The sequence below is a fragment of the Camelus ferus genome, chromosome 20, assembly GCF_009834535.1.
Source record: "Camelus ferus isolate YT-003-E chromosome 20, BCGSAC_Cfer_1.0, whole genome shotgun sequence".
Taxonomy (NCBI): domain Eukaryota; kingdom Metazoa; phylum Chordata; class Mammalia; order Artiodactyla; family Camelidae; genus Camelus; species Camelus ferus.
Genome location: NC_045715.1, coordinates 35,647,621 through 35,791,220, shown reverse-complemented (window position 1 = coordinate 35,791,220; position 143,600 = coordinate 35,647,621). Strand labels below are relative to the sequence as shown.

Sequence of the window (143,600 nt, the reverse complement as noted above, 5' to 3'; positions counted from 1 at the left end):
AAGAGAAAATTTCTCACACCGCCCAGAGGCTTCAATAATCGTTTATTTCAAGGAAACCAAAATAGTTCCTATTTTAATTAATTGGACCGATCTTCACATCAGGCGATTGCTTGTTTCTGCCTCGCTTTGCTTTGTTTTCCCCCAGTTGGCTTACTGAACTCAGCTTCACACAATGGTCAGGGCAGAATCTCCAAGGTGGCAGTGTGGTGTTTCAACTTATTTCTACGACAAAGCAAACTGCTTTCCTAAGTGGAAGTGTTCTCTTATTGCTCTCATCCCCCATACTTATTTCTGGATTGTTATTCCTCATAGAAGCTTTCTGTCATTACATAAAACGAGAAACATAAACCGCTTGGACCTCCCAATACAGAGTGACGAGGTTATCCTAGAGAAGACATGGGTAGATCCCAGCAAAGCCCGCTACGTGTCCATACTGCAGGGCCTAAGAGTCTGGAGTGGGACTTGTATCTTATTTTCGTCCAGAATTTGGGGTCGCATGCACTGCATTCTTCCATTTCAGAACTTGGACCACTGAGGGAGATTACTAAGGTGGAAACTGAAGAGTGGGAGACCTTACTTGCAAGCTACCACGTCAGCCCGCTACGGGCCGTTTTACACATATACAGTGTCAGAAGAACACACTCTTTGGGCCAGAGACAAAACTGTTTTTTAAGCTCAACAAAATCAGCAGCCAAAGCAGTACCTTGCATCCGTTCCCAAAGCCCCAGTCCCCCCAGGGTGATGCAGTGGGGACCAGATGCTACGTGGGCAGGTACTGGGGCACCACAAGAGAGAAACACCCAAACTAGGGGAAACTGATTGATCTAGGGTTGAGACTGCCTCGCCCACTCTCCCCTCCAAGAAAGGAAGAGGATTTATCTTTCCTCTGGAATGTAAGCAAATCTCTCCAGGGAGGGGAAGAGGGTTTGACTAACCTGGAATGTGTCTGGGGAGGGAGACACTTCTAAGCTCTACTATCTCTAGCTTCCAAGGTCATTTGCTCCTCCCTCAAACATCCTTGAACAGATGGTCCACAAAGTACAGGAAATACCACAGAGAGTTGCCTTCCAAGACACACAGGACTGGGGACAGAAAGGAAGGGCTGCCTCCAGAAAGCAGTGTGCCCCAAGGACCTCCCTCCAGACCAGCCCACACCCGCGTGCTCCGGAGTCCAGGCCACGTGTTCACATCCCAGCATGATCTCAGGGAGAAGCCGAATCCCAAAACCCGGTGCACAATCCACTGGAAACCAGAAAAGCCCTGGCGGAGAGAGCGAAACGAATCCACATACAAAAAACCAACAGGACAGAAATCAGAAAAATCAGGTAATAGGTTCAGGGGGTGCTCAGCAGAGAATGGTGTTTAGAGGATTTTCTAGGCTGATCTGAATGACTCAGAGCTCTCTTTAGGATAAGCATAGCCTCAGACAAGGCATGGAAGACACAATTTAAGGTGCTTATCACAGCTCAGACGGTATCCCCTGGAGTCAGGACGTTGCTCAGAGAGCCCTCAGGGGAAGGCAAGGGACAAATGGTATCATCAAAGATCGGTTCAGAGTGGAACAGAATTTGTCCTGTCATGTCCCCGTCCACAGACCATACAGTCTGGCTCCTTATTGTGTAGACAGACCTTCCGCCAGGAGGAGCGGGCATCAGCAGCCCCCACGATTGTGACCAGTTAAGACACTTCATTAGTGTATTTCCATGTCTCAGGGTCAAAACTGGGTCTCAAACGGGACAGGCGCACAGTTGACAACGCGATCGACGTACTGCTTGGAAACACTGAAGCGGTGCTTTGGCAAGACTAGCTTTGAAACTGGGTTATGCTCTCGGCAGCAAATCACCGAGTGTTCCTGAAAAATTGACAGCATCTTGTCTGGGGAAGGGGCACTACCTCTCTTTTCTAGCTCAGGTGTTCTTTCCCGGCGTTCAATAGCTGGGCGGGCAAACAGCCAAGACACGGTCTCTCCAGACTTTCATTTGCGAAGAAGAATGGCCCTTCAGACTCCTTGTGATATTTTTGGGAACATTCAGCTGAGTGAAATTCGGGGTCATCTAACAGGTTAATGATCCAAATCATTAAACGCGCTCCGCTAATCTTCCTCCCCACAAGAACGATGTCTGACTTCTAAAAATGAGGACACTAGGAAACAGAAGTTGAGATGGGAAAAACCGTGGGCTGCTGGCATGCTCTTTAAAGTTCATGTTCTAATTTAAGAGGAAGAGTATTTACAGGGGCCTTCTCCCTGCAAGCAAGTTATATATTCAAGTATGTACGTGTGTGTGTGTGTGTGTGTATACACACACACACAAAAGATTGTTTTTTCTTTTGCTTTTAGGATACTAGTGCTATAAATCAAATTTAACTGCTTGGTTTATTGCCCACCTCTCTTACAGCTAGATTATTCTTTATATACTGTGATTAAATTAAGGTCTCTTTGTAAACCAGCCATTGTGCCTTCATTTGCGTATCTTTGCTCCATAAAATATTTTATTTACCATCCTCCCAGGCTTCTAACTTTTAGGAGTATTTATTAGCCACTATATGATTCAAGCTCAGATTTTTTTCACGGGTACTGCTTAATCCTCAAGATCTGGGACAATGTTAAAAGTGCTCGAAATCATACCTCCAAGTCCTTACCTCTCCTTATTTCCCATGTGTCTTCAAACCATTAACTCTTAAGAAAATATTTCTTCACTAAAAATAAGGTTTTCCCAAAAAAGTTTTGATGATCATCACAGGTGAACAAACCCAGATCTGCTGCAAGCAGGTCAGTCTAACATAAAGGATACACCAGAAATGAGCAGGCACCCCACACTGGAAAATAAATTTCTACCAAGAGGAGTGGTACTCAGGCATCACCGAATATTATGAAAGAAGGAAATCCTGTCTCTCCTAAATAAAATAGAATCCAGAACCTCCAAAGCTCGTAGCTAGGAAGTTAAAATCTGGATAGGAAAGGTCTCCAGAAAAGTGAGTTGTTGTAGTCCTACTATGTGGTAGGCAGAATTCCAAGGTGACCCCAAGTAACACCCACCCGTATGTAATCTCTCCTCCTAGGGGTATGGGTAGAAACTATGAGTCGATACTACTCCTGTGATTAGGTTGCATTATATATCACAACTGACAATTTTTTCCAATTGTAGTAAAAAAAAAAAAATCCAAAAATTTACCATCTTAGCCATTTTGAAGTTTACAGGTTCGTAGTGTTCAGTATATTTACACTGTTGTGCAACAGATCTCCAGAACTTTTTCATCTTGCAAAATCGAAACTCTGGACCAATTGAAAAGTAACTCCCCATTTCCCCCTCCCTCCATCCCCGGACAACTTACATTCTGCTTTCTGTTTCTATGAATTGGAGAACTAGATATATCATGTAAGGGAAATTAGACAGTATCTGTCTTTTTGTGACTGGTTTGTTTCACTTAACACAATGTCCTTAACGATCATGCATGGCATAGCATATGACAGGACTTCCTTCTTTCTTAAGGCTAATTACTATTTCATTGTATATATAAACCACATTTTGTCTATCCAACCACTGATGGACATTTGGGTTGCTTCTGCCTTTTGGCTATTGGGAATAAAGCTGCTGTGAACATGGTGTGCAAATAACTCTTGAGACTGTTTTCGATTCTTTGGGATATATACCCAGAAGTGGGGATGGCTGAATCATACAGGAGTTCTATCTTTAATTTTTTGAAGCACTGCCATAATGTTTTCCATAGCAGTGCACTGTTTTTACAATCCCACCAACAGTGCCCAATGGTTCCAATTTTTCCACATGCTTGCCAACGCTTGCTACTTTCTGCTTTTTGATAATAGCCATCCAAATGGGTATGAGATGATCTCTCATTGTGGTTTTTGATTTGCATTTATATAATGATTAGTGATGCTGATCATCGTGTCCTATGACTTTTGGCCACTTATACCATTTTTGGAGAAATGTCTATTTAAACCTTTACTTAACTGTTTAATTAGGCTATTTTTTGTTGTTGTTTAGTTGAAGGAGTTCTTTATATATCCTGGATATTAATTCCTTATCAGATGTATGATTTATGAATGTTTCTCTCATTCCATTGGTTACCTTTTACTGTTGATTGTTTCCTTTGATGCACAGCAGCTTTTCAGCTTGGTGGAGCACCCCGTGTATATTTTGGCTTTTGCTGCCTGTGCTTTTGATATCAGATCCAAGAAATCACTGCCAAATCTAATGTCATGAATTTTCCCTGGTTTTTTTCCCCCTAGGAATTCTATAATTTTGGGTCTTCCATTTAGCTCTTTAATCCATTTTGTGTTAACTTTTGTATGTATTGCAAGATAAGGGTCCAGTTTTATTATTTTCTATGTGACTGTCTGGTTTTCCGGGCCTCATCTGTTGAAGAGACCAGCCTTTCCCCATTGAGTGGTCTTGGAACTCTTGTCGAAAATCATTTGTGCATATATACGAGGATTTGTTTTTGGGCTATTTCATTGGTCTATATGGGCACAGTTGACTTTAAGAAACAAAGATCATTTGCATGTGCCTAACCCAATCGCAGGAGCCTTGTAAGAGCAGAGAATTTTCTCTGGTTGGCCACATGAGCAAGATTTGACAAAGGCAGGTTACTGAGATGAGGGGGACCTGTGGCTAAAACCTGAGAGCAGCCTGTTGGAGCTAAGAGTGTCCCCCAGTTGACAGCTGGCAACTGCAAGGAAATGAACTCTGCCAACAATCTGAATGAGCTTGGGAAGTGGGTCTTTTTCTTGTCAAACCTCCTGATGATAACACAACATCCTACATTTTGATTTGAGCCTCATGAGTCCCTGAACAGAGGACCTAGTTAAAACCTGCCAGCCCGCTGACACACAGAAACGGCGAGGTAGTCAATTTCTGTTATTCTGAGTCGCTGACTTTGTGGTGTCTGTTACACAGCAAGAGAAAACTACTACACCGCGCTCACACCTTCCTCTTCCGATGAGGTCATTCTAATCGCTGGGGCCAGTAGTCCACCGCTCTCCATGGCTCCTTTGTTCTGAGCAAAGTGGAGACTGAATGGAATTTTTTTTCTTTTTTTCCTTTTTTAATTTATGTTTTTAGGGAAGGCTTTTTAAAATGAGTCTATTTAAGTCTGTATGTGGGTCACCAAAGTACGTAACAGGGACCGTCCACCCCTCTCTGCCGGGTTATCCCTCATCGGTCGCTTCTCACCCGCCAATCCTCCCCCTAGTTTCTTGATACCCTTCCTGAGTTATTTCAAATGCATGTAGGTGACAAAGACTGTTAATTACTTCCAGTGTCAATTATCCTCTTCTTAAATAGTATTAGCATTTTTATTGGGGAAAATTGCAGCCAAGAATAAAAACTGTATTTCCCAGGGTCCCTTACAGCTAGGAGTGACCAGGTGGTATAGAAACAGAAGGGCTGGGTGGCAGCTTCCAGGAACCTTCCTGGGTGTACGCCCTTTGCCCCTTCTTCTTCTCATTCTCCACCCCCTGGTCTGGAAAGCAGACGCTTCCTGGGACCAAGGACAAGGCCATGCCCCTCAGAATGGAGGGTAGGGGAGCCAGAAGCAAACTAGCCCCCTGAGTGTGTAACCCAGGGGTGGACCCAGCCCTGTCTCCACTCTGGACTGCCTTCCCCTGGATATTTACAGAGAGAAATAATCTATCATCTTTTTTAAGCTACTGTTCTTTTCTTGCGTGTTATCATGTAAAGCTAACCCTAATTCCTAACTAATACAATATTTTTAAAAATATAAGGATACAGTCTCCCTACCCCCTTCTACAAAAATAATAGAATATTACATAATTTAATATTCCATGGCTCTGTATCTTGCTTCTTTGACTTAATGATGTATCTTGTAGATTTTTCCATGTTGTACTGCCAGGGAGGACAGGAAGCAGATGGCACATACAAACAGGTTATAAGAGGAAAATGACAGCATTATTTATAGAGATATGGGAACGAGTGAGGAGAAACCAGTAAGGGAGGGGGAAGCCACTAGTACCCTTAGGTCTGAAAAGATAAGTAGATGGACTGGTTATCAGAACTCAGAGACGTCTGTTCCTACAAGTAGGGGTGACCCAACAGAAGTGTGAATTTTGATTTAACAAAAAACCAAAAAGCAACAACAATAACAACAAAAAAACAGCCAATTCCAATCTTCACCTCAGCAGGGAGGGAGCCCGAGAAATACCCTCATCTGTTTCTTACTATTGTCCAATCTCCTGCAGGTGCCTCCCACTTCCTAAATCCAACCAGAAGCCAGAGGGCGAGGCAGCTTGGTTGATGAAGTCCACAAAGTTCACCCCCTTGGAGCCCAGAGCAGTATGCAGAAAGGCAGAGGAGACACAGAAAATACCCAGCACCAGCCACCCACGTTACTTCTCAGCATCTACTTGGTACTTTGTTTGGAAGGGAAATTTGCATCCCCAACACTGGAAACATACAAAGTCCCACTGGCCACCACACATTCATAGGGTGATGTCACTCAGTCATATTCCAATCTCATTAAACTTCAGCCATTAGATTGCTCTTCACTTAAATCCTCTGGGGGATCTACAATTTCCAATTAGTTTTTTTGGTTTTTTGTTTGTTTGTTTGTTTTTGCAGGAATGGACAGGCTGATTCTTAAAAAAACACTGAGAAAAAAGAACAGAGTTGGAGGACTCACATCTCCTGATTTTAAAACTTACTACCAAGCAATAGTAATCAAAACAGGGTGTTGCTATAGATCAATGGAATAGACTGAGAATCCAGCAATAAGGCTATGCATTTATTTAGTTTGTTTGTTTGTTGATATAGATTTTCTTTAATGTATAAGGAAGTTGTCTTTTATTTTACTTTATTTTATTTAACATTCTTTTATTGAGTAATAGTCATTTTACAATGTTGTGTCAAATTCTGGTGTACAGCACAATTTTTCAGTTATACATGAACATACATATATTCATTGTCACATTTTTTTTTCACTGTGAGCTACCACAAGATCTTGTATATATTTCCCTGTGCTATACAGTATAATCTGGTTTATCTGTTCTACATTTTAAAAGTCCCAGTCTGTCCCTTCCCACCCCCCGCCCCCTTGGCAACCACAAGTTTGTATTCTATGTCTATGAGTCTGTTCCTGTTTTGTATTTATGTTCTTTTTTTTTTTTTTTTTTTAGATTGCAGATATGAATGATCTCATATGGTATTTTTCTTTCTCTTTCTGGCTTACTTCACTTTGAATGACATTCTCCAGGAACATCCATATTGCTGAAAATGGTGTTATGTTGTCGGTTTTTGTGGCTGAGTAGTATTCCATTGTAAAAATATACCACATCTTCTTTATCTCGTCATCTGCTGATGGACATTTAGGCTGTTTCCATGTCTTGGTTATTGTAAATAGTGCTGCTATGAATATTGGGGTGCAGGTGTCATCCTGAACTAGGGTTCCTTCTGGATATATGCCCAGGAGCAGGATTCCTGGGTCATATGTTAAGTCTATTCCTAGTCTTTTGAGGAATCTCTATACTGTTTTCCACAGTAGTTTTCCTTGCTTCCCACTCCCACTCTTAATGATTTAGATGTCTTCTTTTACAATTTTGTGTTTATTTTTGTAATACATGGCAGTTATCTCCCTTCCAGTTATGAGTTTCTCATTTTTGTAGCATCCTGCTTCTTTTGTATTTAGACTAGACCTGTCAATATTTCTTTTAGCATGGCTTTAGTGTTGCTAAACTCCTAGTTTTTGCTTGTCTATGAAGTTCTTTATCTCTCCTTCTATTCTAAAGGATAGCCTTGCTGGATAGAGTATCCTAGGCTGCATTTTTTTTCATTCAGGACTTTGGATATATCTTGCCACTCCCTTCTGGCCTGTAGTGTTTGTGCAGAGAAATCAGCTGAGAGCCTTATGGGGGTTCCCTTGCAACTCACTCTTTGCTTTTCTCTTGCTGCCTTTAGGATCATTTCTTTATCCTTGACTCTGGCCATCTTGATTATGATATGTCTTGGTGTGAGTCTGTTTGGGTTTTTCCTGTTTGGGACTCTCTGAGCCTCCTGTACTTGGATATCTGATTCTTTCTATAGGTTTGGGAAATTTTCAGTCATGATTTCTTCAAATACCTTTTCAATCCCCCTTGTTCTTTCTTCCCCTTCTGGAACCCCGATTATGTGTAGAATGAAACACTTTATATTATCCCATAGGTCCCTTATATTGTTTTCATTGTTTTTTTATTTGTTTTTCTCTCAGCTGTTCTGATTGGGTGCTTTCTGTTGTCCCATCTTCTAGGTCACTTATTCATTCCTCTGCATTATCTAGCCTGCTTTGTACAGCCTTTAGGTCAGCTCTCATCTCAGCAAATTTTAGTTTACTAATTCTACTTGGTTCTTCTTTATAGCTTCTATTTCATTTTTGACATATTTTATATCTCTAAACACTATTACTTTTAGTTCCTTCAGTACTTTGATCACTCCTTTTTTGAAATCTTGATCTAGTAGGCCATCAATGTCTATTTCCTTGATCTTTTAATTGGGAGTGCTTCCTCTGCTTCTTCATATTGCTCATCTCTCTCTGACACCAGTGGGCGGGCAGGTCACTCCCCCTCCCAATGCTGCAGTCAGATGCTGCACTCGGGCGAGGCAAGTGGGCAAATTGTGCCCCCTCCCAGCACTGCGGTCATGTGCTGCATTCCTGCCAGGAAGGCGGGTGGCTGCCTGCCCTCTCCCACTGCCGGTTGCTCCACTGCTCTGTGCAGCTGGCTGCTTCTCCTCGGGTTGGCACGCTGTAGGTGGGCTGGGGAAGACCATAGAACAGCCTTGTCCCTGCTCCGTGCTAAATCCCAGCTCCCTGCTAAATCCCAGCTCCCTGTTTGTCTTGGCATGCGAGTTCTCTGACGTGCCAGGGCAGAAAGATCCTATCTGCCTCAGTCCTGCCTAGGAGGTTGCAGAGCCCCCGGGTGTGGATTCAGGTCTCGGTCCCCCCGCCCCGCCCGAGCACTGCGCACAGGAGGAGATGGCAGCTGTGGCTGCGCCCTGCTTCTCTTCTCACAAGAAGCTCCAGTAATGGTGCCACGGGTCTGAGGAGACAAAGGCTACAGCACCCCTCCCCTACCCAGGGCACACCAGCCTTGTTGCTTTGCTTTTTTTGCAATTTATGGGGGACCGAGTTTGTTCTGCTCCGTATCCCCTCCCAGCCACAGCACGCAGCCCCCTGCAGTCCCCCGGGGCTGCCTCAATGCCCCCCGTCCTCTGACCCGCTTGGGTGGCCCAGCCCGGCCCCCAGCTGTTGGCCCATGTCTCGGGCTGGGTGTCGCAGGACCCTTTGTGCCCATCTAAGTTAGTTCTGTCAGTCAAGGGGTGCTCGGGGCAGATCTGAGCTGAGCCTCAGAGGCTCCCCCTCTGTCCCACTGGCCTCTCCATTGGAGCCCCAGCAAACGAGCGCCAGTCCTCTTTTGCTGCTCCTTCCCCACGGGACCAATCCCACACTGTTTTGCTTTTTCTTCTTTTTTCTCCCCTTTTCTCCTACCAGATTTTTGACGTCTTTGTCTTTTGAAGAGGACGATGTTCTGTCGGAGTTCAGTAGGTGCTCTGGTTGGCTGAGTGGGTCCATAGATGTGAGTTTTGGTGTATTTGTGGGAGAGGGTGAGCTACGAGCATCCTACTACTCTGCCATCTTGCTTCTCTCCCAAGCCATACATTTATATTCAATTGATTTTTGTCAAGGGTACCAAGACCTTTGAATAGGGAAAGAATAGCCTTTTCAAAATATGGTCCTGAGATAAGTGGATACCCACATGAAAGAATGAATTTGGACCTCTGCATCATATCATATACAAAAACTAACTCAAAATAAAACAAAGACCTAAACTCAACAGTTGAACTGTAAAACTCTTAGAAGGAAACGTTGGTATAGATCTCTGTGTCTTTGGAGTCGGCCAGTTTCTTAAATATGACACCAAAAGCACAAGCCACCAAAGGAAAAATAAATAAACTGAACTTCATCAAAACTTAAAACTTTTGTGTGGCAAATGATACCATCCAGACAGTGGAAAACAATCCACAGAATGGGAGGCAAAATTTGTAAATCATATATCTGACAAGGGTCTGGTATCTAAAATACACAAAGAATTCTAATGATGCAACAATTAAAAAAAAAAAAAGTAAGTCCATTAAAAAGCAGGGAAGGGAGGGAAGGTATAGCTCAGTGGTAGAGCACATGCTTAGCATGCCAGAGGTCCTGGGTTCAATCCCCAGTACCTCCATTTAAATAAACAGAAAACCTAATTACCACCCAATAAATAAATAAATAAATAAATAGCAGGGAAGGATATGATAGATAGTTCTCCAAAGAATATATATAAATGGTCAATAAGCACATGAGAAGATGGTCAACATTATTAGTCCTAAGAGAAATGCAAATTAAAGCCACAATGAGATAACACTTCATACTTGCTAGGAGAGCAATCAAGCAATTGATTGATCAGTCAATTATGTAATACTGCTAACAGGTGTGTGGAGAGAAAATGGAACCCTCATTCATTGTCAGTAGGTACGTAAAATTGTGTGGCACGGTGGAAAACAGTCGGGAAGTTCATGAAAATGTTGAACACAATTACTCTATTTCCCAGCTACTCCTCTTCTAGGTAGATAACCAAAAGAGAACAAAATAGATGCCCACATTAAAATAGGTTCATGAATGTTCATAGCAGCATTATTCATAATAGCCAAAAAGTAGGAACAGTTTTAGTGTCCTTCAACTGGTGAGTTCAGAACGGATCAGATCCCCTGTTAGTCAACAAATGCTGGGAGCAGCACTGTGCAAGGAGCGAAGGCAAGTCCATAACCTGAAAATATACGTATCCATTAAGAACGGATTGCCGCCCCCAACCCACCCAGACGGAAGGGGTCTCATGTAATCAACATACACCAGGTTCCCAGCTGATCCCTTGGGGATGGACCACATTAGGACACCACCCTGGGTGTCTGCTATCAACAGGTTGAGGCTTCAAGCTGTGATGACAGTCGATCACCTGGGTGAGTGAAGTCCCTGCTGCCATGGTCACGTTGTACTCTGTCCCGTTGAGCAAGAAGCACAGGGCGACTGGGGAGAGGAGCCGCCTGACTTGCAGAGTGACGGTCATCTTGTCCCCTCAGTTACTGAGAAACTCCCCTGCAGTGCATGACCTTTGGAGAGCTCTCCCATGGCCCCCAAAATATTTTCACACTCTGTCTGCTCTATCAACATACCTCCCCCGCCCCCCAATTTCTTTGTCCCTAATCTTCCAGCCTTGTTCTTTCCCTGACAAGCAGACCAGTGCATTAGTCCCTGCCTGTAAGTTTGGATGGACCCATAACCTCAGGCCATTTCTCCTTCCAGGCAGAGTGGACAACCAAATGTCCATCCACCTGATGTTCTGACCACTGGCGTCCGAGCTGCCTTCCAGACCTCCTCTGCCTGGTCTTGGCTATTCCACTCCCATTTAACAAGGGAGCTCTGCTGCCCACGTCCAGTTTTATGATTTTGTGGCTCAGATAACATCTAGTTCATGACGGGTAACTTGGGACACAGAGTTGAGATCAGTATGCTACAGTCAGATATTCATTCAGTCTTTACCAAGACCCAGAAATAAGCCAGGAGCTGCTTTTCAAAGAGGGAACAGTTGTCAGGAGAGAATGTGGCCTCACCCTGGGAGCCGGGGCTGTCATTCTTTCACTGGTCCTACCAGGGGCTCACTGTAGTGCCCCGGGCTGCCACGGACACTCCCAAAGCCACCAGGCCTGCTGGGTCACAAGGCCCAAGGGGCAGGGCACTTCGTACCGCAGCCTTGACTTGCTAGAGTCTTTTCATTGAGACCAAGCCCCTTGCTGGATTTAATTCCAATCCTCGGGCATTCTTTTTTTCACTGTGGCATTTAGGGTCCTGGTGCCTTCCCGCTCACCAGGTCCAGTTAGTATAACTTTATCAGTGCTGCTGACCAACAAGGTGAGCAAGTTCTGCTTGGGCTATGTTCTGACCGAAACAAACACAGCCCTGAGGTGAAACAGCAAAAGCACCAATCTCTCTGCTGCATGAAGGCAAAAGGCTTTTGATTATCTCTGGTGATGGCAACGAACGCCAAGTCTCTGACCCCTCAATGGCAGGATGCCGGCACTGAGGGTGAGGATACTGCGTGTGCGTGCCCGCCCGCCCACTGAGAGCGGCACCACTCCTGAACAAGTTTGAAATCATCTATGTTCTCTGAGACCCTCGGGCTACTGCACCCTTCAGACAGGTGACTTACTGGGAGATGTGGTGGAAATTACGCATTCTGTGTTTTTTAAGTTTCTGATTGAGTTATTAATCCCTCCCCTAGGCATATAATGTTACTTTTGGTTTACTATCTTGGGTTGGAGGTCAGGATGAGGAGAGTTCCAGGCGTTTCTATTTGACCCCTTGCTACCTAACAGCACTTGCTCCGTGGGTCAAGGGGCCATCGATTTGCAGAGTATATCTGTTACCCCGCTACTACATGGGACAAGAGAAATAAGCTCAGGACCCCACCAGATCCCACTCTGCAGTGGGCTTGGAACCAGGCTTCATCTATCACCCAACCTCTGTAAGCCTCTTCTGAGCAGGGGGACCACAATGGCATTTGGGGTCTCTAGAAATTAGCTTCGCATTAGAATCAGGATCCAGTAACTCCAAGGTCGGGGTATACACTTTTTCTATTGTATAGTCAGCCTGGCAAATGACTGCAAGTTTCTCCAAGGAAGGTTTGTGGCCACACTTCTGAGTCCTTCCTCAATACATCTTACCTCTTTCTCCATCAAGGGGCTCCGAGCCTGTGGACTATCTTAGAGCTGGAAACTGAACAAGAGACCAGGTCAGATTTCTTTTCTAGAATTTTTTTCTGCTCGTCAGGTCAAGCAGTACCCTCAGAAGTCCATCCTCATCTATTTCACTCCTAAGGATGCCGTGATCAATTAGCCACTGTCACAGATCCCTGTAGATCAAAACTTGTTTCTACTAAGGAGTGCCCGTGATGTATGGTACTAACGCTCCGTCCTTGTCTTTTGCTGCCACGTGGCCTTCCCCACCCCCGGATTCCATCATTCCCATTGCAACTACCCTGCACCATCTCTCACCCTCGTTTCTGGCCCAGAGAGAACAGATGCTACAGGTGCTGGTCCTCCTCTCACTAAGAATGTACTTTCTACTGTGTTAGTAGACAAGCCTCCTCCAGATTTCCTGAGGTGTATGGATGGTTAACAAGTGGCTTAGCAGACTGCACATGAAGCATTTCTCTCTCCCTAAAAGCCTTTGGGCTCTCTGTACATATTCCAGGGAAATTACAACCTATTATTCTCAGTGATGGCTGAGTCCAGGCTTCAATAAGACATCACCACTCACCAACAAGGGATGGGGAAACTCCTGGGCAAATATCCGGAAAAGATGAAAACTACCTTGAAAAGATACGTGCACCCCAATACTCGTAGCAGCACTATTTACAGTAGCCAAGACATGGAAGCAACCCAAATGTTCCTTGACAGATGACTGGATAAAGAAGCTGTGGTATATTTATACAATGGAATACTCCTCAGCCATAAGAAAGAATAAAATAATGCCATTTGCTGTAACATGGATGGGCCTAGAGATCGTCATTCTAAGTGAAGTAAACCAGGAGAAAGAAAAATACCATATGATGTCACTTATATATGGAATCTTAAAAAAAAAAAAAGACACCAATGAATTTATTTACAAAATAGAAACAGACTCACAGACATAGAAAACAAACTCATGGTTCCAGGGGGAAAAGGAGGTGGGAAGGGATAAAATGGGAGTTCAAGATTTGCAGATACACACAACTACATATAAAATAGATATACAAGAAGTTTCTGCTGTACAGCACAGGCAACTATATTCAATATCTTTTAGTACCTATAATGAAAAAGAATATGAAAAGGAATATATGTGTGTATATATATGACTGAAACATGATGCTATATGCCAGAAAGTGACACAACATTGTAACTGACTATACTTCAATGAAAACAAAAAGCCACTGTGGCCCCATGCTTAAGGTGACTGAGTCTGGTTGGCTTAGACCCCACAGCCCCCCTCCTCCTGATGACGTCAGGGCTGGGCTAGAACTGCCTCAATCCTGAACGCTCATGGGGAAGATCCTGCCGCCAGCACACCAACTCCAGGATCTGCCACCGTGAGACAGGAGGGAAGGGGGCAGGGCACAGCCATTCAAGGAATGCCACAGCAATTAACATCAAAATGGTGAAAGATTCAATCCCCAGTAGGCCTTGATGCTCAGGATAATGAGAGATTTGACTTCTAGCAGATCCTGAGCTTCATTATATGCCCACTGTAACATATTAACATGGTGAATAACATGCCCACAGGCACCATGGCAGTCCCAAGGCTAGCCACAAAAGGTCAAAGGGTGGGAAATGGCCAACTTCCTGGGAATCCCAGCCCCTTCCCCTTAGACTGCTCCTTCCACTTATTAGCATATGAGGCCACCAAGCCCATAAAAACCAGCAACCAGCGCCTTGCTGCCCCTCTCTCTCTCGCTCTTCGGAGACGGCCCGCACTCTGTCTGTGGAGTGTGTAAGCACTTTAATCAGAGCACCCAACCCCCACGCCTCGTGGCCTTTCTCCTGCTTTTCAATGTATCTCTCTGAATAAATCTACCTTCACTCAACTGTGGCTCGCTCTTGAATTCTTCCCTGCGCGAAGCCAAGGACCCACGCGTGGCGGGGCACATCCCAGGGGCTCAACCGAAGCCTGGACACAGCCCTTCTCATGTCCTACATCTGTTTTCCTGCATCAACTGCCCAGCTTGGACCCCAGGCCCCGATCCCACTGAGAGGGCTGGTGATTCTCCCAACCTGAAAACTCATCGGGACCAGAAACTAGGCGATGCCACACTGTATTGCTATGGATCCCAGTCCTGATGACAGGGGAGGGGCCCGAGCTGCCTCCATCTTTTAGCTTACATGTCCCACGGCACAAGGGAGGGGAAGTCTGGCCCTCTGCCGCACCTGGGGTGGACAAGGGGAGAACAGTCCTGTGCCTGTGAGCTTCCCCTGGTGAATACTGTGCTATTGGGCCTGACATATGTGCCACGTGGCCATTTGTCCATTTTTACACTCAAAGACAAGAAAAAGAGAGAAACAGAGGAAAGACAGGAAAGAGAAAAAAGTCGCAGGCCAGTGTCACTGATGAACATAAATGGGAATGTCCTCAGCAAAACATTAGCAAATTGAATTCAACAATACATTAAAAGAATCATACAGCACGATCAAGTGGGATTTCTTCCTGGGATGCAAGCATAGTTCAACATCTGTAAAGCAATCAGTGTGATTCACCTCATTCACAAATTGGACAAAATTGTGTGATTACTTCAACAGATGCAGAAAAAGACTTTTGAAAAAATTCAGCATCCATTCATGAAAAAATTCTCAATGAAGTGGGCACAGAAGAAAGACACTTGAACATAATAAAGGCCATGTATGACCTATAGCTAACGTACTCCTCAACAGGGAAAAGCTGAAAGCATTTCCCCTGAGATCAGGAACCAGACAAGGATGCCCACTCTTGAGATTTTATTCAACAAAGTATTGGAAGTCCTAGCCCCCAGCTATCAGACAAGATTCCTGGAGCACCGCCCTGGTACCCCACCACCAGCCAATCAGAAGAAAGCCACACACCCTGCAGCCCTCACCCCAAAGTTTGCCTTTAAAAACTTCCCCCTGAAAACCACTGGGGAGTTCGAGTTTTTGAGCACAAGCCCTCCTTACACTTTCCGTAAAAAGCACATTAAGATGTGAGGTCTCTTCCCACACCCGTCCACCTCATCTCTTAGCCTTTTGAACTGTGATGGCATGAGCATCACATGGGAAAATGGGGGTCCCTGTGTCCCCAGTCATCAACCACAGCAGACCAGAGTACCAGGGGAAATAAGTCATATCACCTGTGTCAAACAGAAACAGGCAAAAATTTAAAGGGGAACATTGTACATTACAACAGGTGTGTAAGAAAGGCTAATGGCCTAATATTTAACCATCTTTAAGTAACAATGCTAGGTATTTGAAAGTCACATTCCTTTATTTCTAAGAGAGCAATGTTTTAAGTAACAAGGCAATCTGCATTGCTATTTCTGTGCTTCACTAGGAACTAGTTAACAGTAGCCAAGGCATTTAAACTAAAATCTGACTCACAATAATAATTTTTGTTTATCGTAAGAGACTAGATATCGACGAAGTAAATAGCTCATTTGGACTTCAGCAGCAGATAAAATGGACAATACACCTAGGTTTTGGTGGTTGGAATTTAGCCATCTTTTCAGTGGGCAGTGTAATTAAAATGATCCCTTATCTCATTTCCCTGTAATCTTCCTCTCCTTGTCTCAAAACCTTCCACTGAGATCAAAGTGGACATCTCCCCCCACCTCCCTGTTCTTGATTTTCTTGACCTAAAGGCATACCGTGGAGATATTGTGGGTTCCATTCCAGACCACTGCAATAAAACAATTATCTGAATGGAGTTGCTCCGCAGTGCATATAAAATTTCTGTTTACACTCTACTGTAGTCTATTATTATGTGTGCAATAACATCATGGCTAAAAATCACAATGTACATACCTTAATCTAAAAATATCGCTAAAAAGACTAACCATCATCTGAGCCTTCACGAGTCGTGGTAGGAGCAGCAAAGATCACAGATCACCGTAACAAGTACAACAATAATGAAAAAGCTGGAAATATTGCGTGAATTACCAAAATGTCACAGAGACACAAAGCCAGCAAATGCTGGTGGAAACATGGCTCCGACAGACTTGCTGGACACGGGGTTGCCGCAAACTTTCAGTTTGTAAAACATACAATAAAGCCAGTGCACCTGTACTGGTAAAGGGTCTCTCCTCGCCCAAACTCCAGCCGGGCTCCTCCGAGCCTCTTCACAAGGCCCCAGCCTTGGCCTAGAAAGGCTGGAACAAACAGCATAGTTCTAACAGCTCAAGGCTGAGTTCCCTAGGAAGGCCCTCGCCCTCCCCTTAAAGGGCCTGCCAGTTAGCAAACCCAGCTGGGTTCCATGTGGACCCAGCCTTCTATGCAACCCCCCACCCTGATTTTTGTAAGTTTTTCACTTCCTTGAGTATACAGAGCCCTGCTCACCTCCTTTATACCCTCATTCCCTTTAAATGCACTTCTGTTTAAGTCAAGGTTGAGCTCAGCTCACGCTGGCTTCTTTCCCCTACTGCAGTAGTGGGTGACTGGCTCAGTTCTGCCCTGACCACGGGAACGCGTGTCCAGCTTTGATACCATTTATCTGTCACCAAAAAGGGGCTGAATGGCAGAGAGCCCACGAGGGGCTGACAATCCAGTGACAGGACCCACACACCATAAATACAGACCCAGCTCCAAGACTAGAGGGATCAAAATAGGAGGTCAGAGGTTTTACAGCGGAATGATGATATTTGATCAGGGAAGTGTTTCAGAAAGGAGGAGTTTTGAGAAAAGAAGTAAGAAGACCCTTACTGTTTAGGGAAGAGTCACAGGTCACATCCAGCCCCACACGGTCTTGTCAGGGAACTCAGTGGTGGGCATGGACATCGTTTGAGTGACCAATTTAGTGAGAGTGGAGGGGTGAGGATCATAAAGGAAGAAGGGAGTCTTGGGAGAATCCAGGTGGTGAGAGAGCCCATAACCAGGGGAACACTGGCTCAGGGCTGAGACCCAGAGCAGGTCACAGGGGCCGCCATGCTCGGCTGAGTGGCCTCTTCTCCCACGTGGCCAAGGAAAGGCTCTGTCCAGCGCACCAGGGTGATTGTGTGCAAACCAGGAAGGGCTTCCCTGACTCAAGTAGAGACTCTTCTGAGTAACATCTAAGAAGAAGGCCCGGAGTTAGCTTAATGGGGCTCATCCACCTGCGGCTTTCTGTGCTGAGACCCTTGGAACACAGAGGACCCGAGTTACCTTGAGGGTTGGAGTGGACTGGGGTGGAGGCAGAGATGCGCTTTTTACTTTTCAGGGGTTTTGTTATCATTGTCTTGGGGATTTTTTTTCTGTTTGTTTTGTTTTATTTTGCTCCCACCCTGTCAAAGGCCACAGTCTGAAAACCTATCAGCTTCTCGGGATCTGCCAGCAGAGTCTGATCACCTGTAAACATTCCTCTAAGCGTCTTCCTAAATCTCCACTGAAGTCCTTCCAACCAACTCACTTCTGAACTCTCTTTAAACCCATTAAGAGGGTTACTCCATTTCCAAAGATTTCCTCATCCAGATCTCCACGAACCCACATTGTGACCACCAACTGCACAGGTTTCTTCCTTGTGTTTTACTGTTTCTAGCTCTCCACTCCACCTCCATCCAGTAAGTTATTGACCTCCGATCAGAATCACCTAAGACACAGATCTGATCTCAGAACTTCCCCGCTGAAAAACCCTCAGTGTCTCCAGTATTACTTAACTGCTAACCCTCAGCACAGAGGTACCAACTGGCTGAGACCTCCGTCTGCCTCTCCCCCTCCCTCCCTGGCCAGCCCTCGTCGCCTGGACCCCTCTCCTGTCTTCTAGGCAACAGAGTTGCCATTTTTCAATTCTGTCCCAACATTTTCACTTCTCTGTGCCTTTGTCTACATGATTCCCTCTGCTGAGGTGCCTTCCTCTCCACACTATCCCATCTGACCAGCATGCTTTACAGACCCTTCAACCCCAGTGTAACTGGCCCTTCCTCCTTGAACCACTGCAGCTCTTCCAGGCAAAATGAATCCTCCCTCCAGTCTGCTCCCAAAGCCCACTCCACCGCTGTCATTCTCGGTCTCTACTTAACACTCTAAGTAGATCGTGTGCTTAAATAGTCTCTTATGAGATTATAAAACCCTCGAAGGTAAAAAATGGAGTTACATACACAGTTTGACACATAATGATGTACTTCCTCAAGTTAAATACTTCTGTTCCTCCTTCACTTCTCTGCCCCTTACTCTTGTGATGAAACTAAGTTATCCTTTTGTCTACAAAAGGATGGATTCGATCACCTAATGGGCCCTGTATCTTGATCGAACATTTGATAATTCTAAGAGCAAACAGGAGGAACCCAAGAAGTACATCAGGCTGATCGCACCAGGGCTGCTTAGGGACGACACTTAGGAGCTGAATGGTAATTACCTTCTTTAAGTAGGAAAGAGGCATAGAAGCGATGAAGACCCTCCTCCTGGCTGTTTCTGCTTCCTGATGACCTGCCACGTGCCTGGCACTGATGGTGCGCAGGGGATACAGCAGGAAAAAACCACACAAAGGCCCTGCCGTCTGTGCAATCTGCAATCCAGGTGGGGAGACAGGCAGCAAACAAAGGCACATGCGGCATGGTCAGGTGGCGACAATGCTATCATCCGGAAGAAGCATGCCACCACAATTAGCAATGGCGATAAAAAGCCGGGTGAGGAGCTAGGCAGTGACGGAAGGCAGTGACACTTAGGAAAGTCAATCAGAGAGGCCTCTCTGAGGGGGATGCTAACACGTGCCAGAAACACTGCCAGGGGTCCCCAAGGCCATCCTCACCGCTGTCTTAGCAGGAGGACCCTACAGTGTGGTTAGAGCTTTGCCAAGAACGGGCATCCTGGCTTGTTGACCTGCTAGAGGGAACTTAAGATGGTCAGCAAAGGAACATTTTTTGAATGAGTCAACAAATTACAGTAGAGTCATCCTCTATTCCAAAATAGAACCTCTTATTTTATCTTTCATAAGTGGCTCTTCAAAGAGGTTTCTTAACCTGGAAAACCACAGATTCAATAAAACACGAGCAACACTCAACATGTAGGCATGATCTCATCCAAATTCAAGTTATAATTATGTATGCATGTGCACAGAACGTATATTAGAAGGAACATCACAAAATAGTAACAGTGGTTATCTCTAGCTGGTAGAATTACAGGTAGATTTTCTTTCCCTCCTTACACTTTTTTATATTTTTAACCGTTTCTACCCCTAAGCATGTCTCATGTATACTTTTTCATTTTACTTGTTTTTAAATTATAAGAGACTTGAGATCTACCTTTTCAACAGGTAAGTGAACAATGCAGTATTGAAAGTATAGATAAAAGTGATTTCCATTTAAACAATGCATGAGGGGTCCTGAGTTCTATCCCCAGTGCCTCCATTAAATAAATGAATAAATAAATCGAATTATCTCTCCCCACCCAAATAAGAATAGAAAAGAGTCTTATTTGAGCCAAACTGAGGACTAGCTTGAAAGCCCACCTCCCAGATGACTCTGAGAAACTGTTCTAAAGAAGCCGGGTTTCTAGCATAGTATTTTATCTTGTCAGAACAAAGAACAATCAACAAGTCAGGGACACATTTCTTTAAGGTTTCAAGAAAAAAGAAAAAACTCACAGACACAAATCAGCAAGTCAGCACAGGCCTTGGCACCTGGGAAGAGAGTGTTATCATCAAGGGAGGACCAGTATGGACATCCCAGGAAGAGAGACATTTAATCTTTATTTTTAACAAGGACATTCTTTATCTCTGGTCGATGTGCCCTTTTAATAAAGAACACAAACGCACAATGAATGAATGACAGGCCACCAACAGGCTGGTTTAGTTAGTGTAAAATCCACGTTAACTCATGGATAAGCCAGAATGACTTCCCTTATCTCAAGACGTGAAAATTTCTTTTATCAACACACACACACACACACACACACATGCTGGCTGTGCTCTCTCTTGGGCATGGGCCCTGTTTTCTGAGTCCCTTGATCACCTCCTTTGGCTGAAGACACCCACCAGGTTGGCCTCCAGACTCAAAGCCCCACACTCTGGGGTGCGGGACCTGGAGGTCAGGGTCGCCATCAAGGAGCCAGATGACCCAGGCCAGAAGCACGGGGAGTCCTGATGAAACTTAATAAAGGATGAACCTTAATAAAAAATGAGATGAGCATCCCAATTGTCTCCTCTGGGGGCTCTCCCCTCAGCTCCTCCCACACCAGTCCCGGCTGACTCTCTGCACTCAGGCGGCCAGCACCGGCCAGCGAGGGATCACTGCTGCTTCACGATTTTCCCAGCCTTACTTACCCTTTATTCCTCACCCGCAAGCCCTAAAACCTGCACTTCCAAGGTAAAGTGCAGACACTTTATTTTTGCTCCAGGCTGCTTTCTAGAGGACCTGGGCTAAGATATACAGAAAAAGGAAAAGCAAGTCTTTAAAAAAGTAAATAACAACTGCCCTGCAAGGTGGTTTTAGGAAGAACTCCATAAATAGATAAGGTCCCATGTGTGGGGTGTGTGTGTGTGTGTGTGTGTGTGCTTGCACACATGAGTGTAACACAAACTGGAATACCTCTTTCATTGAAAAGTAACACACACGGAACTATGTTCAGTATCTTGTAACAACCTTTAATAAAAAGGATATGAAAATGAATATATGCATGTATATGCATGACTGGGACAGTGTGCTGTGCACCAGAGATCAACACATTGTAACTGATGGTACTTCAATAAAAATAAATTTTAAAAAATGTTTTAAAAAGTAATAAATGCTGGTCCTCATTGTTTAGGCAATAAAAGAGTCAAGGCTGCAAAAAAAGAAATTCTTGTACAAACATACGTTTTTCTCTTTGATGCAGACCCACCTGTGGTTACAGACATAATGAATTTGGTGCATGTTGTGAATTACCTGGAGGATAAATTTCTTAAAGTGAAAATACTGGGTCGAGATGGATGTATTTTTCTACTGTGATAGGTGTTATTAAACTGCTCTTTTAAATTTTCACATAATTAGCCTTTCACCGCAAATCCTTTGCCCGTATTGAGCATTGCCGAACTTTTTTTTTTACCGAACTTTCTAATCAATTGGGTGGTTTTTAAAATTCCTGTTGGCATTTTTATTAGGTTTCTATTACTGTGTAGGTTAATTTAGGATGGGCACTGTGACAATTGCTAAGAACAGATTATGTCCATTTTTAATATCTTCAGTGGAATCGTAAGGTTGTCTTCATACAGGACAGGTTTTTTTTTTTGTTATGGTAGTTAGTTCTGCTAAGAATATAAGGGATCGTTCCTTCCATTACACTAAGTGTGTTATATTTTTATACATTAATTCTGAAACCAGCTACTGTTCTGAATGTTCCTTCAGCTTCTAATAATTTTTCAGTTGATTCTCTTGGAATATATTCTATTATTCACGAAGAACGATTTTTGCCTCCTCTATTCCAAAATAGAAACTTTTATTTTATCTGTCATTAATTCATTCAACAAATAATTGAGTTCCTACTGTATGCCTGGAGCTGGTCTCAGCTATGAATCTAACATGTTTGTATATTATATTTCAGAACTGTGTTCACTGTAGGGTGCACATTCTTATCTTTTTTATTTAATTTTCATAGCAAAATTAGTGTTCCTGTGTTTCACTATTAAATGTGATATGATACTTGCTTTGAAATATACACGTTTATCAAATGAAGGCTATATTAATCTATGTCTATTCTACTATGGGAATTCTTACCAAAAATGGATGTTGACGTTTTTCAAATGCCTTTTTAGCATTTATTAGGATGATCACACTATATTTCTTCATCTACCAGTATGGCTGATTATATAATATTAATCCCACTGTATAATTATTTTTGCATGTCTGCTCTGTTGAAATTTTAACGTAGTCATTATTCTATGTGATAATATTTTGTTTTTTTTTTCCTTTTATGAAGGAGAAATAATTAGATTTCTTCATTGATTTCCACTTGGAGGAGGTACTGGGGATTGAACCCCTGACCTCTTGGGTGCTGAGGAAGCGCTCTACCACTTGAGCTATACCCTTCCCCCTGTGTGCTAATATTTTGTGCAGGATCTTAGCATAAGTGAGATGTGTCTGTACTTTTAAAAACGATTTAAATAAGAAAAGCATGCACTACCAGAGACTAAAAGACACACCAGTTTTGTATTCTTGTGCCTGCAGAACCCAAATCGAGAAGGAAACAGCAGCAGGAGAAGGCGTGACCCTCCCCCTGAGGTCTTGGCTTAGTGTTGCTCTGAGTTTATCCGTGAACCTGAGCACGGTAACACAACAGCCACACCTTTGATTTCCCAAGATGTAAGGGCTCATCACCAAGAAGTGATGCACAGAGCACAACGCTTCACCACCTGTGTTTATTGTCAAGCAGACCCGAGTTCAAGACGTGGCTCTGCCTTTACGGACTCCATGACCTTGGGAAAGCCCTTAACCTCTCTGTGGTCTACAAAATGGGGAACGTTACTCCAGCCACCTCAAAGAGCTGTGATGAAGATGAAACACGATAAAGCACATTATGGGAGTTAATACAACATTCGGTGTATTGACATGTTGATTCGTTTAGCTATTATTATCAATTAATCATCTGTTATTAATACCCTTATTGATCACCTTCTGAAGTTAAGGTCGAAGAGCTCTGAAACCCATGTGCGGTAGGTGCCCCTACACGGTCTTATGCCCTCATCCTCTGACCCACCTTGGTTAACCGTGTCTCGAGCAGGTCACAAATTCAGTACTAAGGCATTTCGACTCAGAAAGTTTACCAACTTAGAGACGATAGCCCTTTGCTATGTGCTAATGTAACATCTTTCTCAGTCAGAAATGGAAGCACTTTTGGGACAACACTGCACAGGGAAACAAAGTGATTAAAACAAGAAATTTTTAAAGCACGTTACACAAGTAACGATGAGAGAACACGGGTCTGGCTACACTGGGAGCTGACATCATAGTCAGTTTCAGCCAACCAGGCTGTTCTGGGAGGAAGTAAGACAAAAGTGGAGCCTCTTCTGAATTTTCAGTTATTTGTCTTTAATCATCGACCCCCTTTGCTTGGTGAATTCCACAGATGTCAGTAAAGCTCAGAAATGTGATTTCTGTCATCCCAGCTGACCCTGATAAGAACCTATCAGCGTGGCTACTTACAGTTTCCCAGCTACACAATCACACAATTGAAGTTCCAGGTCTGGGCTCCACGGAGTGGCCACAAGCAACATTTTGAAAAAGAAAGAAGGCAGAGGAGATTATGGGTGATTTGCTCTCTTAATTTTCTGCTCCCTGGATGCACTGGAGTCTCCCAGAGCTGCAGCCAATCATGAACCCTAGAAACTACTGGGTTTACATAAAATCCAGCTGCAGAAACTGGGAATTCTGGGTCTCCGAACAAATAACGATAAATTCTCTGAAAATCATTTTAGGGCTTCCATAGACCGCTTCATGGCTATGATTAATAGGATGGCCCCGGAGCAGGTCCAGGTCTTCTACGAAAGAGTTTCTGGCATGACTGAGGACTGCCCATTCCTACTGACTTGCATTAGAGTCATCAGATCACCCATGAGGTACCTGAAATGAAAAGACAAGCACTGGGATGCTCTCATCAGGGCTGGAAAGCAGCATAATTCCCCCTCCTGGGCTCTGCTGTACGAATGAAATGTGGCCAAAGGGCCCATGCTGGCCAGACACAAGGGTTCTTGTGTTGAGTAAATGTGTAACAGAGGGAGACAAAGCCAAATCCAAAGTACAAAGGATTTGTTGTTTAAACATAAAAACACAAAATTTGCTAAGATTATGCTAAGAATGTATCTATATATATACATATACATATATGTATATATATATAACTAGAGTTTATAAAAACATAATTTATACATATAAATGAGAAAAAAGATGGGAAGCAACAAAATAAAATATTAATAACAAATTGTGCTATGATGGGTAGTTTGGGTTATTTTCTGCAAACTTTAGCATTCCACTATTCAAGTTTTCTACAATGAATCTGCATTACTTTTGTAAACAATGAATCTGTATTACTTTTATGAACAGAAACACATACTAAAAGAAACTAGGATTTTTTTTTTTAAACTGAAACAGATTCTCAATGAAAACAGCTGGAACCAGCACAATTTAAAAGGAAACCCTTATACATGGTTGATGAGAATGTAAATTGGTGAAGCCTCTATGGAAGATAGTATGGAAATTCCTCAAAAAATGAAGAATAGAGCTATCCCACTTCTAGGCACTTAAACAAAAAACACAAAAACACTGATTTGAAAAGATATATATGCACCGCTATGTTCACTGTGGCATTATTTATAATAGCCAAGATATGGAAACAACCTGAGTTGTTTGTATACACACACACACACACACACACACACACACACACACACACAGGAATATTACTCAGCCATCACAAAGGTGAGACCTTACCATCTACAACAACATGAATGGTACTAGGAGGTACTAAGCTAAGTGAAATACATCAGAGAGAAAAATATCTTACAATTTCTCTCATATGTGGAATATAAAAAAACAAACAAAATAAATGAACAAACAAAAACAAAACAAAACAAACACACAGATACAGAGAACAGAGTAGTGGTTTCCAGACAGAAAGGGGCTCAGTGGGGCGGAGGGGTGGGAGGACCAAATGGGACCAACACGAGTGATGGATGGAAACTAAATTGTTGGTGGTGAGCGTACTATAGGGTATACAGAAGCAGAAATATAATGTTGTACACATGAAACATGTTACAAGCCAATGATACCTCATTAACATTTTTTAAATATGTTTAAAAACCTGATCCTCAGCCTGGACCACCTCTAGCAACCTGTCTGGAATGGGACCAAGGCTTTGGCAGAGCTGCTGGGAAGTCCACCACGACTGGCGGTTCCAATCACCTCCCAGTAATGAGACAAAAGGAAAATATAGGTGTCTGGTGATCAGAGAACACGCAAGCTGAAAACGATGCACTGCTCTACTAAAAGCACACAGAGTCACAGCTTGTGAGCCGTCTCAGTCTGTAGTTAATGATGGGGCGCCATGAGAAGCCAGCCTCACAATTACTAAATAAAGCAAAGATGTTGGAACGAAACGGTTTATCATCTACAAAAAAAGAAGAGCCAATAGAATCATGGGCAGTACTTCCAGCTCTTCTGATACCAGAGATTTTTTAAAATATTTCCCAGCTAGGAGACAGGAAGCAGCTTGTAACAATGCAAAGAAAAGGAGAAACTCCAAAAAAGAGTTTTTTAAGGAAATATTAAAAACACACTATTGGTCACTGTACTGGACCTGAGCAGGCATGGACTTCCTCCCAGGAAGGAAGGAAGCTTTGCAGCACAGCCTGGCTCTCATGTACCACTTACCTAGTGCAGACCTTACCTCTGACAGTTTGGAAGAAAATGCATGTTAGTTTTTTTCAAATAAACTCAGAAAAGCAGGACTGAAAAATCTAGGAGTTGCAAAAGAGATTTGTCCAGGTGCTCAGAGTGTGCACTGCGGTGCTGAGAGAAGCTGCTCTCCACAGCCAGGTTGACCAGCTCATAGAAAGCCTACTGACTTAGCATCGCAGATCGTCCAGGAGCAGAAACAAGAGATCACCAAAGTGTGCACATCCCTAGTCTGTAAGTATAGTCCACAGGAAGTCGAAACATCCCCAATCATCTTGGCCAGTCTCTTTTTCTTGGCCATTTTTTGAGGCATGGATTTCCGCCCACACATCTCACACCATTCCCTTGGAAGAAATTCACTAAGATTTTCATAGTGTAGTCATTGCACTTGGGTGCACACTTAGTCAACATTTATTAGCTGTCTCTGAATTTGATTATTTCAATAGATACTTTTGGCATTTAAGAAAAAAAGTTTTAAAATTAAAAACAGTATTTTCAGGGCGGGGAGGGAGGGTAAAGCTCAGTGGTAGAGCATGTGCTTGGCACGCACGAGGTCCTGGGTTCAATCCCCAGTGCCTCCACTAAATAAAAACAGAAAAGGAGAGGAGTGGAGAGGAGGAAAAGGAGGAGAGGGGGAGGGGTCGGGAGAGAAGAAAAGAAAGAAAGGAAGGAAGGAAGGAAGGAAGGAAGGAAGGAAGGAAGGAAGAAGAAAAAAAAAACCCCAAACAAACCATAACTACCTCCCCCCTGCAAAACAAAAATAAATACAAAATCCCCCAAATCTAAAAACAAAAATCAGAATTATCCTATCCTATTCTAACCATTACAGCTTGCCCCTAAAGGATTATATCCTTTCCCTTCTTCAGGTCTTGATGGCTCCCCCTACCCCTCTTATGAAATATTGTATTTTACCTTTTATTATTGTTTGTACTTACTTCTTTCATCAGGGTGACAGTGGACCTAATCAGTTGCCCAAATTTTCAAAAATTCTTGAGGCTTAGATTTACGTAGTCGAGTTTCACAGAAAGAGATGATAGAGAGGTAGCAGAAACGTCTTTAGCTATTAGAAGTCATGCATTTCTTTCTCAATAAAAGGGCAGAAGAACAAAATCTAGAAGCAGAGACACTCAACAGCATCCCTTGGGGGTAGTATAGCTCAGTGGTAGAGCACAGGCAAGCTCCTGGGTCCAATCCCTAGTCCCTCCAGTTAAAAAAAAAAAAAGAAAGAAAGAAAGAGAAACAAAGCATGAATAAAGCATGCAGTTTATTAAAAAAAAAAAATCCCTGCGACGTTAAACCGAATGGGTGTCAAACTTCTAGAAAGCAAAAAGTGGTGATACATTCTGACTCAGAATGCTCAGGGCTTTTTGTCTGTCTTGTTCCAAGAGACTGTCTGTCAATCTTCCAAGAGCCTAGAACAGTACCTGCCACGCAGGAGAAACTTTAAATACCTTTTGAAGGAGGACATAGATCAGGAGGCATTTCTGTACGGAAGAAACTGAGGTCAAGGTGCATTTTGTGTACATCCCCTCTGCACCTGACAGTGCTTGGACACCGGAATGGCAATTGGCAAAGGAAGCCAGATCCTGCTGGTGAAGAGCTTGTACCCAGAGAAGGTGACCAACACAAGGGGACTATTTGGAATAACTCCGGTGGGGAGCCCTCCAGGGTAGACCGTGGTTTCCCGTCCATCAAGGAAGAAAGTGACTAAACCCTCTACACTCCCTGGTGCTTTCTGGTCTTGAACATGGTGTTCACATTTCCCAGATGCAAATTCCAGGAGACCGGGGGCTGTGCCTTCTCCCCTTTGTATTCCTTGCGGTACCAGGGACAGTTCTTGCAACTAATTGTTACTTACTCTCTGGTTTTTTCACTGAAGTGACTGCAGTTGTCTGATTTTTAAAAACAAACAAAATTAGAGGTAAAGAAGAAAACCTCTGCACATTATAGGAAGAGCAGGATGCTGCCAATAAATAGATCTCAGGGTATGATGTGAGGCTTGGAACACAAAAGGCAGAAGATCTTCCCCATTCAGACAACGACTAGGTTCTCAGAACAAATTAGTAACCTTGTCTTGACTTCCTCATATGTGCAGTGAGAACAGTCCCACCTGTGCCACAGGGTTGGGAGAACCTGGTCAGATAATGCATGAGAACTTGCTTTCTAAGTACAAGAAGGTTCACTAACATTAGTTGATCCTACTACCACTGGTCAGTTCCCATGTGTGGCTGCAGACCCCTCACCCCGCCACTGCCTTCTTCCCTAACCTAGTTAGTCAACCAGGTTAAGTAAGGGAGAAATTTTTATCTTCTATCCATTAATCTATCCCCCTAGATTTAAACTATCAGCTGCCTCACATCTAGAATTTAAATTGTAGCTAAAATCCTGTTTATTACTGTTGGAAATATTGGTTGATTCCTGTGGGCAAAATGTAAGAAAGTCAGGAAAGAGAAAAAGTAGGCATCCTTTTGGCTCAATATTGATAAACCAAAAAATAAGAACTATCCAAGGAGGGGAAAAAATATGTTCCCAAAGGTACTGCAACATTAATTTGCAACAGTGGGAAAGGACGACTTCCCTCTCCGGCTCTGGTGGAGCTCCAGAAGACCTGCTGTCCTCCAGCCTCAGGACGAGTGCCTTTGGTAAAGCAGAACTATGCAGTGATGCTCTTGAGCTCACCGCCCAGAACGGCTGACCCTTGAACACAGAGGTTTGATTGGCATGGGTCCGCTTATATGTAAATTCTGTTCAGTAGTAAATACAGTACTACCGACCCGAGGTTGGCTGAATCCAAGGATGCAGAGGAGATGTGAATACAGAGGGCTCGCTGTAAAAATCACACTCAGGTTTTGGACCACAGGGCATCAGTACCCCTAACACCCTTGTTGTTCAAGGGCCAATGGTATTTTGACTTCAGTAGGTTTAGCTCAATGTCTAGAAACTGGCATTGGGCACCAACGGCTTAAGTAGTGTCTGTGGCACAATCATTTAATGGACATTTTATTAAAATATGATGGAGCAATAGGAAAGCAATTAATTACTAAGTTTTAAAAAGCAAAGCCAAAATTGCACAACTGTGTAAAATATATATATGCAAACTGATAAGATACAAGATTGATCTGTTAATCTAGAATATTGCAAAAAAAAAGAATATGGAGAGTGGATTACTGTCTTCCTTTTACTTTGAGGGCTATAATGTTGCTTAGGTGATTTTTTAAATCTATATTCATTCAAACCAGTATTTGGATTGGGGAATTTATGACCACTTCAGAAAACAGAAACACCCAAAAACAATGGTTCCTGTCCTTCCCATTAGGGTTCTAATTAGTGTGAGTAAATTCTTACGTGGCTTTAGGAAAAGGCTTAAATTTCTCAATAGACACACTACAGAACCATAACCATTTAGCTGGCCCATTAAAAAAAACTGTAGTAACTACTACCATGAATTTAGAACCCAGAAACGTCCACACCACAATTTAGTGTGCAGACATAACCACATTACATATAATATTATTGGGGCTCTCCCAAACCATCCAAAAGATTACATAAAGAACTCTGAAATTGGTCTGACGTAGTTACCACTAGAATAAAAGGTTTAGGTTAGCTCTTAACCCCCTAGCATCTTTACCTGAAATGCATTCTCTGGCATTACAGAAAAGAATCAGGAAACTTGCTAATTTATAAAATAGTGATTTTGTTAAATTCTTATTTTTTATTGAAGTGCGATCAATTTACAATGTTAGTTTCAGTTCAGCAAAGCAATTCAGTTATACATACACGTACGTATTTTTTCAGATTCTTTTCCATTACAGCTCATTACAAAAAATTAAGTATAGTTCTCTGTGCTATACTGTAGGTCCTTGTTGCTTATCTATTTTGTATACAGTAGTGTGTATCTGCTAATCCCAGACCCCTAATCTAAACCTCCCCTCTCCGCTTACTCCCCTGGTGAACACAGTTTGTTGTCTATAAAAGAGATTTTTTTTTCCCCCGCCCCCTAAAAGAGATTTTTAATAGGCTCCTATTTGGCTCCTGTTGTATAGTTAATCTCAGACAATTAAATCATTTAGGAGATAAGAACTTCCTCCCCAGGCATCTTTGTTTGCCTGGGAATCTGTGCAATGCCCACATTTCCCATTGAAGTGGGAAGTGATTGATGCTGGAATCGTTCCCAACTTAAGTTAAGCCAATTGTTACTTAAGAGATTCAGGCCAAAGGGGATCCTTCTCTACTTACTGATAACTATCTTGAATTCTTACTAGCTCAGGAGCAAGCGTAGCCATGGAGTGTCTTAGACACAGTGGAGCATAGAAGTAGCATTCTTCTCAGAACTGACAGAAAAGGAGTAACTTACGTGAGTAACTCAATCACTTACGATACCTAGAAACAGAATGCAAAGTCCTAGCCGTGATCTGGCCATCACAATAGGAGTTAAGGGTAAAGCCTCATCAAAGACACCATTTTCACCAGGGCTAGGATGTAGGAATTTGGATGGTATTTAAAAAATTCTCCTTTATCCCCTACCAGCAACTGTGCTGATCCAGGAACAGACTTCTGGTAACTATTGGAATGGTCAGATCAGGACATAATCTTAGACCTTACAGAGATCTTTAAAAAGAACCAAGCTACACTGAACTAATCTTAAAACAGTAACAAATATAAACAGATCCATAGGTTAAGAACTTACTTCATACAAACTTTTAGCTGATCTACTACGCTTCCGATTTCCTTTGGACAGAGAAAGGCCCTGCATTGTTTTGTAGAGTATCTGTTACCTTGTGTTTGCCTGTGCAACACACCTTGAAGCCAAACAATAGTGAACACCGGGTGCTGGGAGCAGAGAAAGGTTTATTGCAGGGCCAAGCAAGGAGGACAGGGGGCTTGTGGCCTAACTTAAAAACAAAATCCATCCAATCTCAGCCCGACGTGCACAGAACTCCTTTTTTTAGGGCTCCTTCTGCACAACTTTCTGTATCCGTATTAGTGTGTTGCCCCCGTCCCCTTTTTTCCCTCATCTATAAACAACCAGCTTTAGGACAAAATCTTTTTTCTCTTAACAAAAAGCGATTCCATTCCTCACACCTTTCCTCATTCAAAACGTGTGTCCCACTTTCCTACTGTGTACTGAAGTGTTTCCTTCATCATTGTTCCTAACTTCAATGACGTATTTAAATTAGAGTCCTCAGCTCTCAAAATATTCGACCACCAGTGAAAACCAAGGAGCAAACACTCATGAACTGTCCTTCAGCATTCTGTAGACTGGCAAACCCAAAGGCCAGTAATAATTCCTAAAAACATGTGTTTGTAAGAAGTATCTCAGGGTGGCACCAAGCATACGCATCAATAGTCCTAAATGCCTCTAGTTTCTCTGCAAAGGAAGCCAGCTTTCAGCAGTATCTTTCTCTCTTTGGGAACGACTTAGCCATCCAACAAACCTCCATCATTTAACTTCAAGTTACCAAATATCTGGAGAGATCACTTTTAAGGAGACATTCCCAAAACACAACCAAAAGAGAACGGACCCAGAGTGGCTCCCAGTGAGCCCAGAGTGGCTCACTTCCCGGAAGGGAAGGAGCCCAGGTGGAGCGGGTAGAATTTTCCCATCCTGCACAAGTCAGAGTGGCTCACCCCAAAACCATACACATAAAAACACAAACAAATAAGCCAAGGTCACACAGACAATCAGAGGTGACGCCGTCTAAAAAACTCCACTTCCACTCCCAGATGGAAGCCTCCAAACAGATGGGCCCAGTTCTTAAAGGGAAATGACCCAGGATGGTTCATGCTGAGCCCAGAGCTGCTCACATCCTGGTGGAAATGAGCCCGGCGAGAATGGAGAGATTCCCAGCCTGTGCGAGCTGGAGCGACTTACCCCAAGCGACACCGAGTGCGGTCCGCAGCTCTGGACGTTTCTTGACTCCAAACAGCCTCCGGCCAGGGCGGCTGAAGCCGGTCAAGGAGAGTCCATCCCGGTTTCCCCAGAGCCAAGTGAGCTCTGGCAGCTGCTGGGACCCCAGGAGGGGGCTGCCCCTGGCTGCCGTCGACCTACCATGGGCACAGACTCCTAGGCTGGTTTGGACAAAATTGTTTCTGAATGCAACACGGTGAGGCCAAATAATACCAAAACGTCAAGAGTTTGGGGCAGAGAAAGAAGAATGAGTGACTTATGCCCCCAAAGCCTGGAACTCACCCAAGGGTTTAACCGTTTCAGCTGAGCACTTTGAAAGGCTAGCTGAGGGAGGGGCTTCCCAGGGTGTGTGGTCAGCGGTGCCCAATTCTCTGATTGACAGTGCTCAATCCTTAGGAGCCAGAAGGTCTGAGGGCCCTGTGCTCACAATCATCAAGTAGTTCATTTCTTCCCTTAGGTGGTGGTTCTTAGCATCTGAAAAACTCAGGACATCTGCATGAGATTCTATTCTCTGGGTACTTCAGCCAGGAGCTACAGCAGAGGGTGTGGGGGAGGGGTCTGTCCTGGGAAGCCCCCCCCCCCCCCGGGGTCCTGATTGGTTGTATATTGAATTCATATTCTAGGAATATAGATTTTTCTCCAGTGACCGTGGGTCAGATATTCTCACTACATTTCCAGGGTCAGTTTCAGCCCAACTCAGGTGAAATTTTACTCCTGGAGATGCATACATCCTTCTGACCAGGCTGGACCTGGTGTTCCAACCCCAGTGATGGCTGTCCTTAATCTGGGGCAAGCCCAAAGAGCTGGACTGTTTCCTAAACTGTGTGGAGGGCAGTAAGGATGTGTTGGGGCTAGACCCCGGTGCCCAGTGTGGCTCAGTTCGCAGAAAATCCACAAGATCAGCCCTACAGCAGTGCCGGACCATGTGTCTCACACTGGCTTCCGTCAGACACCGTTGAACAACGGCATTTGTCTCTGACCACCGTCTGCCACCTTCTCCCATACCTCTTATCCTGGGGCCCAGTGCACATTTCTGTGTTGGCATCATTCTGTGCCTGGATTCTGGGTGGTTGTAAACCTCATAAGTAGGACAATGTTGGACACGTGAAGACAACCGTTCTCCAAGAACGACCTTCTTAAACTGGTGTCAGTGCGAGTTTGGAGGCATGGGTTTCCATAGTTGAGGTATAGAGGGGGTGGGTCATAATGGATGATCCATCTCACAGTTTTCTATAAAAGATCAAATATGTGGTACCGGGAGAAAAAGCACCAAAGCTAGAGCTTCTCTGCAGAAACCACAGCAGGTGGCAAGCAACGCCAGGATCACAAGGAAACAATCCCGTGCTTGTGATTAACCTTACCTGTGCGTCACCTGCGCCTCTGGCCTCAGAGGAGCCTGCCCGTTAACACGTGGTACTCATTTGATCCCACAATTAAGGAACATCACACTAGACTTTGTGCCATGCCATCCTATTGTAGTAAAAGCAACACTTTCACTTAGGCCGAAAAGAAAGCCCCTCCCAGGTTAAATCCTACTGTGAACTCCTTGCACCACCCCCTCCGAGCCTGGCTTTTCCTCGAGTGCCTTTTAGACACAGCACATTCCACCAAATCCTAAATTCCTGGATTCATCCTTGTCTGCTACCCTCTTGCCCTCCTGGTAAAGTAGACCTCCTGGTGCCACGGGCATCTGTGACACCTTCATCTCGGAAATTGACTCGTCCTCCCCCAGGGTTCCCAGTTGACTAACCCAGTGTCATCCAATACAAACACAATGCGAAAGCTACTTATGCAATTTTAAGTTGTCCAGTAGCCATTTAAAAAAAGGAAAAAGGAATACATGAAATCAATTTTCAAAAATTTATTATGGTAAATTGCAGATAAAATTCATATTTTAACCATTTTCTTAAATTGAAGTACCGTCGGTTTTAACTAGTTTTAAGTGTGCAATTCAGTGGCATTAAGTACTTTCACAAGGCTGTGTGGACATCCCCACTGTCCATTTCCAGAACTTTTTCATCCTCCCAAACAGACATTCTGTACCCATTAAACACTAACTCCCCATTCATTTCCCCCTTCCCCAGCCCCTAGTAATCTCTATTCTACATTTGTCTCTACAAACTTGAACGCTCTGGGTACTTCACATAAGTGGAATCATATGCTATTTGTCCTTTTGTGATTGGCTTGTTTCATTTAGCATGAGGCCCACAGGATTCATCTTTGTTGTAGTGTATGTCTGAATTTCATTCCTCTTTAAGGCTGAATAATGTTTCTTTCTGTTTGTTTGCTTTGTTTTTTTGGGGGGGGGTGATTAGGTTTATTTATTTAATTTATTTATTTTAATGGAGGTACTAGGGATTGAACCCAGGACCTTGTGCATGCTAAGCACTCGCTCTACCACGAGCTATACCCTCTCCTCTATTTCATTATATATATATATCACATTTTGCTTATTGACTCCTCTGTTGATGGAAATCTGGGTGTAACCATCTTTTGGCTATTATGAGTAATGCTGCTACGAACTTTGGTATTCAAGTATCTGAGTCCCTGCTTTCAACTTTTGGGGGTGTATACCTAGAATCAGGGAAACTAATCCTAAAAATATATTTTACTTAATATATCCTAAACATTACCATTTCAACATGCAATCAACAGGAAAAATGGAGATAATTTGCATTAATGTTTTTGTATGAGGCTTTCAAATCCCAGGGTACTTACAGTACTTTCCAATTCAGACAGTAAATTTTCAACAAAATCCTTGTATTTAGATTTCATTAAATTCATCGTTGAAAAGGTAGAGTCACACACCCATGTTATTCCAAATACACTTTAGAATATGTAAATTAATTAAAATTAAACAGAATTTAAAATTCAGTCCCTTAGTCACATTTCAAGTGCTCAAGGACCACACGTGGCCAGTGGCTCCCACTTTGAACAGTGCAAGCCTAAATAATTGGGTAGAAAGGCCTCTCTTTGGCCCCACACAATCTGTTCCATCCTACCTTGCTCAGCCTGCCTTGCACTTTCCCCAACATGTATTCTAGACAGACTGATCGTCAGCTCAGGAAATGCATGGGCAATGCACCAAGCACTGTGCTGACCACTGGATATGACAGGGGGAAAAAAATCCATGTTCTGCATGGAGCCCCAAAACAGGTGGGGCCAGCAGACATTAAAGACAAGTAATTGCACAAATATATATATATATATATATATATATTTATATAAAAATTGTTATAAACCCTATGGAAAAAAAGGAGTGCAAAGACAGGGCAAGCACTTGTCAAAGAGATAATCACATGAATAACAATATCTTAACAGTTTTAATAAGTACCCGGGGGGAAAAAAGGTCTGATGGGAGTTTAATAAGTGGGCTTTTTGCCGAAGAGAAGCTTCTCAGGAGAAGTAACATGAAGCTGAGAAGGAGTGACGGACGAGCTGGGGAAAGGGGTTCAGAAGCAGGTCGGCGTAGTACAGTAACCAGGTGAGCACGTGTCAAAGGTCAGGGGTGAGAAAAAGTCTCTAAGAAACAAAGAGATGAGTAGTTGGTGCAAGTATAGACAGGGGCACCCTGGTGGGGTGGGCAGACAAGCAGGACCCAGCCTGTGCAGGTCTTCACATCATAGTAAGGATCTGGGACTTTCTACCAAGAGCAACAGGAAAGCTATTAGAGAATGTTTAAGGGTGCTGGACTGGCATTTCTTCTTAAAGACGACTGTGGTGGTTGGGTGAATAAAAGTCCTGACTCTTCAGCTTGAAGCCTAAAGAGCCCTCCTTTCCTTCTTCGGCATTTTGACCTCTGCTGCGTGGTCAAAGCTCAACCATAATTCTTGCCTGTATTCGCCTGTTGTCATTTTATGCACTATCTTCCTTTCCTGTTGTTCATATACTCAGCTCACTGATGCATCTCACCCTAACTGTAATCTTCAAGCAGACATCAAAAGCTTCTCACCCATCTTTGTGTGCCCAGGGCATGGAGTATGGAACAGATAGACCCCGCCAATCTGTTAAATCGGATTGAGTTCAAAGTCTGATCAGAGTTTGCAACTTTCTCCCTCCAAAAAGCCTTCTGTGACCTAATTAACTCTGTCTTTGATCCAAATTTTCGGTACTCTGCTTGCCACAAAGACTGAAGTCCCCGAACAAGACCTGGGCAGCCCTCCAGCATCTGGGATGGCAATGCTTAATAACAAAAAGGGGTTTGTTTCAGGTCAGGCTAGGGTTACAAAAGGCACCAGCCCGTATGTGACCTGGCATTACAGAGCTTCAAGGAACCCTCTTTCTACCCTTCAAAGTCCTGGCATGAAAACCATGTCCTTAGCAGAGTTCTCAAGAAACAGACAAAACAAAGCCATCTCCAAGAAGTGCACTGTCCTTAGCTCGAGGCGCCAAAAGCATTAGATTCCTTACCTCCTCCCAATTACTGTGCATTTCATGATCTAGAGAAAAGAAGTGCGGGAAGGGCCCAAACTTTGTCCCTTATAAACTGTGACCTTGGCCAGATTAATCTCTGAGCCTGTTCTGACATCTAAAACGGCTGGTAATACCTATTCCTACAGACGGTTAGGAGGATTAGGTGAGAACTGAAAATGTCTAGTGTAAGTTTGTGGTCAAACTGCGTTTTGTGCCTTTAAGGCTTCGAGGGAGGGGAGCGGAAGAAGGCGGAATAGGGAGTAATCTTTGCCACTAGTAGAAAAGCTACTAAGTTTCCTCTTTTCCTTTCTCGTGAATACAGACACTGTGGAAGAGATCTCAGAAGGAAAAAAAAAGCCAATTTCATGAAATATACTGGGAGAAATATTTTCAATATCACGATTTATGAGGATACAAAAAGTAAATGTAATTTTAACCTCAAAAGAAGCAGCCTTTTGTTTTACCCCCAATCTCGGCGGCCTGGACAAGTATTAACAAAGTCTATCAACGCGGGGCTAATTCCCGGATTATAAAAGATGACTGTGAAAGATGAGTAAGGACTTCAGGCTTCTCTCCAGTCCTTCCTAGCACCACACTTGGGCTGAGCTGCCGAGATACAATTTTCTTGATGCCTCATCTCCCCCTTTCCTCCCGCCCCACGCAGTTCTACCGGAGGGGGGTCCTACGCGCCAATCAAGATGCTCTCGGCTCTGGGTCCGGGGAGCGTCCGCAGTCAGGACCACCTTCCATTCTTCCCCGCGAGGCCCCGGCCACCCTCAGATCCCAGGACTCCTCCGTCGGGACCGCGCAGCTCCCCGCTCCCTCGCCCAGCGTCTCCCCACCCCCATCCTAGTTCCCGCCGGGTCAGCGCCAGGCCGAGGCCGGTCACTGCCCGGCAGTGACCCGGGCCGGGCGCGAGCCCAGGGCGGGGACGGGGCGAGCGCGCGCCGGCGAGGCCCCGCCCCATCGCCAGATGCGGCGCCGCGGGTGCGCGGTGATTGGCGGGCGCGGCCGCGGGATGAATGGGGTGACCGCGGCGGGGGAGCGGGGTGGGGACGCGGTCGGCGCGGGGCGGGGGCGGCACCGCCCTGCGCCGCGGGCGGTTAACGGTCCCCAAGCCCTGCGAATGGAGGAGGGGCCCTCGCGGGGGCTCTGGTCCCCGCCCGCCGGGCAGGCTTGTCGGGGCTCGGAAGTGATGGGGGTGTCCCCAGGGGGGTTGCGGTCCAGACTCGTGGGAGGGTTGGGGGCAGAGTCAGCCAGAAGCCCCGCCGGCCCCGCGGGCCAGCGACAAAAGGCGTCCCCGCCCCTGAGGATCCCTCCCCGGCGCCCGGATCACATTGTGCAAAGATGGCCCGGAGCTCCTCCGAGGAAGGGCTCTGATTGAAATCCTTGTCCAGACACGCAGCTTTTTTCCCTCCCTACACCAATACCAGTTTTTGACTTCATATTTTACATTCGGTCATCCAGCAAACATCTATTGAACGCATACTTTGTGCCTGGCACACCCCAGTGAACAAGGCGGACTTGTTTTTGCCATCCCGAAGTTTAAAGGCTAATTGGGAAGGTAGGGATAAAAATAGTAAGTAAAACAATCGCAGATTGTGCGAAGTGCTGTGAATTGAGGGTAAACTAGGGGCTGAGGGAAGGGAGATGAGAAGGGACTGATATTAAGAGACCTATCTGAAAAGGTGACTTTCAAGTTGAAGCTTGAAAGAGGGGAGGTGGGCAGTTTTAAGCAGAGGGTAGAGCCTTGGCAAAGACCCTGCTGCTTCCAAACCCTTTTCTCATCCTCTCCAACATCTAAATTTCCGCGGCACTTCTCAAGGTACATCACTTTTTTTTTTTTTACCAAGTATTCTAGTTTTATTAACTAAATTCCTGGCACGTACTAGGTCCCCAAAGAACATTCAGTAAGTACCAACTTAGCATCCACTGACTCGCAGGAACGCTGCTACATGCCCAGGTTAATTTAAAAAAGCAAATAGAGCAGGGGGAAGGTATGGGCCAAGTGGTAGACCCCATGCTTAGCATGACTGATGTCCTGAGTTCAATCCCCGGTAGCTCCTCTAAAAAGTGAATTAGTAAATCTAATCACCTCCCCCCACCAAAAAATAAAAATAAGCAAAGAAAGAAAAGTGAATACTGTTTCCTGAGTATTCATTTTGTCCTTTTGTGCTTTTCCCCATACACTCACTGTCGCACCCTTTATCCCCAGGCTTCGAGAATTTTTCTTGATTTATTTAACCACCACCCCACTTTCCAGGCTTTCTTCCTTTCAGAGCTTAATTGGCTGGTCCAATCATCTAATTGGGTCTACCCATTAGTGGATGAAAGGACAATGCATTATTCTTCCCATATAATGTTTATGTTTGTTTTTATGTTGGGGTTTTTAAAGTAACCTGTAATGCCTCAATTCAGAGTAATAAATAAAAATCTGAGGCACTTAACCAACCCCTGACTTGAAAAAAATGTTTATTGATGTTGAGATGAGAATGAAGATTCCTTCCCAGCAGCCTTCATTCAATGAATTTGTTTATAGGATGGCCTGCCTTCATCTGTTATGTCTTCTTTTTCAAATTTGGCAACCGATCCCTGTATGAGTAAATAATTTTTTTTTGTGATATCAGAAAACCATATTGGGAAAGGCAAATTCTTCTAACAAGAATATTGACATAGTTATCAAAATACTAGTCATACCTTGATTGTTCAGACAAGCAGAGTAAATAAACTTGATTTAAATTCTTCTGTCTCTGACTTCCGTTTTTAAAAGTAAAACTATTAATGTTATCACTCTTAGTTATTTTCTGCTTCGTAACTATTATCCCACAGCTTGGTGGCTTGAACCATTTTTTATCTCAAAGCTTCTGTAGGTGAGGAATTGGGGTGCTGCTTACTTAGGTGGGTTCTCTACTCCAGAGTTTCTCTCAGACCACAATCAGGACACCCACTGGGCCTGTGGTCAGTCATCTCCAGGCTTTGCTGGGGAAGGACCCACTTCCAAGTTCACCCAAGTGGCTGTTAGCAAGATTCTGTTCCTTGTAGGCTGTCATACAGAGGATCTCAGTTCCTACCCATTGGCCAGAGACCACCCTTAGTTTTTTTATTATGTGAGCATCTCCAATAGGGCCCCTTGTTTCATTAAAGGATGCAAGTCAAGAAGCAATATAGAGAGTACCAATGAGATAGAAGTCACTCCTACCTAATCTTAGAAGTGTCATTCCATCATTTTTGCCATGTTCTATCTGTTAGGGACAAGTGACTAGGTCTAGCCCATGGATATGAGTACCAATCTGGTGCCAGAGATCATTGGGGGCACTTTCAGAAGCTGCCTACTTTATTATTAAAGCACATTTTTTTAGGGGGAAGATAATTAGGTTTTATTTATTCTATTTTTAGAGGAGGTACTGGGGATTAAACCCAGGACCTCGTGCAACCTAAGCACACACTCTAACACTTGAGCTATACCCTCCCCATGAAGCACATTACACTGATGAAATAAATCTGGGGCACCAAAAGTCTTTCTTGCATATCCTGAAACAGCTGCCTATGTTTTATTTGCTCTCTTTACCATGAAGAAAGTAAATGGTCTTTGAAAGTCTAGTTCACTAAACATTTGTTGACTGCCTACTGTGTATCTGGCATAGCGTAATGCTAGAGATACAAAAATAAGTGACACATTTTCTGGCCTCAAGTTGGGAAAGAGAGGGATGAGCAAGTAAGTGCAGGCTTAGTATTATCAGTGATAAAACAAAGGCCTGCACAGACTACTCTGGTTAAAGGGAGAACAGGAAAGAATGATTCTGTTCTAGGTCACATTCAGGACGTAAAAAGGGTAGGAGGAGGTAGACAGAAAAATGAAAAGATTAGATACAGATTAAGACTAGGTAGTGGGGGAGGATATTGCTCAAGTGGTAGAGCTCATGCTTAGCATACACAAGGTTTAATCCCCAGGATCTCCTCTAAAATTAAATCAATAAGTAAACCTAATCACATCCCCAACCCTTGCAAAAAAAAAAAAAAAAAAAGACTACATAGAAGTTACTGTTACTGATCAGCAAAATGCACAAGAAGTAATTTATTTTATTCTTTTATTCTCTAGACTTTAAAGAGCCTAAAATTGCCTCAATTTTATATGTATAAGGTATCTATTTGGCAGCTTTTAAGGTTGTATAGCTGAGTTCATTTGATTAAAAGCCATCTGATGGAGGGCAGTGCATCATTTGACCACTCAGATTAGAAGACAAGAGAATCCAGAAATAGTTTAAATTGTTCACTCATTCAGCAGGAAAAACTTATCATTAATGGGAACAGTGTTCTCTATTAACTGGCAAGAAAATTGACTGAGTGAACCTGACATTAGAGAATATGTGAATTTCAAAAAAGAAAAAAAAAAGTGCTTCGCAATCAGATGCCAAGCAGTAGTTTGCAGAAATAATCAACTTGCAACACACATTTGTAGACTTCACTTGCCATGTGAGATGCTACACTCACTCTCAGCAAAATGGAAACTTGAGATTTGAAAAGAAATGGCACTGCTAGTTTCTGACATGTAAGAACATGTCTAATAGTGTAGGTGCACAAAAGCAAGGCATTTTATGACACATTATGCATAGAACGAATTCATCACATGACCTAGAATGGTTAAATTACTTAGTTGGCTAATATTTGGAGAACTTGTTTTTAAAGTGACAGAATTAGGGCAAAGCATATTCTGTACTATATCAACAGCTCCAGGATCATCTAGAACACTTAACAGAACACACTGCTCGACTGGAACATAGTATACACCAGTAGGAACACCAGTATGTTCCTCACAACAGAACCACATCACTACTCTTTGCCAGTTGCACACAGTTTGGGGCTAGAAGTTTGATTATCATCTGCTTTTCTCTATTTCCTAGAAAACTTTAGTTCCTTAACATGTTACAGAATGAAATATATCAACTAAGAAATTTCTCTTCCGATAACCAGCAAAGTGAAAGACACATTGAGAAGCTGTCATGATGTAAAAATCTTATCTTTAACGTAGGTCAACATGTAAAGAAGTTGAGACTTGAGACCTGAATTCAATCATAATTCTACACTAGCTGGCTTTGTAGCCTTGGGATGCCGCTGAACTCTCCTGTGGCTCAGTGTTCTCATCTCATTCTGGTGCTGAAAGGAGAGTGTAGTGGGAATGGCCTTAGACATGGAAAAGTAATAAAAAGAAAAAGAACTGGTACCAAATTTGACTCATCATTGAAATAAATATCATAACAATTTCTATTTCAAGAGAAAGTGCTTGATATTCAAGTTAAGTGATGCATTTATAGATGAGTAAGGCATCTCAAATTCATATCAACTTTAGACAATGGTATGTCTTTTTCATCATAACCATAGCAATAATCTTTGTTCTCTTATAGCACTTTAAAAATATTAAATACTCTTTTGGAATGTGTTAACGTTTCAGATTCTAAAATTTCAGAAAGGTGGCAGGAAAAACTCATTATCATTAATGGGGACCAGGAAAATAACACCTGCCGATAATTTTTAACTTATTGCAATCAGTATCTTTTTTCTCTTAATTTTTGGCCAAATAGTACCTAGTAAAAGTATATCTTACGGACCTACATTTCAACTTTCCATTCATTTGTTAATTTACCCACTATATAAATATTGACTGAGCTCTTACCAGATGCCAGGCAGTGTTTCAAGCGCAAGGTTCCACGTAGCAGTGAACAGAACAAAATCTATGCCCTCAGTGAGTGTTTGGGGGGCAGTGAGGATAAGAGCAAACCTATAGTATTTCAGACAGTGATGAGTGCTAAGGAGAAAAACAGAGCAGAGTAAAATGGTTCCAGGATGTGGGAGGCAAGGAGGGAGGTGCTGCAAATTTAGAGGGTGACCAAGAAGAACTCTCTAATAGGATGACACATGCAGAGATCAGAGTGAAGCAAGGGTGTAAGACTTGGAAATTTCTGGGTTAGATTATTCTTGGTATAGGGGGTGAGTAAGTGCAAAGGTCCTGAGGCAGTTCTAGTGCTCAGTATGCTCAAGGAATAGGAACGAGGCCATTGTAGGTGGAAGACAGAGTAGCTTGAGAAGGTCCAAGAAATGGCACAGACCCTATATGCCGCTGTAAGGGTTTTGATTTTTTTACTCTTACTGAGATGAGTGTTTGACAGATGGTTTTAAGCAGACAGGTGACGTGATCTAGTTTTGCTTTTAAGAGGCTCTCTTGGGCTGCTGGGGTGGAAATAGACTAGAAGAAAAATGCAGAAGTAGAGGTCAAGTTAGGAGACTATTGCAAAATTCTGGGCAACAGTTGAGAGTGACCTAAACCGCTGGCTGTGGTAAAGATGGGTGAAGAGTAAACAGATTCTGGATATGTTCTGAAGATGGAGGAGGCAGGATTTGGCTAATGCATTGAAATGGGACATGAAAGGAAGAGAGGACCTACATGTAACTTTCAGGTGTTTGTCTTGAGAAATTAGCTGGATGGAGTTGTCATTTACAAAGCTGGGGAAGACAGGAGGAGTGGGTCTAGGGGAAAATCAAGAGTTCATTTTTTAAAAATTATTCTCAATTTGAGGTGCCTTTTAGACATCCGAGAGGAGAAGACATTAACAGGCAGGTATGTAGGTCTGGAATTCTGGGGAAAGGTCTGGGCTGGAGAAATACATTTGCGAGTCAGCAGAGTATAGATGGAATCCAGAGCCATAAAAGGGCGTGATACTATCACCTAGGAAGTAAATATAGACCCCTTTTGTTGCACAGTGGCTCCCGGACAGGATACTAAAGATTATAAAAGCAAGTAGAGGAGGAAGGACCAGAGAATCCAGAAATAGTTCAAATTGTTCACTCATTCAGCAGATATTTACAAGCATCTGCTATTTGCCGGAGGTTCTGCTAGACCCTGGGAAAACAACATGGCAGGCCAGGCATGGGCTGTGCCTTCCAGTAGCTCATATCCATCATGACGAACACTCAAGGACAGCGACAGAGATAAATCTGGGTACGTGTTGAATCGCAATGAAGAGGAGTAACAGCAAAGTAACAATGGAAGTACAGACCTAACCCAAGGTTTGAGGATGGAAGGACATTGCCTTTTAATCTCGGTCTCCAGCAAAGACAAGCCAAGCCAATGGGAAACCTGGCAACACGGTATCAGAAAATACAAATCAGGAAAAAAGAAAAAAAAAAAAAAGAAAGCAAGATCACAGGGAAGAAAAAGACAAGGCAGAGATTGAATAGAGGCATCCTTTGCATAAACCAGCTTATACTTGGCCTATGTTTTCGTCCACATTCAAATGTCCAGAGGCATGGATTTTATCTTGAAAGACAGGTTTCATGATGCCATGCAAACATCTTCCAAGCACATAGAATATATCCTCTTTAAGTGAAACAACATTCTTGTTAATTAGAATGGCATTCTAATGAAATCTTCAATCATATTTCTGAATTCAGCTTCAGACACTCAATCATTAGAACAAATTTCCCAATATTTCTCAATATTGAAGCAATCTTCTCACACACTTGGAAGTGTGTGGTTGGAGAAGATCTGGGACCACAGAAGGAAAATGCTGCCAGAATTCAAAACTAAAGAAAAGCAGGAGGAGGAAGGGGAGGAGGAATAAAACAGTTAACTATTTTATGAAGATAATTCAATGATCACTTCTTGGGGGACTACCACAGGGATGCCATAAGGAAACAGGCAAGAGTTACAGGGCTTTGTCGCTGCACCCTACCTGTTCACTTTTGATAGGCTGGTTATAAGGACTGGGATGGCTCCAGACCAGGTTCTAGGACCCAGATGGCCAGGAATCTGATTCTGATGCTCACTAAAACACTTTCTCTGAACCCTGGCATTGAATCCTAGGCATTCTTTTGATTTATTTAAAAAAAATACCCATAGTTAAGTTGGGGAGTCATTTCTTGCAGCTTTATCCGTGAATGTAATGGTGCTGCCATATGGAGTCATTCATACTGAGGTCATGGTAGTCAGTTTACACTAGAGGGTGTAAGATGAGCTGCATGTGGGCAGAAATCTCCCCTGAAGCATTGGGAACCCTAAGTCTCTGAATCGTGAAAGAATGAGAACATGACCTGGCTAACTTAGGGCTGAGAAGAGTCAATAGTCCTGGGATGTAACTGTCTGACCAAGGACTGGAATTCTGGAGAAGAAAGTGGAAGCACCTGTGTGATGATGGTGATGGTGAGGTTGGCAGTGAGAGTTCACGCCCTCATTCAGAACGTATTTCCTAAGCTCTTATTTTACACCAGGGACTGTGGTAAGATCTGTGGATAAATAATGAGCAAGATTCAACATGTTTCCCCCTCTAATGGAGTCTACAATCTAGAGCAGCAGTGTTTAAATTGGAGGTACAAACCCGCCCCATGGACTCAGCAAGATGGTACAGTCTGGAAACTACAGTACAGAGTGAAAAGTTCTATAATGGGAACCAAGATACACAGATAACCTAGACATCTGTCAGGGGCATGTGAAAAGGCGTTAGTTGTGGGGTGGGTAGGAATAAAATAATAGAACTTTACTTTAATCTTAAAATAGAAAAAAAAACCCTGTTTCATATTTAACGTATGACTTGACAGTTCTGTAAGTCCATAAAGCAGCTGTTTTGGAAAAATTGGCTTAAAACATTTTATTGATAGGTGAACACAATAAGATCAATAGTGTGTGGTGTAAAACTTGAGATTTTTGGAATATCACGTTAAATTGGAAACTTTTAAGAGCTGGAAAGATAGAACTTGGATACGGTGACAGAGCTGAACCAGCTCTGGCTTTGAAGTCATTCAGTGTTTGTGGAGTTGAATGGCATTCGACTGCTAAAATTCTATTTGAATATGTTTACATTACCTAATTTGTATATGGTTTGTACACCTGTATTTCGAGGGCAATGGCTCAGTACTGGGAACGCAGCTGGCACATGATAAACATTACATCGTAAAAAATGTAAAAGAATAAGTGTGCATACATTAAATGGTTGACTATGCTGGGTTGATGGACACGGAGTAGCAAAAATACAGCCAGAGAGCACAGGGAGAAAGGCTTAATTTCTGGGGCTTGATATGGGGGAAGCATAGGAAACAAGGCTGATGAAGGCCTTAAATTAACCGAGTGTCAATGAAAAACAGCAAGAATCTCCTACTTGTGTCCTGAACACAAAGCACTTTGTCTTACGTGTTTAAATTTGTCTAGCTGAAAACACGTCGCTTACCCCACCACTTTTCCTCCTTCTACAAGACTATGGAATAATTTCTAGAGTAGAAATTGAGCTGGTAGTGATCTCTAAGGAAAAATCAGAATCCATAAGAAAAATCGCGGTCAATCTATCACCTAGGAGTTAACGCTATAAGCATCCGTTTTGAGTGCTTTCTTGTTGCCTTATCTTGTTCGCTCCGGTGGTCTCTGTAGGCATCAAACCCTTTCAGTTAAAACCAAGGAGAACAGGCTCCCTTCCACAACGCGCGAGGTGACGGTACCAGCGTGGGCTTCTGCGGTCCAAACGCGGCCACGCGACCCTGACACGCCTGGTATTGACAGAATCAGAGTTCAGGGCATCGGGAACTTCAGTGTTGCTATTGCGCAGGCTCTGCGTTCCACGCAGGCTTATTAGGACCAAAGAGGATAAAATTGCCCAGAGACACGTGAACCGGAGGGGACCAACCCGGGCCACTGCCCCCCACAGCATCGGATTCTGGAATTTACAATCACGAAAGTTCTATTGTCTCGCGATTGGCTCCCGGGGCACATGACATCATAGCGCTTGATTCGGCCTCCGGGCGGCGATTGGCTGGCCGCGCCATTGTGACGTCACGGTCAGCCCACGTTCTGATTGTAGATATCAGCCTCTTCCCTCTTCCCTTCGCGGCAGCTCCTGCTGGCCGGTGCCTCCCTCCCGCCTCCTGCCGGCTCGGCTGGCCCTGGGCGCTGCCGCCGCCGCCTCGCCGCTTCTCCGAGTCGCCACCGCCGCCCTCGGGCTAAGAGGTAAGCGGGCAGCTCCGGGAAACTTCGCCCGGCCGCCGCTCGGCCATGACACCCACGCCGGCGCGCGGCCGGGACCGAGGGCTGCGACCCGCCGCTGGGTCCCGGACCCGGTGCGGACGAGCGGCTGCCGGCGCGGCCCGCGCTGCGCCCGCGTGGCGGAGGAGCCCGGCCCGCTCCCGGGCGCCGGGAGAGCCGTGCTGGCGCCTCGGGAGTTTCGGCGCGATGCTGTCTCACCTGTTCGGCGGGGGAAGCCGCGGGCGGGCAGTGTGCACGCTGACGGGCGCGGCTGGAACGCACCCCGCGCGCCGACGGAAGTCAGGGTGGGTGGGCTGCGCGCTCGGGTCAGCCCGCCCGAGCGGGATAAACTCGCGGCCGGAGGTCCGGGAAAGCGTCCCGAAAGCGATCTGGCTGCTTCGGGGGAGAACAAAACCCGGGTGAGCCGGGAGAACCTCTGCGGGGCCGCGGGGTCGCGGCAGGGGTCGGTGCGCTGCCCCTTCGTCCTTTCCTTTTCTCCCTTTCCCTCCTGCCTCTGCCCTTCCTGCCCCCGGAGGGAAGCCCTCTAGCCCGGGACCGCTTCTGTTTTTATTAAAATAGGACATCGGCAGCCAGCGGTCCTTGGGGAGGAGGAGGCCGGTGGGGAAGCGGTGGGGCGGGGACGCGAGAGCCACCTGGGCGGTCCTTACGGGAGTCTGGGGGCGGCGGAGGTGCGGGCGGGAGTGGCTCGGGGTCGGGGAAGCCCTGGGGTCGCGTTTGCTGCCAGTGACAAGACTAAGTGCCCTTTTACAGTTAGACGCCAATATGACTCAGCCCTCCCCACCCCACCCTCGCGTGCGCACGCCGGCCTCGGGGTGGAGGGAGTCGTGCCTGCAGCAAAAGTTGTTCTTTTAAACTGACTTGCAACCGATCCGTTCCGTGCCCTTGCACTCTTAAGGGTGGTGGTTTGTCCTTTTCAGGATTATACTTAAACTCAGTTCTCGGCTTCTTGCTTGCAGATTTGGAGACTGCATTTGGCCTGCTTTGGGGTCGGGGTAGGGGGTCCCGAATGGAAGGATCTAGGGAATGACTTACTAGCTGAGTTCGGAACCCAGGGATGCGGCGGGAGAGTGGTAGGAAGCGAGCAGCCTTAATTCTTTAATAGCAGGACGCGCTGCAGGAAGTGCTTTATAAGGTAGCAAGGAAGAGCTAATGTTGCTTGTTCGGTTTTGTAATTTGTTCCCCTAACCGCCCGGTAGTAACCTGTTGGTTTGCACTTGTTTTGCTTACACGTCAGCCAGCAGCATTCGGTGCAGAATCTACAAATACAGACACAGCTGGTGTTGCATTCGATGGCTGTGGACAAACACTAACTTACATCTGAGGTTAGGGAGCAAGCTGCTCACTTTTTTTTTTAGTCCACTTAGAGGCTGGCTGGGATTCTCCAAGAGAAAGCTCCGCACTCAAAAGAAAAATGTCACTCACGTCCCTTTTAGATTCTTACCCAGGTTATAGCTTCTCATTGCCAGGAATTTTACGGTTTTCCTTTTTTTTTTTTTTGCCTTTCTCTTTCTCAATGAGGACAAAAGAATGTTATTGGTGGTTACAGATTTTACAGAATATAGGAGGGAACTTTGCTGAAAAGTGAAAGTAGAAAGTGTATTAAGACTCGATGGTCAGAATTTTTTTCAAAAAAAGTACCTCATAACTTCAAACACTGTCCTCACCGCCGTGACTCAATTTCCTTGTCTGTAAATGGGGATTTCATGTTGCAGAATTGTTAGGGATTCCAAGAGAGGGTGAAATTGCCCAGCATGGGGCTTGCACAATAATGGTTTGATAAATGTTTCTTCTTCACTTATTTTTCTTCTTGGGGAAGGGAAAATGAGGTTTAGGGGATGTGACCAAGGACAAAGCTTGAGAATCTCAAATAACTGGGAAAATATTCAAAACTGAGTTTTCACAGACACTAATTCCAGTATCCCCACAAAGCCACTTTTGAAAATGAGGTGAGTTATCTCTCTGCTGGGGACCAACTGAGCTTCCTTTTCCTTTTTTTTTTTTTTTTTTTTGGTGTGGGGGGGGTTGTCATAGTTCTTAATTTTTTAATGTCTGCAAGAATCTTTTTTCCACTGCCTCCTCTTATCCTCTCAGCCTAACTGATTGTCCTCCTGTTTGTAGAGGTGAGTATCCATGCTTGGGTGTCTTATTTCCAACTTGAATTATACAAATCAAGGCAACTGTTTACCTTCCTTTAGGGTGACTTTGATGCCTAAGTAGATAGTAGAGAGAGTGTGAGTGGAAGTTTTACTTCTTTCTTTACTGTCTCTCTTTTCTTTCTTTCTTTTTTTTTTTTTTAATGAAGGTATTGGAGCCTGAACCCAGGATCTCGTCCATGCTAAGCATATGCTCTATCACCAAGCTATACCTGCCCCCGGATTTACTTCTTCCTTATTCAGTCACATCCTTCCTCTCCCCTAAGAAATTTTGTAATTATTTTTAATTCTTCCTTTGTGCCTATCAAGTCTTCTGTCATTGAAGGGATACTTTTTCCATTAGTTATCCATAAATAGGCCTGTCTTTGCATGCATTCAGTTTTAGGTATTATTGATGTGAACACCTTTCTGTTAATAGTAGTTGCTTTACATGCATAATTCTTACAGCCTCCCTGTAAGAATTGTTATCGCCTACCTCTTTTTTAAAGAATTGAGAACTAAGGCCTAGAGATGCCAGGTGACTTGTCCAGTTTCACATAGCTCTGTCTCCTGCAACATGCCTGCTCCCTGGTCTGTCCTTGTGCTGCTCGGATGGTCAGTGGGCTCTGTGCCATTTATGTAGCTCTGTAACTCAAAAATCTAACCTCATGATTAAAGATCCATTCTTCAGATCATTCAAGATGAACAACTTGCCATCTTTCAAATCTGTGTAAAGTCCTTTCCTTTTTAGCCCACACTTGATTCACTCTTATTAATTTATTGTCTTGTCAGTTACTGAGCATGTGCAGTGTGTGTCTGTGTGTGTTGGGGGGAGAGGTTGTATACAAAGTTGAATGACAGTTTCTGTCTACAGAGAGCTTCCTAAGTTAGCTTACACTTGAATCGTTTAATCTGAATCTTGGACTAAAAGGGGGTCAGAAGCTTATTTCTGGGGGACTTGTATCTTTGTGTCTGCAAACGCTTTGTGGCAGAGCTGGCCACGTTGGACGGATCAGTGCCTAGCACTGCTGAGTTGGTTAGGATGCTTTCCGTGCAAGAGACAGAAATTCCAGTTCAGATGGACTTAAATGACCACCTGACCTGAAAAGTCCTATATGCGGAACTTTTGCTCTGTTTTCTCTGAAGTCCTCTTCAGATGTTGGTCCATTTGCAAGATGACTGTCAGCTAAAGTCTGGCCCCCCCCCCCCAGCCCCTTTTACCGTACTCTCCTGTGGGAACTTGCTTTCCCACCACTTTCCGAAGAGGGGCCTTGGCCTTGAGGAGATTGATTGAGGCGTTGGTTACTTGAAGTAATAGCTGGAACAATAGGAATCTAATAACCTGGGGCCTGTCCCACACTGGGGAAGGGGCTCTAAGTTTCATCTCACCTACCTGGCCGCTAACTGCTCCTTCAGGGAGGGCCCCTGTGGACATGGTGAGGGGTGTGGCTGTAAAGGCCATCTGAGGATGTCAGACCCCATCAAAGAGATGATTGGATTAAATGAAACAGAACTGAATCAACATTTGAATTTAGCCTTATACATCATATGGAAATCCTATATATGCACAGAGATCAGAGGATGGGCATCTGGGAGGGAGTTTGGAGAGCAAACAGATGAGTCACTGGGCAAAAAGCAAGTAGCCCAGTTGCCTGAAGATTACAGGGCAGAAGTGGAAGGTTGCTAATAGTAAAGGTAAACTAACTTTCATTAAACTGTTTCTGAACGTCAAACCCTGCATTGAGCCCTTTTATGTGGATTTATCTCAAGTACTAGTTGTTGGTACTATGACTTTACAGGAGGGGAAGTGGAGGCTCAGAAAAGTTGAGACACTTGCCCAGGGTCACAGAGCATTCCGGCCCTGGGTGGTCTTGACCCCTAGCCTGCTCTCTTTCTTGAGATGTTGGACAACAGTACCACTGAAGCTTTTGAACTGGGAGTGCGTCGTGAATGCTGTGCTCCAAGAACATAACACAAGATTGTCAGAGTGTGTAGAATGGATTGGCGTGGACAGACACTAGGAATGTGGAGGGCGGACCAGGAGGCCAATGGGAAGGCCCCACCTGGAGCCGCAGCCATGAGCCCAGATAGGAGAGCGCTAATTGTACGAGAATGTTTCTAGGATAAAAGCTGCATGACTTGGAGACCAGTTGGATTGAGGGCCAGCGAGAGGAAGGGCCCTCTGAGGCCTGGGTGGTCGGAGAAATGTGATATCACAGAGGGAGGAGTAGGAAGAGGCTTTGTCACCATCCAGACAAGCCGTTTCTCCCTGGCCAGCCCCAGTTCCTCTTTGCAGCCAGTGTCTGTCCGCCACTTTCTGGCGGCCCTTCTGTGAGTACGTGTTTCCACCACATTTCATCCATTCTCGGTTTTTCACACCTTCACATAGCTTGCTAGAGATGCCGCTTACCATCAGTGGCATCTAAAAATCACACGAACACTGTTTCACTTTTTAATGTTGCCGAAGTCAGGACGCTTCCCACCTTTTAATGAAGTAAGCTGATGGGAAAAAGAAAGTCCCCGTCTTGCTGAAGCTCAGGGAGGCAGTTCCTGGCAGGGCCGGGGGTAAGAACCCAGGCCTCTGGGCTCCTTCCATCAGCTGGTTTACCTCAGCTCACATGAGAGGCATTAAGGTAAACATTGCCTCATCACACAGGATTATAGTAAAGCATGTGCATATTTCTGTGTTTTTGAAAAAGAAAGTAATTCAAGAAGATTAGAAGGCACGGTTGTCTAAGCAGGTGCGTCATCCTTGGGTGGAACCTGGCTGCCCTGGTTGCTTACCCGAAACCTGCCACCAGCCTTAAAAAAATCAACTCTGGGCTTTGATCTCTTCCTTTAAAAACGAAATATTAAACTAAGGTGATTTTCAAGTCCCTTTCGAAACTAAACTTTTTTGTTTTTGCTTTTGCCAAGAGCACATCCTTTGTTTGTATTTGACCAGGGATAGAGAATGGAAGTTGAAATCTTTAGGTCTCAGAAAGTGAGGTGTCAGACGGAAATGATAGTTTTCTCTGTAAGAGGTTAAACGTAGCTGAGCAAAGCCAGGTGTCAAGGAAGGTAAACTGACCTCATTTTGAGTTTCTGTCATAGAGTCTTCCCCACCCCACCCCGATTACCATGCTCTTTGGCTCCCAGGGGCACGTGTCCTCCATGGGAACACTGTCTGCATTTGCTTTTCAAAATGTGTGGTCCCTGGATTTAAAATATTCATACTAGGTAAGTTTTTAGAAAGACTGAATCCCTTTCTTTCCTCACCCCTCCCCTGCCAGTTCTGTTTAAGCACAGTTGTGTGTAATGTCTCAGTACTTGTTTTTTTGTTTCTTTTAAATGGAGGAACTGGGGATTGAACCCAGGACCTTGTGCATGCCAAGCACACGCTCTACCACTGAGCTACACCCTCCCCTCTGCCCTGTATTCCTTATATCTTAAGTTGGACCTCTCTGCCTTTTTGTGTCTTCTTGCTGCCTGGGATCCAGGACGTAGTTTCTTAAGATTTTTAGTGCTGGGACTGCCATGGTTCCTCTAGCTAGAGTATTTTCTTGAATCACCTGCCGTTTCTAAGCTGCGTTAGCACCCTCCCGCCAGCACTTGCCGGTCACCGGCTCCATCTCTGTTCAGTTCTGTCTTTGAACATCTTTTCTTTCCCCATCATCAGCAGTTTTATGTGGCCCAGGTCATCTCTGAGAAGTCCGTGCTAAACACACCTGATTACAAAACCCACACCGGAGAGCTGGCCACTCGGGACTTTATTTTGTCCGAGTTGTCCTGAACCCCGGACCACTTCCCACTTCTGTCTCCGCGTGGCCCGTGCTCCTGCAAAGTAATTGTTACCACTTTCTCCTTCCCCAGAGGACAGTTCTCATGACTCCGAATTCAATAATCCTTCAGTTGCTCCCCTGGGGCGTGCGGCAGGTGGCCTGTGTCCTGGGGTGGCGTTCAGGGCGCCTCTGCTGGAGGCTTTAGCAGAAGAAATACGTTACCTTCATACTCCTAGGAGTTGTCGACACTCGGATTTGCCCTGTTTGTGAGCTGAGCTGCACCTCTCTGAAAATTTGAGTTTACTTTTTACAGAACCTCCAAATGTTTATCTCTACTCTGGATCTGAGGTGTGTTTGTAAGAGCACTTACTATGTTTGTTTGTTTTTTTTTTAAGTTAGCAAAGCTGTAGGAAGGGGATTGGAGAAGAGGCCTTTCAGGTTGGCAGCCGCCCACCTGGGTAGGGTCCACTCTGCCCCTCGAGGCCGTGCGGGCCTGACGGGCCAGACACTTCGCATCCTTGAGGCATCTTTGTGGAACTTGCAGGTAAAGATACCTGTGCCGACCTGGGTGTTCAGACTGTCAGCATTATACATGAAAGTTAAATAGGGGGCTGCCTCAATTTGATGAATACAGTTAAAAAAAAAAAAGAGAGAGAAAAAAAGGGTAAATGTGGTCCAAAGTTACAAACTTCCAATTATAAGATGACTAGTGCTGAGAATGCGAAGTACAGCATGAAGTGATGGATGTCAACTGAACTTGCTGTGGCTGTCATTTCACAATAAATACATACAATTGGCCCTTCTTGTCTGCGGGTGGGGAACCTGTGGATACAAAGAGCTGACTGTACTATATACCATTTTATATAAGGGACTTGAAAGCATCCTAGTATTTGTGGAGGGTCCTGGAACCAGCCCTCTGTGGATAGAATGTTCATTGAAGCATTGTTTGTAATAGTGCCAGCTGAGAGTAAATTACACTACAGTTGGGCACTGTAATACCTAGCAACTTACAAAGAGGACGCTCTGGGGGTGCTGAGTATGCCCCGTGCAAGGTGCTTTTCTCACGTCTGTACATCTGCTCTTTGATTTTGGCCTCACCAAACCCCACGAGGTAGGTACCCCATTTCACAGATGAGGAAGCAAAGGCATAGGAAGGTTAAGAGACTTGTTCAAGGCTCCACAGCTGGCAGGTGGCAGGGGCAGGATTCAGACCCAGACTGATGAAGAGGGGCCTCCACCTGGGTTCGTAACAAGGTGTGTAAGGCCTGAGGGGTGTGGGCTGGGAGGGAGAGGCACCCGCATCCTCCAGGGAGGCTCCACCTCCGGACTGGTTTCCCGTGGGTGGAGGTGCACATCTCCTGTATTTCATCTGGATCACTCTGTCACAGGCTCGGTTCGAGGCTGCTTGTTCGGGATGTCTGAAATGACACCTTGCCCATCCCTTCAGTTCTCTTGGGATCCTGACTCTCCTGGAACTTCTTGGTGTTCTTTCTGGGTGTGGCTCACTAGGTCTGACGACACTGTGATGGCTGTAAGCACTGTAATTCCTAAAATACAAGGATCACCGAATTCACAGGATGGCTCATATATTAGGACAGAATGTGACCAGGTGATGAAACAACTGTTGGCTTTAGACACCTGTAGAGGAGATGGATGGATGGATGATTACTGGATTGTGTTTGCTTTTAAAAATGCCACATTGTGGCAGGCTTTTTTTTTTTTTTTCTCTTAGGTACAATCTAACCTTGCCTGTGCCTCATTCACCCCCACACTCGAACAGCAGTTATACAATGAGAGGATTTCGATGGAGTTTAAAAAGATAAATGTGTTTTCATGTCACTTCCTCATTTATGTTACACAGGTTTGAATTGAAATCTTTTAAGATATTTTCTCTTGAGGAGGTGTGTAACTTACCTTTGTTAATTATGTTTCTCTGCCCTCTTTTAATTTCAGCTGAGGCTGTAACACGGCCTTTGTACACTTTGTACAGATTAGGTTGGAGAATGAGATAATTTATTATGAATATTCAGGTGATCGCATCGGTTAAAAGACTGCAGTCAGATTAGAATTACAAAAAATGTTGCTTAAAAGCCTCTTAAATGTCTGTCTCCCAGCTGCAATTGCTGTCTGACTTGTATGTTAGAAATATGATTGAAGTAGAGCTCAGCCTTTTTAAGCAGGTCTTTAAGGGAACTGTCAGAGGCAGGCGGGGAATCTGATGTCCTGGTCTGCCATGGGCATTGATTGTCTGCTAGGATGCTTCAGCCAAGAAGGTGGTTGCGTTGTCAAACCGGTCCGAACTTCTCCAAATACCTGCTTAAAGAGAGTGTCTCAGGACCTCTGTGTACCCAAGAGAGCACTGTATGGACTATGCTTGCTTTGGAGGCTCCTTTTTTGTTGTCTTTGCAAGGGTGGTAGGTTTGGAAGAGACAGTGACCGCAGAAGAGGGTGGCTGTGAGTGCTGTGCACAGTGAGATAGACACTCTACACTGAGCCCTGGTACAGGGCTTCATGCCTGAGTTTACCATCATCTTGTAAATGGAACTGGTATGTTTCAAAGGGCTTCCCAAAATTCAGGACGCAGGTGAATAGTTGGGACATACTGTTGGAAAACCAGTCTTGGTGGGTGGTCTACTTGCCCATGGATTCAGGTACCCAGCCCCCACCCTTTGTCCATCTCAGACTGGATTTCTAACCTACTTCTTTCTTCTGCGCTCCGGATTCATAGCTTCTCATCAGCTGGGTTCACCTGGATGCACTGCAGACCTGTCCCCTGTTGGCCAGCGTGGTCAGACCACCACGGTCACCTGTTTGCCTGAGCCGCTGAGCTGACCACGGTGCCTGGGTCCTTCTCATCAGCCGCATCCTTCCTGCACTCCCTGTGGCCGTCAGGCACCGCGTGTTGTCCATCAGCTCTGCTCTGTCCCCCTCGCTCCTCCCGCCCCCCCACCCCCGCAGCACAGTGGTCCCGCCCTTGGTGACTACAGTTCCTGCCTCCTGTGTCCAGTTCCCACTGTACTGTCCCCGAGGTTGTCTGACCTGCTGATAATCACTGGTGGGTCACTCTCAACCCACCACCGACTCACATCCCCCAGACATGCCTCTTCCGCTCCCGCCTCTGCTCTGCACAGGCTGTGTCTGGATGCTTCCTTAACTGCTCCCTACCAACAGACAAAAAGACAAAAGTGAAGCAGACTGAAGAACAGAGAAAGCTCTGTTCTTCCGAAGTCAAACCCTCACACCCTGGAACCTTTGCTTTTGACTGAATCAGATGTTCCCGCCCCTTCCGGCCAGTATGACCTTGGTTATATATGTCCCCACCCTCCTCCTCCTCACAGTCAGGGCAGCGAGCCTTCTCCTCCCCTCCCTGCACCCCCAGGGCCTGCGCACTGTCTGGCCGGTGGTAAGCATCCGGCAGTTATCTGCCTGACTGTCTAAGTGTGTACCGTTGGCGTCTGATTAGCTCTGTGATCTGTGCTGATGGCTGTGTGAAGGTGACCTGACAGCCTGAGAAGCCTGTGACTGTGGACCCCTCCCCGCCTACCCCGGCCCCAGGGCCCTGGGTGGAGGCTGGCTACCCTGCTCAGGGCTGCTGTTCCCCCTGCCAGGCCGAAGGAGTAGAGCAGACGCTAGACATCCCCCTGCCCAGGCGCGGAGGATGCTTTTCTAACGTGCTGTTATACAGGACCTGGCTTATTTGCACGTTACATTGTAGAGCTCTCGGGGAACAAAGCCAGTGATCGACTGCAGGGGTCTCCCTGTGCCCGAGGACGGCGAGGGGGAGCGCTGGTGTCTAGTACCCAGCTACTCCGTGATCGGGGATGGAAGGAGCTGGCACTCTCTTTTAACTGTATTTATCTTGGCCACCGCATCAAGCACTGGTTAAAGTAGCCCATGCAGGTTGGACAGAGCCGTCCACCTCTGTGGCCGCGTGGTCATGGATTCACTGATCATCCACTCACTCACAGTTGAGGATTTCTTTTTTCTTTTTAATTGAAGTATAGTTGATTTACAACATAGCGTTAGTTTCTGGTGAACAGCACAGACTCAGTTATACATATATATTCTTTTTCATTATATGTGGAATCTGAACAATATGATTCAAATGAACTTAGTTAGAAAACAGAAACAGGGTCACAGACATAGAAAACAAACTTATGGCTGCCAAAGGGGAAAGGGCGGCCCGGGGGATAAATCAGGAGTTTGGGATCAGCCACACTACCAGGTATGAAATAAACACTGTTGAGAGTTTCTGTGTGCTGCCCTCTGCTGAGGTGCGTGGGTCCGGTGAAGACACGTGATATTACACCGCTGATGAAGTGATTCTGCTCCAGTGGGAGTGAGGTGTGTGCCTGCCACAGCGGATACTTGCTGCTACTGTGGATGTGGCCGTGTGGCTTGCAGTTAGCTTTGGGTACAAGTGACAGAGATCCCAGAATTACTGTGGCTTTAATAATGGGATGTCAAAACAAGGTAGAGGTTCGTGTTTCCCATAAGAGGCTGGGGAAGGGATGCAGGGCTGGCCTGACAAACCAAAGGTTCCTTCTCACTCGCTGTGTATCTGGCTTTGGGTGTGGCCTGTCTTCTAGGCAGCAGGATGGAGGAAGAGACAAAGAAAGTGGAAGGGGCGGGAGATTCATTGGTGCTTTCTCTGCCTCTGGACAATGTTGCTCACGTCTCCTTGGGTGGAACTTAAACATGCAGCCGCAGGGGGCTATAAGAGAGACCGGGAGATGGCGTCATGATTCTGGGTGGCTGTGGTCCGCTCACAGGCCTGCTACTCTGTCCAGGATTTGGGCCTCCCCTACTGGTCTGTACCTCAGGTGGTGGATGAGACGGTGCTGCCCACGTGGGCGTCCCAGCCTGGGGAGGATGCTGACAGGTGGACAGACACTAGCCCACAGTGAGGAGGACTGTGAGGAGCGCTGCCCAGGATGCTGTGGGCTCTGTAAATGGGAAGGGTGCCTGGAGAGTCAGCAGGAGAGGACATGGGCGTGCAGGCAGAGGCCCTGAGGTGCAGGGGCAGGTAGCCTGTGTGGAACTGAAAGTCAGGAACATCAGAGGAGAAAGCAGGGGCCACTTTGAGGGGTTTGGACATTTGGAGCCTTAATCTGGATTTCAGGAGGTGAGTAGCCTAGAAGGAGGCTTTTCTGAAGTGGGGAGGGGGAGCAACGTAGGATGGAGGCCAGGAAGACCCTCCAGAGGGGTTGTGCTAATCTCGTTGACGTGATGGTGGCCTTGACCAGATCACGGCCTTGGGGATCCAGAGAAGTGGATACACACCCTCCCAGTTTCATAGAGCCTAAGAACTGGGAACGGATGTAGACACTGGCCCACCTTTTCACCTGGCAGATGATGAGGGCAAAGTTGGGAGGTCAGGTGGTGCGGGCAGCACCGGGCCATCCCTCTGCCCAGGTGCTTTCCTCGGGTGCTTGTGGTCAGCAGAGTAACAGCCCCCAGAAGATGTACATGTCCTAATCCCAGCCCCTGTGAAGATGCTGGGTTCCAGGCCGAGGAGAATTAAAGGTTGCAGGTATAATTAAGGTTTCTGATCAGCTGACTGAAGCAGGGGGAGCATCCCCGATTACCCAGGGGGGCTCGGTGTAACCCCGAGGGTCCTGACGCTTGGAGGAGGGAGGTGGGGGAACTGGAAGCTGCGGGCATGGGGAGAGTTGGTCCGCTGTTGCTGGCCTTGAAGAAGGAGGAGGGACATGAGCGGAGAGATGTGCGCAGCCCCTGGAGGCTGGGAAAGGGTTCTCCCCTGAAGCCTCCAGAAAGGAACCCCTCACTGCTCCCAACTTGGTTGTGGTCCAGTGAGATCCGTTCGGCCTTCCGAGCTGTGAGGCGCACTTGTGTTGTTTTAAGCCACTTCGTTTGTGGTCCTTGGTTACAGCAGCGCTTGGAAATGGATACAGCTGCTGGTGCTTGTTTGCTGAGTGGGCACAGTGCTTTCAGAGGTCAGCGTGGCAGAGTCATGTATTAGATGCACTGGAGGGGGGGTTGTTCAGGAGCCCACGGAGGCTTAGAAGATGGTTCTGGCTAAGAGGTGACGAGGATGAGACAGGACAGGGGTGGGAGTTGGGGGATGGCTGGAATTGCAGGGCCCCTCAACAGGACCCGAAGCCCTGGGTGGCCTGGTACCCATGCAGGGTGCTCTCAGGGCTGGGTTCCTGGGAAGATTATTAGGCAGAAAGAAGGGGTCAGGAGGAAGGTTGACTTGTTGAGTTTGAGGTTAAGAAGCACCACACGTATTATAGGTAGATCAGGTGGAAACCAGTCCTTGGGGTGGGGCTGGAGTTACAGGATTGGGGGTCACTGGTCATGATTGGTTTGTACCCTCTAAATCTCTCCAGTAAAGAGACTCACCACCCTTTTGAAGAGTCTAACATGCCACATAACCTCAGAATTAAGATTTTTCCAGTGTTTTTTTTTACCTAAATTATTTTTGTTACCATTTGAATTCTGTGTATCTTTTAAAAAAATTTTTTTAGTAAATAAAAGGTCAATAGTAAAAATTTTTAAAAAAACAAATAAAAATAGCGTAACTCGTGACCCTTCCTTGCACATTTTACCCTGTGCCGCAGGTCATCGCCCCGGAAGCCTCGCTGGCTCTGGTTGGTCTTTGTCACCCAGCAGGTCACTGGGGGTCACATGCTCTGTCCCCTCCGGGTCCTGACCCGATCAGATCTCACCTACTGAGCTGGGGAAAATGGAGCCCTAAACAAAACTTGGCTTGTGCTAGAAAAAGGGGCATGGGTGGTAATTGCTGTAACATTTCCGCATCTGTTTTTTAAAACGTTAGTTTGCCACTGAGCCATATATGCACTTATTTTAGACGTGGTTGCATCCTGAAAGTTCTTGGTTTCTGAATCCCTTTGTTCTTCATAACGAACTTGGTTGTAATGATTGAAGTTACAGCCTATTTCCTGAGAAATGAGAGTGACCACATCACGCTGCTGTGTGGGATGTATGGCCACGAGGGATGTTTCCCTTTCCTACCTGTCTAGTGCTGCTGTCTTAGCCCTGTGATCACTGTCCTTCTGCCTGGTGGCAGTCACACCATATAATTGGAATTTACAAGTTTTCGGTGGGGACTGTATTGAATATAATTTTTTAAAAATGTAAAGCCTATAAAGAAAGATAAGAGTTAGGACGAATAATGACGCCCATACACCGTTCGTGAAAATCACTTTAATGTCAATGAGTTACTTGTATTTCATTCTCCAGTAAAGGAAATAGGATTAACGCAAGAGATCTCATTCGTTCTAAGTTAACCGACAAAACTTTGTATTCTCCCTTCCCTTTGCTCTTTGATTTGATTAAATAAGATTTACGGGTACTCCCTGTGGGCTATCCTTTACATTAATCAGTGTCCCCATAAAACAAAGCCCCCACAGCATCCAGGAAGCAGAAACCAGGTGCAGCAGGGCTGAGCCGGCTTGTGGGGGAGGCAGAGGCGGAAGCATTGGGGGTCCCTCCCTTATGCTCGTTTTTGACTTTTCCGCCATGCTGTTCCCTGTACGCGGTCAGGATTTTTTTTTTCTTTCTTGAAATCAGGTTGATTCCCCTAATGAGACAGTCTGCTTGGCATACAGGCATCTCTCTGTGACGCTTTCCAACTAAGACAGCAAACAGAGAAAACATTTTGTGGAGAGAAACCTGTAAAATATCTTCTCCATGTGCATGACCTAACTAAGGTGGACGCCCTGAGCTCTGATTGAAAAGCACCGGGTTTCCTCACAGCAGATGGGAGGACACAGTGTACTTTTTTTTAAAAAAAACATTTTTTAATTGAAGTACAGTCAGTTACAGTGTTGTGTTGGTTTCTGGTGTACTGTAGTGCACTTTTATAGCAAGGAAGTGTTAAACCTCACCCAGGATTTGTTCTCCCGTGGACACTGCCCTCTTTCAGAGGAACATGCATCTGGATTCTGTAGGTCATGCTTGGGGCGCGGAAACATCACAGGCAGATTCTTACTTCACAGGAGAAGGGACTGCCCTTCTGCTTGGCTGTGAAAATGTCCTTTTTTGGGGAAGGGGGAGTGGCAAGGGTTCTTATTTCATCACCTTTGGCCCCCTGCTTCCTTCTGCTGAGTGAGTTTCTTAATTTCTGCCACAGGAGGACCTCTGAGTGTCACCTTCACGTGCAAACTTCATCAGGCAGACTAGTTTTGATCATTTTGTGAAGTAAGTGTATCTGTCGGGTCCCATTCTCAGGTGGGATGATATTTAAAAGTGGATTCGTGTCCTCTGACAACGTGGGTCGCCTGCATGGGTGCTCTGTCGAGGGCTGTGGTGGTCGGTTTTTAAAATAAAAATCCAGACAGAAAAGAGTAAATTAAGGGGGTAAGATCTCAGTGTGGCACTCATAGCTTTTTAGATGTTCACTTTATTTACTTTTATTTATCCCATTCTCTCTACCATCTCTGCATTATAATATTTGGTCCTTCAGATCGTCTGTCTTTTGGAAGAATTTTTTAAATGCCTGATTTTCTTTTTGTTCCCTGCCTGTCTGATGGGTAGATACTTTTTTTTAAAATTACTGTTCATTTTAGGCAGCGCCCTTTTTCATTGCTGCATCATGCCCCCACATCTCCAGCGTATTCTGTGTAACCATTTAACCTTTATAATGTCATGTGCTACAGAAAGGTTCTTCTGGCCTTTCTGTGTGTCTGATCAGGTGGAGCTCTGCTCTGGGGACTCATGAACACAGCATCTCCCTCCCCCTTCCTTTTGCTCTCGGGGACGTCTTTCGAGATTGTCGTAACCTTGCGTTCTGTGGTGCCTGAGCAGGTACACGTTGAGCTGCTCCGTTCCAGATGCTGAGATGTTTCTGTGCGTTGCATTCTGCACTGTTCACTGTCATCGTCACCAGTCACAAGCAGTTATTGAGCCCTTGGAATGTGGCTCATGCAGGGCCTTTTCCATTTAAGTTTCCACTTAAGTAGCCGCATGTGGCCCCTGTCTTACTGGACGTGCAACTCCCAGGGTCTCTGACAGCTTCCTTTTGCTGACTCGTGCCCGCCTCGGTCTTGACTCCACAGTTTCTTGCAGACTCATCCGATTCATTTTCACAAGAGTTTTGTATATATTTTGTCTGTCAATTTCTGAGTGTTGTCGCAGGTAGGTTTCAGCACCTGTAGCCGGCTTCGCCGCCAGAAATGGAACTAGAGGGAATGTCGGAGTAAAAAAGTGGAGGTTGTTGATATTTTATGAAATCTTGTGATGATTCTAGGTGAGATTCGAGGGGAAGATGGTTAAGGGAAGGATTTTAGGTTGGAAAGACTTGAACAGATTTATCAGCTGAAAAAGAATCCTACAGAGAGAGGAAGTGGAAGGTAACGGGGGAATGGGAGTCAAATAGTAAATGCTTGGCGGCAGTTAGGGATCCTGAGAGCTGGTAGAGAGGCTGAGCCTCTCTGTATGAATTGGAAAGGAAAGTGTGTTTTTTAAGTATTTGAGTATTTTTTTTGATGTGAAAGTCACGTAATATGAAATTAACCATTTAAAAGTGGACAGCTCAGCAACACTGCGTTCACACACAGTGTTGTACTCTGACCACCTCTGTCCAATCCTGAAACATTTTCATCCCCCTCCCCCAAGTCAGCAGCCCTTCTCTGTCTTCCCTTCCCCCACAGCCTCCAGGCAACACTGATCTTTCCATCTTTGTGGACTTGCCTGTTCTGCGTATTTCGTGCAAATAGAATCATACATGTAGCCTTTTGTGTCTGGCTTCTTTTACTTGGCATTATGTTTCGAGGTCCCTGTTGTGTAATAAGAGACGGGACATTATAAGGAGAGGGAGTTTTGAGGGATTCACGCTGACAGCCTGAATCTCCATAAAACGAGTCAGTTCAGATGGTTGGGTTTACCGAGGAGCCTGGCTTCCCCCGGGGGCGGATGTGGTGTCCGGAGTGTTTGTGGAATGGCCGGCTGAGGTCCAGGCCAAGTGGACAACCCCCTCAAGAGCCAGTGCTGGGAGGATGGAGGCGCCCAAGATCTGGATCTGGTCATGGTGATCACCAGGAGTAAACTGACTGCCAGCGGGGGCGTGGGGGGAGGGTTGGGGAGGGGAGGAACCTGTAAGGCAAGACGGTGTTCTGTTTCCCAATGGGGTAAACTTGGGGCCCCAAGGTAGACCCGTCTGCCAGGTCCTCTGTCGGCAGACCTGGATCCCCCATGCTGCCTGCCCCATGAACAGGGGGATGGACCACATCTGAGGCGGGCGAGGTGGGAGCACTGTCATCCGGCCCTGCTGGCTGGGCGATGGCACTGCCCTGCTGCTCTGAGGGCTGCTCTGGCCACTGGAAACAGGGATGGACGGCCGACCTGGACGAGCTGGCCGCTTCCTCTGGTGAAGGTGGTAAAGCTGAGTCAGCCGCGGTTGGTGCCGAGAGCAGCGATGGAGATAGCAGTGTTGCCTGCGAGGCTGCCACGAGCCAGCTGCCTTCTCCCGACTGCCTGCTGAGTAGAGGTCACAGGACTTTCAGGGTCTCCCCTTGTGTCCCAAGTCTGCTCTCCAGCCTCTCCACCCAGTACCACTCACTCCCCAGATTCGCCCGTGTGCCAGGCGCTGAGCCGATACCTGTGAGCCAGACAGGCCCCGGCCCGGCCCCCGGGACCTAGGCCCTAACCAGAGCCTACTTGTGTCTGGGCCAGAGCCAGGCCTGGGTCCTGGGTGAAGCTGAGTCGGGAGGTTACCCTGTAGTGAAGGACCTTTCAGCAGAGCTGAGGTCAGGGAGACGGCAGGAGGCTAAGGGAGCTCGCCCTGCATTTGGGTATGAGTGTCTTGTGTTTGGCTTATGACACAGTAACAGTATCTGACCCTAGAATTTTGGACTGAAGGGTCATACGCATGTGGTTCTCCTCTGCAGTAGCTTTCCACGCATTGTTTTATTCCTGGACCGAAGTCTAAACTCAGGGGAGACTGGTCAGTGCTGAGTGGAGTGTGGAGCAAATAGCGCTTTGGAGGGTGAGGGGAGCACTGACCCTCCTGGTGGAACTTAACCCCGTGGGCTTTTCACCTCGAAAAGTAGGCCTGGGGGTGAGGCAGAATCAGGAGACCCGGTGATCATTAACACAGTGCCTCTGACTTTTTCAGTCCATGTAAGAGTGGGGTTGTTAGCGTCTAAAAAACTGTCCTTGGCTCCGGGTTAATCTGCACTCCCAGCCACTGAAGCATCCCCACGGCCTGTCTGGTGTTTTGCACATCTTCTGTGCGGATTCTTCCACCTCAGACCTCAAGCTCGTCCTCCTTTCCGACTCTGGAGATGGAGACATTCTGGTTTTTATGATCTCCCGTTCTTCAGCTAGGTTAGACTAGATAGTTTTCCCAAACTCTTTGCCATAGGTCTCTCTGTTTTGTTTCGATCATTTAACTGTGTATTCATGTTCTTAAAAGATACGTATTTTTAGTTCTATAAATTGATGTAGTTAATATCTAGAGATAGATCGATTGCTGATTTTATTATATGCTGCGTATCCATATTTTAAAGGCATAAGGGAAAAATTCATGACTCCTGCTGGCTCTGGAAACTGACCAAATGTGGCGGACACATTTCCCGTTCCAGGTCGTGTTATCCTCCAGGACACCAAACCAGAAGTTTCCCCTTGAGATCTTTTTTTCAGCCTTAGCCTCACCTAGATTACATTATCACCAGTGTTTCCTTTTCTGTCCTTTGGAAGCAGGCCTGCTGCCTGAGGTTTAATAAGACCTCACTGGTGCTGTCGGCAGGAGCCAGCCTCTTCCTGACGGTTCGTTTGAGCGGGGAAGGAAAACCAGATCAAGCCTGTGCCTCGTAAGCATCGTACCCAGCCGTAACCGCTGGCCCCCGACACTCTGTCTGTGCACCGTTGTTCAGGGGCTAGATGGCCTTGGGCCTGCATCGTTCTCACAAAACCTTGGATGGTTACTTGGAACCCAGGGGGCTGTTACAGGTATTTGGCCAGTTTGATGCATTTTTATATTTTCCGAGCAGAGTTAAACTTAGCCTTATTCTAGCGTGAGAGGCAATTAAGAGCTCAGGTTGTTTGAATCCCATGAACCAAGTGCAGGCTCCGGTCGTATGTGGTCCTTTCTAGTTCCGGGGCCTCCACTTCTCCGTAGTGAGGAAAAGACCCTTTACAAGGTGACCGAGAACTCAGTTGTGGTGCTTAGCACACACTGAATGTTCAGTGTTAATTACTGTTCTGACTGTTACCATTGTTGTGTTGTCTTTTTTTTTTTTTTTGGATTGGAATAGAGCTGGTTTACAGTGTTGTGTTAGTGCCTGGTGTACAGCAGCGTGATTCAGTTATATGTGAATGCTTGTGTTGTGTGTGTTTTCTGATGTTACCATCTTGAAGCCAAGGGGCTCTCCCAGGGAAGACGATTATGACTTCATAATGAAATCCTCTTAACTCATTAGTGAGGCGTTACCAGCCTGCAATGATCCGGGACTGGTTTGATGCTGGAACAAATTAGGCCAGAGTTAATGCCGTCTCATCCTATTAGCACTCGGGTAGCTCAGCCCAGTGCCTGCCTGACTTTGTGCTGATAGCGTTTTTCCTGCAGCCTGACTTCTGTCTCGGGTGCTGGCCGGCTTGTCCCCACGAGAGTTTGTGTGGCCCGAGTAGCAGCTGGCTGACTCTGAGTGGAAGCTTTGGGTCCTGGGCCACTTTGTTAGTTGCGGCTGTGGTGACTGAGCAGACCGGGGGACTGCTTGGGTGGGGTTCCGCATGTGTCCTGAGACACGCACGTGAAGTTTCTCCACGAGCAAGTCAGAATGCTTTTCTAACTGCTGCCACAGGGCCGACGTGGGATTGGAAAAACCACGCTGTTTTATGGTGCTTTATTGACAGTAATACTAATGACATAAACTGAATTTGGCCGACTTCAACTACTGGTGAAGAAGTCTGTCTTCTGCAAAATGTCATGTGCACGGATGAAAAACCACCTGGAAGCGTCGTCTTGATACATAAAACGTTCAGCTTTTTAAAAGCTGGTTTTTTGAGCCTCTTTTACTAGGACCAGATTTTACTGTTATTTGGTGGGGCTCCTTTGTAGTTGGGATTGTAGATTCAGTTTTTTAAAAAAAAAACAGTCCGTGTCCCTGGACAAAATAGACACTTAACAAGTAAATGCTTGAATTGTGCTTTTTAAGATGCCTGCTGTCCTCAGGGTCACTATTGTGCATGTAAGACAAATGCTCCTCTTACGGGTTTAAAAATTGGTGACTAGACTGAGCTCCTTGGTTTGAGGAGGGTGGTTTGTGGAATGCAGACAATTCCACTTACTAATAACCTGAGAGAAAGAAAAACTCTTTTAAGTGGCCAGTTGCAAATACCAGCGTACAGTCACAAATCAGTCCTTTAGGAAGTGGAGCATACACGGAATTTAGTATTTTTCTTTTACGAACATTAGCCAGAAATGACTCCTTATACCCATATTCAGTGTTTATTTATTCAGCTATTGGGCTTTCTGTATGATTTATATTTTTGATATATACATAGAGCATGCTGTATTAGACTTTAAAAAAAAATCTTTTTCCTTCATGAGATTACCCAGTGTCGGCCAAGGAGGGAGCTTTATATGCTGTTCACAGAGTCCCTGCTGGTGGGAATGTTAATAGGTGAGAATGTTTTGGGAAGAAATTTTGTGCTATAAAGAGCTTTGATGTAATTGGCCAATTTGGGGAAATCTCATCCAAAGAAATAACTTAATATACAGCTCAAGTTTTACATTCGAAGATGTTCATCACAATATTATTTAAAAATAGTAGAAACTTGACACAACATTGTAAACTAACTATATTTCAGTGAAAGTATACATACAGAAAAAGAATAGTAGAAACTTGTAAACAGGCGAAATGACTAACAATGGGGGAATAATTAAAGCATTTATATAAATATTGCTTCAAAACTCAAATTAGGTTCATGAAGAAAGTCCTTGCTGCAGTGTTGAAATGCAAGATTACACAAGTATTTGAAAGCATAGAAAAACGTGGAATATATTTGCATTTTATTTATATATTTAGTATATGATATTAGCATAGCTCTGTGCTAAAAGCTGTCCACACACCATTTCATCTGATTGGGTCTTGTTTTTACTCCCATCTGAAGGGACTGTTCCAGGCAGGGAGACTGAGGCTTTCCGAGGTTAACTTGCCCAAGATCCGTCTCCTTGTCAGTGAGAGAAAGGGGGTGATGGATTCTGCCACGTGCTCAAATGCTTTTTGTTTTTACCTTAAAATGAAACAAAAGGACCCCTCTTTGCTTTTTCAAGTTTCTGCAAATAAACATCACTGTTTTATCTTTAACGTGGGGAGGCAGGAGCGTGTGGTGATGAGAAGGGTCGCTGTCTGCTCTTGCGGGGACCTGGGGTCAACGACTTCGCTGCTCCGGCTCAGGGTGCTCGCCTGTGATGAAGGGGAGGTGTGCGAGGGCTGGCGTGAGGGGCAGTGAGATTGTCCTTGTGAATTTATAGCAGGGAGACTGGCACGCAGTAAGGGCTGAGCGTTAGTTGCTCTTGGTATTTCAAAGATGAGGACTTGAAAATAAAGTCATTTGAAATGGTGGGCTGGGCTAGGTCCTAAGTGGTTTTCAGGTTCTCCTGGAGAGATGTGGGCACGATAGGAGAATGACTTTGGAAAGCTGCTTTGTAGCAGTCATTAGCAGACCATTTAGGGAAGGGAAATAGCAATTTGCTAAATAATTCAACCTCCCTGAAGTGTGTCATTCATGTTAGAGCGTAGCTGGGTTGGTGTTTTCTGAGGCCAACAAGAGCGTAAGTCCCTAAATAAACATGCGGCTTCGGTCCTGGCTTGAGCTTGAACTGCTTAGACGTCACACGATAAACTCAACGCACAGTTTATCCTCTTCCCTGTAAGAGCACGTGTCTTTACAGTGAATGTTCACTAATTTGCACGTAATTCTCACTGACTCAGCAGGTGCCTTTGAAACCGTACAGTTGGTCTGGGGGTTGATAAAATTCGTGGCCAGCGGTCCGCGTCTAGATGGTCACGACTTTTCTGTTCCCCTCTCCCTGCCTGTTCATCCCTGCGCTCCCCGACTCTGCCCAGAGCACAGCATCCAGGGTGAGAGCCAGAACCAGAACCTGGGCTCCTCCTCTCCCCGCCTCGCCCTCCCCGACATCCCTCACTGTGGTCTCTCCCCCGCTGTGGCCTCACGGTGTCCTCCATCTCCCATGGGCTGTTGTGGCTGTCTTCTGACTTGACCTTGATCTCACTTTTCCAGCCTCACCTCCCCCCACCCAGGGTTAGAATCAAGCACCAGAGGCGTCACTTCTGCAGTGTGGGTTTTCACTTGTCTCTCCCGCCCCTCCACTGGCAGACCTCACCCTTGACCCTGTGACCTGCAAGTCCCTCCCCAGAGTCAACCGCGCTCTCTTTGTCCCCCGTTTTCCCTGCACCCACTTTGCCCAGGCCCCCCCTCATCTTATTAGTTACCACTTCTCTCCCCCTGGCTCGACTCTGACTTCTCCCGAGGCAGATGTGGTCTCCTGGCGTCTGTCCCCGCGCTTACCCAGTGTAGTGAACGTGTGCTTGGTGATCGTGGAAACAGCCTCTGTGAATCAAGGTGCCCACGCGTCGTACCAAGTGTTTCATGTAATCTCACAGCAAGCCCGTGGGGTACTGGCATCGTTACGTACACGCCTATCAGTCAGGAGACTGAGATCTGCACGGTGACCAAAGACCACGTTACGGTGACAAGTGTCAGAGCCCAGAGGGTTGAACCTCACCTTATATGTGTTACGTGAGCTTGTTTTCTCATAGAAATAGTGAGGGTGCACCACACCATTATGAGTCGAGTGGTGCCGGGCCATCTGGAGGTCCGGCATCCACTGACAGCTAATCTTCTTCATCTGGAATTGAGGGTCCCTGGGGTTCGGGGGACTCTAAATGTCACTTTAATCCCAACTCTGTCATTTGGAGATAGAGGGTCTCCTTTGCTTTAATCATGCTTTTATGATTTGTTTGTGGGATCCCCCAAAGGTCCAGAACATTATTTCTATGGACAACAGAATACAGAAAAGGCCATATGACTGGTTTACAAATTAACATCTGGAACACGACCCTTGTGTAAAACTAGAGATCATGTGTTTTGATAAGTTGGAGGAATGAATGAATGAAAATGACTCACTTTAGAGACTAGGTTTTTCAAAAAGTAGCAATTTTCTTCAGACTGTAAACAGTCATTCCCTTTACCTCTTAAAAGCATCTCTGTGTTAGAGACTGAATATTTGTCCCCCAACTCCAACCCCCAATTCCTTACATTGTGGCCCTAACCCTCAGTGGGGTGGTGTTTGGAGGTGAGGCCCTTGGGAGATAATTGGGCTTAGAAGAGCCTTGACCTTGGTCAGGCCAGCCCCGAGAACCGTGAGAGGGAGATATCTGTTGTTTGAGCTGCCGTCTGCGTGCCTGTTACAGCCAGGGCACCTGCGACGACGTTCACGTGGCTGGAAAAAGTCCTGGGGCAAACCACGATACATCGGCAGCATGGTCCCATTGATTTCCTTCAAGTAAGTGTGCTGGGCCCCGCCTAGGAAGTACAGTAGCTTTGCTGAATCAAAGTGGGCTATTGTGTGTCCTTTTGTGTCCCCCTCCCTCCCACCAATTGAATGTTCTTGTCTTGGGCTGGGGTTACCCTGTGGTTGATTTGTGCCGAATTTGTGTTTTCAAATGAGCTCAGAATGTGAATTCCGATTGGATGTTAGATAGCTGGCTCTCTGAGCTTCAGAAGGACCACGTTCCCAGTCTCTCCCAGCTGCCATGATGCCTTCTGCATTTTTGGTGGGCTGAAGGTGTGTTGTTAACTGTCATCGGTGCCTTTTACAACCTCAGTTCTTTTCCTAAAATTTTCACCTGGTTGACGTGTCTAGGAAAGGTATTTTACAAGTTCTTTTATGCAAGTAAAGTATTTTCCCCCCTCCTTAACTTGTGCCCACTTCTCATTTTCGGGCCTGTTAGTGTGTCTCTCCTTTGCTGTTCTGGCCGTGGGTGGGCACCTAACTGACTTCATGCGAATTTGATCACTGACTTTCCTTTCTTCACTTGGTTCCAGCAAAATGGCTTTTGTGACAGTTTGGAATTGAACACTGGCACTTGGGGAGAACTGAAATGAAGGGAAAGTCTTGTCGTTAGCCAGTCGGAGTGTTCAGTTACGTGAACTTTTTTTTGCAAAAGTACTTGCAGCTCCACTAATGTGTGATCACCTTAGGGCCTAACTCTCAGGGCTTTGCCTCTGATGGTTGTCAGGGGGTGTTTTAAACAGAGCGGGGCAGCTGCTGACAGGAGCCCTTGGTGGAGAGGAGACCAGCTCTGCTAGGAAGAGATCTGATCTTCTTCCTTGGAGACTCTCCAGAGAGAGTTACAGAGACGTCCCCTCCGCCTTCCTTGGATGGTTTCCCTGCCCTGAAGAGCGGTGGGCCTGGAAGGCCCTGAAGTGAACTGTGGAGTCACAAATGACTCCACCACTTTGTAAACGTGCTCCTCATTGCTCCTTATTAACACTTCGTTTTTCAGCGGATTGACAAGAAAATGACCCCAAAGATAGAAGGAAGCCGTTTGTATTTTTCGTCATGCGATAAGCTTGTATTGGTATTTTTCACTATCAGAAAACACATAGAACCTGACAACTTGAAACCATTGACATCTAAAGTTTTCTACGGCCCGTGGATGAGAATGCAAAGTGGCAAGGAAACAGCGGATTGCAGGAACTTACTGCTTAAACGTAGAGGCCTCGCAGGTTCACAGATTTATCCCAGTGATCTCTGCCTGCTCACGCACGGCCTGTAAAAGGGTATTTGGCATTCCTAATTCTGACCCTGAAACACTTGAAGATCCCAGAATGACCCCCTTCCCCGAATCATCAAAGGTTAGATTCCATGCAGGAAGATTTTGTTTGATATATTTAATGGTCTTCTTATTCTATGAAAATGCTTTGGTGTCAGATGTATGACCCCTTGAAGTGGGTGAGAATGTCAGACTGACCAGTGTTCCCCGTCCCGAGGAGTCCGGATAAAGAAGGGGCTAGAGGAACAGTAAGTCAGACAGCTGTGAAAACTAACACAGCAAAAAAGACGCCGGCATTTAGGTGGAGGGTTAAGCTTTCATGAGTGAGGTCAGAGTTCAGACTATTCCTTTCCAGCCCGAAAGTCACAACTGTGTGTTAGTGGGGGTAGGGGTGGGGATGTTTGAATTTTTTAAAAAATCAAATGCTTATTCTTGTTTATTGGCTTTCCTCACTTTTACGGATCTTTTGTAAAAAATGTAACTTGTTATTTTCATAGGTAATTACAGGTGCATAAGCAGTTGTAAGAAATAACACGGAGCTCCCAGATCCCAAGAATCCTTTACCCAGGCCCCCTCCCTGGGAACGTGGGGCAGGACATCCCACAGCCAGGTTACTGGCATCTTACAGGAGAGATTCAGAGAATGTTTCATCAGCACACGTTGCCCTTTTATAGCCACATCTGCTTCCTCCTGCCTTCACGCACCTCTGTACCTGAGCAGATCACTAATCTCTTCATCTCTGTAATGTCCTTTCCAAGAAAAAAAAGTTACGTAAGTGGATTGGCTTTTTCCGACTGAGCACAAATCTCTGGTGATTCATTCAGGTTGTTACATGTATCAAACGCTTGCTCTTGCTGGGCAGTATTCCATGGGGTGGGTGCACCTCGGTTTAGTCATTCACCTGTTAAAAGAGCAGCTTGGTTGTTTCCAGTTTGGGGTCATTACAGATAAAGCTACTGTGAACATCCACGTGCAGGTGTGAGTGTCAGTCCACATTTCTCTGGAATAAATACATAAATGCCCAGTAACTTTGTTTCAAGGATGGCCTGCTATTTAATTGTATGCCTGTGTCATAATTTATTTAGCAGGTTACTTTTAGATGGGTGTTTAAAGCCCCTCCCCCCATTTTTCTGCTGCTGTAGAACTGATGACAGTCTTATAAGTAAATCTTAACGCACGTCTGCCTTTATTCTCTTAGTATAAGGATTTCTACAAGTGAGCTTGAGTATGCGAAATTTTAAAGCCTTTAAGAAAAAGTAACTCATCTTTTAAAATTTATTTTTAATGTTTTTAAGTGCATCTAATTTCAGGGCGTTCTCATCACCCACGTGAGCAGTTGGTTCCCACCCAGCCCTCCCCCAGCCCCCGGCAACCACTGGTGAACTTTGTATGAATTTGTCTGTTCCAGACCTTTCCTGTAAAACAGAATCGTGTAATACGCGGCCTTTGATGTCTGACTTCGTTAATGTAGCGTGTTTTCAGGGTCCATCTGTGTTGTAGGGTATACCAGCACTTTATTCCTTTTTGTGGCTGAGAAGCATTCCATTGTGTGGCTGGATGACATTTTGTTTATTCATCAGTTGATGGGCATTTGAGTGGTTCCGATTTGGGGGCTGTGGTAAATAACACTGCTGTGAGTATTTGTGTGCAGGTTTTTACACGCACGCGCGCGTCTTCATTTCTTCTGGGTCTGTACCTGGGAGGAGAAAGGCTGGGTCGTATGGTATCCCTGTTTCACGTTTTGGGGACCTGCTAGACTATTTCCACAGTAAACGTACCATTTGACAATCCCACCAGCAGTGCACGAGGGTTCCCGTTTCTCCATATCCTCACCAGCATTTGTTAGCATCTGTCTTTTTGATTATAGCCATCCTAGTGGGTGTTCTATGGGTTCTTTTTTTTTTTTAAACAGAAAGGAAGGACCAGGGCTGTTTGGCCAGTGCTGCTGTGCTGGTAGCAGCCACCTGCCCACCAGGTACAGAGACCCCGGGAGCAGTGCCCATGTGGGGAGGTTCCAGTGGTGCCAGCAGGCTGTCTCTGGGCTTCTGTAGGAGAAGAGGAGATTGTGAACCTCCTTGCCCCTCCTGGCCAGAGCAACTGACTTAGACTTGGGGTCTGCGAGGGCACAGAGGTGGGGGGAGCTGCCAGTTGTGGAACAGAAGTTTGCAGAAACTTTTGGGGGGGGGGAAGGGGCAGGGAGAGGTAGTTAGGCTTACTTATTTTTAGAGGAGGCACTGGGGTTTGAACCCAGGACCTTGTGCATGCTAAGCACGCGCTCTGCCACTGAGCTATACCCTCCCCCCTGCAGAAACTCTGAAGCTGAAAAGTTTTCATCCTGACCTGTATCATAAGAATAGCAATTGTGTTTTACTCTTTCACAGGAAACACAAACCAAAAAAACCCAGTCTTTCTTGGATTCTGTGAGCTAAAGGCTAGAAAGGCTTGTGGTTTTCCTTTTCATAGGTGACGTTTCAAAATTCATTGCAGATCATACACTACCAAAATGATAGCTTTCAAATGTACTTAAAAAAAAATCAGCTATGTGGTGGTTTACAAAGAGCACAAGACTTGGACATAGGTGGGTAACTAACTCTCCCCGTGTGCTCGGGACGTCCCTGGGTTTTCCCCCCATGCTGAGTCCCAGGAAATCCAATTCCAATAAACCAAAACAGGTGACCACCCTAAGTCATATAAACCTGCAGCGAACTAAATGAGTCTGTTGGTTGTTTGATCAAGTTACTTAAAATCTCTGAAGTTTAGTTCAGTAAGGGGATAATTCCTTACTGAGTCTTGGAAAACCTGAGCGCGTAATAATAAACGTTAGCTCCCCTGTCTGTTAGGCTGCAGGGCTAGCAGCGAGGGTCAGATTCTTTTTATAACCAAATTCTGCGCTCTAGGTAACAAGCCTTTCAATTTCCTTCCTGACACCAATGAAATCAAAGGTCCAGGGGGTATTTATTTTTTAGGGCCGTGCTTCTAATTGACGCCTTGGTTGAGGGCAGGAGGAAGGCCATCAAGGGAAGGGAGGGCTGGCTTTGAAGAACCCCCTCTAGCCCCACAGACCCATTAATGTGGTCAACTGCTGAGTAACAGGTTCCTGCAAAATCCAGCAGCTTAAAACAGCAAATATTTGTTGTCCCAAGCAGTTTCTGAGGGTCAGAGTCCTGGGGAGGCTTGGCTGGGTGGTTCTGGCACCGAGTCTGTGATGAGGTGGCAGTGGGGGGTCAGGTCACCGGCCAGGCTGGGCCAGGGGGTGGCTTCCTCATGCTCAGGTGATCTTGGGCAGACCTCAGCTTCTTGCCCCCTTGGCCTCACCATAGGATGACTTGCATCAGGGCCTCGCCCAACTTCTCCCAGAGCCAGGGGTCTGAGAACACAAGCACACTGACCACGAAGAGAGTCACAGTGTCTTTTATAAGCTGATCCCAGAAGTGACACACCATCAGTTTCGCTGTGTTCTGTTGGTGGCACACACAGCCCTGGGTCCGGAGTCCTTCCGCGGGTAGCAGGTTCACGTGAGATACCCCAATCCTCTAATCCAGGGAAAGAAGGAAGCTGACGGGAGAGGCTCAGCTGAGGGTTGATAACAAGGCCTGAGCCAGAGCCCACCTCTCAGCCGGTGTCCGGCTCCTGCCCGTCGTCCACCTTGCCTCCTTCCAAGGAGTGCGGCCAGTTGGCTGTGGGTGAGGGTGAGCCACCCAGTGGTACCCACGCAGCCCCAGCTCAGTAGGCTCAGGCAGGTGGCTGCTAAATCCCCTCTGTGTGCACCTGCCGGGGTCACAGGGAGCAGGACAGACCTGCCTGTCCTGAGTTTCCCAGACCCGGCCACCACGGATGCCCGGCTTGGGAAACACTCTTCCCTACGGACCGACGGTGATGTCCTTTACAGCCACATTCCCGAGTGGTCGAAGCGCTTGCACCACTTAGTGCATGCCGGCGGTGTGGTGTGTGTCGTGGGTAACGCCGTGTTTGAGAGATGTGAGAACTGATCTCTACCTTAATGGGGTTTTAGTTCAGCTTGAAAGGTGATTCCCCGCCTCCACACGCACCCCAACCCCGGCTGGCAGAGTTGGAGCGAACGGGGAGTTGTAACCGAGTTTGTAGGAATGAAAAACACTTCGTCTGTGACCCCTGTCCTGGTCTAGACTCTGCCATTGTAGTGCAGTGTTTGGATACTGTCTGCAGCAGGCTTATTAGGGTCTGATAGCCCAGTTTATGTACATAGAAGTGTCTCCCAAAGAAGGCTGCTCCTCAAAATTACCTAAGGAACTTTTCAGAACACCAAACTTCTCAGCCTCTTGGCTCCTGAATCAGTCTCTCGGGGTGGGTCCCAGAAATCTGTTTTTCAAAGCTTCTAGCAGATTCTGAGATGCAGACAGATTGGAGAACCCATCGATGTGAAACTCTCAAAGGCATGAAGGTGTTCGTTCACTCCCTCAGTCGTTCATGGGTCCAGCCAGTGATCAGCGATCTGTCAGGCACAGATCCAGGCTCTGAAGATGCAAGTGGGAACATCAGAGATTCTGCCCTAGGAGAGCTTGGAGCTTAATGAGGTTGTGAACAAATGAGCAGATGATTACAGTGTAACTGACAATCACAGCACTTAAAAAAAATAAGCCTGGGATTTCATCACTGATTGAAATACAGTAGAAGTGATGATGGGCGTGTGAAAAGGAGGCCCAGGAGGACTGCCAGCCTTTTCCCACTGGCTTCCCAGATAGGTCTTAACTACAGGGAGTTCTGAGGCCTCTGTTACCAAGCATCCTAGGGGAACACAACTGTTTTTTTAATTGAACTATAGTTGATTTACAATATTGTATTAGTTTCAGGTGTCCAGCAAAGTGATTCAGTATATATATATATTTTTTAGATTGTTTTTCATTATGGGTTATTACGAGATATTGAATATTGTTCCCTGTGCTCTACAGTAAATCCTCGTTATGTGTAGCAGAAATATGTGAAATCGGTCAGTGCCAAAGGTCTTTGCAGTGACAACAATACAGATACGTGTGCGTTTATTGTGTGCACGCATGGCTGGGAGTGTTTCGCTCATTTAACCCCATGGGGAAGGTGCTTGTTTTACAGATGAGAAAACGAAGTTACGAGGAGGTTAGGTGACTTGTCCAGGGTCACACAGCTGCTCGGAGGTGGAGCAGAGTTGGAACCCAGGCCATCTGGCTGCAGCCCGTGCTCCTGACCGCTGCTCCCCACGGGTGGGTGACCCAGCGGGGCCGTTGCACATGGCTTGCTCACCATTTGAGGTTTCAGGAGGATGGGGTGACATCTGTCTCTGTTACTGTCATTTTCCTAATGAGCAGTACACTGCTTGGCACATAGTAAGCACTTGTTAAATATTTGTTAACTTAGTGAGACAGCTGCCTTTCCGATGACTGGTAGCATGAAAGGCAGTCATTCTGAGCCTCACACAGAAACCCATAGAAATAAATCCAGCCCTGGGGACAACCTGATCCCGGCCCTTGGATCTTTTACTTTGTCTCACGGCGGCCTTGGGGGGATTAGTGAGTTACTGTCAGCTGAGCTTTTTGGGAGCAAAGTTCTCCATCCGTCCGTCCGTCCCTCTGTCCTTCTGCCTGCAGCAGTCTGGCCTTCACCCACCAGCAAGGGGCACTCTGTGTAATTAGCATTGTCCTCCAAGTGGCAGTGTGCTTCAGCTCAAGCCGAAGATCACTGGTGCTTAGTCTTCTGGTTCAGATGAACATGAAGTCATCCAAGAGTGATTTTGCTACAGTGAACCCCTCTCCAAATGCTTGTCGGGTAAGTGGATTGGTGTGTGGGGTCCGTGTCCCCCCCACCTGCCCCCGCCGCTCCCAAGAACTAGGGGAAGCACTTTGAATTTGACAGTACATTCTGTTCTTTAGCTGTGAATAGGAATTCTCCTTGAAGTTAGGAGACACCAAAGGCGGGGGGCATCTGATACCTAATCTGGGCCTTGGAGAACAGTGAGGACAGATCAGGGAGGGCGGACCAGGGATGATTCATTTAAGAACAAAGCCACCAGGGGACTCTCCAAAGAATAGAATGTCCTTCTCCAGCAGTGGTTAGAAAAGTGCTTTTCACTTAACCGGTGGCAGCCAAGGAGCTGGAGGTGATGGAGCTTCCCTTTTAACCTGTCTAGTCTTATTTTTGTTCAAGGGAGGACTTGAGTGTTGGGGCATTTACAGTTCCCACCAGGCTGAGGGCTCAGCCCTCTTTAACCGCAGTACCCACCTGTTGCGGGACTAGGTGGCGCCCCGGTTCCCCAGTGACTTGTCTGAAGCCCGTGTAGAGCCGTGTCCTTTCTCACCTGCATGCTGTATGGTAGCAGGAAGTGACTCCATCAGAATCTCAAGGAGAGTTGGACGTGCCCACAGCATGAAGGCCGGAGAGTAAGCCCCCCCCCTCCCCGGGCTGTCAGAACGACGGGACCGCTGTCCATGGGACAGATACTTCTCCCCAGCCAAGATCTCATCTCAGGTTACCCTCTATTTAACTGTCAGCATCCTGAAGGGCTTCTCCTGTCACGCTGCTTTCCTATCTGGAAGCTCGTTAGTTCTTAGCTGGTTTTTCCCTTACGTCTTCGTGACAGCGGTTATTTTTTGGTGTTCTGGGACGACATCGTTTGATATTGTAACATTCCCAAGCAGGTGTGGTTCTTTTTGCCTTTTCATTCCGGAGCTGATTTTCTCCAGCCTAGGAAAACCTTTTTAAATTCAAGAAACAGGGCCGCGCCTACCAAATTAAAGCACCCTTTAGTGCTTTGTGCTGTTGGCAGCCAACCTGAAGAATGTGCCTGTGCTTGCTTGATGCAAGACTGCTAAGGGTAGGAGGGCAGAAGGTGGAGGGAGATTTCCCCCTGTCCCTACAGAGCTGTCAGCCCAGCCTCGCTGACTCATTTTCAAATGAACTGCGACAATTCAAAACAAAAAGGAAAACAGGACTTGGTGAGGAAGTTAACAGTGGTTCAACATCTGCAGGAAACACATTTTTATTTCCACTTTAATATTTTTTATGCAATTTTTAAAGGTTGCTTTCCATTTACAGTTATTACAAAGTATTCTCCATGTTATGCAATACATCCTCGAGCCAGTCTTACACCCAGTAGTTTGTACCTCCCACTACCCCACCCCTCTACTGCCCCACCCTGCCCTCACCACTGGTAACCACTGGTTTGTTCTCTGTATTTGTGAGTCTCCTTCTTTGTTGTGTTCACTAGTTGTATTTAGATTACACATATAAGTGATATTATACAGTATTTGCCTTTGACTTATTTCACTTAGCATAATGCCCTCCAAGTCCATCCATGTTGCTGCAAATGGCATTGTTTCATTCTTTTTTATGGCTGAGTAGTATTCATATATATATACACCACGTCTTTGTATCTTTACCTGTTGGTGGACACTTAGGTTGCTTCCATCTCTTGGCAATTATAAATGCTGCTGCTGTGGACATTGGGGTGCCTGTATCTTTTCAAACTAGTAACAAAGATGTTTTCAAACCAAAAGCAGTGTGACTTGACTGATTTCACAGGAAAGGGGGCTTTCAAAGCAAGCGCCCTCTGCTACCATTGCCTTGACAGCAAGAAAAACCAAGGTTTGACCCTGAAAAATCTTTGCTGCTAAACCTGAGTCAGCAGACAGTCTGGTTGTGGGTTTAGGAAATTAACTTCCTTTGCTATAATAATTTTTTAAAGTCTTGGTATCTGTTAAAATAGATTTGCCTTAAGATCCCAGTACTTTTCATTCACTTAGCAGCTGTCTCACGTTCTCCTGCTCCAGATGTAAACGGCCCAGATGATTAGCGTTTGCATTCTTATCCAGACGGATACCTTTATCTTGAGATTGATGGGAGTGTCCCCAGGGCCACCTCCCATTAGCCCCAGCAACCTTCCATCCTGGCTGTCCCCACCGCCCCTATCTGCTCACACTTTGTTGTCCCTCTTGGGGTGAAGTGAGAGGGGAGGGGAGGGGCCTTGTTTATTGTAAAGCTTATCATGGACTCTTTTTTCAAGCCTCCAGTTTGCTCCTAGAGCCCAGTGAACACGAGTGCTTGGGTAACGTCACGTGGCGGACTCACCCGGGACGCTGCCCCTGTGGGGAGAGTGACAGACGGACAGATGGATCTCCCATGGGAGCAGGGCTCTCTCTGGGGGATCCAGGGTTTGCCCCTTTGTGTCCTGCTGGCATCAGCATTTCCAAGTTTGTGTATTCTGAGCTGTGGTGGTCCTGACCTTCCTCTTGGCTCCAGGCCTGAGGCTCACCTCAGTCTTCAAATCCTCAGCACACGTGCCAGGAACCTGCCCCAGGTCGCAGAACGAGTCCTCGATGAGGTGAAGGTGTGCTGAACTCCCTCACGTCCCCTTCACATATGGGCTCATTTATAGAGAACTGTCAGCTCCGATTCGTGATTTCTTCTCTTAGCAGGAAACTTGCAAGGAGGCACAGTTGTAATACAGTTGCCTGGTTACCAGAAACACTGGGATTTGATAGTGAGCAGTGGCTTTCAACTAAGAGTATCTTTGAGAAAATGTGCGTAAAAGAATTTAATGGCTATGCTAATTCACCTGTGTCTGCTGCCTTCCCTCGCCCCGTTTTCACTGTCGTCGTTTTCCGCGTATGGCCTGTGAGCTGGTGAGGAACTCCTCCAAGCTGTTGTGGTTGGCGTTCTCTTTCAGGGGTCTGATCGCTCCCCGACACGACCTGTAATTCTGGGAAGCCCCCCATAGGCTGAGTGGGTGCTGAAGATTCCTGGTTAAAGAGGATGGGGATGCAATGCTTGGCGGGGTGTCAGCGTGACCCAGCTCTCGGGAGGTGATGGCCACCCTATCCCTGTCTGCGTGTGGGGAACCAGTCACATCAGAGACTGGCTTATTCTTCTGCTGTACTCAGGACCAAAGCCCCTCAGCTCCTGGGCTCGGTCCCTGCCAGTACGATGGTCCAGAGCAACTGTGGCACCACTTGTCCAGGCTGCCTGGAGAGGTTGCTCAGAAGTGACGTCCCTGGCCTACGTCCAGCTCGGAAGACAGGGATCCTGCCGCGGTCAGGCTGGCCACAGACCTGGCCATGCACTTGGGCATCTTGTGCAAAGTGGGTCATGCCGTTCCCGTGATCCCAGATCACCGGGCAGTGTGTCAAGGGCTTTGCAGGGCCCCGTGCCTCTCCCGTTCCTTTAGAAAAGTACAAAAGAGGAAAGTTCAGCCCACAGGCCTATCGCTCAGCAAGTGCCCAGTCCACCCAATGCGGTGGGCCAGCCTGGCCAGAGGAGTTCGCTCGCTGAGACCTTTTGTCCTGTTCCTGTGCACAGCGGACAGGCGGCCAGGGAGCTGTGAAGGGGCGGGCACGGTGCTAGCAGGCAGGCTGCTCTGGGGATGCAGGGATGCAGATAGGTGGGGGTGCGGTTAAGAATGGTGCCGTGCCTGTCGGCCATGTGCCCTCTGCACTGTGGAACTGATTTCTGTGGACCACGGTGGGCAGGGAGGGAAGGACAGGCAGGCCTGTGGCCCTGGATCACTGCCCTCAGCCAGCAGTGCCCTCTCTCTCTGCTCTGCAGGTCACCTTCGTGGGGTGGCCTCCAACTACACTTTCCAAAGTAAATCTCCACTCTGATCTCTTCCTCTTTGACCTGCCTCAGCCTGGAATTTCGTTCCCTGCTGCATCCTTTGTGCCTCTGCGCCTGGCACGTGGTAGCACATGGTCAGCATGGGAGTGAATGAAAAGATGGATCCATGGTGTCAAGGGATCTGAATGTGCGGCCAGCTGGACAGTAGCATGGTGGTGCCGTGCTAAATAGATGAGGAAAGAAGCCGCTGGTGAAGGCGTCCCTTGGTCACCTGTGTAAAAACACCCCCCCCCCAAGGTTGTCCCAGGACGTGTCCAGTCATGGGCGTGGCAGGGGGAGCGACTGGGGAACGCATTTAACGTGGCCGAGTCCAGCCCAGAACCAGGCCTGTGATTCCCAGACCAGGACACTGCAGGTTAGGGGCCCAGTGTTCCACCTCGTTTCAACCAACATTTCAGGAATAAGGAGCAACTCTCTTTGAAAATTCTCACTGTTGGGATTTTCTGCACATGTTCTTTCAGAGAACATTGGGCCAGCTCCTTCACGTGTGCCGAGTTTGACCGTGAGAAGTTCTGCAGACCTAAGGGGAGAATTTTCAGGCTGGGAAGAGATGCCGGCAAAGAGCAGATGTGCCGTTACTGACAAGCCCCTCTCGCGTGTGCCTTCGTGGAGGAGGTGCTCCATCGGGGAGCGCGTGCTCCGTCAGTCCGCAGGGCCGCCGCTCAGGACGGGTTTGGATTCGGATCATTCGGGACAGGCGGCCGGTGGCAGACGTCTTCCGTGTCTCCCCACGCCGCACTCCTCGTCCCTTGGGAGCCCGCCTCTGGGTCTCGCCCGTTTGGACTGAAATTGTGCCTCACAGGTCACCCTGGCCGCTCTTCTGTTGCCGTGACATCAGCACCGTCATCTGTAACGACTGGCCCCCTACCCCCATTCCTGGGCTTCTTGGTTTTCTAAGTCCCCTGATGGTTTTCTAGGTCCCCCACGTGCATGCCACAGGTCTGTCCTGTCGTTTCTGGACATGCCTTTTCTTGTGCTTCTGGCTTTTCTGCAGCATCCTCCCTACACAGAAACCAAAACCGGTTCCAGGCCCCTGAAAGGGCTCTTAGTTACAGATTTGAGTGATGCCCTCCCTGCTCTGTCAGATGTGCCCCGGGCGTTAGAGCCAGGGCACTTGCTGTTTGGCGGGACTTTCACAGCCTGCCTGGTGTTACACGTGTATGCACGGCTTGTTCATGCCACATTGCACATCCTCTCATTGGCAGCCTGGGTTGGTTTTGGTGTTCAGCATCTGCCTCTCCCCTCTTGTGAACGTCCAGTCTGCTCCAGGTCTCCAGGTGTGCCCCTGTGTCTTTCCCTATTCCACTGTCCTTTGTACACAGTAAGGTATTTAATTAGTACGTTCACATCAGCCTTGTCTTTCTTACTGAGATAACGTCTCCTGCTGACAAGCTCCTGTCTCCTGAGATGTCTTTCCACCTTCGGCTGCTGTCCCTCCAGGGGTGTTAGGACCTGCAGTGGGCGTTGCGGGCTCACTGGTGGCGTTTGGTGGGCAAGGACGCGTGGCCGGCCGGCAGTGCCACTGTGGAGGAGAGGCCGCGGCGGACACACAGTAGGAGACTTTTACGGGAGGGCTTGCTGCATGCTGGACGCTGCTCTGAGGACCTTGGCTGCACTAGACCATTTGCTCTTCCTAACAGCTGTAGAGGCATTTTATTATTTCCTCCGTGTCACGGGCAGGAGGTCCAAATAACTTGTCTACAAATAGCTCAGTTTGGGGAATTCAGGTCTTTTGCTTCCTTAGGTAGGTTTATTCCTAGGTATTTTGTTCTTTTTGGTGTGATGATAAATACGATTGTTTCCTTAATTTCTCCTTCTGCTATTTCATTGTTAAGTATACAGAAATGCAACAGATTTCTATATATTAATTTCATATTCATGGGTTTTATCAATGAAATTAGGCAAAGGATACATACACTATAGTGTGACAGGCCAAAGAGAGAGGTAGCATTAAATTATAACTGCCTAGTTAATTAAACCAATTTTGCCTTTGCCCTTAGAAAGTGGTTATAAGAGGAATGACCAAGAAAGTTGAAAACATATGCCTCCTAACTTTAATATAGAAAATCTAGCCAATATGCCATGAAAAGATGCTAAGCTACCCTGTAAATACAAATCTTAAATGGGGGGAAAATGTAGGGAGTTATAAAATCTTAGGAGGTGGAGATAGTCTATCAGTGCTTGTATATCCATCTTCAGTAAAATAAGCAAGCGGTATATACACTACTCAGTTGTAAGTGTTTTTCCAGCTTTTTTTTTCTTGTGGTTACCACAGAATATATTTCACATCACAGCTCAGTACATCATACTTAGAAGATACAGTAACACTAACACTGAAGGTTCACGAAACAGTGTATCTTCATTCTCACCGAGGGCTCAGCTCTCTTATTATGACCAGTTTGTTATTTTGAATGAGGAATTGACTTGATCATCTGTTCACGGGTCGTGATCCACAATGGTCAACACACCCATTTGGTGTGACTTCTTTTGTGCTCAAGAGAGAGAAATCTCTGAAATTTACACCCTAAGAAATGGTACCAGTGGGTTCCTTCTAAAAGTGGGGCTGAGGGGTTGTGTTGGAGCCAAGTGATGAGCTTTTCTCACTTCCTCTTTTCATTTTAACTGTTGGGATTTTTTTCCTGTGGACGTGAAGAGCTTTAAGACAGTGCTTGGTCAGAGCACCCAGCAGAGGACACCGCCTTCTCCCCCCAACCCGCGTGCCTGTCTGCCGGCTCCCCACCCCCTGCGCCACCCCCGCTCCCCCTTCACCCAGTCCTCCCCTCCTCCCCGCCGAGACCGCATCTTCACCGGGAGAGCTGTTACGGAACTGAGAAAAGCAGCACAGAGAACTGGTGCTTCATTTATGAAGTGAATTCACAGGATGGTGTCTTTCGTCTGGATTTTCAAATTAGAACTAGCACATAACTCTTGTGAGTTTAAAAAAAAAAATTTAACACAAGGAACTTAAACCTCATCTAGAGCATATTCTTTGCGAAGCGTTTGTTCTTGTTCTATGAAAAAGTACTTTATAAGAAGCATTTTGAGTAGAGATTAATCCATGTTTCTTTTTTCTTAATAGGTTTGAAAATGGAACACTTTGACGCTTCACTTAGTACCTACTTCAAGGCATGGCTAGGCACCCGAGGTAAGGTGGTCTGGGGTTCTGCTTACTCTCCCCTCTCCCTTCCCCCGCTCCTTGTTACAGGCACTTGTAAATATTGCATGAAGAGATTCTAAAAAACATCAGCGTTTCCTGTGATTAAACTGATGCTTTGTCCTGGACACCAGGGGCTTGGAGTCCCCTGAGGTCGTGACCTGGTGCAGGGTACCCTGGCTGCCGGAGCAGAGACCTGGGCGCTTTGACCCTCTGCGGACTTGAGCGGGAGATGAGATGTGCAGCTTGTAACCGGGGAGTGGTCTCGCCACGCTTGGTGCCACGTCTCCCTCCATTCTTGTGACTCTCCAGCTGAAATGGCTTTTCACAGTGCGGCACTGCAGGAGGAGTGAAAACCCTTCCCTTTTTACGATTTTAAGGGCTTTCTCACGTCCTCCCGTGCTGTGGCACCTCGGTGTGTAAATGTGTACACCCGGGCTCGCTCCTTGTCCTGCTCTTCCTCTTTTATTATCTTGTAGGAAGCAAGTCAGCTTCACACAACACCTGCTTCTAGTGTCATCTAACGTCTTATCTGTAAAGAAGGAACTTTTAGGCTCATAGAACGAGTCATTGGGAAACTGCAAGAGGCTTTTAAACAGATAAAGAGGTTCTCAGTTTGACTCATGATTTTTAAAATAGAAAAGGAAGCAATAGAAGGAACTTCATCTGTTAGTACAGCAGAGATGAAATCAGGCTGATACCATCTGTGCTGATAGCGAGGATGTGGAGAGAGTCTCACTTGCGGTAAACTCTCTGGGGGGCAGTGGTGTTTTCTGTTGAAATTAAAATGCCCTCAGCAGAGTGAGGACCGTCCTTCGCAGCAGTGCTTGTCAAAACTGGAATCACTCTAGATGCCCATCAGTAGGGGACAGGTTAGCGTCCAGCCCGTGGAAAGGAACAAGCCAGATCTATCTGCGCCTGTGTTGGGAGGATGCCTTCTTGTAGTTTTATGGGAGCACCCCCCCTCCAAAAAAATCAAATTTTGAAAGGCTGAAACAATAGTAAAATTACTAGGTTACGTTACAAGCTCTGGGTTATTTCAGGGACTCAGTGATGTTACCCAGGGACCCATCTTCTCATTTCCTACTCCGCATACCTCAGTGAGCAGCTGCATCCTTGGGAGAGGTTCCCCCACCTTTCGTGGTTGCAGGCTGCCTGCTGCCACTCCAGGCTGCACCTCCAGAGGCAGGGAAAGAGATCAGATCGTTTGCATGATTTTAACCGCACAAACTGACACCTCCTCAGAGCTCAGGGGTGCCTGAGTTGGAACCAGTCACCAGGGTGTGGGGTGAGGGCTCAACAATCGGCCAGATCCCCAAGGAGTTACCACCTGGGTTGGGGCCAGCCACCCAGGAGGTACTTGGAGCCTTGGTGACACGGAAAAGTGGAGATTTGTTATAAAATTTTAAAAAGCAAGGTGCAAAACAGCTTTCAGTAAAAGTAAATGGGAGGTTTCTGTGTGTGCGCTGTGTTTGTGACACATACGTGTGTGCACACAAACGTATGGAACAGTCTGATGTTAGCTGCTAAGCAGGAACTTGTTTTCTCAGAACTGACAGCTTAAGGCCCAGAGCTGAGAATAGAAGGTGTTGAGAATCGTTCAGCAGGGCAGCCCCTTCCCTGAAGGGCTTCTGAGAAGCACAGTTCAGCAGAGCCGACAGTAACCACCTCCAGCATCCCTGCATCACTTGTGGGGTGGGGGTGGGGGGGCGTCTCCCTCTGAAGCTGATGGAAGATACACTGACAGGGGGTGGGGAATTTAGAGCGTCTGCAAGAAAGGAGACTGATGGTGGTTCCCCCAGGGGTCCTGTGTGCTCCCTCACCTTTGCTTGTCCTATAAGGTCAAGGGAAGGAGCGCTAGAGAGAGAAGCAAGATGGTCCGGCCGGGAGGTCAAGGAGGGGCGAAGACTGTCCCCTCTTGGCTGCTTCTGCTTAGAAGGTGGGATGGAACCCGCAGGTGCCTCGGCGCTCCTTGGGGGTGGGTGGGGCTCAGGGGGGTAGATAGGTGGAGGGGCTACAGGTTTGGGGGCTCCCCATAGCAGGATGCAGAGGTGGCTTCCTGGGATCAGCCAGTGGATAGAGTCAAATCTTGCAGGGGACAAGTGACACCTGGGGGATCTGGCTGCCAGGGAGTTCGCCCCCATCCCAGGGAGGGCTGTCAGGATGCCGCCAGCAGCTTCTTAGAACTGATTTCCCTTTTACTCCTTCCTGCCTAAGAAAGGAGAGGGGGGCAGAGGAGCCTCCCTCCCACACCAGGAATTTTCTGGAATCCATGTAGGTCTCCTCGCTTAAGTCGATAACTGCTGCTTCACAACCTCCCTTTAAAAAAAAAGTCATTGTCTCCTCTTCTGGTGACCACGGCACTCACTGCCTGTGGGACTGGGGACCGTCACTGAGCTGGCCGAGGGCACGTTTTCTGAGTCCACACCTGCTGGCAGACCTGCTGACCCTTGGCAGCGACGGAGGACTCTGGCGCCCAGAGACAGTGTGTCGGGGTTTCATTGTCCCATGCATAATTCAGCCAGCCTGGTTAATAAGTCCAGTTAATGGAAACATTAGCTTTCTCCTTGTTTTCTTGAAGAGTCTTTGGAAAGGATTTTTAAAAATTATTTTACTTAGCAAAACCCATGACTGACAGGCACGTTGTCACGTGAACCAACGCTTCACCCGGACGCTGTGTGTCAAAGACTCACATGTCCTCTTCTTTGCTTTGTTGGCTTAGGAACGTCAGTGTTAGGTGACTTGTAAAATTGTGGTTAGAGACATTTTTTGTTTTTAAACGTTTGAAAGACATTCTGGTTATTTTTATATCTACGTTATTACTCATGAAATGTTGTTCTTTTACTGTGTCCCAGATCCCAGGGTAAAAGGATGGTTTCTCCTGGACAATTACATCCCGACTTTGGTCTGCTCCATCCTGTACTTGCTGATTGTATGGCTGGGACCAAAATACATGAAGATGAGGCAGCCGTTCTCTTGCCGGGGGATTCTGGTGGTGTACAACCTCGGACTCACGCTGCTGTCTCTTTATATGTTCTGTGAGGTAGGTCAGAGGTCGGCGCGGCCCCCTCTCCCTGGAAGGTACTGGTCTTGCTGCCCTGAATTGGGCTCCTAAGGGAAGAAGGGCAGAGGTGGGGGGGTGGGTGGCGGGACCGAGGAGGGCTGGTACAGGAATGTGTTCCGAGGATGTCTTAAGATCGATTTTTCAAAATGCCAGAGTTATTTGTACAAATGCGCCTTCTGGAATATCTAAAATAGAAGCCTTGGCTATTGATTCTTTCATTATTTATGTTTTGTGTTATACTCAGACTTAAAATAAATGCTTCAGAAATACTCTTATGCAGGCAAAATACAGAGTGGAAAACGAACAGAACGTGAAACCCAGCCCTGTGAGCGTTTTGTTATTCAGCATTTAATAAATGCCTGGTTCTTGTTTGGAAGCTGATGGAGGGAGGAGGTGGGCGGTGCGTGAGTTGGGTGTGTTTGGGTAAGTCAGCCTCCCTTCCTGATCAGATCGCTGCAAACAGCCGCAATCCGAAAGGTTAGTTTTTAAAAGCTAAGTAGAGTGGATAGTGGGGTCTAGGTTGAGGGTTTGCATGGTCTGTGTAAGTTCAGGTCGGATTAGTTCTCTTATATAGCAGAGATGTGGAAAAACAAATCGGATGATCTCAGAGGCTTAAATAAGAGTGAAAGACACACCGGAGCCAACGCCTCCCTATTTGACAATCTAGTAAATGAGCCTTTAAAGCTAGAAGGGGAGGGAGCTCTCTCCCCTGGAAAGCACGATTTGTGTACGTTTTTAGGGGCAGAACTGCACCGTTGAGGTTTGCAACACAAAACTGTTGCTGAATCTCTGGGGTGAATTCAGCCCCATGTGACCACTGTCACGTACTCCTGCTTAGATCTTTAACCTTTCAGTGTGGTTTTAATTCTCCAAGGCTTCGTAAAGGAGAAGGGGAGAAATTACTACGCATCTGAAAATGAATCCCCCATCAGCCCAGGGCGGTGACAGGGGTCTCCCGGCTGCATGTGGGTGGGTGGGTGGCTGCAGGAGCCAGAGGAGGACCCACAGCTTTGGGAGATCCGGGTCTGGTTCGGAAGCCCAGGGAGAGATTTCTGACTGGGGTGGTAGATAGATGCTCCTGTCACAGCTTTTATGCCTGACGTTCTGTGAAATGCTTACAGCTCCTTTTCTGCTTTTTTTCTCCCTGCCGTGTTCTAGAGCGAAGGCAGTTTAATTAGCCTCCCAGACGGATATCACAAGGCTGGTGCCCAGGACTGGGCCCGGCACCGAGCTCATCTCCGTGTTCCAGGGACAAAGCCACAGCCAGCTGTCAGGTCTCAGGGTGAACTATTCGCTTTCCCGTAATCGATTAACAGTAGAGCCATTTTGTTAAGAAGGCTTTGTAGAGTTTATTTATCACACGTAGCAGTATTCTAGAGAAGGCATATTTAAGACTGTTAAATCTCATAGAACTTAAGTATCTGCCTTAATGTGTTTCTCCAGCCCTAGAGATACAATGACAACTTCGGGGTCGACCTCTCTCAAGCAGGTAATTCCCTGTAAAGAGGGGAAGACAAGTGCTGTGTAAATGGCTGCTCCCTGCACGTGAGTGAGTCTGGGGGGTCCTGAAAGCACTGTCATCGGAAGTACAGATTTTCCCCCGACAGCTTGGCGAGAGCATTACAAAACACGGAGCAGTGTCTAAGCCCTGAATATAGAGATTCGGGCAATACACAGAGGAGGAAAATAACCGTTTTAAGCCACAATTCAACGTGCGTAGAGAAGTCATAGATAAGGTGGCAGTAATTCCTTAAATCAAGTTTATAAAAATAACACCCAGATCAGATATTCCTGAGTTGAAAATAAACCCAACTACCCACCTGAGTTGATATTTGTGTTTGATTTTGTCTGATTCTTCTTTTTTTTTCCCCCTATACTTACTTAAGCCCATCTGTAGTACTCATATTTTTGGTCAGCTTTTAAATTTCATTTTGACTACTGGTTTCTCTCTCTCTCTCTCTTTTTTTTTTTTTTTTTTTTTCCCCGCTTAGCATTTATATTCCAGTGAATACTGCAGGGCCCAGCTGGGCCCCTCATTTCAGAGGAATGCCCCGAGGGTTGAAGCCACTGCCTGAGGTCACACCACTGGTGTGGTCACACTGTTAGCCTCTATTTATCCTCCTGCTTATCTGCCTATTTGGGTCTATAAGAAATTTAAAAAAATAAACATGTAGCCATTGATATTTTTGTTTATTTAACCCTGTGGTATGAATTCAGAGCCGCCTTGGCAAAGTTCTAGGCTGATGCAAATGAAATGAACTGTTGCTTAAAGACGACAAGGAAGAATCTTGGAAGAGGGAGATAAAAAGGAAACTGAAAGGGGAATCACTGAAGCTTTAAAATGGCCAGAAGGAAAATAACCAAAGGACTGTCTCAAAACTGTGAGACTGAGTTTAGGATGTAGAAAGAATGTGGACTTGTTCCTGGCTTCTGCGTTGGGTAGAAAGAAAATTAAAAGGAGAGGCATGGCCTGACTTCTGATTGCCTCGGGAACTTGTCCTTTATTTCAGGGAAGAAAATCGTAGCTCCTTGAATAGACGCGTATTTGAACAGTGGTACGTCTTAGGTTAGAAGGAGAGGACTTTAGGGCAAGCCTTTTAGCTTTTACTTGTTAAATTAGGTGTCATGTAGGATCAGTCAGTGGAGACGGCTCAAGGACTAAAATGCCCAGACACAGAAGAGAAACAACTTAGTCTGCGTTCATTCCTCAGTTTTGTAACTGTTTTCATAGCCAACATAAAAATCTTGTGTACCTTTTTACCCCCCAAGATCTAAGGCTTATTTCATCTCAGTGGAAGCCCCCCCAATTTTTTTTTCAAACTATCCATATCTTTCCCTTTGTCCCCGAGATTGAGAACCCTCATCTCCCCGATGCCAGATGGTGGCTTTTTCCTCATTTTGCATGAGGAAAATAGGGCTGGACTCCAGGTTCCCCTGGCCGTCCCGGTAATATGACTCCTTAGTTAACACATCACTCAGGCACCTGCTCTGTCCTGACAAGCAGCCTTTTTGGTGTGTCCTGCCCCTCTCCTGACCTCTGGACTCCTGTCACCTTAAGCAGCGAGGATCTGATTGCTTGGCTTGTCACAGTCCAAAGGGCAGTGTCCTGCACTGACCCCCTGGTCTGTGCACGGATGCCAGGGCTCCTCTCACCCCAATCCTGGTTCTCCCTTAGAAACTGCTTCCTTTAGACCTAAGCCTGCCTTGGTTTGACAGTGCCTGTCTTCGTTTCTGAGGACCCAGCTCAAGGTCAGCTCCTCTGTGACATCGTGATGGCACCAAGTGGGAGCAGTGACCCCAGCCTCTCCTTCGCTCTGAGAGTTTACACAGTTTCATTAATTCAGGAAAGTGCTCAGGCATCATCTCCTCCTCCTCCATCGGCTCCGTCTGAGGCTCCTGTTAGACGTGTGTTGGACTCTCACCCTCTGCACAGTCCTCTCACATTTTCTGCATCTTTACGCCCGCCTTCCAAGCTCCTCTGATTCACTCGTACTTTCAGTTGTGTCTGATGTGCTGTTCCATCCATTTTTGGTTTTACTTTACATCTTTTATTTCTGAAAGTTCCCTGCTTGACCTTTTTTCATCCCATAACAAGGAATTGTTAGGTTTTTTCCCTCCATAGCTTGGATATGACCGTGACCTCAAACTTAACCATTTGCTGTATTGCTTTTAAAAATATTCTTTCAAAAGTTTTCTTTTAGCTGTGTCTGTGAGGTCGTGCCTCTGGGAATAATTATTATAGCTATGTTAAATTTCTTTATCTCTTTAAAAACAAAACCAGAATGGTTTTTTGGGTATGAGCATCCCAAACTAGTGTTGCTGGGGTCATCTCAGATAACTGTGTCCTCCCCAAATAAAGAGTTTTTCAAAAGGACTTGAGTGTAAGCTCACTTCCTCTTTCTGAGTTATTTTTTCTGGGGGAAACCTCACCTTATAGTTAGGCATCAGCAACGTTGGAGGGTTTTGTTTTGGCGCTTCACGTAGCATTTCTGCATTAACAGTGGGGGAGCGGCTTCTGCTTTTCTTCAGTTCACAGCTTTGCTAGAACCACAAGTCAGTAGTTTTTTTGTTTGAATTTTCTTTTAAAGATTTCCGATGCTGCTTTATTGGGAAGATGAAAGAAATGGGGCATTTGATGGGAAGGGCGTTTTGCTTCGGCTTTCTGCCCTTTGTGGAGTTGGTGCCGTCGATCCGGCCCCCCCCCCCCCCCCCCCGTCCCCCTGTCCCCCCGGGCACCTGACTGCGCTGCCTCCCGGCTCTGGCTTTGAAGGTCCTCGATGGAGATGCAGAGCAGCTGCTCTGGAAACATCATATTCTAAACAGTCTCGTTGTTTTTCTTTCCCTTCAGGCTTTCCTAAAATAGCTATGTTATTGTGGGAAAATAAGATTTGGAAAAAACACTTAAAAGACCTGGCCAGTCATAATTGGCCAGTTTTATTAAAAAAAAATGCTTACGTGTACCAAAAAATACTTTGAAAAAGACCATCAGGACTGTTCTGCTGGACCCCACTGAGCAGAGGTGCAGAGAAGTTGAAACCCTGGTGAGACTGATACTTGGAAGAGAGGCCTGACCATTACCTAAAACGCCTGTCACTCTTAGTTCCTGCACAACTGAAATTCCCTGCTCAGAAGGAAGCTTCTCTCAGAGACTGGAAACACTGCCTGGGTTACTTACCTGTCCGTGCACCTGGCATCGCCCTGAGAGAAGGACTTAGCCCAGCCCGCCCTCCCCACAGCCACACACCCAGGGGACATGGAGGGGATGCCTTCCAGTGCAGAGGGGGCCTTTGGCATTGGTCTGGAGCCACACCTGACTTGCCTGCATTGACCTACAGACCTTGGTAACCTTGGCCTCGCTGCTGGTATGACCCAGAACCACTCTGCAAATCCTCAGTCAGGAAGGAAGCTGGAGAGCCCTCTTGAAATTTTGCAGGGGATGCTCTGGGGGACTTCTGTATACAGTAGGAGCAACACCACTGCACACCTAGTCAGGAGCCTTCACATGTTGGAGCAGAAAGAGCAGATGTTTGGCTGGAATCATAGCAAAGACACACATAGGGCCTTCTGTGTGCCGAGTATGGAGCTAACTCACTCAGTGTTCATCGAACTGTTCCTGCCGCCTTCTGCAGAGGCAGAGCTCCGGGGGGACCCGAAGTTCAAGTCAGTGCTTCAGCCCGCTGTGCTCACGGCCTTAGAACACTGAGTCTCAGCGTGGGTTCTCTCTGCCAGCCACCAGCACCCCCCAAAACATAAAATGAGCATTTCTCCTGGGGTACGTGGAAGCAACCTACCAGAAAGCACTTCTCAGGAGACTGAAGAGTGAGAGGAGAGTCCTGCCAGCCTCAGAGGGAAGGGCCGCAGGGTGCAGGGAAGAATGCCGGACATGCCTGTTGCAGGTTGGGCTGAGGACAAGCTGTTTCCTTGTGCTTTGTTCTGAAGGCTTCTCTAGGGTCTGGAGCCTGTCCTTACAACTTAGGAGTAAATGACGCAGGAGTGTTGCGTTCAGCCATAACCCAGGGGTGTTCCTGGTCTTAAGGGGGAAAAACACTTTTGGAGGTCACGGGTATGAAGTTATCGTAATGAGCATCCTTACGCTCTGGACATAAAAGATCTGAAATTCAAACCCAGGTGCTCGGACTGGACCCTGTTCCACAAGGGCGCTGCCAGGATGGGCCAGCTAACCCATGGAGGGGCTGTCGATTTTGGCATAGCTGATGGTTCATTTCAAACCAAACATCTGCTGAAGATACAAGTGCAGTGGAAGGCCTACTTTTTCATAGACTTGTTCGTGGGTAGAGTATCTCCATCGAGCTCTTCCTGAGGATTCAACACCGGACAGAGAAGGTCAGAGGAGCCTGGAAATGCCATTGGAGATTGCACGTGGACCGAGGGTTGGCATTCCTGGGTGCTGGTCCCAGCGGTGCCACCAGGAAGCTGTGTGACTTTGGACCACCTGTAGCACTGCTCATCTCTGTTTCCTTATTAAAAACATGAACTTGTCCCAGACCTAAAAGCTACGCATTTGGAGATTGACACAGGAATGGTGGAATCTGTGAAGACGTCAGCCTCACATTCTTCTGGGGGTGTTGCTTAGAAAAGTCCCCGCGTCCTGGGCTAGTTGAGTCTCAGCATGGACGGTGCCTGTTCTCATTACTTTTCATTCCATTTCTGCTTAGGGGGTAAATAATAACCACTGCACTTGTCAAACCCTCATCACTAAACTGGTCAGCCCCTTTGGAAAGGGGTCGTCTTGTTCTGACATCTTGGGATGTTGGGGTGAAGGACGGATAAGGGTCACACAGGAAGACAGTTTTCTGCCTGAAGGGTTTCGAATGACTGCTTCTTGAGATGCTTTGGTAGCATTCCAGAAAGTGCCATGGAAGTGGTTATCATGCTGGGGGCGGGGTATACCTCATCTGTGGTTAAATCGAGGGGTCCGATGAGAGAAGTCGGCTCTGACCGTTAAGAGATGATTCACTCCACAAACTGCGTCATCCAGACCCAGCTAGGAGACCCACCTCGGTTTTCTTCTTTCATGCATGAGAGGACGCACAAGACCATCTTTTACTGAATTTTCTCAGAAGGAGAGAAGAGAGCTTTTAGCTATGCTTTCATCAGAGCCTGCACGAGCCTCCGGCCTGATTAGAGTTTGCTTTACTCCGAAGAAGGAGAAAGCACGTGGGGTTTGCAGCGGTGCTGTGTGCATCTTGGTTACTTGGGAAAAGCCAGGTAGGGTCACAAGTGCCCCTCGGCTGCTCCTGGAGTAGCCGGTGGTCTCAGGAGCTGCAGAGGTAGTGGCCAGCCGCTCGCCTGGCCTTCTTGTCCACGGGGCCCCAGTCCTGCCCTCACTGCCAGCGCCTCGCTTTGTCCCACTTTTGGGGCCCTCTCCCCACGGTGGCCGCAGAGTGATGAGTTTCCAGGGCGGGACCAGAGCGGCTCTGGGAAAGAAGCCTGGTGAGGCACGAGCATTGTCTCTACCCCGAGGTGCTCCTCGGGGGCTGCAGGGAAGGCCAGGCCTCGGCTCCGAGAGCCCCTGGGGTCTGTTACCCACGGACAAGCCGTTCTCTTCTGATGGGAATGCAGGAAGAGGCAGGACCTAGATCTGGACCACTTCTGTGGAGGGCGGCTGAGAGGCTTAGAGGAATAAACTTCAACTTGGGGGCTTGGTCCTCCTGTATTAGACCATTCTATCCCTTCTGAAACCAAGGATGTGTAAGAATTAAACTTTCTGTGTCACCAGGATGACGCTTGATGAGGAACTGGTTTTCATCTTGGGAGCAGAATTGTCACAGTCAAGCCTCGTTAACATACTTCCTCATACTTCAGTTTCTTTATTTGCAAAGTAGAAATGAAATAAAGTTGCGGCTGCTTTTTTTTTTTCTTTTGCCGCAAAGAAAACACCGGGCCTAGATTTATGGGACAGAAAGCAGCACCTTGAATTCTTGGTCGTTAGTTTGGCAAATATTTGTCCAGCACCTCTTGTATACAAGTCCCCCTGCCCCCCGCCCCCCGCTGGGCTCTGGGTGTGGACACGGCGGCCACCACCTCCGAGGGTTTACAGGGCTAGTGACGGAGGGCCTGCGGGGGCAGGTGAGCAAATGATAGGGCGGGGTGGGCTCAGGCAGGAGAAGGGGCTTCCACAGGAGTGCTCGGGGGGTGGGGGGGCAGTCGTGAAGAAGAGAGGGTTGGAGCCAGACTCGGACGCACAGGTGGGATGGTGGAAGCTGGCGATGGGGGTCTGGGTGCTGAGCGCGTTGCAGCTGAAAAGGATGAAAATTCCTGTGCTGCCTCTCTGCCAGGTGGGTCAAGGTGAGCATCATGTCACCTCCAGCTTCTTAGGCAGCCTGGGCAGGCGAGAGAGTTGTTTTATCCTGTTTGAGGGGTGAGGACACTGAGGCCAAAAGCTTGGAGTTCCTTGTCCCAGGTCACCTGGCCAAACCAGGCGGGGGAGCTGATTACCCGCGCTCCCTGGCCGCTGAAGGAAGGGCGTGCTTGGGGAGCAGAGGGGCCATGGTCTGGCTGGGGGAAAGGGAGGAAGGGAAGAAGATCGGCTTGGAGGTACGTTCTTGGAAGGTCATGAGTGCCTGCGTGCTGTGTTTAGGGTTTAGGGTTTCGGGTTTCGATCTGAAGGATAGTGAGAATCGTTGAAGGATTTGAACGCAGGCTTCAGTGCTTGGAGAGGCACCAGGGCCCCCTGCAGAAGTGCAGGGGCAGCAGTGATGGGGGCGCCTGCACTGAGCCTCTGCAGGTGGAAGATGCGGGGTGGGCTCCTCCAGACAGTGAGGGGCCCTGAGTGAGAAGCTTCTGGTTCGTGCCTCTGCTCTGTGCTTCAGCACGGCCAAGTGCACCACCCAGCACCTCGGTGTCAGTTCTTTAGCCTCCAGAGACAGTCAGTGTTTTATACAGAGATTTTTTTTTCTTTCCTGTTACAAGGGGAGAGGCAGATGGAATTTTAGATTAATTTGCTTAAAGAGTTGAGGCAATGCCACCTGGATTTCTTCTGAAAGACAGGAGTCATGTGCCAGAGAGTCCCTCCCGGGAGAGTTGACAGATCCCTCCGTCTCGGCCCACCCTGCAGGCTGGGGCACCTGCATGACTGTGGGGAAGGATGGGTCCTCTTCCCGAGCGCTCCTGGCTTTTCTCAAGCCCTGCCAAGGTAAGACAATCGTGAACACAGCCATGTAGAATTTTAGATTCTTAAGATGATGAAATTTCCAAAAAATATATCTAGTGAGGATAACCATGTGTTAGTAAATTTTAAATGTTGCCAAGTAATGCTGTTCTAAATAAAGGTATAAGTTGCACGCTTTTATCTTCATTGAACTTTGCTGTGTTGTACTTACTTCTCTCATTGGCGGTAGACCTATGAAAATGTCATCAAGGTCCACAACTTTGCTTTCTTTTTAAGGCTTTGTGAGCCAGTCTGCCATTTTAGCATGAACGGCAGACACTGTAAATGAACTGGAGTGACTTTGTTCCAATAAAACTTTATTTACAGAAATAGATGGCAGGTGTGGTCTGGTGTTCCATAGTATTTTTTAAATGCACCACCTGCCTCTCCTTCTTTAATGATGTAAAACAACTATAAATTTCTATTTTCAAAGGAAGTCTTCTGTGAACAAAGATTTTACTTTCTCCTGGTATATTTAAAAATGTTTGCCTCTTACTGCCCAGGGGCTTAGAGGAGATGCCCAGAAGTGATGACGAGTTTTCTTTGAAGTATCCACACCGTCTCAGCTAGTTGCTCCTGTGATCAGAAACAAAATCAGATTGAAGCAGGGATGCACCCACTGCTGGCTTTTATTTCTGAGGTCAGACTGGGTGGAAGTTTAACGGTTTGTCTTCAGACCCTTGTGATCAGCTTCTGTTCCCGGAGAGCATCTGTGTGGCTCCCGCAGCAAACTCTGCTCAAGGACAGTTTGGGGCGGGGGGGAGGTGCGCAGCAAGAGGCTCTAGAGTCCCGTGTCTGTTGCGTCTTCCCACAGCACTGGAAGTGAACTGTTTCTCACTTGAATCAGGTAGCACGAAACCAGTGGCTCCCACTCCTCGCTGCCCATTGGGAGCTTGAGAGCTGGTAAAAGGCCCTGTAAGCTTCTGGTTTAATGGTCTGCTGGGTGGGTGGGGGTGGGGCAGGCATTAGTGATTTTTTAAAAGCTCCCCAGGGGAGCCCATCCTGCAGCAGGACGTTAAGCCAGAGGTTCTCAAACGTCAGTTACATTAGAATAACCTGCCAAGTAACTGGGTTTCACACCCAATAATTTCTGATTCAGTAGGTGTGGGGTGGGGCTCGAGGTTTCTTATTTCTAGCAAATTCCTGGGCAATGCTGGGTGATGGTGATTCTGGTGCTGCGGTGAGGGCGGGTGGGGCACCCTTTGTAAACCGCACTGCTGTGTTCTCAAGGGTTTTAATTCTGAAGGTCTGGGCGGGGCTCAAGAACGTGCATGTCTTACGAGTTCCCACATGTGCTCGTGCTCCAGACTGGGGGGACACATCAGGAACCACACTTTGAGGCCCAGTGGTCAGTTCCTCTTTATTGGACCACCCCAGGTTTCTCCTCCCGCGGCCCCACTTGACCACTAGAGGGAGAGCCACCAGGACCCCTGAAGGGTGCTGGGGCTCCCACACGTGGCGGTGAGCCGCCGTCTGCATGAAGAAGGAGCATCTCATGCAGGTTTCTCTGTCTGGAACATAGTGGACAGATGGCATGGTCACACACCTGGTGGCCAGATCAGACCTTCCCTCTGGACTGCCAGAGCAGGTCCGCAGGGCTCACCCTGGCCGGGCCTCGTCCCCGTGTGCAGGTGAGGCATCTGTGGCCCTCCTGGAGTGCTGGGGGCCCTGCCACCCTGCTCCCTGGGGCCTGTCCCCAGGCCGGGTGCCCTCTCTGCAATGCCACAGTGCCTGCTCTGCTGCAGGTGAACTCTGAGGCTGGCCACAGTTTCCTCGGTCTGCAGATCAGGGGATGACACAGCTTCGGGGAGTCATGAAGACTGAGGCTGGGCTCCACCACCCCCAGGCTTGCAGCAGTGGCTCTCCTGCCTGGGGGAATCAGCCAGCATATCACCTGGGAAGTGCTCGAAATAGGAATTCTTGGACACCACCCAGACCTACGGGCCAGAAAGGCCTCCCGGCCATGAGCATTTCAACGTGCCCTTGAGATTACTTGGCCCTGCACTGGCAAGTTTGAGAAAGCTTGGCTTAGGGAAAGTCTGATTGTGAAAACCTGCGGCTTCCCTGAGGCCATGCAGGGCAGGACCAGAGCCATGATGGGGTCACTTCGGGTGCCCGTGAGGGACCCAGGGGAACCAAGGGTCTGGAGAGAGGCCGCTTAGCAAAGCAGGGCCTCCCGAGTGACCCCGGCCCCCCACCCCATGTGAAGAGGAGGCGTGGTTTAAACCCCCGTTCACACACCTTTATCTTCATGCGTGTTGTCAGAGCAGACTTGCCTCGGCACAGCCCAAGGTCAGTTCGCCCAGATTCCTAAACTAATGAAGTTTAATTGATCATCAGGGCTCGTCCTGGTTCTGATTTTGTTGCTAATCGGCGCTTCCCTTTTGTCTTTCTTTTCCAGTTAGTGATGGGAGTATGGGAAGGCAAATATAACTACTTCTGTCAGGGCACACACAGCGCAGGAGAAGCAGATATGAAGGTACTGTCTGTTTTTTTTTAATTAAGAAATTGTACACAAATATGCCGCACTGATGAGGGATGCTGAGGGCAGGGGAGTGTATGTGTGTGAGTGGGGAGGGCTGTGTGCGAACTCTGTATTTTCTGCTCAGTTCTGTTGTGAACCTGAAACTGCTCTAAAGTCTATTTTAAAAAAAAGAAAGAAAGAAATTGTACAATAGACAAGGTGGCTGTTCAGGTTATCCCTGCTGACATTTTTTTTTAAAATTTTAAAGCAATATGTACACATGTTGTGAACAGTTAAACAGCATGAAGGAGGTATAGAGTGGAAACTAAAATTTCCCTCTCTGCAAAGGTTAAGTCCTGTTAACAGCTTCCGGGAGGGGGAAAATGTGCTTGCATTTATCAGTATTTAAGCTCTGTTTATATAATATAAACGGAATCGTGAGGATAATGTCTTAAATGCTTAAACCATTCCTCTAAGTGCCCTCAAGTGTGGTCTTTAGATTCCAGCTTCCATGAGTGTTTGGGGGTTTTTGTTTTTAATGAAGGGCTATCAGGGTACACTCAGCAGGGCAGTTGTTTCCTTTTTTTTTTTTTAATTCTCTTTTTGGGGGATGTGTGATTAGGGTTCGTTTATTTAACAGAGGTACTGGGGATTGAACCCGGGACCTCGTGCATGCTAAGCATGTGCTCTACCACTGAGGTCTACCCTCCCCTGCCAGTCATTCCCCTAGAGCCCCTGTGTGGCATATTTAATTGGGCAGGACCTGGTGCTGGGGGCCCCAGTTCCTCCGCTCCTCTGCCTCGTGTTCTGTCCCCTGCCGGCCCCTGAGATCGCAAGTGCCCCCCCCCCCCCCGTGGCTTCCCTCTTCCAATGGCTCAGCAGGCTCCTGCAGAGGGAGCAGGTTTTGTTAAGGGCTTGAAGGGTGTTGCAGCCCTTTTAAAGCTTTCCCTGTGGTCACTTGAGGGCCCCCTCCTTGGTGTTCTGGTTCGAGGCAGCACAGAGTGACCGGCGCCCCCGGATGCAGGGGCTCCCGCGGGATGCCGGGAGGGAGCGGACCCCGGCAGGAGGCACTGACGGCCCCTTCCTCCTAGATCATCCGCGTGCTCTGGTGGTACTACTTCTCCAAGCTCATCGAGTTCATGGACACCTTCTTCTTCATCCTGCGCAAGAACAACCACCAGATCACCGTCCTGCACGTCTACCACCACGCCAGCATGTTCAACATCTGGTGGTTCGTGATGAACTGGGTGCCCTGTGGCCACTGTGAGTCTCATGTCTTTGGGGACAGTTGTGAGCGGAGAAGCTGAATTTGAAACTGGGGCTTTGAGAAAAGGTGCAGTGTCTGTAGATGTCTGGGTCACGCATTTGAGCTTGGTGTCCAGGTCGCTTCTTATGATAGTCTGTGTGGCTGTGCACCCAGCGAGCCGACGGACCCTTTTTCCAGTTTGGGACACATCCTGTGCCAATTTGGCAGGATGAAGGAGATACCAGATTCCCAGCCTGGGGCATGTTAAGAAATTGGAACAGAGTTCTTCATCATCAAGGGTGCTTTTCCAGGCGATTTCTCATCTGTATTTCTCTACAGTTGGGAAGGTGTTTGACTGACAAGGACAGAGCAGGAAGAGGGACTCACACCACTGAGTGGGCACCAGGGAACAGCTTTACCTGAGTAGAACCTCAGGGACCTGTGTGTATTCTGAGACAGCGACTCTTACCCTGAAGCCCCTTTGGCTGGGCGGCTTCTGTGACAAGCACCATTTGACGTAAATTCTCTAGAGAGGACATGGGTGGTTTTGGAAAGCTTGTGGTCTGAAGGGTCCTGTCATTTTCAGAGATTAAGTTGTCACCACCAGTTTCAGCCCAGGAGTTCTAGCGTGTCCCAGTCAAAATTCCCGCATCTGTCACCGACAAATTTGACTGGGAGCCTCTGAGTCTACTTACATACATTTTCCCCCAGGATAGGCTGCCCCTGGTTAACTCGACCCACCGATAGCCACACAGTCAGAGAATTTTAGAACCAGAAAGGTTGCAAGTACGACTCCTTCCGGTGTGGGAGAGACCTGAGGTTGTGGGAGGGTTGGGAGAGCCTGCACCTCGGCAGTGGGTGACCTGGCATAACCGTAGTAGGAACAGCACCTCCCGACACTGGAACTGGGGCTAGAAATGTCAGAGAGCCCGCAGGGGAACAGGCTGCAGCCAGCCCCACCTGGCCAACGGGAGATGGCCAGAGAGTGGACGTGACTTGTCCAGTTACTGTCACAGCCGGGGAGTAGAGCCCATTTTCTGACCCCGGCCCGGGCGCCTCTGCCTGCATGGAGGCAGGCGGGGGGCCTCTGCCCGCACGGGGGCAGGCGGGGGGCTCTGCCTGGCTGCTTGCTGTGGCGGCAGGGAACGGAGAGCCTGCAGGATCCGGTGGTCCTCCTGGAGGTTACGAAGCCTGAGATGAAAGACGGGTCTCTCGTCTGCAAGGAGCTAGGGCTGGGGCTGGATGACTGGCAAGGCTGCGCGTACAGCCTGCGCGCCTCAGCCCGGGGAGGAGTTAGGCGGTGGTTCTCTCCAGCGTCAGCAGGTGTGTAGAGCCAGCTGGCTTCTGGCCTCCAGCGTCCCGCCGTCGGCTGCCCTCCCCGAGTCGCCCACGCAGCAGTTGGAGGCACTCGGGAAGGTGCCTCTGGGGGTTGGTGGGGGCCTGGCAGCAAAGCCTTTAGGCTCCTGACTCCGTGCGTTAGCTGCCCTCCCCGCCCCACCCCGCCCCCGGCTGGGTGCAGCCACAGCTGAGCTGGGCTTAACGCAGCCTTGCGGCTGCCTGCCCTGCTGGGGTGGGAGTTGACTGATCACACGCCCAGTGCAGGGCTTGCTGCAGCAGCGTTTGCCAGCCCCTGATCAAAACTTTTTTTTTTTTTTTTGGATTTAACAAGAATCTTGGGTTTTATTTATTTTTCACCTGTTGTATGTAAAGCATTGATGCACCCCTCCCCCACCCTCTCTGTCCCGGCAGCTTATTTCGGTGCCACCCTTAACAGCTTCATCCACGTCCTCATGTACTCGTACTACGGCCTGTCATCCATCCCGTCCATGCGGCCGTACCTCTGGTGGAAGAAGTACATCACTCAGGGGCAGCTGGTGAGTGACGCAGCCTCTCCCCCCAGGCCTCGCCACGGGGGGGCGCTGAGCTCTCCCTGGGCCACGCGCTCTGCCCGGCTTCATGGGGTTTGACCAGCACCGGAGCTGTGCCTCTCCCGCCCCCTCTCTTGGACGAGTTAAACTCCCTGAAGTGGACAGAGCCGGGAATTCTGCTCACTTCAGTCGATGGGGGAACCGTGCCCGTGGGTGTGTAGCTAGTTGGATGGCAGAACAAGGACTGGAATCTGGTTCCTTGACTTCAGGTTCAGCCCTTTCTTTGTTCTTAGTTTGTGCACACAGCACACGTGCATCCACACAACTGCCAACTATGATCCAGATCCTAGGTGAAATGTGTTTATTGTGTTTCAGGAGTTTCAGGGAGGAGCTTTTGAGGAGCATGGGCCCAGGCTTCTTTCCCGGTAGCTCATTAGGCAGCAGGGATGCTTGGCTGAGGCAGGTGGCCTCCCGGCCTGTGTAGTGGGGACAGTGGTGCCTGCTGTGCTTCCGGTGATGGCCCCCTGCCCGGACTCGCACACCAGGGCCCCCGGCAACCCTTCGCACTTGGTGGTTATTACCGACCGTCCATTCTTAAGCTTTCCTCACTTGCCAGTGTAGCATACACCCTGTTCCTCTCCCCTCCTGATTGCTTTCATAAACTTTATTATTATTAATTATATAATATTATTATATATCTTACATATATTATATGTATTTTATTATTACTGTTATTTAATCATTAACACTGTTACTGCTCACGTTAAACACTGACGTTTGCTGAGTGTACTGTGTGCCGGGCACTCAAGCAGTTTTACACGGATTGTTCCTGTAGCCTGATTTCCTGTTATTACCCCTGTTTTATAGACAAGGACACAGAGGCAGTAGGCCAGAGCTCGCTGACCTGTTGATAGCAGATATGAAACTCTTAGCCGTGGCCTTGCCTTACTGACACATTCTTTTCTAAAGAAACCAAGCTGGGGAGAGGGTAGAGCTCAGTGGTAGAGCATGTGCTTAGCATGCACGAGGTCCTGGGTTCAGTCCCCAGTCACTCCTCTAAAAACAAATAAGTAAATCTAATGACCTTTCTCCAAAAAACTAAAAATTAAAAAAAAGAAAGAAAGCCTAGTGAAATATTAAAAAAAAAAGAAAAAAAAAGAAAAGAATAAACGAAACCACCTGATTCAGATCCCTCCAAGTCAGCTGTGATTTTTCCCATTTGAAAAATAACCTGGGGGAAAAAGTCCTCCATCTTCTGAGCTGCGTCTGTGTTTGACATTTTGTTACCACCTCTTTGCTGGCAGCTCTGTCATCCTTGTTAATGCTTTTCTCACCCACCTGTGAGGGAGGACAATTGTTCTTTAACCAGACCCTCGAGGAGAAGTGATGCAGAGACCGGGAGACACCAAGCAGTGCAGCTAGCGCGGCTCTGCAAAAGCAGATTTAGAAGAACAGACTGGAGCGCTGCCTCCCACATGTATCCAGTCTGCCCTTTGACATAGAAGATTACGCCCAGTGTGCCTAGATTTATTCTGAGCACCCCTCCTACCTACTTGGCAGTCTAGAATACTTAACCTTAAAAAAATAAGGAAACAAAACCAAACAATGTTCCCTATATAGAAACCCTGGGAGGATGGCCCAGAAATCCAGTGGGCAGAGCCTAGCCCCAGGCTGTTACTACTCTAAACAGACACACCTCCAGCAGCTACACCTTATCTTAAGCCCTCCTCCCTGTCTCCCCAAGCAGTCCCACTTGCTTGTCGAGACTTGCGCATCAGAAATAATCTACAGAACTAGCATTATATCCCAGTAACAGTGTAAGTCTGCTTACCAGCCTCAGCCTTCACCAAACCAGAAGGATAAGGATGGGGAAAGTGTGCCGTGGGAGCGCACGCCCTGCCAGGATGTCCCCAGTCCCTCTAAACACCAGCCCGCACCCTTCCTGCCTTTTAAAAATCAAACAAAAAACCTCTTGCCTCTCCCATACTGTGTCCCTGAAGTCAGTGTCTAAGTTGTACAACATGGTGATTTGATACATGTGTGTACTGTAAAAGGGTCGCAGCGGTTAAGTTTAGTTAAGCATCTGTCACCATATGGAGTTGGATTTTTATCTCTCACAGTGGGAAGTTTTCAGATCTCCTCTCGGCAACTTCCAGGTGATAGAGTATGGTGAGCTTTAGAGAAGGTGGTTCCAGTAGCTGAAAGTGGAGAAACACGTACATAAGACAGATACAGGTGCATATACAGTTGGGGACACAGTGAGGGCGCACCATGGTTTTGAGATGACTGTACCCACAGGAAGGTTTGTAAGTCTTAGTGCCCACACTCGGGGGTACAGGGCAGAGCGTCCACTTGGCAGATGCCTTGTCCATGGGCGGTGGCTGCACTTCTTAGCTGTGTCCCCTGTCCCCAACCCCCAGCTTCAGTTTGTGCTGACCATCATCCAGACCACCTGCGGGGTCATCTGGCCGTGTGCCTTCCCTCTTGGGTGGCTGTATTTCCAGATTGGATACATGATTTCTCTGATCGCCCTCTTCACAAACTTCTACATTCAGGTAAATCTCACTCTCCTGTGTGGTTGGGATTTGGGATCTTTTCAGTCAAGGCCCCCATCTTTCTTGGGTTGGGGGAGGGAGTGACTGCCAGTGTAGGAGGGGCTGAAGTCTGCCCCAGGCCCCTGGAGTTGCAGGTCTTTGGCCAGGGAGGCTTGGGGTCCACGTGGGAAAGCAAAGCTATCCAGCAGACCCCGGACCTTTCCCTCCGCCGCCACTGCAGACACGCAGTAGGGGATTCACAGGCCAAGGTGTCGTAGCCCCACTGCCCTGCACTTCGGGGCTAAGTTAAACATCTGAAGAAATTTCCATCTTAGTCCCCAGCTGTAGATAGAAATCTGCCCCAAGTCCTGGTTTTCTTACATGCCCACTGCTCAGGTGTGGGGCCGATGGTCCTTCCCAAGTATGTCCCGTGATGTAGATTTCTGCTCATGGGAGGGTCCGTTAAAGGGAGCCTGACCTCTCGTGGCCGCTGCTGGACGCCCCCCACCTGCCTCCCATCAGCCCTGGACCTCATGTGTCCCAGGCAGGGGGGTGCTCAGTGCATTTGCCCCTTCCTGCGCCCCCTGCAGACCAACACCTTTCCCCAGACACAGCGGGGGTGGCAGGTTTGAGCTGCACTTTGGGGCAGTGACCAGGCACGGGGGAGGTTAAAGGACAGGGCCCACCGAAGCCGAAACCACACCTGATTTACCTGCTCTTAGCAGCAGAGCACTTTGTACATAAAGGGCCGAAGTGACTGCTAAAGTCATGAGCTGAGTGTGAAGGCACAGGATGCCAGGGGACAGGAGGAGGAGGTACTGCAGCGGGAGGGGCCAGCGTGGCCCACTCCCCTGCCCTCCAGACACTGGAAGGGCAAGGCTTTCTTGGGTGCCTGGCCGCAGATGGCACCTGGCCCCAAAAGGACCAGGCCTGGCGCCGGGGATGCAGTGGGTCCCCGGCCGAGCTCCCACCCGCCCGTCTGTCTTGCAGACCTACAACAAGAAGGGGGCCTCGCGGAGGAGAGAGCAGCAGAAGGACCACCAGAATGGCTCCGTGGCTGCCGTGAACGGCCACGCCGGCAGGTTTTCTTCCCTGGAAAACAATGTGAAGCCGAGGAGGCAGCGGAAGGACTGAGGACCGAGCGCGGAACCCGGTTGGAACCACGTGGTCAGATCGTAAGCACAGTACGACTTGTGCCCGTCGCTCGTTCACAGCTGCTGTCACTAGCCGGCCTCCATAGCGTGACTCGCGTAGGACCTCTTCCATCAGCTCCAAACCCCTAGGAAACGTAGACAGGTTACCCAAGCAGGCATAAGATTTTTAACATTTCTGGGCTCTCCCCGACCCCTGCGCTAGACTGGAGGGAGTGTTGCCGCGGTACCCGACACTGCTGTTGCCTTATTAGTTGTAACATGATGGGTGCTGAATTGTGATTCACAACTGAAGAACACTGTAATCCAAACCTTTTTTTTTTTAACCTGTAGATCATGCATGTGATTGTAAATTTGTATAATGTTGTTACAGCAGAGAAACACACATGCCTTAAAATTTAAAAAGCAGGGCCCAAAGTGTATTAGTTTCAATTAGGGTATGTTTCAAGTTTTCATTCCTTTCTTAATAGCTCCAGAAAAATCAAAGATTGTGATTTACACAACTATCATGTGACACATAATGTCAAGTGACTTGTACGTGTGAAGTCGGCACCTTCGGTTTTGTAATATTGGCTTTAAGTCAGACGGGCTCAAATCTAGTGGAATAGTCAGTCTAACTTTTTAACAGATCTTATTTTTTTATTTTGAGTGCCACTATGAATAATGTAAAAAGCGAGGCAGGGGGGAGGTTCTAAAGCCGTCTCGATGGAACGTAAATGTATATTCTTTGTCTTCAAGATTTTAGGAAGTGTGTGGGTTGAGTAGGCTGTTTTAAATTTCAGAAGTGCTAAGTGTTTTTATTCGGGAAACAAAGCCCGTCTTGCTTTCCACTTGTGAGAGAAGAGAGATACTTTTCAAGAGAGAGGATTGAATATTTACTGTTTGACAGAGTCCCATAGATGAGTGCTGGTAAACTGGTTGCCGGGGTCCAAATTTGGGTTACCTTCTGTACTGCTAATCTGTTTTGACACAAACTTCCTTTTAAAATGTGCCTAGCTTACCAAAATGAATAAAGGGAGGGGAAGGGACCTTAGAAAAATTTAAGGTAAAATTAAACAGACAGCTACAGCATAGGAGAACTGGGGAATTGGATCATTTGTTCAGTGTAAATCTAATAGCAACTGTAATTTTTGTTTTCTTCCCTACTTAGAAGCTAAAGATTCGTTTAGAACTGCTTGTTTAAAAATAAGACTGCTGATCATAAAATCATGTCTCATGCCCTCGAGGCCGTGGTCGGACAGGTAAGGACGGTAGTGTGTGTCATTTTAAAAGTGTTGGAATTTAGCCTCCGAACCACCTTCTCCAAGGAGGGGATTGAAAAACCACTCGTGACACATTTGAGAAGGTCACTGACAATGTAGAAGCTAATTGTTGGTTTGGTATTTATGTAAATATCAGTTTATCATGCTTTAATTTTGCACATTCATATTACAGGGAGCTGGTTGGTTCTCCTAACGTGTCTCGTGGGTTTTGTTTGGAAGGAGTTCGGCCTCTGTTTACATTTACCTTATCCGATCTAGAATGTGTGTATTTGTAAATGTGTGTCTCCCTAGGTACTAGTTTGCGAACGTCTTTACATATTTCAATACAGAAACTATAACACTCAGTAGTGTGCGGTCAGAGTGTGCTTCAGCTCATCGGGGTACTCCCACAATGTTAATGTCTAAACAGTAATCATTAAAACGGTTTTGATTACCTGTGCTTGGTTTTACATTGTTTATATGCTGCCCATCCTCAAAGAGGAGAGAAAAATCCGCTTTCTTCAGCATCTAGCAACTCACCCAGCTAGGTGTAAATAATTCAGCCTGGCTCAGCTCATGTGAGGAGGGAGTCCCACACAGGAAGGCCTGGTGAGGGGGGTTCCACCCCAGCCCCTTCCTGTTAGCCTTTCCCAGTTTCCCCACTAAAGGCCCCAGCTCTAAGCCCACTCATTTTTCCTTCATCCATCCATCCATCCATCCATCCATCCATCTATCCATCTATCTACCCACCCACCCACCCATCCATCCATCCGTCTATCCACCCACCCATACATCCATCCCTCCCTCCCTCCCTCCCTCCGTCAGCCCCTCTCTCCCTCTCTATACCGCCAGGCTGTTAGAGTTACTCTCCTAGGTCTAGACAAGAGGTCTGCAAATTTTTTCTCTCAAGAGCCAGATAGTACATATGTTAGGCTTCACAGTCCACACTGTCTCTGTCCAGGCTGCTCAGCTGTGCCTTTGTAGAGCACAAGAGCAGCGGCAGGATGGAGGTGGATGGGCGTGGCTGTGTTCCAGTCAAACTTCATTTGCAAACAGAAGGTCTGTGGGCAGAGTTCCCTGACCCCAACTCTAGAGTAATAAGGCCCACCTCTGGCATCTTCTTTGCCAAAGACCATTTCGTGTCACAGATGCTGCTCCCCCTCCCCCAGGCCCACCCCAGTCTGACGTACAGGCCCGTCTGCACCCACAGTGGGAGTCATAGCGCATGGTCCCAGTGCAGGCGTGACCCTGGCTTCTCAGTGCGTTCTAGTTTGTCAGTATCACCTTCAAAATGTCCTGAGAAACTGAACTTAGTATTAGAGACGTCATCTGGAGAGTGCAGAGGACTGTTGGGGTTGGGTGGTGATGACTATATCCTTGTCCTGCCCCTTGAGTCCAGAACACATTGAAAAGACAGAGAAATCAGACTGATGGAGATCAGGATAGCTCGTCTGTTACTGAGAAGGTCGGATCGGCGGCACAGAGACCGCAGCAGGGCTTGCTGAGTGCCCCCACCAATAACCCTGGTGACGTCCGGGGCCGCACGGGCACACCAGGGTTATGGCTTCCTCCAGTCTGTTGGTCTCATTATTAAGATATTTTGAGTATCAGCCCTGGAATTTACCCACTGTAAACTCCAAGCTCCCTTGCGGTAACAGGTTCTGCCCGGATAACCTTACCATGCTCAGCGGTACCTCCCAACCCTGGCGATCGGAACACGCCCTCCTCCCCTGAGAGATGTGGGTGGGTGGGGGTGGGGCAGGCCGGGTGTACCCCCGCCCTCTTCTGTCTCCAGCGTGGGAGTGGAAGGGCACACTTGCTCACCGCTTCCCCTTTAGAGCAGCCTCGCCATTTATAGGAAAGGCAGTGCAGCCTCACATGAGAAGCACAGCCCGGGGGCCCCGTGGCCTGGTTGGAATTGCTTTAACTTGGCTTCCGTGTTCCCATCTGCCAGGTTGGAATAACGTCAGCCCCTACATCACAGGGTCGTTAGGAGGACTGAATACGTTAATACATACGAAGCTTTTGCAACCACGGCTAGCGCATCATGTAAACTGTGTTAGCTGGAACCTTCAGCCCACCCCTCTGGTCTCTTTAAAGGATCGTCTATTGTTTTACTGTTATTTCCTTGGTGGGTCGCTCCAAGGAGAGGAAGTTAGTTTGATGTGAGACTTCATTGACTCAAGAGTTGAAAAGAAACCAATTATTGGGAGCCAAAATGTTTACCATCTATATTACTCTAGTTTTTGCCAAAGTTTTATATTAGACTTACCATTTTGGAATTTCTAGCATCTGCCTTACTTCCTCTTGGGGCCACAGAGCAGTGTCCATCAGTCCCTGGTCTGCTGTTGCCCATCATCCCTCCGGAGCTCTGACAGCAGCCTCGCAGTCCCACCTGCAGCCGTGGGCGTGTCCCACGTGAACTAATTCTAAATGGGTGTCTCCCACCATCCCCCCATCAGCCCTGGACTCCAATACTAAGCAGCTTTTCTTTTCCATGTTCGCTTGGAGGCTGTTGTCCTGGATGGAGAAGCTGGCAACGAAAGAGTGGTCACCTTCGCTGGTTTGCTCTTGACTCCCAGCATGGCACCGCCAGCCACTAGGTCTCATTCCAGATGGAGATTTACAGCTCATTTTGTGGGGAGAGGGTGCAGCTCAGTGGTAGAGTGCGTGCTTAGCATGCATGAGGCCCTGGGTTCAATCCCCAGTACCTGCACTAAAAATAAATAAGTAAATAAATAAATCTAGTTACCTTCCCCCCCCCCCAAATTTTTAAAAATAAATAAAACTCATCTTTTGTCATCCAATGAGCTTCATTGTCTCTCTTTTCCAACATATTGATGGCATTCACTCAAAGGGAGACAGTTCCCCAGCCGACTTTTGGTGTGTTTGCATGCATGTTGCCACCGACTTGTGGTCGAAGCTTGTGGAAGAACATGGCTTGGGGCTCCTGGTTGGAAGTTGTAGGAACAGGCAGAGTGGGACACAGTGACTGGTGCTGTGGTGGTGGCAGAGCACCAATCCTGGTGGTCAGGGGTGTCCTCAGGTCATCTGGGCTCCCCCGAGTGGTGCTCACTGCCCCCTCTGTTGCCCGTGTATGTTTTTGTGTGGACCAGACCTTCGAAGCATGTTACCCAGTTCTCTAGGAGTGTTCCTGGTGCGGAAGACTGAGTTAGGTGTACTGTGAGAAAAGACTTCAGTCCCCAGAGGAGCCTTTGCTGGGTTGGGATCGTGCATACACGCAGATAACTCTGTTTTGTGGTGGGTGCGTGAGATTGTTGTAAACCCTCGGAGTCCAGGGAGAGAGAATTCTCCTAGCACGGTGATTACCGAGAGCTGCTTCAATCTGAGACTTCAGAGACGACCTGGGTTTCAGTAGGTGACTGCTGCAGCTTGCCGAGGAGACAGCATTCCAAGTTCAGAAACGTTGAAGGGACCGTGAAACGCCAAGCCCCACCTGCCTGCTCACTGTGCTGGTCAATGCAGAGCTCAGCCCTCCAGTAAAATGTATTTTAAGACCAAAACCAAAGTCACGCCATGCTCCCACGAGGGATTAAGTGCCGGGAGGAGACAGGAAGTGTTTGGCACACGGCTTTACAGTAAGCCACCCATTTATCATCAAGGATGAAGGACCAGGTGGGTAAGTAAATGAGGAAAAAGGCGTGCATTCGTCAGCTTTGCTTCAGATTTTAAATTCTGTTGCTCAACACAAACTATGTCCACTAAGGTGTCCTGGGTTGAAGCTCAGTTAATACTAGCGTTTGCTAAGGGAACTCAAATTTCTAAAAAAATTAATTGGATGAATTGAATGTTTTAATTTAATCCCCTCACCCAATGATTTTTAAATAGGATTGTCTTACTATAAGTGGTCACTCAAAAAAGTTATCCTCTACAGGCAGTTCTGGGAGGGCACAGCCTGAGACGCTGGGTCTCACCTGTAAAGGAGGAGGTGGTAGGAGCGTTCTGGCCCCGACCATGGAACCTTCCGTGATTCCAAAGCAGGACTTGGACCTAGCGCCTTGCCTTTCCAGGACCTTGATGTAAGGGCAGAAAATGCTTCCTGCACATATCCAAGGTGAGACCTTGGACACATACGGCGTATAACGCAGGGAATCCTGTGCACAGTAAACCTCCGGCTCTGGGGGGCCCGGGGCTGCTTGGGAAAGCAGCCCTGAAGAAGAGCACTCAGTGTGAGAGTAGGTGAGACCTTTCTTGTCTGGATTTATTAAAGCATCATTTTGTTTGGCCTCTTTTAGATTCATCCCTCATGTTTGGCGACAATGTTTAAGAACTTTCTATTTTTATTTTTTTACAGTATGCTTTAAAATTATCCCAACACAGGAAAGAACTGATGGGAGGGGATTTAACTGTGGTTCTTTAAGACAGGAGGTCAAGGAACTCAAGCACCTCCAGTGTCCACACCAGCCCAGCATCCGAGCCCGCGTGGCCCACGTCCCAGGACCTGCAGTGGGATTTGTAATGAGGTTTCTGAAGAAGCAGAGGCAGGAAAAGCAGAGAAGAAAGACAACAGGAAGAGACAGGAACACGGATGGAATGAAAGCACTGGAGAAGGAGCCGACTTGTACAGGGAGCAGCTTCTCATGGGCTGAGCTAGACAGCCGGGCTCGCCAGCCTCCCGCGTCACTGAAGGGACCCTCCTTGGTCCAAGCGTTCTAGAAGGGAGTCGGGGGTGCGGTGCCGTGGTCCGAGCGTGTGTGTCGCTGCAGACAGAGTTCATCAGTTGAAACCTTATGGCCGAGGTGATGGGCTGTGGAGGTGGGTCCTTTGGGAGGTGATAAGGTCGCGAGGGCGGGGCCCCTGTGATTGGGATTAGTGCCTTTTATAACTAAAAGAGGCCAGAGAGCTGTCCGGTCCCTTCTGCCAGGTGAGGCCGTAGCAAAAAGGTGACCTTTTGTGAGGAAGCGGTGCCTCACCTGGGCAAGGAGTCTACACCTCGCTCGTGGACTTTCCAGCCTCCCACGCCATGAGCAGTAAGTGTTCATTGTGTATACATCTCCCTCCCGGTCCTTGGTGTCCTGTCACAGCTGCCCCAGCCGGCTGAGACGAGCCCTGTCCCCGGGGAGCACCCACTGAACACGGGGAGGGGGACACGGGTGCGTGCCTCAGGTGCCAGGGGCTGGTGTCCGTCTGCCCCATTTCACAGATGACAGTGCTGAGACCTGGAGAGCAGGTAAGCATGACATCACCTTCCCTTGGGCCCTCCTGTTCCAGGCAGACACCCCACCCTGCAGGGAGCCACCCGGAAGGCCACCCCGAGACCAGCTCCTGAAACCCAGCGACAGCCACGTCACTCGCTGTCACTCGGTGCCGGCTGCTTCCTTTCCAGCCTGGGTGCTCATCTACCTACACGCTGTATCTGTGTGATTTTCAGTTATTTGCGAAGTACACATAATCTAGCAAGGGTTTTCGGTTGACGGGTCAGAGATGCTATTCAGAGATCCCCAAATATTAAAATACCTGATTTAAAGCTTTTTAAAGGACTTTTTTTAAAGGACTTCTACGCTTCTTATACTGTTTTCTTCCTTCTGTGATGCCATCAAGAGAAACTGCCAAGTCGTAAAAGGTAACACACCGAATCATCTCTGTCAATTTAATAAAAACGTGTGTCAGAAAAAAAATCACCTTTTGCATTCATTATTCTGTTTTGTTCTTTTTTAACTGACATAGCGTCTGTTTATTTAGACAGCAGCTTCACACTTACTTTGTCAGCATCACAATAAAACTCGAGTCAGTTTCCCTCCGGCAGTGGAGACAGTTCCAAGTCGCTTTGGTCACAGGTAGGTGTGTGGCATCTCGGGAACATGCCGCTAACCCCAGCCCCTGCTCGCCACCCGGCTCTGCTCTGGGCGTTTTGCCCGTCGCTGGGGCAACCGCAGTGAAAAGATAACCTCATTCTGGAAGAAAGACAAAGACAAGCAAACGAAATAATTAAGGATTACAAGTTACGGTAACTGTTCTCAAGGACGCAAGCTGGGTCCTGCTGCTGAAAATAATCTCAGGCACCATTATACTTGAGATTGTTTTGAGGCATGTGGGAGAATGTTGGTGTCTGTGTTTAAATTGGTAGTTCTTATTTTTATTTTTTTGAAGTATAGTCAGTTACAATGTGTCGATTTCTGATATACGACAAAATGTCCCAGTCATGCATACACATACATATATATGTGTGTGTTTTCATATTCTTTTTCATTAAAGGTTATTAAAAGATACTGAATATAGTTCCCTATGCTCTGCAGTAGAAATCTGTGGTAGAGCTGGCCAAGGTCCCCTTGGGTCACCAGCTTCCCCCTACCTCAGGGCCACCGCTGATCAGTTACTTGGCAGCAAATAAAATGTTAGATCTTTCCTTGGCCTGTGGGCTCCCTCCGAGCTGTCCTGGCTGCCTCGGACCTCCTGTCGGCCCCCTTGCTGACCACTTCCACCTCGTGCCTCTTCCCTGGCCCCCTGGTGGAGCCTTTCCCGTCTCGGGGCATCGTCCTTGCTGCTCCTCCCGGGACGAGTTGCGTCCATGACTTGTTCCTGCACTGAAATACCGCCTCCCTGAGCTGAGAGGCCTTCCCTGACTGGCAGGTTGAAATACACCCCCCACCCCAGGCCTCCTGGCACACCCCTGTCCCTTAGCTGGCTTCCTTTCTCTGGGTAACACTTCCATTCTGTTCATGGACGTGTGTATTTGTCTCCCACCTTGAAGAAAAGCGCTTTTTATCTTGCCTGTCACATAGGAGGGTGGCTCCGATGTTTGAATAAATGAATTTGTGGATAAATGAACAGGAGGTGATTAGCATGGAGGTCGCCCGCACCCTCTCTTGGAGGGTGGGGTGGCAGAGGGGCTGTGACCTTGTCTCACATAACAAGGGCACCAAGGTCATCAGTAAGACGGCTTAGTCGTCTCAGTAAAGTGGACCCAGATGTGTTTCAGAGTCGAGCTTATGGTGGTGAACAATCACATCCCACCGGTGGTGAGAATGAATGAGCTGTCTGTTCTCTTCTGAACTTAATGTATAAATTCTGCTGGTCTGTGCGGTTCCGATTTAGAAGTGCAGACGAAAATAATTGTAAAGGTGAAGGACGACGCTGGGGAGTATTTTTAGAATCCTGCAACAAACGAGATTTTTCTTTTTTTTTAAGAGGTGCTCAGTTGAGCCTTATTTGATGTTATGACCTCTCTTAATCTGTTTCTTGAATTACAGCTGGGAAATAATGCACAACCCCGACTGTTCTACTTGTTAGAACTCAGAGCCTGAGGGAGCCTGAGAAGGGAAGGGAGGGATGTTAGCCTGGTCCAGAGAGGAAATGAGAGGAACCCGGAGGTCACCCCGTTGTTAATGACCCCGGGGCTTCCCACACTTGCTGGGGTGGCTGCGGTCCGGCCGTGGGCTGCCCACCCTGGAAAAGGGTGCAGAGATTTGCCAAGGAGCTTTGGGGGCACGACTTCAGATACCATGACAAGGACTTTTCAAGGATGTGCTGCTCTTAGTCACTTTGCGGGCACTGAGTCGAGACACAGGAAACACTCAACAGCCAGCGAGACCAGGGGGGCTGTGATGAGAGCCACCCCCCACCACAGTGGTGACAAGGGGGAGCAGAGGGGGACAGCTAACGCGGTGGCACTGGCAGAGGAGGCGGAGGTGATAACCCAGTGTGAGAGCCACGTTAGAGTGGGACTGAGCACTGGGGACGGAAGGAACCTTTACAGAGGACACCTGTGGCCTCACTACTCTCCCTTCTCCAACAGACAAAAGTCCAGCTAATACCTACTAACTGCTTCTCTTTCTTCCCCCATTTTCAACTTTTTGCAAACCAACACCCAGACAAATCACTGGGTGAAAAACATCACTAAATTTTTATAAGACCAAGGATGCCCATTGTGGTGGTGGTATAGTAAAAAAAGAAAGAAAGAAAGAAAGAAATTGTTAACAACCTAAAAGTCCCAATGGGTGGGAGTTCGGGATTTGCAGATTCAAACTACTATGTATAAAATAGATAAACAAGTTTCTACTGTACAGCACAGGGGACTATATTCAATATCTTGTAATAACCTATAATGAAAAAGAATATGAAAAGGAATATATGTATGTACAGGCATGACTGGGACATTGTGCTGTACACCAGAAACTGACACATTGTAACTGACTACACTTCAATAAATAAATTAATTAATAGTCCCAATGGGGTCAGTATATTAGGTACATCATTCAGAGGATAAAATGCAATGGCTCAAACATACTTTGAAAAAAAAATTGAATGATGTGATAAAAATGGTCATGGAAATATTAAATGAAAAAGCAAGTTGTCAGTTTATACCACATTTTGTCCAGTTCATTAGAATATGGTCCTGTGTGTATGAAAAAAGGAAGACTTCGTATCAACATGTCAACAGCAATTTTATCTGACTGGGAAGATTACAGGTGATTTTTATTTTCCCTTCTGTCGTTTTTCTAACTTTTCTAGTGTCTACAAGAAACATTTATTATTGGTATAATGGGGGGGTCATTAAATTTTTTTGACAGAATCAGTCTATGCCCCAGAGAGTCAACCTGTCTGAAATGAGTGCCTTGTAGAAAAAAAAATGGGAGAAGGCCTTGAGGATACTGCTCTTGGTGTCTAAACCGTGATTTTATTTATTTTTTTAACTAATTTATTTTATTTTTAGATTTTTTCGGGGGAGGTGGGGTGATTACATTTATTTATTTATTTTTACTGGGGATTGAACCCAGGACCTCGTGCATGCTAAGCACACACTCTACTACTGAGCTATACCCTCCCACTGCCTAAACCATGATTTTAGAGAAAAGCAATATTTTGATTTTAGAAGCAGCTAGAAGCTATGCCATCTTGAATGAGTCATTAAATAATTTTCAGATGAACTGACAGCCCCCCAAGTTCAAGTTCCTGCTCGGCCCCTTGAAACCTGTGGCAAGACAGTCCTCTCGTAGTCAGTTTATAAAAAGAGAGCATGCTTGCTTTTCTGTTCACCTCACAAGATTATTTCTGAGTCCAAAACCCCCAGGTTACACGGAAAGTAAGCAGGGCCATTCTCTCAGAAATGCAGTCAGGACTCCTTTCAGCACAGGGCATCTTTTACTGGAAGGCCAGAGGGGAGGCTGGTTCAGATAGATAAATCCCCACGGAGATGAGCCGTGAGTCACTGGTGAGTCACTGAGGCAAGTGGCAGAAGAGGCAGGAAATGTTATGAGAGGGGAGCTCACCAAGGTCTGTGGCAGGAATGCAAGATCAGCCTTTTCCCAAACAGTGTGGGCTTCACAGCTAAATATTTTGACTGCTCTGCCATCTGGCAGTTCACAGCCAGCCTGGTACTGAGTTTCTCTTTCATGAGAGATTCTTCACCACCTCGATGGAGAATGAGGAGAACTGGTCTGTGGTTCCACTCAGCCAGCACTCAGCTTCAGGGTCATGGCGAGATGAACCAGTCATGCTGCCAGCGCTTGACATCAGCACCCTCAAATTCCCCTTTTATAGTCTTATCTTCCCTTGACCTACACGCTTTCCCTGTCCTCACTTGCAAAGCACTTTCTAGCAGTCATTTACACCCTAGTAAGAATTTGAGCCCCCAAAATCTCCCAGTAGTGTTTTAAGCTCATTTCTTACAATATGATGAAAAATTGTCCAGTGCTAGGAAAACTGAAGACAATCGTGAATGGGATGGAAGGAGAAGGGGGGAGGGCAAGTGAATTTAGGGGAGACATTACTCACTTTCCTCCAGGCCAGGGGCAGCTATGTTACTGAACCAAACTTGGGTCCACTTGTCCCTTATGCAGTAAAAATCTACACACAGGGTTGTGAAGAAAAATACAGCCTTTATTGCAAGGCGCCTAATGTGGGGCCAAGCAAGGAAAATGGGCAGCTCATGCTCAAAAGACCTGCCCACCCATCTGGCTTTTGGGGGCCGGTTTTAAAGGTAACAATAGGGGTGAGGATTGCAGGATCCCTGATCCGCTCATGGACATCCTTCTGATGGGTTGGTGGTGAGGTAGCAGGGTAACCTCATGTTAATTTTGGGATTAACATCATCAACCTTCTGGTTCCAACCCATCAGGGGTCTACATGCTGGTGATCAGCAGTTAAATTCTTCCGTCTGGTGGGGTTTTAGTCTCTGCACAACAACTCAAGGATCTGGCTCAGGGTATTATCAGTAGCCCTTGAGGAGGAACTAAAGGTCCTTGACTTTGTTTTATGGCTAAACTATTATTATTGTGTCTTGCTTCATTGTTTTCTTTTGTGTCTATGTTTTCTCATTTCTCTGGTTAAATTTGCTCTTTGGAAGTCAGGGAAGGCTTGGAGGCTAAAGTTTTCTACAGATAAGAGGCAGTGGGCATTGGGGTCTGTCCCCAGGAAGGCCCTGCCAAGTCCTGCTGGGCTTCACCTAATCTGAAGTCTGGTCTTACAGCCATGTCCGTGACACCTGCTTTGGCAAACACCATACTAAATTGGAATATTCGGAAAAATGCGTAATTGCAGTGCTAAGGGCTTTCCTTAAAATTCCACAGGTCAGAGTAAAAAGCAGACTTTTCCCAGTGACCTGGGACCCACATGCTCTGGTCCCTGCTCGCCTCTGTGGGGTTATCTCTACCATCATGTCCGCTGCTCGCTCTGTTCCGACCACAGGGTGAGGGGTCACTCCCTGAGTGAGCCAGGCTCATTCCTGCCTGGGAGTCTTTGCTCACCTTGCTTTCTCTCTTGGAACTCTTCTCCACGGGGGATCCTCAAGAAGGAGAGGTTTTACAAGCTAAAATACAGGACACCCAGTTACATCCGAATTTCAGATAAATGATGAATGCTTTTGTAGTACGTCCCAAATATTGCACGGGGCATACTTACACTGGAAATGCTTACATTTATCTGAAACTCGAATTTAACTGTCTATCTGGCATTTTTATTTGCTAAATCCGGCAACCCTAAATAGAAGTCTCTCCTTATCCCTCATCCGGACAATCCTCCCCTCAGCTGCTGTCCTTCAGCCCCATCCCCTGCCTTCCCTCACCTGTCTTATTTTTTACAAAGCACTTAGAAGCACATGAAATGATGTTTGTTTATAGTTAGCCTCACCCAGCAGTCAGAGAGAATGTTCCATGTTTCTATCTGCAGAGAGACCTCATATATCTTGTTCCTGGCCACCTCCGGTAACTACAATTTCATTTGGATGAATGAATAAATGGAAGAATGGATGAAAGTATAAATGAGTTGAGTTTTACATACACATTTGCTTTTCTTGAATCTTTTACTTGAAGGGAAAAGCAGATCACCTCCAATATGATGTTCAGTTCAAGGTTTTTCCTCTTTGTCTTCCATCAGCTCCTTCATCCACTACTGGACCCCTTCTGATGAACTCACCTTCCTTTCTGAAAAGACCATCCTCCTTTCCTCACCACATTCCTGCCCCTGCCCACCCGCCCAGCACTGCCTGCCCCACGCAGGTCCCCCTCTGACTCTGACATTGCCCAGAGACCCCTGGCTTTTGCTTTAAGTCTTTGCAATGCAAATACTCTGCGGAAGGAAGGTAAGCGATGGTGGGGCCCTGGCTCTGTCTCCCTCCTTTCGCCATCAGCCCCTCAAGTGGACAAGAGGACGTTTGGGTCCTGGTTTCAAATCTCTATAGCTGCTGTTGGGGAGCACAGGAGAGGTTAGATTGGCATCTCTTTACGGATCTAGGTACCTAGATACAGACAGAAGGATGACCCAGGGTCAGTCCCAGGACCTGCCTCTGGACTGAGGTCCCCTCCTCACTGGCCCCCGGCAGGACCCTGACTGCCAGGATTAGGATGGAGCAGAGCAGGGCTGAGACACCAGGCTTGCATTCCTGTAGTCAACCCAGCTGCTCTTGAGGGGGCTTCTGGCTGACTGTGGTTTCCTTTGTGTGTGACTTAGAATCCCTGCCTCATATGTAGGTCAGAGCAATGGGATGGACACATGACTTACTTTAAAATTAGCCTCAAAACTCTGTGTAACAGCTCTTGTTTCTGCTAAATGGAAGGCTTCCTGAGAAGATAAGCAGAGAATCTGTAATTAAGTCTGTCTGGTGGAATTATAGTAGAGAAAACCCTTTTCAGTGCACCAGGACTCAACATTCCCACCTGTAAAATGGGGTAGCTTTTGTGTGAAAGAAAAGAAAGGGGAACGGGGCGGGTGGGAAGGGATAGACTGGGAGTTCAAAATTTGTAGATACTGACAGGCATATGTAGAACAGATAAACAGGATTATGCTGTATAGCACAGGGAGATATATACAAGATCTTGTGGTAGCTCACAGCGAAAAAAAAATGTGACAGTGAATATATGTAGGTTCATGTATAACTGAAAAATTGTGCTGTACACTGGAATTGGACGCAACATTGTAAAATGACTATAACTCAATAAAAAAAAGTTAAAAAATTAAAGGGGAACAAAATAAAAGGAACCCCTTTGCCCAGACCCCCTTCCCCCAACCACCACACACACACACACACACACACACACGCATACATGCAAAGTTATAGCTTCATCAGCAGAGAAAAAAATCCTGCCTAGTCCCCAAAAGACCCCAAAACGAGTCCCCAGACGTAGAGAAGGAAAGAAATGCTTACTTTCCTAAATCATGCCATCAGCAGAGCCCAATGTCAATGTCCGGATCGCTTAGTGAGCTCAGAGAATGTATTTTAAGTCTTAAGAAAATAAACTTTCCTATTTCTCCTGGGACAGGAAGATAGTCTTCACACAAATTCAAAGTCAGCGAAAAGAAACTTAACAAAAAAAACCCCATCGTGACTGCCGTCCTTCTCCAAGGACGGCTAGCTTCCCCCACCTGTGATTCATCTTGGCCGCATCTGCAAAAGAACCCCACTGACCCAGAGGCTTAATCGGCACAAAGGACTGTGTGTGACTGTGTGTGCCCAAGACGTTTCTTTGTAACAGTAAACTCAGTTGCCAAGACCCACTGAGTCAGAATACTCCATTATCATTCACACCTCACATCTGAGATGGTGGTAAAGAGCTGAGGGTTGGTGAAGAGGGTGCTAAAAGAATTGGACTTCTTTTTAATTAGGGGGCAAAGAACACGTGACACTCAGCCAGAAGCCACCAAGCGCGGGTCTTGTCCCAATTACAGCTGGAGGTACCATTAGCAGGGAGGCTAACGTGAGTACTTAAGGAGGTCTTAGGTCTTTAGAGCCTGAGAGACCTGGCTTCAATCCCAGCTGACTAGCCAGGTGGCCTTGGGCAAGCTACCTTGCCTGTTTGAACCTCACTTTGCTTGCCTGTAAAATGGGGGTAATGAGAGCACTTATCTCGTGAGGCTGTTGTAAGGATTCAAGGAGATAATGCTGGTTTAGAAAAAGGCAGGGGACGGGGTGCTTAGCAGAGGGCCTGGCACATAATCAGACTTGATGAATGTTCAACATAATTAGTAATTGTTGTAATTAGCCCTAATTTCCTAGGGCTGCTGTAACTAATTTCCACAAGTGTGACTTAAGAGAAATGATTCTTTCCCAGGTCTGGGTGCCAGAAGTCTGGAATCGAGGTGCTGGCAGGACGGTGCTGCCCTGGAAGGCTCTAGGGGGACATTTTCTTGCTCTTCCAGCGTCTGATGGCTGCCAGCGTTCCTTGGCTTGTGGCCGCATCACTCCCACCTCTGCTTCCCCATTCCCACAGCCCCTGCCTCTCCTCCCTCTGTCTCTCTGCCTGTCTGTCTTATAAGGACACTTGTCCTCTCTCACACTGGACCCTGCAAATGTTGGTGGCTGGCCCAACGGAGTTTCAGGGTCTCCATCTGCAACACAAGGAAACCTCTGCACTAAGTAAGAGTTCTCTTGATTTAGATTGTCTCTCTCCATCCGTTTGGCAGGATGACACCTCGCCCAGCCAGGAAGAGGGTTAGCCCTGCTGGTCTTCCAGGGTCATCGAAGCAAGTTCGCTGAAAAGCACGCAGCAGACGGTGCTTGGCTTGGGGCAACAGCACCTCCTAAACTTGGGATGTCAGTGTCTGAAACTCAGGAGGGCTTCCGGAGATCTGCCTTTACTTGCAAAAGCACTGCCCTCTCGTTCATCTCTGCACTCTCCTCATCAGCCAGGTCTAAATTTACAAATAAATAGGCTCGTCCGGCCAGATGCACAGAGGCAGCTAGGTGCTTTCCTCCCTTAGAATGTTTCTCAGCTCTCTTGCTTTCATTCCTGTAAAATCATAGACTTTGTTTCCGACCATGTGTTGTATGAAAATTCTAATCCTGTTGGTAAAAAAGTTTAGGACCTCTTCTTAATTAGGGGCTCCCCAGGGTTGACTCTGAGTCCCAAGGTTTCCACAAGTAAACCTGTCTCCTGGGGTACAGGATACTCAGAGATTCAGGGAAGAAAGCGGAGCCTGGCCTCCCTGGGGGCTGTGCGGGTGCTGTGCTGTGCAGTGCAGGGTTGGGGCTGCAGACCTGGTCCCTTCTACCCTCCCAGCCTGGCCTCTGACCCACTTGGAGGGACACCTTTTTCTAATTCATCCATCTTTCCAACCTTCACAAACTCACCTGCGTTGGCTTGAGATGACCCTGCTTGCATCCCAGAATCTCTGTGGTCCTCCTTGCCTCCCTCTACAAATCAGCAGTCACAAGGGCTGGCAGTTAACCCAGATGAAGTGAAATAAAATAGCAGATCCCAAGCAGTTTACACTGCAAACAATCATGTCACCTGCTCCGGTGAATCACCTTTGAAAGCCCATGCTTGCATAACAAGTGGAAGGTAACCAGAGTGCGATCCGTGAACAAATGATCCTGAGCTCTCCTGACCTGGAGGCCAAGCTACAGCCCAGTGTGCAAACCCGCCGGCTGCTCCCGGTGGCTCCCTGCCAGCCTTCGGGCTCCAGCCAAAGGTCCTGGGAAAGGCTCCCTCTTCCAGAGTCCCGGCAGCCTGAGAATTTCCGCGGGCTCTGGGGCTCTGCCTACTAGCTGGCTGCTTCCCCTCATCCGTTCCCAGCCTACACCAGTGGCCCTCAACCTGGGCGATGTTGCCCACCCCTGCTCCCAAGGGACACTTGGCAATGCCTGGGGACTTTTTTGATGTGACAGCCTGAGGGAGCGGTGCTCCCCACATCATATAGGTAGATGCAGGGATGCTGTTAACCTTCCTACAATGCACAGGACAGCCCCCCACGACAGAGTCATCTGGTCCCAAATGCCAACAGTGCCGCCATGAACACCCGGCACTTGGATCCCTTTCCTGGAATCTGGTCCTTCCTGTCTTATTGACCCTTGAATGGATGCTTTGGCCATCCTTGGTCCCAAGCCTGCTCTCACCTTGGATGTAAATGTCGTGTAACTTTCTGTGCCACAATCCGAAGCCAGGAAACAAAGGAACCCTGCCCTCACCTCACTGGGTTCCTATAAATTCTTTCAAACTGCTGTCTAGGGCTCTGTGATAATTTCAGACCATCCTTGGGGCTCTCGCCACCACCTTCCAGCCCCGAAAGGCGAACAACACCCTGCAGGACCAATGTTGTTAGTGCTAATACAGTCTGGCTTTTTCAATGCTGTGAGCTTTAGATGTTCTATTTTGTGAAGCGATGACACACAACAGAGAGAAAAACACCAGTCCCACACTGAGCCTCCACTCCGCTCCGCGCTGCCAACTCTGTCAACTAGGTTGTCCTATTTTTGTCTCCTTTCCTGTTTTTTTTTTTTTTTTCATGTCAACTCTATCTCTTTGTACACCACAAATTACTAAGGCTGATTTCATTTTTTTGTGACATCCTTTGGTTTCTCAACCCCTATACTTCTTTAAACAATAGATTTCTTCCACGTGGTAGACAGAACAGTGCTCCCCCCGACTCCGTTCCCAAAGACGTCCACACCCTAGTCCCCGGAACCCAGAAATGCATTCCCTTACCTGGTAAAGGGGACTCAGCAGATGTGGTTAAGTTAGGGACCTTGAGAGGAGGAGTAATCCTGGGTTAGCTGGGTGAGCCCAACCCAATCACATGGCTCCTTTAAGAGAAGACTGTTTCCCGCTGTGGTCAGAGGGGCAGAGTGGACACCCACATGCAGTGGTGCTGGTTATGAAGATGTAGAAAGAGCCATGGGCCAAGGGGCAGAAAATGCAAGGACATGGCTTCTCCCCCAGGGTCTCCAGAAATGGACACGGCCCTGCTGACACCGTGGTTGAGCCCAGTGACACCCGTGTTGGGGCTCTGGCCTCCAGGACCACAAGATAACAAATCTGTTGTTGCTTTAAGCCACCAAGTTAGTGGCAATTGTTGGACAGCCCTAGGAAACTAAGGCGTCCCCACATTTTCCATCCTTCATCTTCATTCAGGCATTTTTCCCACTTAAAACTATTCTTGGGAGGATGGTAGAGCTCAGTGGTAGAGGCCGTGCTTAGCACGCTCGAGGTCCTGGGTTCAATCCCCAGTACCTCCATTTAAAAAACAAAAACAAAAACAAAAACTCTTCTTGACTTCCAAAAGGCCTTCTCATCTTAAGCCCTCTTCTTTATTTCCCTTGTCTCCCATTAGCAAAGATTAATCCAGACATCCCTTCCTGATGTTTCTAGGAGCTGTGACGTTGCAGAATTTTGTTTGTTGGGATGCAGCCTCGTGACTGCCTACAGATCTCGTTTTGCAAACAAGAGTGGGAACTTCAGAGAAGGCTTGTCAAGTTCAGGCAGTCATCAGACTGCAGACCAGCACCATACCCCACTCCCTGACTCACCAAACTGTTTCCATTTTCTGTTTTCATTTTCCTCCCTTTAGAAAAGGTAGGACTATCCTTTCTCATTGATGCAGGAAGAGTGCACTTGCTTCCTCTGCATATGGGGGCTCTGAGAATATATTCATAATCGACACTGTATAGATCAAGGTTTCCTAGCAAGTTAAATATGTCAACCTCAGTGAGTTTGAACCCAAGGCAGGGAAACACTATGAACGAAATAAAGAGTCTGAACAGTAAGACCAAAGCTACCAGCTAACAAAGCACAGACTCTCTGGGAAGAGGTGTCCTGCCCTGCCCTGCCCTGACAATTCAAACTGAGAGGGTAATCAGGGAATCACGACACAACAGGACACATCAGCACTCGGCAGTGTGGTTAATCGTGGCTCACGGCAGGGCCCCAAGGGGCCAGGGCTGCCATTTTTACAGGAAGCTTTCACTTCAGCTTTTGTTAATTGGTCACATATTATTCCCTTGCCTCTAACTCTGGCCACAGGGCCACCAGATCAGAGTGGAGATGAGATTTGTATAAATCTCAGCCATTTAAGAATTTGTGTAAGAGGAGGGGTGGGGTGAGGGTGTGATTAGAAATGATCAGTGTGTCTGGAACCACTGGGAGGGTGCTTCATGGTCTGAGATGAGATCACTCTCAACTTGAGCTCTCTGAACCCACTCTGTGCCATCCCAAGGGGCCTCCTTTCTCCCTTCTGTTAAACAGCCAACAGTATGGATCACTCTCAGTTTTCCAAAGACTCATACTCTTGTTTGATCCCCAGGAGAGCCCCCAGGAAGCTGGTCTTTGTAGCGGACCTTTGTTGAATTCTTGGGAGCAGAGGGACCAGACCTCCTGTCCCCACCCTCCATGAGCTGTGGAAGCCTCAGGGCACAGAAGCAGCTGAGAATTACTCAGGGAGGCAGCAGTGCTGCTGAGAATTCAGCTCTGGCATCAACGCCCTGTGTCCAGTGGCAGTAAGTTCAATACCACTTTCCCAGCCAAACCCATCCTGAGGCTTCAGCCCTGTGTGACGTTGCTTGCTCCCAGGCCTCCCTGGGTTTCTGCACATCCGATGAGCCTAGTTATAGGGCCCTCCCTTCTATTATGTGAGTTGCCCCAAATTCATCCCATCAGTTCCCCTCTTGCCTAAATAAGCCAGAGTCATTTCTGTTGCCTGCAACCAGGAGGTCTGATGAACACAGAATCATTACCATCTTTTTCAGATGTAGAAACTGAGACCCGGAGGCTGTCATGTCTCAGACGTGTGGTCACCGGCCTCCATGACGGTCCCCAGTGATTCTCACCTCTCGGGTGTTCACATCCCTTGTGCAGTCCCCTCCCACACTGAAATGGGACTGGCAGAGGTGACAGTGTGTGACCTCTGAATCTTGATCACAAAGAGCATGCATTGCAGCTTCTGCCTTGCTCTCTTGGATTACTGACTCTGGGCAAAGCCAGCCCCCGTGCTGTGAGGAGGTATTAACCGTGTCTTTTATTTTTTTGCATCTGAAGCTTTGACACCTGGGGCCTTGGTGACCCCGGAGGAACTGCCCCTCCCCGGGTTAGCCTGTTCCTAGAGATAACAAACAACTTGTCTGTGAGCACACTTTTCAAATGCAAACCAACCAATCCAGAGCCCGGGTTCCCAACTACCTCCTTTATTCTGAGCCACAGTATCCACCTGCCCTGATCGCCCTGCGGCCAGGTACTGACGACCAGGGGACAGCTCCTCCTGCAATAACTCAAAGTAGCTAATCCTAACGAAACCTGAATACCCTGCCTCTCCTGTTCCTTCCAGTGGAACCCACAATAAACACCCTTGCCCACGTGTTCCCCCTGCACCCTCTGCCTGCTGACGGACCTGCCGCTTCCCGGAGTGGAAGTCCCCCCTCCCCTCAGAATCTGACTGTAACAAGCCACCTTTTCGCTGGCAGGCATCTTCTGGTCTGTTGGCCTTGCCATACCTAAGTGACAATAGAACCTTTATTTAAAACCAAGGCCACTCAAGCAGCCCCTCCGAGAAGCCCAGGTGAGAGGTATTGGGGCGTCCCACCAGCCCCAGGTAAGCCTCCAGATGACCTCAGCCCCAGCCAACACCTGTTTGGAGTCTCCCAAGAGGAGGAAATCTCGCCAGAGCTGCCCATCCAAGCCTCTTCCAGAAACTGAGAGATAACACCTTCTTGGGGTTTTGAAAAGCCGTTAACATTTGCGGTAATTTGTTCCTCAGCAACAACTTACAGATGGAGGAAGTGAGACTTGAAACCAGATCCATGTGACTCTAAAGCCCAGCCAGCAGGAGCTCCGGTAAGATGCCTTTGGCTGCGGACTCAGACCATAAGAAGAAAGTTGTTACCTCTCATAGCAAGAATTCAAGAGGGGTTCTGAGGCTAATTAAGCAAGTCCGCTCTCTCAGCAAGGACCCTCGTGGTTCTCCCCAGCTCCATACTCAGCCAGCTCGCTCCCCCGGCGGCTTGTCTTTCTTATCTTCAATAGGAGCTGCAGCATCGAGGCATCGAGGCATCGAGGCATCGAGGCATCGAAGCAGACAGGACAGCAGGTGCTTCTCCAGAAGCCTCGCAGCCGACCGTCCCCATTGGTCAGAGCTGCCTGCGCCTAAACCAATCACCGGTCAGGAGGAGAACGGGGGCGGGACTGGCTCGCGCTGCGGCCGCGTCCAAGCTCTTACTGTTCGCTGCGGGACAGGTCAGTAAATCGAGAGAGGAAGTTTGGGGCAAGGAATAGCGACTTTATTCAGAAAGCCAGGTGACCGAGAAGATGGTGAATTAGTGCCTCAAAGAACCACCTTCCCCAAGTTAGAATTCTGGCTTCTTTTGCTCACAGGGGAGCAGGTGAAGGCCGCGGTTCCAGCCGGACTCCGGAGGGCAGGTGTCCGTCTCTTCCTGCCTGCAGCTGTTCACAGCTGGGCCTGCTCAGGAGGGCCCCTGCAAGCGAGACACAGGTGTTTCTAGCTTAACGTTTATTACCTAAGAGGCTGGGTTCCTGGAGATGGGCCATTAAGTATAATTTAAGCTTACAGGCAACATCCCTTTAGTGATGAACTTGTAACAAAAGCAATAGAACACAAAGGTTAAAGGAGAAGAAACAGATCCAATATGGAGTCAGATTTGTTCTTCCCAATGACATCACCAGTCAGGCGTCTCCCCTGGGGCTTTGGAGAGATTCACTTCAGCCGCACAGGCCTGGGGCCGCCCTGGAACACATTCAGGGTTCTGGCAATGAGGAAGGCGTCGCAGAAGGGCTGGGGCGCTGGTGAACGACTTGGGTACATTATCTTCCATACGAGGCAACAAGGAGAAGAAAGATGCAGGTGGGTGGAGGCCAGCAGGAGGGCCTGGGGCTCTACACGCAGAACAAACAGCCTGAACGAAGCTGGCCCTGGAACCACTGCCCAAGTCGCCGTTCTGAGGGTGGTTATGGAACTACTGGCATGTCTGACTGCTCTCCCCCTTGTCCAGTTTGAGTCAGGGAGCAAGACCCAACTGCCACTAAAAGCCTCCCGAGTGGGACCCGGAGCAGGCTGGGGGCATGGGTCAGCAGGCTGGGGTTCATCCACATTCCCTGGGGTGGAAGGCACGTGTACAATCTCCTCCTCCATTAGGATGAAGAGGTCATTTGTTTAAATGGTAGTGGGTGTGACAAAAACATTTGGCCTCCCTTCTCTGGATATGGGATAATCCAGCCCAGATTGTCAGGGATGTAAGGAGGCTAAAAGTCCAACTCTCTTATTTGGTACCTGTAGAAATCCAAGTTCATGATCCAAGTTCATGTGAAGTGACTCGGCCAGGGTCACAGAGGCAAAACTGGAACTAAAACTGAGTTACAAGTCTCTTACTTTAATACTGTTTCTCATTTTTTTTTAATGGAAATATAGTTGATTTACAGTGTTGTATTAGTTTCTGGTGCACAGCATAGTGATTCAGTTTTACATATATATCTATAATTTTTCTTAGAACTCTTTCTTATTACCCTGTGGAAAAACTTTCTACTCCCACTTCTAGGCCATTTTGCAGTGTGGGAGGGGACTGCACCTCATTTTGCTGAAACAGAATTGTTGGCTAAAATGTTCTAAGAGTCCTTCATGCCCACTTAAAAATATGAGCTATGTGGGGGTGGGTACAGCTCAAATTGTGGAGTGCATGCCTAGCGTGCACAAGGACCTGGGTTCAATCCCCAGTACCTCCTCCAAATATTAATTAATAAATAAACCCAATTACCTCCCCCTCATAAAACAACCAACCAACCAAACAACAACAAAAATGAACTATGCTTGCTACTAGAGACATTTATTTTTAATGTTGTCTAATAAGACTTCTAAGCTCCACCCTTAAAACATTTTTATCTGGTATTTACCAAAACAGGCCAAAAGTTCAGCTAATAATATTGTCAGGCACTTTGGCTGTTCTCCAATAAATTATGCAGAGAATTATGGAGAGTAATTCTTTTCCAAGTGACAAAAACATTAGGGACTTCAAGTCTTCAGTTCAAGAGTTCATTGGACTCATTACTTCAAAGAGAATATAAATAAGTTCCTGGGATGATCTTTCTAAAATAACTCTTCTCTCTGCCAGCTGACGTGCAGAACCGATGTTGCACACAACAGAGATTCACATGACTGGATGTGACGGACTTAATGGTGTCGGGAGGATGTTGCCAGTTTTGCCTTAGACGATTTTTGCTCTTGGTTTCTTGGTTTGTTTGAAGCAGTCAAAGCAACACCTTATATACCCCCTGAGTAGATCTCTCTCTTTTTTCTTAATTGAAGCATAGTTGATTTACAATCTTGTGCTAGTTTCAGGTGCACAGCACAGTGATTCAGTTATACATATATATGTCTATATTATTCTTCATATTCTTTTCTGTTAAAGATTACTGTAAGTTATTGAATATAGTTCCCTGTGCTCTACAGTAGGACCTTGTTGGTTATCTACAATGGGTCTTTTTTGTCATTTTTTTTTAAAGCTTTCCAAGTTCCGTATGACGTTGGAAATGTGGTGACGTTTGTCTTAAGGGACTCTAATAAAGATGAAATCTGGTAGCCTGGTTCTAGGGAACTCGTGTGTATGTGTGTGTGTGTGTGTGTGTGTGTGTGTGTGTGTGTGTGTGTGTGTTGGGGTGGGCAGGGTAGGAGAAGAAGATCAATTTTGGAGCACTTGGAACAAAAAAGGATGTTTAACATATATCCATAATAAATGTGGTCTTCATTATTTTTAGTTATTTGAACACAGGACCTCGTTCATGCTAAGCAGGCGCTCTACCACTTGAGCTATAACCTCTCCCCTATTTTTAGTTATTAGTATTCCCAGAAAAATAATTTAAAGCATTTGATTTACAAGTTAAATAAACGATTCACAGATGATAAACCAAGGCAGTCTGCTCAGTACCTCTCACTGCTTCCCCCACTGATTTTCAGGTTACCAAATGACTATTAGGAAAATAGTCAAGCAAGCTATTTAAGATGTATATGTCCTCATCCATTTAGGCACATAAATGAGTAAGCCAACGTGGGCTAGAAACAAAGTGAGCGACAAACTCTGATTAAATAATCATTCATCGAATGTACAGGGAACATTTGCTGTGGGACAGGTTTTGTGCTACTAGAAAAGAAACTGTAAATGGGAAAAGGCAGAGTTTTGATTCAGTGGAACACGGTAGTAGAGCATGCGTGGGAACACACTGGTGAGGTACCAATCCTGATTTGAGCAAGGAGGTAGTCCAGGAGGGCTCTCAGGAGGAGGTGACACTGAGCTAAATGTGGAGGGAGGGTCAGAGTTAGGCAGACACGGAGGCAAAGGGAGCGGGAAAAACAAAGGCTTGGCAAATCGGGCCGTTTTCCAGGATCTCAGAGTCAATAAGCAGAGGCATCAGGAGGAAGGGAGGAGATGGATGGATGGATGCAGGGGCCAGGGGCCAGCTCAGGTTGGGCTGCACCTGCCTCGCCATACCAGACTACATCTCGAGAGAGGTGGGAGCTATTGAAGAAATCATTTCAAGCAAATAAGATTTATTTTGGGTTTACTGGTGGAGGGGGGAGGTTGATGTTTTCATCTGTGTATGTGTGTGTGAGAGAGAGACAGCTGAACTTTGCACAATCTTTTTAAGCTTAGTAAAGGATGATACAAGGTACTTAAAATGGAAAGAACAAACACATTGTGTCACACCCTGTTGCAACATTCTCTTCATTCACATAGCATGTGAGGATGAATGTATATTCAGCAAATATTCCCTTCTTTCACATGTGAGCAGAGATGTTGTTTGGAGAGGAGAGAATAAATAAAAGGGATGGCAAGCTTCGATGACCTTAATTTTTAAATTTAATTTTTTTTGAAGTTTCAAATTCTGCTTTTTTGTTCGTTTGAATTGAAGCATAGTCAACATACAGTATTATATTATTTTTAGGTGTACAATATAGGGTTTGACATTTATGTGCATTATGAATGGATAAAGTCTAGTAACCATCTGTCCCCATACCAAGTTATCGAAATGTTATTGACCATGTTCCGCATGCTGAGCATTACATCCCTGTGACTTGTTTTATAAATGGAAGTTTGTATCTCTCCATCCCCTTCACTTACCTTGCTCCCCACCCCACCTCCCCTCTGGCAACTGCTAGTTTGTTCTCTGTATCTGAGTCTATTTCGGTTTTGTTACGTTCTTTTGTTTTGTTTTTAGCTTCCACATGTAAGTGAAATCATACAGTGCTGGTCTTTCTCTGTTCAGTGACCTTCTTTATATGTCTCAAGGTTTCACCTCTGATGTTTTATCCTCGTATTTCACGCTGGCTTCCTCAGACTTTTTTCACCAAAGTCTTAGCAACAACCATTGTGTCAACATGACCTTAAATACTGTACACAGGCATTTTGAGGGGGACAATATGTTCATAGGGAAAAAAAAATCTCCCTTTTCCTCGCCTCTCCCCACCCATCTGTGCTTCTGCCTAAAGTCACGTGTATTTCAGAGTTTCACACTGCGTTTTTTAGATCTTAGGTGCCAATTTTCATTTACACGAGCCATACCAAAGAAACAGGAATTCCTTTTTTTGGACTTGACTACTTGGAATTTTATAAAGAATGAATAGTAAGATATCCTGTCAGATTCAGGCTATATTTAAACCCTACTCTAGTTTAGACTTCCCATATGATCCAGCAATCCCACTCCTGGGCGTATATCCAGAGGGAACCTTAATTCAAAAAGATACATGCACCCCAGTGTTCACAGCAGCACTATTTACAATAGCCAAGACATGGAAGCAACTTAAATGTCCATCAACAGATGACTGCATAAAGAAGTTGTGGTACACTGGAATTTGACACAGCACTGTAAAATGACTATAACTCAATAAAAAAAATGTAAAAAAAAAGTTGTGGTATATTTATACAATGGAATACTACTGTGCCATAAAAAATAATGTAATAATGCCATTTGCAGCAGCATGGATGGACCTGGAGATTGTCATTCTAACTGAAGTAAGCCAGAAAGAAAGAAAAATACCATATGATATATGTGGAATCTAAAGAAACAAAAGACAAACAAACTTATTTACAAAACAGAAACAGACTCACAGATATAGAAAACAAACTTATGGTTATGGGGGGAGGGGTGGGAAGGGATAAATTGGGAGTTCAAGATTTGCAGATACTAATATATATAAAATAGATAAATAACAAGTTCATACTGTACAGCACAGGGAACTACATTCAACATTTTGCAGTAACTTATGGTAAAAAAGAACATGAAAACAAATACATGTATGTTCAGGTAGGCCTGAAGCATTATGCTGTACACTAGAAACTGACATAGCATTGTAAACTGACTATACTTCTATAAAAAAAAAATACAGATATATAAACTGCTCCAGCGAATTAAAGGACAAATTAAGTTTATCTAAAATTTTAATCATTATATCTCAAGAGTCACTATAGACAGACTCAGTATCCTCTTTAAAACACATCAGTTGGTCTTGGTAGGGTCACCAAATGCATCCATTTTTCATTGCATTTCATCTCAAAGATCATTTTTGGCTCCTTTTCCAGTCACCACAGTCACATTTTTTTTTAAAGAAATAATACATTTAATCAGAGAAGACAGTAGTAGGAACCACTCACACAGAACACATTTTTACACGGTAGGAACAAACATCCCCCAAATGTAACTATGTGTGGGTATCTTTCCCCTTAAGAAAATCTATCCGAAAGATGCTCATAGACTTTGAACTCCATGAAAGTAAATTCGAACTTTCTGAGTTTTTTTTTAAGATTACTGAAGGATAATTTAGCAAAAACAAGCCACAGAAGGGAGTCAGATTTTTAAAGTATTTTGGAGATTTATAAGAAAACAGCGACTTCACCTGCCTACACTATGAAAGACCATGGAAGCTTTAAATACACCCCCAAAGGCAGAGCTGTGTGTCTCTTTATCCCTCTACCCCAGCCTCTGCTCTTTAATGACAGAAGTGGAGTGAGGCACTCATCTCTTAGAAGACCCAATGAAGCACTCTTTCTAGACACTGGAAGAGTTAGATTGAGTTTTAAACAGTATTAAAGGTTTATCTGGGGGTGGGGGAGGGTATAGCTCAGTGGTAGAGCACATGCTTAGCATGCAGGAGGTCCTGGGTTCAATCCGCAGTACCTCTATTTATATAAATAAGTGGACAGAATAAAATCTCCCCCTGCCAAAAAAAAAAAAAAAAAAAACCCTATAAAACAAAACAAAGAATTATTTTAAAAAGCTTATCTCACAAGATTCTTCCATACAAGCCTGTTGTTCTGGAGACCCTAAAGGGGATGATTTTAATAGGAGGGTGGAGGTGGAGGTGGGGGCAGAAGATTGAGAGTTGGGAGTAGAAGGGAGAAGGCAGATTGAAAATGATGAGGGGAAAAAAAAAAAATGACATCTGGTCTCTGCTGGGGTTGAGAGTGCACTTGCTTCTTGCTTCCCCAGAGGAGAGGAAACATGAGTTAATGTCAGGGAGACACTAGGAGTTAATCACTCAGGAAACAAGAAGGAATTCTAAAAATAATGCCTCTCCTTCAACACGGAAGCCCCGCAAGAAGCTGACGGGAGAGCTCATTAGCCTGACTCCTTTGCCCTCTGCAGCTGCTGTTCCCGGTTGCAACCCTGGCACTTCCTAAAATGGGGGTTCGCTCCGCAAAGGTCAAAAGAATTTGAGGACATCAAAGAACCGCCATCGGTGAGTTTGGTGATGCAAAACTAAGTTGCATTCCACATTTGTGTCAGGGGCGGGTCCTCCGATCCCCCCATCCCTGGTGCCCTCCACAGAGGTAACGGGATAGGAGGCAGCCGGACAGAGGTGCCATCGACAGCCGTCCTCTTGGGCCACTGCTCTGTCATCCTGCGGGATCAGCTGCTTTGGGAGGAACCAGGGAGCCTCGCCAAGACATTTGATCGTCTGTACTTGTCTATTCCACTTTCTGTGCCCTTTATGCAAAAGAAGCTCTGGCTATAGCCCTACTTCCTCCTAAAATGCTTGCTACTCAGGTCTATCTCGCCCCTTTTGACAAACCCTGCGAACTGTTTTACTACCCACAACTGACCCGCCACGCGTGTTACCTGGTAAATCCCTTCCTTCTCCAACTTCCTGCCCTCAAACAATTTCAGCCCAGTTCGCGATGTTAGAGATACAAAGGAGTCCAGAACATTCCCTGCCCTCAAATCACCCTCAGTCCAACGAAGGAGACAGAAACTGAGATCTGAAAACTGAATAAAACAGCCAAGTGTCGCAGAGTTCCAGCCCAGCGGGAAGCATTGCTTGCGTCTCCTGACTCAGAATGAAGACCTCTGTGCTCAACACCCGGTACGAAGCGTGTGCGCATCACACATGGATGAGTTCTGTTCCTGAATAGATGTCTCAGTTCAGAAAAAGCCATTTGTACCAAGACAGCAGAATTGCAAGCACTACCTTATCTTCCTCCCACTCCCGAAACAGAGAACTTATCTGAAAGAATACTGCGCCCACGACCGAGAGGCTGCCTGAAGGACCTTTCTTAGCGAAAGGTCTGGCTCTCAGGTAGGGAAGGGCCTTCTCTCGTGCCAGGGAGGCCCCCAGCATTGTCACTGCACTGTGGACAAGGCGATTACGTTTCTGTGACGTAAGGATACCACTGCCTTCTTCATGCGGTTGTTGTGATGCTTAAAATAGGAATCAGGATTGTTTACTATGTCTGCGAGCCTGTTTCTGTTTGTGGATGAGTTCACAGTGTCCAATCTTACAATTACTGGGGAAAGGGGGTGAGAAGGGATAAATTTGGGGGTTTGTGACTTGCAAATGTTAGCCACTACATATAAAAATAGATTTTAAAAAAACAAGCTTCTTCACTATAGCACAGGGGTCCATATTCAATATCGTGTAATAACCTTTAATGAAAAAGAATATGAAAATGAACATATATGTATACGCATGACTGGGACATGGTGCTGTACACCAGAAGTCAACACGTTGTAACTGATGGTATTTCAATAAAAATAAAATAAATAAAATAGGATACAGAACACAGTAAGAGAGCAGGAAGTAGAAACAGAGACGGTCCACCCTCTGCTGTTGAGCCCCTCCCTGGGGCAGATGGAGAGAGAAGGCCTGGCTGGGGGTGTGCTTTCTGGAGGGGTCCGGGCCTTGCAGGTGTTGTGGTTGGTGGTGCATTAGAAGCAGAGGTCAGGTCTTCCAGGAAACTCTTCCATCCGTATATGACAAAGTGGTCTTAGGGTCGTCAGTCGTCTTAGAGGATGACTGGCTTCCAGGGGAAAACATTCCAGGCAACAAAGGCAGGAACCACAGATCTCGTCCGGCCCAGCCTCAGAAATTACCCAGCCTCAGAAATTACCCAGCCTCACGTCCCCTGCCCCACTTCGGTCAGAATGAGTCGCAGGACCAGCCTAGATTCAGAGGGAAGGCACAGAGCCCTGCCTCTCCGTGGGTGGAGGGCAAACGAAGAACTTGCAGCCATCTTTAATCTACCCTAATGAGGGCAGCCTTTCCAGACCTCCCATTTAAGCCTCAGACTCTGTTAGGTCCCTCCTTGCCTCTTTTTTTTTTCCCCTTGCTTTTTTGGGGGGAGGGGATGGGAGGCAATTAGGTTTATTTTTATTTATTTATTTATTTATTTTTTTAATGGAGGTGGTGGGGATCAACCCAGGACCTCATGCACACTAAACATGAGCTCTGCCACTGAGCTGTACCCTCCCCCTTACCATATTCTGTTTTTATAGCAGTTACTTTTCTCTGAAAATATGAAATCGTCTTAACTATTCGTTTGTCACACTATGTTAATGCCTCCCCACTAGACTGCAGGTCCTTGACCTTGTCCCTCTTTGCCTTTATTGGCCTGGAGTCTAGGTGCTTGGCACACAGTAGGTCTCAGTAAGTTTTCCTCTAACTCCATGTTCTGAATTCTACTTTAACTGAGTAACTTTCAAATTCCACTTGAATGACAGTTATTGGGTGGCACTTGTGTTAAAAGATAAACTGAGGCATATTAAACGTTTTAAGAGTTTATTTGAGCAAAAGCCAATCCATACACAGCAGCGCCAAGCCGGAAGTGGTTAGAGGCGCTCCGCCCACAGAAGCCAAGAGAGACCTTCACAGAGAAGAGGCGGGAGCAAAGCAAGGAAGGTGATTTGATTGGCTGTCGCTGAAGCCGCCTCACTGGGAAAGCCTTGTAGCTGTTTGTGATTGGTTGCCCTTAGGTGTCAATTTCTTAACCTTGAGGCGTTTCAGGCTTAGATTTTGGTTTGCTTAAGGGAGCTGCTAAGGCATTGAAGCTGTTCAGTCTGACGTCAGTCGTTTACACATAGCCTTCTTGATTTTTGCCATTACTGAGTACCACCCACGTTATTATTTGCCTAATAACTTTTATTAAATGTATTCACTTTTAAAAACATTAAATAAATATATCTTAAAAGATTATATTATATGACATCAAAAAGCAAAATGCATTTGCCCCAAATATAAAGGAACTGTAAAAATAAATACAACAGAAATAAACCAAAATTCTTAAATCGACTTTAAAACATTGCCTGCTGTAAACTGGGATCCTTTGTTAAAAGGGTGATTAGCAAGTGTTGAGAATCTTCTCCTAGACTTAACCAGGTTGGATGAGCCTTGAGTCATTGTTAATTAGTACAACGGCCACCTATCTCTTGAGGATCTATTTGCACTTTAATGAAGTGATCTTGGAGACTACACCTTAGCTGGAGGGACTTTCTCAAAGTTGTATTTCAGATGTGGGGGCTGGTGGAGGTGGATGATGTATGTCTGTGTCTGTTCCGGTTAGGTGGCCTTGTCCTGAAGGCGATACCCCCTGGGGTGCACTAAATTGTCTGGCCCACACAGGCCCCACAGGCAGGGACTAAGATACAGAGGTGATAGAGTAATCAATCAACCAGGGCCTGACCACAGCTCCTGCACTCTCAGGTGGAGGAGGTGAAAGCAGGTGAAAGCATGCTTTCCTTTTTTCTTCTAATGGAAGCATTAATCACAGACAGACAGAAGGGGGAAAAAATACAGCAAAACTGAGAGCAGAGTACTGCAGAAACAGACTTCCTGCAAAACTGGCTTTGCAGCTTTCTCCCTCTTCAATTTAGTCTTCGCTTATTGCTACAGTTACTGTCACTAACTACAAGTCAAGGCGTAGAAACCAAGTCATTTGTCCGTAGCACACAATCAGTAACCAGACGAGATGCTTTTGAACAGAGGTGGTCTCACTCAGGACCTGTGGTCCTAGTGCTTGCATCACACCACTTAGGGAAATAGGAGGAAGAAGATACACAAACTACTGCCTTGCCCTCAAAACTTTGCACCCTAGAGGGTGCACACAAACAATAAGCCAGGTAGAACGCAGTCATGGCCCAATAGAGCTGCTAGGAGAAAGGGTTCCTTCTGGATGGGGTGTATGGCTGGGAGTGAGGAGTAGACAGCACAGGTGCCCCTGTACAGTGACTCCCTGGGAGGGAACAGAGAGGGTCAAGCAAATAAGGTAGCATGACTTTCAAAGATGGCCTGATGGTCCCTTTCATGCCTGGCCTGCCACCTGTGTTCTGACATGGATCAAATTTAACACTGAGACAGGAGGGATGGGGGCAGGGCACAGCCACTCAAGGAATGACAGCAACTTAACAGCAAAGTGGTGGAAGATTCACCAAAATGGTGGAAGATTCAACTCCTAGTTGGCCTTGAGGATTAAGAGGTTTGACTACTAGTAGACCTTGAGCTTCATTGTATGCTCATTGTAACAGAGTGATCAAATAACATGCCCGCAGGCACCATGACAGTTCCAAGGCTAACCTCAAAAGGCCAAAGAATGGGTGGTGGCCCAATTCCTGGGAATCTCAGCCCCTTCCCCAGGGTAGTTGAAATGATCCCACCTGTAGGCATGTGAAGCTACTGAGCCCATAAAAACTGGCAACACCATGCCTAGCTGCCTTTTTTCACTCCCTCCTCTTTGGAGACGGCCTGCACTCTGTCCATGGAGTGGGTACCTACTTTTACTTTAACCTGAGCACCCAGTTCCCACACCTCTTTCCTTGCCTTTCTCTTGCCTTACCTCTATGCAGTATGTAGCTCTCTAAATAAATCTACCTTTACTCAACAGTGGCTCACACTTGAATTCTTTCTTGCATGAAGCCAAGGACCCACACCTGGTGGGGCACGTCCCAGGGGCTCGACCGAGACCTGGGACATGGCCCTCCTCATGCCCCACATCCATTTTCCTGCATCAGCATCACTAACAGGGACAGCAGGCATGGTGTTCCTGATGGGATGGACATGAAGCCCCCTGCTCCGCTGAGGAGGGAGACTTGCTCCTGTTAAATTAATTGAACAAGGCAGCCATTATACCAGAGGTGGCTCTAAAGTCGGGCGACCTTCATAAACAAAGCAAAATCTAAGCCTGTAAATGCCTCACGGTCATGAAATTGAAACCCAAGGACAATAAATCACAAACAGCCAGCAAGGTTTTAAGCTACAGCCAATCAGTAACTTCCTTGCTCTGCTTCTGCCTTTTCTCCATAAAAGTCTCTCCCAGCTCCTGTTGGGGAGGACTCCCAACCAATTCTGGTTTGGTGCTGCCCAGTTTGGAACCAGTTTTTGCTCAAACTCTTAAAAAATGTCCATATGCCTCAGTTTGTCTTTTAACACTCCCAACAACCTAATTACATCCTCAGAGCAAACTTACATGAGATGCAGGAAATAGAGGAGAAAGTTAAATGGCACGGCAAGGAAGCAGTGAGACGAATCCAGGATTTGGAAATGTTCTGCAGGAAGACAGACCTGTTTTCTGTAAGTCAATGACGTGGGGGTCGGAGGAGAGGGTGGAACTACTCTGGATCAAAACACTAAAGAGCAATAACAACCTTGTGTAATGTGGACCCTAATTCAAAGAAACCAACCGTAAGAAAGACATTTCTGAGCCAGTCAGGGAAATCTGCTTTTGGGCCATGCGGTGGATAATACCAAGAAAAAAGTCATTTAATTAGGAGTGACTGTGACATTGTGGTTGTATACAAAAATGTCATGCTTTAGCGGTCTGCCATGCTTTTAGGGATTTGCTATGATTTCAAGCATCTTTAAAATATTTTGGCAAAAAAGAAAAGAAAGGATAAGTAGAGAAGACATGGCACAATTTTGATCCTATTGAATTTCACTGATGGGTCCAAGTGGGGTCACTCTACTAGTCTCTCTCCACTTTTAAGTGTGTTTGAATATTCGTAACAAACTGAGAAGTGAGGGGGCGGGGAGGGTATAGCTCAAGTGGTAGAGCACATGCTTAGCATGCATGAGGTCCTAGGTTCAATCCCCAGTGCCTCCCTTAAGAAAATAAATAAATAAACCTAATTACCTCCCACCCCCACAAAAAAACCAAACTGAGAAGTGCATAGAAAGCAGTTTGCAAATGGTTTTAACAGCCTCACTCATAATGGCCCCAAACTGGAAAAAAACCAAATGTCTATCAACAGGCAAATGGGTAAACCAACAGCCACACCATGGAATACTACTCGGTGATGAAAAGGCATGAACTGCTGAAACGTACAAACAACATGGATGAATCACAAAAGCATTGTGTGGAAGAAAGAAGCCAGATTCAAAAGGCAGTATGCTCTGTGATGCTATTTATATGACATTCTGAAAAAGACTAAAATTAACCAGTGGTTGACCGGGTTTAGGGTTGGACGATGGGACAGGGAACTTTGGGGGTGATGGAAATATTCCATATCTTGGTGGAAATGGTCTATATCTTGGTAGTTATAGAACTGTATACATTTGTCAAAATCCTTAAAGCTATGCACCAAAAAGGAGTGAATTTTACTCTACATAACTTATACTTTGATTAACCTGACCTTAAGAACAACAAAAATAAAATAAAATGAAGAGCTAAGGAAGAGAGGGAGAAAGAAAGGGAGGAAAAGAGAGGAGGAGGAGGGAGCACCCTCTGCAGAGCAGGCTAGGAGCCTGGAGACCAAGCAAGACTCCTTGTGAACACCGACCAGTGCAAGGTCACAGTCACCTTGAGAACCACCACCTCCCTGTGACCGTTTCCACAGCCTCGGGGAGAAAAACAAAAGCATGAATTCTGCTTCTCTCTTCCGTTCATGTTTGTTTGGCTGTGCTTCTTTTCCTCTGCTGTGATCCCTTCTCTTCACCGCGTGAAGCCTGTCTTAGGAAGACCGTCTCCACTTACAGACTCAGCGCAGGCGGCAGAAAGCCGGGCTGAAACATCTCATCTCACCTGGATTTAACTAGAACAGCCTGTTCCCAGATTGGAACAAGCAATGACCCAGAGGTTTTTGTTAAAGAATCTGACTATATTGATCCAAGTAAATGAAAGAGTGGATAAGTATTTTTACTGCCAGCCGTCTGGCTAACAATTGATGGGAAAACATTCAGGAAGAATTAAATAGAAAGTAATGGTGTTCCCTTGTCAGCATCCTTTTCTGCTGGTGGAGAATTCATTTCAGATTTCCATTTTGGCATGTGTCTCTAGGCTGGAACCCCTGACCCTCCTCAGCATGGCTCTCAGAAGGGGAAGGTTGCCTAATCACAACTTGTTTATTTCACCCTAAACGACAGTCCTGAATCGCTTGCTAAACTGTCATTTTCATGAGATCAAAGTACTTTGGCTTTAAGGGGTACAAACTACCATGTAGAAAATAAATAAGCTCTGAGGATATATTGTACAGCACAGGGACTATAGCTAACATTTTACAATAACTGTAAATGGCATATAACCTTTAAAAATTGTGAATCACTCTGTTGTACACCTGAAACTTATATAATATTGTAAATCAACTGTACCTCAATAAAAAATTATAAAAATAAAATAAATTCTACCACTTAAAAAAAAGTACATTGGCTAAAGACTGAAAATTGATTGATTAGCAAAATAATAAACTGTTTGCCTTCCTGTGTGCATCTTCAGTTTCCTTAACTACTTGTTCATTTGTTAAGTATTGCCACTTACAACAAGAGTTTTGGTGACCATCAAGAAATCAGACTCTTAGGATTTTAGAAAAGTGTTGCTTTCCTTTCATATCTTAAACATCTTATTTTTTATTTGAAAGTTTATTTTTTGAATGTCAAGAGTCAGTAATCCATTCTAATGGTTGAGAAATTAAGAAAAAAACTAGAGTGGACAGTTTTCCTCCCACAATTGTCCCCAATCTGCACAGCACCCCTCTCTAAAACAAGCTTCTAAAAATAAAATAAAAAAATAAAAAGTTTCTTTTGTATTCTTCCAGGAGGTTTAATGCACAAGAATATGCACATTTACTTTCTCCACTTTTAAAATGTCAGCTTTCTTAAAGTATATATGTGTGGAAGAATATTACACAAATCATAAATGATCAGCTCAATATTTTTTCTCAAAGTGAACATACTCATGTCACCCTAGATTGAGAAAGAAAACTTTATCAGAATCTCAAAGCTCATATCCAGTCATTAACCAGCCGGCCCGCTCACCCCCACCCCCCTACTGTTTTAATTTCTAACACCAGGGCTTAATTTGTTTATTTTTGCTTTTATTTCCTTTACTTTAGAAGATGGAGCCAAAAGTTGGTAGCTTTTACCAAACCCTCCCCCATTTTCCTCACTTCCCAGTCCCTGGCAACCACTTTTCTACTCTATTTAGTTAAGTTCGACTTACTTTTTTCTACAACAAGTCTTGCCCTTTGGTAGAGTCCTTCAGCTTTATTCTGCTTCAGGATTGCCTTGGCTCTTCGCCTTTCCATATACATTTTAGAAGCAGTTTGTCCCTCTCCCTTCTTTTTTTAACCCAAATAGCAGCATGCCATACAAGCCTCTTGTTTTTTCTTTTAACAATGTCTGTTGGAGGACTTTATATAACTGACCTAAGGGGCTTCCCTATTTTATTTTTTGAAAGCTGAATAGTATTCTGTAGATCAATACGCCATAATTTCTTTCATCAGCCCCTGCTGATGGACAGTCAGGTTGATTCCAGTCTTTTGTCCTCATTCATACCTCTCATAAAGACATGAAGATTTGACACAAACTGTTTTCTTTGGGGGTCATCAGTGGAAGTTGAAAGACATTAGTAGCTTTTTCTTATTGCCTGTCTACTGGGAATATATAAGCTATAACAATACAGGAATGTGATCAAAAAGTCGTATGAAAGGATTAGGGAGAACTCTTTGTGGCTTTCGGCCAATATTGGCCACTTTAGCAATTATAATAGCTGATGTTTAAAATAACTCACATTTGTACAGAGTTTTAGGCTCATAGAGTTATTCAACAGTTATTCCACATACAGTAGTCTCACCAGCGATAAATGTATTATCATTTCCACTTTACAGATGAAATGCCAAGAGGGTAGGTGACTTGCCTAAGATCTATAAGGAGTAAATGGGGTGGAGTAGCCAGGATTTGAGTTCCAGTTGCCTGCCTGCCTTAATGTCTAGCATAAAATCAGCCAAGCAACTACCTTATTTGGCTATAGAATGCTTTAGAGCTCACTCCCCCTCTGCAAGCTCTATGCCAAAACGTTTTAGATTGATTGCTCAACGAAGTTTAGATTAAAAACTCAAGCCAAAGTTTCCAGTGGTAATGACTTAATTTGCTAAATGTAATCACGGCCATCCGAGGAAGTTATATTTTAGGTCTAACTATCTTCTTGATTTGGGTTAAGTTAGCAAATTTTCAAATGAGTTTGAAGCAAAAATATTCTATTGATCCACCATGGGTCAATATAAAGACATTTACTAAGGATCTGATTCAATCGGTATCGTCCACGCCGAGCGCAGGGTGGTCCAGAACCTAGTTCTCAGGTTGCCAGCCGTTCATTTCACTACTTACGTTCAACTTACGTCTTTGAACGTTTTACCAGGATGTGTTTCCTTGGTGGGGCCGCAGGGATGTAGGCTCTAGTGTCTAGAGACGTGTGTCTAATAAAAGTGGCGAGCGTGTGCACCCTTGCCTTCTTCCGGATCTTAGAGGAAATGCTTCCACCTTCTCACCATGGAGTATGATGTGAGCTGTGGGTTTGTCACAAATGGCCTCTGTCATGTTGAGCTGTGTCCCGTCTATGCCCACTTTCTGGAGAGTTTTTATCAAAAGCTTTTTCTGCGTCTGTTGAGATGATTGTATGGTTTTTATCCTTCAGTTTGTTAATGTGGTGCATCCCATTGATTAATTTGTGGATGGATATTGAAAAAGTCTTTCATCCCTGGGATAAATTCCGCTTGACCACGGTGTGTGATCCTTTTTTAACGCATTGTTCAAGCTGATTTGCTAGTATTCTGTAATTTTATTTTTTGTGCAGTATCTTTGTCTGGTTTTGGTGAGGCTTGTATTTAATGAACAGATCGAACAGGCCACGATTCCAGCTCTTGGTGCCTGGAGGCTGTCTCACCTTGGTGGACGGAGGTGATCAGGCACCCCCTCCAGGACGGGTTCCTGAGCAGAGATGAGTTTTGAGTGAGCTAATTGTCAGGAACGCTCCCGGGCTCCTCCCCTTGGGCAGGGCACCTGGAAAGCCACCCTGGGACCCATGTTGGAAATCAATTAACTTCTTTCTCAAAATTTGGAGCCTTTTAGATGCACTCCTCATGGGCAGGAGGGACTGTTCAGGCTAAGTGGCTCCGGCCCCACACCCACCGACTCCATTCCGTTTTGTGGCAGCTGTTTTTTCTGAAACAAGCTTGGGAGGAATGAGGAAGAAAGGTGGCCCGGGGCTCTCCAGGCCCGCTGAAGGGTCCTATCCTTCTTATATCACATTATCCATGCAAGGACAAGGCTCACTCAGTTAACGGCAGCGTCTGATTTTTAAAAATGCATAATACTAATTTGGCTCGATTGATACTTCTTGTATTTAATTATTAACCAGTAGGGATTCTGCAGTCTTAATGCTTATTTCAAATGAGAATTTATAGTAACATACAAAATAGTCTCCCTTCCCTCTCCCTACAAATCTCAGGGCCGATTCCAGCCCTGCCAACGTGTGGGCCGGTGACCGTATCCTCAGGCACAGGTTGGTGGCTGGTTCCCTGGGATTCCCCAGCCTCCCTCCTCCAAAGCTTCCGATGCAGATCCGAGGGACTTCCCAGGGCTGAAGTAGGAGGAGCTTGAGTTTGGGGTTGAAAGGCCTGAGCAGGAGATGGTAGCAGCCTTTCTACTGGTTTTGTCCTGATTTTCTCTTCTAGGTAAAATCATCTTGATCTGGACTATAGCGTTTCGTCGTCCTGAAGGCAAAAGACAGCACGTGCTAAATAGTCTTTCAGATTTTTTAAAACAGAGACAAGTTCTTTGAGATCATCCGCCTCCAGTGGTCTAGGAAACATCCATCTGTCCAGATTATTTAGGTGATTTTTTTTTCCCTAGTTTTTCCACCTTCCTTCACTCTTCCTTAGTCTCCATCACTTCCTCTTGCCTAAAACTTCCAGGCCGACTTAATCAAATTCATCTCGTTTTTCAACTACGACTTCACCAAGGAACGCTTTCAACCTGATAGAAGTGACTTGTAATGTGTTTACTTCTTCGTGTATTTTTTAAAGACTCCTACCTAGTTAAACAATTTCAAGCTTGTGTTATTTAAATGTGAGGACTATTTTAGGAACAAATGGACTGATAATTACAAGCAAGGGTCCACGCCTAACTTTTCCTTTGCTGGTCTTTGGGGGGAATTTTCAGCTTTGATTTACAGAAATGTGCTTTCCTCATGGACTCCAAGACTGCGTCTGTGGCCTGAGCGTCCTTGTCATTCTTGGATCCTCACGACAGGGACACGGGAGGCTGCCAGTAGAAAGCTGGAGAAAAGACTGGGGTTCTCAGTTTCACTTTTGGACCTACTGACTTGTGATTTGTGCAAGTTTCTTAAACGTTTTAAACACTGGTCTCCTTATAGGTTATTAAGAGAGAAACTGAGGCATGTTAAAAATCTGAAGAGTTTATTTGAGCAAAAACAGCCTCAAATCAGGCGGCACCAACCTGGATGTGGTGAGGAGTGCCCTGCTGACATCAGCAGGGAAGAGACGCGGAGAGACAAGGTACAAAGCATAAAAAGGAAATTTTTGGATGTGCTGTGGCTTGAAGCCTCGTTGTCAGCTCACAATCGGTTGCCTTTGGGTTCTGATCTCTTCACTGAGGCATCTCAGGCTCAGGTTTTGGTTTGTTACCAAAGCATCTGGGCCATGTCACCCCTGTGGCTCCTTCCTTAATGGATTTAACAGGTAAAAGGGTGCTAACACCTGACTCTCAATATTGTTGCAAAATTAAGTACAAAACGAAGGTAAAATCACCCAGCACGTGGACATTCAGTTCCTTCATTCGGCAGATGTTCAGAGAGCCTGTTAGTTTCAAGCACTTGGAACTAAAGACTTGAAGTGAACCAAACAGACAAAAAAAAAAAAAAACGGTCCCGCGGAGTGAACGTTCTAGAAAACCACATAATAAGTAAGGGGTGTCATAGCCAGATGTTAACAGGGCAAGGTCATCCTAGAGCAGGGCTGAGGGATCAGGAGGGCAGGAAGGTCCCACTGAAAAGGTGACATTCATGCAGATTCGAAGGTGACAGAGGCTCCCCACACCGCTGTCTAGGGAAAAGCATTCCAGGTGGAGGGAACAGCCCTGTCTTGTCCCAGAAGCATGTTGTGCTGAGCAGGTTAGGGGAAGGAGCAGTAGACAGGGCGAGGGGGGTGCAGGCCACACCAAATAGAGGCTCGCAGGCCACTCAGGGACTGTGGCTTTTCTTTTTCTTTCTTTTTTAAAATGGAAGTATAACTGATATGTAATATTATACGTTACAGGTGTACAGGGTGGTGACTCACAATTTTCTGACGGTTATACTCCATTGTTGGTTATTATAAAATCTCTGGCTTTTACTCTGAGTGAAATGAGGAGCCAACGGTGGCTTGTTTTTTTTAATTGAAGTCTAGTCAGTTTACAACATTGTGTCAATTTCTGGTGTACAGCATCATGCTTCAGTCATACATACACATACATAGATTCCTTTTCATATTCTTTTTTATTACAGGTTATTACAAGATATTGAATATAGTTCCCTGTGCTGTACAGTATAAACTTGTCGTTTACCTATTTTATATATAGTAGTTAGTATCTGCAAATCTGGAACTACCAATTTATCCCTTCCTACCGCCTTTCCCCCTCTGGTAACTGTGAGTTTGTTTTCTGTGTCTATGGGTCTGTTTCTGTTTTGTAGATGAGTTCATTAGTGTCTTTTTTCTTTCATTAGATTCCACATGTGAGTAAT

General features: G+C 46.6%; 1 protein-coding gene, 1 long non-coding RNA gene and 1 other non-coding gene across 4 annotated transcripts; 1 reads left to right on the top strand and 2 right to left on the bottom strand.

Moving 5' to 3' along the window:
- Positions 1-46,281: 46,281 nt before the first annotated feature.
- On the top strand, positions 46,282-105,623 carry ELOVL5 (ELOVL fatty acid elongase 5). 2 transcript variants are annotated; one of them, XM_032463280.1, is made up of 8 exons: positions 46,282-46,434; positions 82,850-82,915; positions 85,780-85,967; positions 97,061-97,138; positions 98,215-98,386; positions 100,119-100,243; positions 102,658-102,792; positions 103,762-105,623. In XM_032463280.1, exons 2-8 carry the CDS (start codon positions 82,858-82,860, stop codon positions 103,903-103,905), a joined length of 900 nt encoding a protein of 299 aa, XP_032319171.1. In that variant the 5' UTR covers positions 46,282-46,434; positions 82,850-82,857; the 3' UTR covers positions 103,906-105,623. The 2 variants fall into 2 exon arrangements, with proteins under 2 accessions (XP_032319171.1, XP_032319172.1); XM_032463281.1 differs by lacking the exon at positions 46,282-46,434 and adding an exon at positions 46,850-46,868 and having other exon boundaries at positions 103,762-105,617.
- TRNAA-GGC lies at positions 51,934-52,005 on the bottom strand. The gene has a single exon. It is a non-coding gene; the product is annotated as a tRNA-Ala (tRNA).
- A 5,078-nt stretch (positions 105,624-110,701) lies between the features above and the next one.
- On the bottom strand, positions 110,702-119,778 carry LOC116658320. The gene is made up of 3 exons (XR_004313662.1): positions 119,688-119,778; positions 110,886-111,078; positions 110,702-110,766 (listed from the first exon to the last, which is right to left on the bottom strand). It is a non-coding gene; the product is annotated as an uncharacterized LOC116658320 (long non-coding RNA).
- Between the last annotated feature and the right edge of the window lie 23,822 nt (positions 119,779-143,600).

Bases quoted from the DNA above. Each gene is read 5' to 3' on its own strand.
- ELOVL5 (XM_032463280.1), top strand. From the start codon at position 82,858: ATGGAACACTTTGACGCTTCACTTAGTACCTACTTCAAGGCATGGCTA. The intron at 82,916-85,779 runs GTAAGGTGGTCT...ACTGTGTCCCAG, and splicing joins GGCATGGCTAGGCACCCGAG to ATCCCAGGGTAAAAGGATGG. The intron at 97,139-98,214 runs GTACTGTCTGTT...CCTTCCTCCTAG, and splicing joins CAGGAGAAGCAGATATGAAG to ATCATCCGCGTGCTCTGGTG.